Source organism: Oreochromis aureus, linkage group 8, assembly GCF_013358895.1.
Source record: "Oreochromis aureus strain Israel breed Guangdong linkage group 8, ZZ_aureus, whole genome shotgun sequence".
Classification (NCBI taxonomy): domain Eukaryota; kingdom Metazoa; phylum Chordata; class Actinopteri; order Cichliformes; family Cichlidae; genus Oreochromis; species Oreochromis aureus.
In genome coordinates this window covers 9,279,630-9,423,808 of record NC_052949.1, presented here as the reverse complement: position 1 = coordinate 9,423,808, position 144,179 = coordinate 9,279,630, and the positions used below count along the sequence as shown (strand labels likewise).

At 39.8% G+C, this 144,179-nt stretch overlaps 4 protein-coding genes and 1 pseudogene across 4 annotated transcripts; all 5 read left to right on the top strand.

Moving 5' to 3' along the window:
• The first annotated feature begins 45,206 nt into the window (after positions 1–45,206).
• LOC116325972 (5-hydroxytryptamine receptor 3A-like) lies at positions 45,207–47,796 on the top strand. Its single transcript, XM_039616222.1, has 6 exons — positions 45,207–45,452; positions 45,568–45,725; positions 46,403–46,613; positions 46,685–46,864; positions 47,006–47,076; positions 47,302–47,796. The coding sequence occupies exons 1-6, from the start codon at positions 45,383–45,385 to the stop codon at positions 47,524–47,526; spliced, it is 915 nt and encodes a 304-aa protein (XP_039472156.1). The 5' UTR covers positions 45,207–45,382; the 3' UTR covers positions 47,527–47,796.
• An 11,287-nt stretch (positions 47,797–59,083) lies between these two features.
• On the top strand, positions 59,084–68,924 carry LOC116325973 (annotated as a pseudogene).
• A 4,724-nt stretch (positions 68,925–73,648) lies between these two features.
• LOC116325974 (5-hydroxytryptamine receptor 3E-like) lies at positions 73,649–83,618 on the top strand. The gene is made up of 11 exons (XM_031747054.1): positions 73,649–73,662; positions 76,606–76,786; positions 77,320–77,364; positions 77,485–77,594; positions 77,890–78,059; positions 78,179–78,339; positions 78,667–78,877; positions 78,976–79,155; positions 82,685–82,780; positions 82,868–82,977; positions 83,484–83,618. The coding sequence occupies exons 1-11, from the start codon at positions 73,649–73,651 to the stop codon at positions 83,616–83,618; spliced, it is 1,413 nt and encodes a 470-aa protein (XP_031602914.1).
• A 500-nt stretch (positions 83,619–84,118) lies between these two features.
• LOC116325975 (5-hydroxytryptamine receptor 3A-like) lies at positions 84,119–104,554 on the top strand. Its single transcript, XM_039616780.1, has 11 exons — positions 84,119–84,155; positions 87,157–87,225; positions 89,446–89,508; positions 90,070–90,227; positions 91,167–91,211; positions 91,344–91,453; positions 93,598–93,767; positions 95,452–95,609; positions 96,745–96,955; positions 97,038–97,214; positions 104,448–104,554. The coding sequence occupies exons 1-11, from the start codon at positions 84,119–84,121 to the stop codon at positions 104,552–104,554; spliced, it is 1,305 nt and encodes a 434-aa protein (XP_039472714.1).
• Positions 104,555–122,041: 17,487 nt separating this feature from the next.
• LOC116325976 (5-hydroxytryptamine receptor 3A-like) lies at positions 122,042–136,752 on the top strand. Its single transcript, XM_039616779.1, has 10 exons — positions 122,042–122,099; positions 127,775–127,834; positions 128,476–128,639; positions 129,115–129,159; positions 129,303–129,412; positions 130,652–130,821; positions 131,383–131,531; positions 135,610–135,820; positions 135,900–136,076; positions 136,742–136,752. Exons 1-10 carry the CDS (start codon positions 122,063–122,065, stop codon positions 136,750–136,752), a joined length of 1,134 nt encoding a protein of 377 aa, XP_039472713.1. The 5' UTR covers positions 122,042–122,062.
• Positions 136,753–144,179: the final 7,427 nt, after the last annotated feature.

Below are 144,179 nucleotides of genomic sequence, written 5' to 3'. Positions count from 1 at the left end.
TTTTTTTTTTTTTTTTGCTGATGCCCGTGATGCCGCCCCCCACCACGATGCCGCCCCGGGCAACCGCCCGTGTCGCCCGTATCAAAAACCGCTACTGTGTGTCTGGACTAGGGATGGGTACGGGTATCGGTTCTGACATAAACGGTAGTAACCAGATCGAAAAGCAGCGCACATTTCGGTGCTTTATTTCGGTGCTTTTTTTTCCTGAGATGTCATACACTTTGGATTCTAGCCAATCATTTTACCTTTGCAAGCGTAGTAGGCGGGCCCAGGTACGTACGTTCTTTTAGAGCAGAGCTAAAGATTAAAAATGCCCAAGGCAAAACGGTCAAAAGTCTGGCTGTACTTCACAACAAAAGTGCAAACTCAGCAGCCTGCAATAAGTGCTTTAAGGTGGTACTGTGCAAAGGAGGTAACTCCTCGAATCTGATGAAACACCTAGCGACGTATAGCATTTTGTTAAAAGCCGAGAAATGCCCCATATTTGATAGCTTGCTGCGAGACCTCACACCAAGCACATCTGCTGCTGGTGGGTTGCCTGTTATCGGACCCGGAGTTAGCAACATCCCCCAAAAACCCAAAGAGTAGAGTCCTGGCCCCTAGCCCTGTCAGTGTAGCAGAAATGATGATGGATGATGATGGCAGCAGCAGCCGTTCTTCTCTGCGTGAGTAGCTTAATGTTGTTCGTGTGTAATTTACGTTGAGTAGGCTAACCACGTTATTAAATTAATGCATGTAAGGTGAACTAGCAAACACCATCATAGTTACATGCAGCTGTCTTCTTGTTTGATGGCAGATACTCCCTTCACCCTGGCCAAAAAGGCTAAAATGACGAAAGAAAAAGTGGGAAACCGCTAAACATGAGAGGTTTTTGGACAAAGTTGGTGTTTTTTCCATTGATTAAGCGCTGCTTCCAGCCAAGAGTGACACCATATATCCCCTATAGCTGCAGAAAAGGCTAACATTGTTATCTTTTTTCAAAAAAACAGCTAAACATGAGAGGTTTTTGGACAAAGTGTGTGCTCTCCATTCTTTAAGCACTGGTTCGAGCACCGTTTAAGCACTGGCACCGTTTCAAAAGTACCGGTTTGGTACTGGTATCGGATAAAACCTAAACGATACCCATCCCTAGTGTGGACGTAGCCTTAGTGATAATGTCCACAAAAAAGGAGCAATTTATATTAGTTTTTTTTGTTTTGTTTTTGTCCTTATAAGAGAATTGAACCCTAAGCTGCATAAAGCTGACTCTGACACTAAAGTGCATGCATTTATGTCCTGGTGTCAATACATGCTTGAACATGAAAATTACCAGTAGAAGACATTGAGTTTTATCAGTAAATCTCTGATGAGAATGACAAAAACATTTATGTCAATAATATAAACTTTTCCAGTTTTAAATCTGAAGAAGCCTATTAGATAAAGTGTGAAACATCTTCAGGAAATTTCTCTCCAAGCTTCTTAGACGACCATGACCCGGATAACTGAAAACCTACACTGTCAGTAACTTTCTCAGCTTTTCCAGTCACTCCCTATGTTGATGGAGCACTTGTTGTGGTCTCTCACACCACTTCTAAAATCTTAATATGCTGAAAATAAAGACGCAAACTAGTAAAAGCATTTACCCACATCCTGATTTTACCCGAGCCAGTGAAGAAATGATTTCCCAGATACATTATGAACAACTATATACTGCAATTACTGTTGTTTTCAATTCGCTTTACATAAATATCTCAAACACACAGCATGAACATCAGCCTTGAGTGGTTGTTGTGAATTCAAATACTTTTACATTTTAATTTCCCAGATACATATTGTGTTGTTTTCGAGTTGTTTTACATCAACATCTAAAACAAAGAATGAACATGAGCCTTGTATTTGTGGATGGTCAAATGCTTCAGCATCTTAATGTGTCATATGTTTGGATTCTTCCAAGAAACCTATTTTTTATATCAAGTTACTTCTTATAAAATGCAAGAAGCCTGTGTCTGTTTGTTGCTTAAGCTTGCTATCTGTCATATCACTTTTGAAACAATAATATTAATAATAAAAATACATTCACATTTTATGCATTTTATTGCATCACTAAACTTCCACCGTCCCCTGTAGTAGTTTAGTATTTTCAAAGAGCTCTAGTTTCATCTTATCTGCCCAAAGCACATGCTTCCAGTATGCATAATATTAAGGCTGTCCTTAGCATAATTCAGCCTGGTTTGAAGGTCTCTCTTCTGCAGTAGTGTGTGTTTGTGTGTGTGGTGTTTTGTTTTTTTTAATTCTGCAACCTTGCAGGCGGTTGCTGTGCGGGGTTTAGTGATCGTCTTCTTTGACACTACAGTTCCCAAGTTGGTTTAGTCACTAGTTTTCTTTCCAGTCTTTAAAATATTTTGACTTCCTACCTTTGCCAGGCTTGTTCTGTACTGTGTGCCTCTCTTTGAATTTCTTGATGATTCTTCTCACTCCAGTTCTTGACACTTGGAAATGCTGTGTAACTTTATATATCCATCTCCTGCTTTGTGAGCATCAATAGTTATTTTTAAAATGATTTCATTTGTTGTCAGCTACATTCATTCTCAAAACTTTTTTTTTTTTGCTGTTTAATACTAATTGTAAACTGGAAGATAATCCTCAGTTTTAACTTGATTTTACAAGCTTTGAGCATTACGAAGTTAAAGCACATAATTGCACAGCAGTGGTTTGCCACTTTTTCAGGGGGCTAGTAATACTGACCCTTTAAATAGGGACTAACAATTTTGGTCTCATCTGTTTATAAATTGTGACAAACCAAATTTTATGATTTAACTTTTGTTTTTATACAAAATTGTCTTCATATTATATTTTCAAACCTGTGATTTGTCAGACTTTTGGCCCCACTGTGACACTTATGTATGTGTGATACATGATGCAATGCTGGTCACAAGCTTTTTAACTGTAGCATTTAAAATTTTCACTCAGTTTAATTGCTCTTTCTATTGCCTAAGACACTGGTCTTAGGATTGATATTGGGATAAAACCACGATTGGTCTTTATATTTGCCCTGCCCTCTTCTAGGGCGTTACATTAATAGAGCAGGAATCATCTCTTGCCCACAGAGAGGGCGATGATCCTCACTGATCTTTCAAAGGCACAATGATTACAGGTTTCTTCTTCCTGCTCTTCTTCATGGGTAAGTGCATTTAATTTTTGAATTTTTAAAAATTCATACAGGTTATAATTTCTGCTGCTTTACCATTTAAGTCTTTTTTTCTGGTTAAGAAGAAAGGATGATTGCAACATGTATATTATGTGCTGCCTTCACTCAGGGTACATCTCTTGTGGGCACAAAGGATTATAAATTGAATTATAAAATCTTGCTCTGCTTCCAACACAATACAAATATGTGTATTTCAGAAATGTTATGTAATGTTCATTTCTACAATTAAATTGTAAAAATGAAAGAGAAGGAGAAACCAGAAAGTGGCGCATTACAAGTTTTGGATATAATAAAAGAAACGTTCTTGCTCTAGAAAAGTTTATTTAGATTGGTCATCAATGTACCTGCAAATTTTTGTAGTGTATGTGTGTGTGTTTTGTGTCCAAGATTTAATTTCTAACAGCCATTTACCTGATTTTGATATTTGTAAAGATTTAGTATTATACACTTTGTATATAAAAAGCAATATCCGTTTCCTGCCTACAAAATTGTGGTTTCTACAGCCCTCTAAATCTGCTGTGGATGATTGGACATCCAAATACTAATTCCTAATGACAACTACAGACAGATTAAATTATGCTTAATTCCTATTAAGAAGTGTTCAGGAGAAAAAAAAAAAGTGTTCAGGAAATTGTGCAGTGGTCAGAGGGGAATGATCTTTCTTTCTTGCATTTTTTTAAAGCTAAGAATGGATGACCCTCCTACCGCCATTTCTTTATATTGATCATAAATGATGTGCAGAGAATTCAAGTGCATTTACATGGAATTATTTTTATTTCATAACTGTTACGTATGGAGCCCCGCAGGGGACATGGGAGAAAAAAAAATTACGATGAACTTTTGCGAGATCTCACAAAACAAACTCGGGATCTCGCAAAAGTTGAATTCCAACAATGGCGGCAGCTACTTAGTTGTAATATTACTCTTTCTGGGTCACAAAATAAACTTTTAAGATATTTTGAGGCGTGAATGTAGCTGTGTAAACGTCAAATATCTGCTCGGTTTACAAGACATCACATATTTGCAAAAGTGCTCCGACGTTTTCAGAGATCTGACACCCACCATCTCGAAGCTAACGGGAGGTCGAGACCTACTACAGCCGGGAGGAACACCGCTCTCCCGGCACATCGTGCCTCGACCTCCCGGTCGGCTTCGAACTGGCGGCCTCCGAAGAATGCGGCTAAAACTTTTGCGAGATCTCGCAAAAGTCCGTCTTAATTTTTTTTTTTCTCCCATGTCCCCTGTGGGGCTCCGTAGTTACGGCCCTAGCAGGGCCTCCTCCTGAAATTGACCTTGTGTGGGTGTGTCCTGCCATATCTCCTGCCTTAGGAGCCAGCTTTTTTTGTACAGCTGACTCCCATCAGCAATTAAGAACACTTAAGGCCAGAGAAAGGTGAGCTGTAGTGCCAGAAAGCCTTGTTGGGTTGCAGCTAGTGAGTGGTGTGTATGGTGGTTAATTGCTCCTTCTCTGCAGAGAGGAGTGTGTTTGGGTACCGACCCTTTTTTGGCTTATTTTCAGTTTATTGATCAACTCCTGAGTTTTGTTGTTTTCTTTCTTTTATCAATAGAAACATTAATAAAACCTGTTAATTTAACCATTTTACCTCCCTGTCTCCTTTTTTCAACCTGTAAACCTTTTGTTACTTTCCCTCATCCCCTGGAGCTTTTTAGGGGAATGTAACAATAACTTGCGAGCAAAAACATAACAGTATGTGCTGTAACAATTTATAACATGCTGCAGTGTAACTCAGTTTAATGATGTAGCCTGAAGTATCTTTCAAAGTGACCAATAACATCAGTACCCCGTCCTCCTTTGGGCTCCGCCCCCAAACAATCAAAAGTTGATTCTCTCTGGGTTATGTTTTTCCTCATGCGTAGGTTATGATATAAAAATTATTCAAAACGCTTGCACTAAACTACATTCTTCAAAAGCACTATCAAAACTGCATTTTAAATACTTGGTGCCCACCATGATCTTACTATGTTGTTTCATGCATCTAAAAAGTCATGAAAAATATCTTCATCACCAAGGCAGCAATTATAAATAGGAAAAAACTGAAATTAAATGTTTGGCACACTGAAATTAGTTTTCATCCTGTCCCATCATATTTTCATTTCTCACTGAAGTGATCATTCGCTGAAAAAAGGAATGTTTCCTTTCCTTCATAAAGAATCTTTTATCCCAACCAAGCATCGGGACCTTTATTACTGTCAATAATACTGATTACTGAGCATTGATACACCTATAAATTTTTATCTCATGAAGATAAAATAAGACAGAAAAAAGCTACACATGTTAAATGTCATATTACACTTGAAAATAAAAAAACACATACACTGAGTGTTTTTGCTTGTAATAAGAATGAAATCTGTGAGAGGAACAGCTAAAAATTGCTCGAGAATGTTTTAATTGTATGCATTTGTCAAAACACAACTAGTCCCTTATCAAATCATTATATCATACTACAGCAAATCTTTATGAGATAATCAGACTAAACATTAAATGTATATGACAGTTTTTTTGTTTGTTTGTTTTTTTCTACACATAATGCTGAGGTAGACTGTCCCTAGGTTGATTCAGTGTCTCACAAAAACAACTCTGTACTTATAAAGTAGCTAGCTAATTTGCTATTATAGGCTACATTCAACCTGTGTATGGGCAAAGTACTGTAGCAGATCCTCGTGCTGCTGCTGGGCTGATTGAAGGATATGTTCTTAAGTGCACATATAAAACAAATATGTAGGACTGCTTTCTTGAATTTGCAGAATATCTCTAAATTTAGTGTGTCATGTGAAATCCCCAACAGCATTGGCCCATTGCAGCAAAATGATGTGAAGGATTCAGGGTCACTTGATCTTGACAGGGTGTCTATGAGTGTTTTCTTTCTTCACCTTCCCTTTTTTCATCACTATCTGTTTATATACTACTCTGTAGAAGAAATGCAGTTTGTCTTTTGTCTTATCTTCCTCCCCTCACCCCTAACCAGTTGTGACAGATGGCTCCCCCATCCTGAGCCTGGTTCTGCCAGAGATTTCTTCCTGTTAAAAGACAGTTTTTTCTTACCAATGTCACCAAGTGTTTGCTCACAGGCGGTCACCTGATTGTTGGGGTTTTCTCTATATTATTATAGGGTCATTATTTAAAGTCCATTGAGGTGACTGTTGTGCTGTGATTTGGTGCTATATAAATAAAATTGAATTGAATGTACTTTTTTCTGTCAGGGGGAAATGCCTCCAGCGTAGAGCTGCAAGATGACCGACAGACACTCAATGAGACTATTACCAGAGGTAATGAAAAAACACTTCAAAACTTCTTTTAAAAAACAAAAATATGTAGCACCTGGAACACAAAAATGTGAAAATGGACAGTACATAAATCAACAATCTTTATGTGGTGTGCGTGCGTTCATGTTAATGTGTGTGAGAGAGAGATGGAGAGAGTGACAAGTGGGGAGTGTGTATGTGTGTGTGTGACAAAATGTACTTGAAAATAAGGGTTGGAATCCAAAATAATGGCTCCCAGGAGCCAGAGGCAGACAGAGATTGATCAAGGGGAACTGGATCATCTGCAGTCCACAAGAGTACTGAAAACCTCACCTTTAATGGCAGATAAGTTAGATAGTTAGAATAGAATAGAATAGAATAGAATAGAATAGAATAGAATAGAATAGCTTTTTATTGTCACTGTTACAAGAACAGTGAAAGGCAGTTTGGCATCTCTCCGTGTGTGGAGTACACAATAGCGTAAATATTTACACAATAACAGACAAATTTACATTTACACAAGAAAGATATGTACAAGTTATACATACACCTGCAAACATACATGCACATACGTACATACACATATGTATATATACATATATGCATCCGTACATACATACACACACATATTTGCACATACACGCTTACATCTATATACATACACATACATGCCATCTAACTAGCAGGTGCATTGAGAGGTGCAATGTGATCAGTGATATTGCACATTGAGTGGGGGGTGGGGGTGGGGGGTGCAGTTAGGTGGTCCATTTCCTAGTCTGGCTCTGCTTGCTGGACATCCCGGATGAGTGACTTGGGCTACGTTCACACTGCAGATCTTAATGCTCCGTTCCAATTTTTTGATCAAATCCAATTTTTTTGTCTGCTTGTTCACACTACAAATAAAATGCGACAGCAAACACGCTCTAGTGTGAATGCTCAAAGCGGCCCGCATGCGCAAAAGAAGACGTCACACACAACGCGCTCTGTTTAGACCCAGAGCAAACAATATTGTTTGACTGATGGCCCTTAATATAAAGACTTCGGACTTTACGTTTCCCAATTTTTGCTTTAAGTTATTTTGTTATTTACATAATAATGTAAATAACCTAATAATTATCCTTATTGCTGTTTTAGAGGAGCGGTGCTTCAAAGGATAGTTGCAGATTTCTGTCAGAATCTGCAGATTATACAGTACAAATAAAATGTTCACGTTTCTCCAACGTTGTCTTCCCAACAGTTTCACTAACATCTAGGAAGCGTTCACGATGTCTTCTCCGGAGCTGATAATTGGCGTCTGTCTTGTGTCAGTGACGTAAAAGACGGATTTAATGCGACATGACCGTTCAAACAGCAGTCACTTTCGAAAACATCGGATATGTATCGGATTCAGTACAACATACGAAAGTGACCCAGATCGGATTTGAAAATATCCGTTCACACTGTCATAGACGACTCTGGATACTGTAGCTCCTGTGAAAACTAAGGCCTCAAATCCAAAGTCCCTGACTCTGTGGTATAATTCTCAAACACGTAGCCTAAAGCAGATAACTCGTAAGCTGGAGAGGAAATGGCGTGTCACAAATTTAGAGGATCATCATTTAGCCTGGAGAAATAGTTTGCTGCTTTATAAGAAAGCCCTCCATAAAGCCAGAACATCTTACTATTCGTCACTGATTGAAGAAAATAAGAACAGCCCCAGGTTTCTCTTCAGCACTGTAGCCAGGCTGACAAAAGTCAGAGCTCTACTGAGCCAACAATCCCTTTAACGTTAACTAGTAATGACTTCATGAACTTCTTCACAAATAAAATTTTTATCATTAGAGAAAAAATTACCAATAATCATCCCACAGATGTAATATTATCTACAGCTACTTTTAGTACCATCGATGTTAAGTTAGACTCTTTTCTCCAATTGATCTTTCTGAGTTAACTTCAATAATTAATTCCTCCAAACCATCAACGTGTCTTTTAGACCCCATTCCTACAAAACTGCTCAAAGAAGTCCTGCCATTAATTAATGCTTCAATCTTAAATATGATCAACCTATCTCTAATAATCGGCTATGTACCACAGGCCTTCAAGGTGGCCGTAGTTAAACCTTTACTTAAAAAGCCATCTCTAGACCCAGCTGTCTTAGCTAATTATAGGCCAATCTCCAACCTTCCTTTCATATCAAAAATCCTTGAAAGAGTAGTTGTCAAACAGCTAACTGATCATCTGCAGAGGAATGGCTTATTTGAAGCGTTTCAGTCAGGTTTCAGAGCTCAGCACAGCACAGAAACAGCTTTAGTGAAGGTTACAAATGATCTTCTTATGGCCTCTGACAGTGGACTCATCTCTGTGCTTGTCCTGCTAGACCTCAGTGCTGCATTCGATACTGTTGATCATAATATCCTATTAGAGCGATTAGAACATGCTGTAGGTATTACAGGTACTGCACTGCAGTGGTTTGTATCATATCTATCTAATAGACTCCAATTTGTACATGTAAATGGAGAGTCCTCTTCACACACTAAGGTCAATTATGGTGTTCCACAGGGTTCAGTGCTAGGACCAATTCTATTTACATTATACATGCTTCCCTAGGCAGCATCATTAGAAGACATAGCATAAATTTTCACTGCTATGCAGATGACACGCAGCTCTATCTATCCATGAAGCCAGATAACACACACCAATTAGTTAAACTGCAGGAATGTCTTAAGACATATAAAGACCTGGATGGCCGCTAACTTTCTGCTTCTTAATTCAGATAAAACTGAGGTTATTGTACTCGGCCCTGAAAATCTTAGAAATATGGTATCTAAGCAGATTCTTACTCTGGATGGCATTACCTTGGCCTCCAGTAACACTGTGAGAAACCTTGAGTCATTTTTGACCAGGACATGTCCTTCAACGCACATATTAAACAAATATGTAAGACTGCTTTCTTCCATTTGCACAACATCTCTAAAATTAGAAATATCCTGTCTCAGAGTGATGCTGAAAAACTAGTTCATGCATTTATTACTTCCAGGCTGGACTACTGTAATTCACTATTATCAGGATGTCCTAAAACTCGCTGAAAAGCCTTCAGCTAATCCAAAATGCTGCAGCAAGAGTCCTGACAGGGACTAGAAAGAGAGACATATTTCTCCTGTTTTGGCTTCCTTCATTGGCTTCCTGTTAAATCCAGAATTGAATTCAAAATCCTGCTCCTCACATACAAGGTCTTAAATAATCAGGCCCCATCTTATCTTAATGACCTTGTAGTACCATATCACCCTATTAGAGCACTTCGCTCTTGCACTGCAGGCCTACTTGTTGTTCCTAGAGTATTTAAAAGTAGAATGGGAGGCAGAGCCTTCAGTTTTCAGGCCCCTCTTCTGTGGAACCAACTTCCAGTTTGGATTCGGGAGACAGACACTATCTCTACTTTCAAGATTAGGCTTAAAACTTTCCTTTTGCTAAAGCATATAGTTAGGGCTGGACCAGGTGACCCTGAATCCTCCCTTAGTTATGCTGCAATAGACGTAGGCTGCCGGGATTCCCATGATGCATTGAGTTTTTCCTTCCAGTCACCTTTCTCACTCACTATGTGCTAATAGACCTCTCTGCATCGAATCATATCTGTTATTAATCTCTGTCTCTCTTCCACAGCATGTCTTTCATCCTGTTTTCCTTCTTTCACCCCAACCGGTCGCAGCAGATGGCCGCCCCTCCCTGAGCCTGGTTCTGCCGGAGGTTTCTTCCTGTTAAAAGGGAGTTTTTCCTTCCCACTGTCGCCAAAGTGCTTGCTCATAGGGGGTCATATGATTGTTGGGTTTTTCTCTGTATTTATTATTGTGCTATCTACTGTACAATATAAAGCGCCTTGAGGCGCCTTGAGAGAAACCCTTATTCATGAAACCCACAAAGGAAAACAGATTGGACATGAAACTTGCACTTCTTACATTTTACATATGTCATCATTTATTGTGCCCGCCAGTATCTCTAAAGTTACTGCTGGGCTTAACCTTCTGGCACACGAGGCAGTTCGACAGAAAGTCATCTCATTCCACAGTAGAAACACTCACCAGAAGTTAGGTACCTGTGTCTTACCAATGGACAGACGAGCCTAACCGAGCTGCATAGTGGGTTGCTCGCCACTCTCTTCTCACTCACTCTCTCAGGGACGGAAAACTTCATGGAGGACTCCCAAAAAGTTGATTATGTTCATTTGGATGTAGCGTTTTCAAGTTTCTTCATTTATCCAAATGACTTCTTTAGTCTCAGCTAAATGCAGTTTTCCTCAATCTTATAAACAGTACATCTGCATAATGTCTGAAACTAGCACCATGGGCCAACAATGAATTGTGAGGTCAATTTCTTGCTCATTAATATGCAAATGTTCATGACATTGATCAACAACCACTGATCAAAGACAATTGATCAGTACCATTCACAGACTTGGGAAATGGCTGCAATCACAGCACTGTAAGATGGTGAAAGATGTACCCTTATGCCTCCTCTTCGATTCAGAGATGGTCTTTCCCTTTTTACGGAAAGCCTCCTTGAATCCTGGGCTGTGTGGACAGCGAACCCGGAGCCTTTCTGAAAATGATAACACATTTTAGTCATGTAATGCAGTCATGTGACCCATTATAAAGCAGTTGTTTTGTTTGCTCTCAATTTCGACAGCCCTATTAAAGATTAATATCAGTTTGTACATGCTTCAGATAGCTATTCTTCAAATTCTCTAATTCTCACTCGCTTTTGCCATTTTGTACTTTTGTGTTACTCACAGCAACAACTCCACCTCATTGTTAGTCCGTTTAAAAAACTCGGTGCTTTTCCTCGACATTTTGCCGCAAAGTTTCAAAGACCGGAAAGTAAACAAACGGCAGACAGAAATGAGGCAGGTTGAAACGTCTTGCGTTTCACGCATACGCAGTACTGGAGCGTAAGCGTTTTTGGCCGTTTCAATGTGGATGCACAACTCTGTGAAAACGACTAAAAAAGATAGTGTGAACGCAGAGCGTTTTCAGACGAAAACACCGTTTTCAAATTTATCCGGGCTAGCGTGGACGTAGCCTAAGATTGCAGTGTAGTGACACAGTGTAGGGGAAAAAAAAGATCACAACTCAGAATAATTTCAAATGTGTATGTGGCTTCTCTGACAGAAGGGAAACCCTTCTAAAACAGGAAGAGAAGGGGGGGAGCTAAGGCAGTAGAAAAATTAAAATTAATAGAATAGAATAGAATAGAATTCAACTTTATTGTCATTGCACATGTCACAGGTACAAGGCAACGAAATGCAGTTTGCATCCATCCAGAAGTGCTTTAGCCATGATATAGATATATTACAATATATATTAGCAATAATATCGATATTATATATATATATATATATATATATATATATATATATATATATATATATATATATATATATTACAGAAATGGGTCTATTATAGTATGTTATAATGTACACGGTATGAAGTATGTTATGAATATGCTATAACTATAAGTATGTACAGGCTGTAGTGAGTACAAGCTATGTACAGGCTACGAACAGGATAGAAATATGAAAAACTATACAGAATATGAAATTAAAAAACTATACAGAAATATGAGATATACAGCTATACAGAAATGTGAACTATGCAGGTTATAAACAGTTGTAGAATTAAAAATTATTCAATCAATCAATCAATCAATCAATCTTTATTTATAAAGCACTTTTCATACAAAAAAACTGTAGCACAAAGTGCTTTACATGGTTAAAAGCAGCCCACCCCACCCTCCCACTCATTCCCCACACTCTCATTAACAGAAACGGTCATGGATACACACATGCCCCCCCCCCACACACACACTATTGTACAGAATGATTATTTACACAGAATTATACAGTAGTGCAGTTAAGATAAGTGAGATATGTGGATATTTTCTACAGAGGCTATATAAAGTGCTAGTGGTTGTGAGTGGTGGTTCAGTCCATGTTATTATTGTGTGTATGAGGGTACAGTTGTCCATTGTGTGTGTAGGTGGTTGTGGGTGTGTGTATGTCCAGTCCATGTGTTTAACGTGGGTCAGATGTCAGGAGGCAGAGTTCAGGACTCGGACAGCTGCAGGGAAGAAGCTGTTCCGGTACTTGGTGGTCTTAGTCCGGTGGCTCCTGCAGCGCCTCCCAGAGGGCAGGAGGGTGAAGAGTCCATGTGATGGGTGACTGGGGTCTCTGATGATTTTCCCAGCCCTTTTCAGACATCGCTTCCTGTAGATGTCCTTTATGGCAGGAAGTGGTTCTCCGGCGATGCGTCGGGCAGTTTTCACAACCCTCTGCAGCACCTTCCGGTCCGAGGCAGAGCAGTTCCCATACCAGACTGTTATACAGTTGGTCAGGATGCTCTCGATGGTGCAGCGATAGAAGTTCACCAGGATGTCTGAGGACAGGTGGTTCTTCCTCAGAGTCCTCAAGAAGAAGAGGCGCTGGTGAGCCTTCTTGACCAGCTTGCAGCAGTTGGTTGTCCAGATGAGATCCTCGGAGATGTGAACTCCCAGGAACTTGAAGCTGCTCACACGCTCCACAGCCGTCCCTTTAATATAGATGGGTGGATGTGGGTCAGCATTCCTCCTGTAGTCCACGATGAGCTCCTTGGTCTTCTCGGTGTTAAGCAGCAGGTTGTTTGTGTCGCACCACTCAGCCAGACGATCCACCTCCTCCCTGTAGGCGGTCTCATCGTTCTCACTGATGAGGCCAATCACCGTGGTGTCATCTGCAAACTTAATGATGGTGTTGAAACCATCGGCAGGTCTGCAGTCATGGGTGAAGAGGGAGTAGAGGAAAGGGCTCATCACACAGCCTTGTGGTACACCGGTGTTCATTGTGATTGTAGATGAGCAGCGGTTATCCAGCCGGACATGTTGGGGGCGGTTGGTCAGGAAGTCCAGTAACCGTTTGCACATGAGGGAACTGATGCCCAGGTCTGTCAGTTTCCTGATGAGTTGTGAGGGGTGGATTGTATTGAATGCTGAACTGAAGTCTATAAAAAGCATTCTGGCGTAGGTGTTGTTGTTGTCCAGGTGTGAGAGGACAGAGTGCAGTGCGATGGAGACTGCATCCTCTGTGCTCCTGTTCTGGCGGTATGCGAATTGGTGGGGGTCCAGGGTGGGGGAGAGACAGGATTTGAAGTGTGCTAGGACCAGCTGCTCTAAGCACTTTGTGATGATGGGGGTGAGTGCTACTGGGCGGTAGTCATTGAGGCTAGATGGGTTGGAGTTTTTGGGTATCGGGACGATGGAGGTGGATTTGAAGCAGGCCGGTACCACTGCGTGGGCCAAGGACAGGTTGAATATGTCTGTCAGCACTCCTGCAAGCTCCTCAGAACACACTCTGAGAACACGCCCGGGGATGCCATCAGGACCTGCAGCCTTGTGGACATTGATCCTGCTCAGCACCGTTCCTACATCGGTGGGGGAGAGAGTCAGAGGTTGGTGGTCTGGCGTCATGTCTGCTTTGGTTGTGATTGTGGGGTTCCCTCGCTCAAAATGAGCATAAAAGTTGTTGAGCTCATTGAGGAAGGAGACATCAGAGGATGTGGGGGAGGGTTTGGTGGTCCTGTAGTCTGTAATGGTCTGGAGTCCTTGCCATATGCGTCGGGGGTTGGAGTTGGAGAAGTGTTCTTCTACCTTCTTTTTGTAATGGTGTTTGGCGTTTTTGATACCCTTCTTTAGATTAGCCCTGGCTGTACTGTAGGGGTGTGCATCTCCTGACCTAAAGGCGGTGTTGCGGGCCTTCAGGAGGAGCCAAACATCCCGGTTCATCCAAGGCTTCTGGTTGGGGTACATGGTGATCCGTTTCTGGGTGGTGACACTGTCTGTGATTTTGGAGATGTAATCCAGTACAGATGAGGCGTACTGGTCCAGGTCTGTGTGGGTGAACATATTCCAGTCTGTGTTTTTAACACTAGAATTACTGAGCCTTTTTTCCCTGGTGCAAGTCCCTACTACTAGATTTACTGGCCTGCGCAGATTTGCGTAAATTCCCCCCAACCTTAACACCTCTTGGCACCCCGCTGAGATTTTCACAGGTCGTCAGCTCCATTGTTCTCCTGCTTTTGTTGTGCAAACACACCCTCCCCCAACCCCTAACCATGAGAGATTCAAGTTTTTCCTTCCCTGCAAGGCTGCTTTCCTTCCTTACCTGCCTGCATGCCTGTCCATAAACATATATACACAGAGTTGTACATATATTTATATATTTATATAGCCACACCTTATATAATATGCATAAAGTCTAGATATACACACAGACACATCTATATCATATACACACACACACACACACATATATATATATATACATACACATATATGTGTGTGTGTGTATATATGATATAGATGTGTCTGTGTGTATAACTATGTATGTATGTATATATGTATATATATATAAAATATGTATATATGTATATATATATAAAATGTTTGTATAGTGCACTTTCTATACCGTGCTCTGTCCACTTTTTTGCAATGACAATGCAGATTTTCTACTTGTGGGACAAATAAATGCAGATTTGTGTGTGTGTGTGTGTGTGTGTGTGTGTGTGTGTGTGTGTGTGTGTGTGTGTGTGTGTGTGTGTGTGTGTGTGTGTGTGTAACATTGGCATTTGTTTACTCAGATCCAAGGCAGGCCAAACCTCTGTGTTACAACCTACATACAAAAGACAGACATTCACATTATATGGGTACACAAGTCTGTTTTATTTCAAAGTGTTTCAAACTTTACAGGGTTTGCAGACCCAGTGTCCATCATCCCTGCATTTGGCACAGGTGAATTTCTTACATGTTGCACAGGTAAATCTGCTGCGATTCCTGTTGCAGCTCTCTTGCACCTGGCACTGTGTTGTCTTTACAGTCCCTGGCACAGCACCTGCCTCTGTGCTAAGATTTCCTTGTGCTGCATGAATCGGCAACGAAGTTGCTGAGCTAGAAGACGCAGAAACAATCTTCTTTTGCCTGTCCACCCTGTACATGCCTTGTACAAAATGTAGGCATTCACTGCCGCCAGGTCCAGCATATTGTAGAAAACCGCTACTGGCCACCTGCGTGTTGCTGATCTTACAGAATACATCCGTGCCATTTGGTCCAACACGTCTACACCACACTGTAAAAGCAGAGCGAGAGAGTCATGAGTATATGTTTTTTTCTATAGGCCTGTATAGCACACATCAGAAAACATTGTAGCACTGGTGTAAATTGTACACACATTCACATACCTTCATGTGGTTGTAGTCTGTGATCGTGTTGGGTTTCCTCTTTCTGCCGTCACCGATCGTCACGCCTTGGTGCATGGAACTTAGAACACACACAGTCTTGGTTTTTTAGGTGCATAAATTGTCAAGGACACACTGCCACTTCTAAGCACTGAAGTGGAGAATACCTCTCGCTTTGCAGTATCTTTTGCAAGTTGAGGAAGTTCACGCCGGACTTTATTCACCGTGCCAGTAATGTTGTTTTGCGCTGCAGCAGTCTGTGCGACAGTGACAGTGAAGTAAAGAAATTGTCCGTTGTGACATTTCTTCCATCATCCAAAACGGCTCCATCAGTTTCATGACCACGTTCTCTGCCAGCCTCTCTCCCTTCTGACGACTGGGGTCCTTTCCCAAGTAAGGAGATGCACTGCAGACATATTTGGTGTCCAAACTGTGGCCATCCAGAACTTGATCCCAAATTTGTCTGGCTTGGTTGCAATATACTGGGTGAATGGACAACGAACCTTGGTAGGGAACAGCTGTTCATCTATGGTCATGTGTTCCCCTGGAGTGAAACTCTTAGCACAGTTCTCGTTGAAGCGTGTCCAGATGTCGGAGATCGCTGCAAATTTGTCTGTTTTCACCCGTTCTGCCCGCGTGTCCCTGTCATCAAATCGAAGGTGTTGCATAATTGAAATGAATCTATCTCGGGCATTGTCTCTTTGATTAGTGGCACCAGAAAACTTTCTGACCAGCAATCCACAATGGCACCAACAGGACACATGATTGCTCTTACAAACAGGATTGAAATGAATGCCATAAGTTCATGAACTTAAAGCATAAAGTCTAGTTATACACACAGACACATCTATATCATACAGATATATATATATATATATATATATATATATATAGCAGATCCCGGGAACAACATCGGAGATCTCTGTCCAGAAGAGCGCAGTCCTAGGAACAGCTAAGATACTGCAAGAGGACCCTCAAGCTCCCAGGCCTCTGGTAGAGGACCCGGCTTGAAGGATAAACCGCCCACAGGGGCGTGCTGGGTTTTTTTTTTATATGTATATGTGTGTGTGTGTGTATATATATATATACACACACACACACACACACACACACACACACACACACACACACACACACGTAGACAGATAGATATGTGTGTGTGTGTGTGTGTATACATACACCAATATTTTTGAATACACGTGTCCATATTTATGTTTCCAGATTGTTTGTATAGTGCACTTTCTATACCGTGCTCTGTCCACTTTTTGCAATGACAATGCAGATTTTCCACTTGTGGGACAAATAAATGCAGATTTGCTGTGTGTGTGTGTGTGTGTGTGTGTGTGTGTGTGTGTGTGTGTGTGTGTGTGTGTGTGTGTGTGTGTGTGTGTGTGTGTGTTTGTGCAACATTGGCATTTGTTTACTTAGATCCAAGGCAGGCCAAACCTCTGTGTTACAACCTACATACAAAAGACAGACATTCACAATATATGGGTACATTAAGTCTGTTTTATTTCAAAGTCTTTCAAACTTTGAACGAACCTTGGTAGGGAACAGCTGTTCCTACCAAGCATTTCTTGCAGCTGGCAACAACGGTCGTGCATTCAGTATAGTTGTGACTTCCGCAAAAAATGTGGTCAAAATCTCATGAGTAAGTTGAAGCATTTCTATCAGGCATTTCTGAAAGTTGTAACACAGAGGTTTGGCCTGCCTTGGATCTGAGCAACTCTGAGTGAGCAAATGCAAATGTGCCAGGCCTCAAGGACAATGGGTGGTTTGCACAACAAAAGCTGTAGGAGAAACAAGCTGACGACCTGTGAAAATCTCAGCAGGGGTGCTTAACACCTCGGGACTTGCACCAGAAAATAAAAAAGCCAGTAATTCTAGGGGGTATTGGGTTTAGGGAAGTTACGCAAATTTGCGCAGGATAGTAAATCTAGTGTTAAATCTGTCCTGGAGCACTGCGTCTGTCCCCTCTGGCCACACTTTAATTCTCCTCACAGCAGGTTTCACACGTTGGATGAGTGGTGAATACCGAGGTGTGAGGAACAGGGAGAGATGGTCCGATTGTCCAATGTGGGGGAGGGGTGTTGCTTTGTAGGCTCCAGCCAGGTTGGAATAAACATGGTCTAAAGTCTTGTCTCCTCTGGTGTGGCAGGAGACATGTTGGAATCTGGGGAGGACTGTCTTTAAGTTGGTGTGATTGAAGTCGCCAGCAACAATAAATTGCAATAATTAAGTGTCTAAAATATAATTTAAAAATATAAAACATAATAAAATCTAATTTGTTAGACAGCAAAACAACAATAAAATACTTTGGCCAGGGACAACAACAATTTAAATATACAAAACAGCCCAAGTAAAAGTCCAAGTGGCCTCAGCCGATGAATTAAAATCACTAAAAAGTCCATTAAAAAAGTCCGTTAACAATTCCAAGACTCAGAGGAAGTCTGAGGCGGCGTCCTCCAGTCCTGCTTTCCTCTCCGTCCGCCTGGCCAGGCCTGCCCTGTGCGCCTCGCCAGGCTTCCTCATTTGGCTTCTGTGCCACTCTTTGCGATAGTCGCCAAACTTGTGGTTACCACCCCATGGCTCTCCCCCACATCTGTCCTGCCAGGCCAGACGTGTACAGGCTGTGATCAGCTGACTTGCTGCTCTGTGGATTTACACAACTAAATTTAACAAAATGCCAGCAGTTTTATACCTGAGTATAAACATGTTATATGGCTGAACAAAAGTAACAAGTCTGTTTTGAAAATGTAAGGTGCAGAAAGTATAGATATTTGTGTAAAAATGTAGGAAGTAAAAGCAAAAAGTTGCAAGAAAAGTACGGGATACCTGAAAATTCTACTTAAGTACTGTGAAGAAGTATTTGCGTTACTTCCCACCTTTGATCCTAACCATGTTAGACTATTGCCTGGTTGAATGCATAAACAGTCCACCAACTTACATTTAAGATAAGACTAAATATGTGAAAAGAAATATTAGAACATACTGGAGACCTGCAAAATACAAACATCTTAAAAAACACTAACACTGTCCAGCTAAGAGTTGTAAACTCTATACTTACATCTACACTTCAATAGTTTTTCCCCACCGACCCTCTTGCACCGATTGTCCTCGGGGGAGAGACCCAACTGGTCCAGGGCTTCCTTCACATCTGGGAAGGAAGCCCTCAGAAATGCTGGGAGGCTCATAGCCGCCACCTGGGCCTCCCCTGACAGTAACCAGAGCAGCCAGAGAGCCCACTTTTTTGCCAGTCACTGGCATGCCTGCGCTCTTGCCTGGTGCCGGCAAGGAGCTAGACCGAGCGACGAGGTTTTCCAATACTTCTGTCTGCTGCTCGATTTGCACCTGCAGCTCCCCCAGCTGCTTCTGATGCACCACCAGCTGCTCCAGATGCATTGCCGCTAGCTCAGACACCATCTTGGCTAGCAGGCCAACACTGGCTGGCGGGTGGGGACTCTAGCCTGCTGGTCCGGGGTTTTGGCACCACTGTAGACAAAGGCCCCATCACAAACCAGATGTGGTTGCTTGTGCAGTTTTATTTATCTATTGAGTTGCATTTCCACATAAAAATTAAAGCTCAGTATTGTACATACACAAAAACCTTCTCCATAATATATTCATTTCCATATATACCATAATATCTGAATCATCACTCACACATGCAAAATCAATTAAAAAAAACATAAAATCATGATTAATGAAAAAATGTTTTAGGAAGTTATTTGCTCTTGGCTGCCGTAAGCTGGTGCTTAGTTAACTTAAGCCTTGTGACGGCTCTGATCCCAACCGTAAAAAAAATGACTTGCTTCCTTTCTTATTTTCCAGTTTGTACTTTCCTGATTCCTCTCTTCAACTTCTCTCCTCACATCTTAGGTCCTTGTATACAAAATAAAAGTCACAAGAAGGGAGGAATTGAAGCAATTAAAAATGAGGCTCTGAAGCAAGCATTTCTAATTTTGTTAAAGTGATGTTGGTTAATTAATTGACAATTGGCACAACTTAGACAGCAGGTTCACACTGAGCACATGTCATAGATGTAAAGAGTCAGGAGACCTTCATTTGACCACTGGAATCACTCAAGGATTAAACTTAAGGATTAAACCTTAAACTTGAAGCAGTCAAACATATTCCTGGATGGAGTAGAGCTTGAATTAGCTCCAGAATTTTGGGGTCATTCTAGACCCAACATTATCCTTCAAGAGTCACATAAATAAAGTGTCCCAGGTACTTAAATTTAATAATCGAAATTTTAATCATATACGTAATAATTTAAATATGAATGTTGCAAAAACGTATTTTTACTCAATGATCATCTCTCATATGGACTATTGTTTGACGTCCTGGTCACTCGCTTGTCCGACAACGCTTAAAACTATTGAAAACATTTATAAAAGAAGTTTAAAACTACTTGACAAAAAACCGACTTCCCACCACCACTGTCATGTGTTAAAAAAACATAAATTACTGAACTTCAATAACTTAGTGAAACTTAAAAGAGTGTGTTTAATATATAAAGTCTCACACTCCCTTGCTCCACCACCACTAAAGCAGTTCATTAGGCATAAAGAAAGCTCAGACAGGACCACTCGAGCTACAATCTGAGGAGACTTGTTTATACCCCACAGACGGACAGCATTTGGGCAGAACGTCCTTTCTGTCAAGGGTGGCCATCTGTGGAACAGTCTTCCTCAGCCCATTAGAGAATGCTCTACATTCAATTTATTTAAGGCAAAGGTTAAAAACTGGTTATGGACAAATCAAGTGTGTGATCATGTATAAGTTGTATAGTTTTAATGTTTTATTTGGGAACAGAATGGTGTGTATGTGTAAGTTTGGTGATGGAGTTTTTATTATGAATGAATGATGAATTTTTATGAATTATTATGTCTATTTTTTATGTTTAAGGACAACAGATGGAAATTAGCCCTTGGCTATAATCTGGCATGTTTACATTCATGTAATTTTTTTTTTACATTTATGTTCATTAACATGCACTGTCCTAAATAAATAAATTAGTATAAATTAGGAGTTCATGTAATGTGCATGAAGTCTCTTCCTGACAGTTCAGAAACACATGCACATTATGCTGTAGCCTGCTGGAGGTAATTTTGTAGGGCTTTTGTAGGGCTATTCCTGGTTGTATTTGAAATAGATTCACAATGGTTATGGCTCCTAACCATATAGACTGAGATCCCTGAATTTAAAAAAAACTGTTGTTTTATACTGTGGCATGTAAAACCCCCAGCAGCATAGGCTTATAGCAGCATAACGTTGGAAGGACTTAGGACTATACACCGCTGTGGATTTATTGATGGCAGTGTGTCTTTTGTCTTGTCTTCCTCCCATCACCCCTAACCTGTTGTGACAGGGAAAAGGGAATGTCCACACACACGTCCCACTTCTCCGAAACCACTCTCCTCTTCAGTCACTCATGTCTCCACACGCTTCGCCACTCAGTTGCTCCTGGGAACAATCACACAGGGTTACAGGAGCAGGTCCAGGGAAAATCTATTTACAAAGAAACACAATCAGAAACTGACTTGTAAACACACAGTTTTAGATACTGCTTGATCGGGCAGACTAACGTAGGCTACTCAACAATTCAGCGACGAGTAGGACAGAAAGGCCATTCTAAATAGTGCTCAGGATTGCAGGAGATTAGTGGCAGGTGTGATGATTAGCACAGGTGCGTGGGCCAGAGGCAAGAGCAGACACAGAGGAGAGAGAGCGAGGGAGGGAGAGAGAGCACAAAACAAAACTAAACAAACATGTTGACTAACACCGAACCAGCCAGTGAGACACGGGGACCATGACAGAAAAGGAGTTTTTCCTTATCACTGCTGCCTTACGAAGTGCTTGCTCAAAGGCAATCATCTGATTGTTGGGGTTTTCTCTATATTATTGTAGTGTCAATACCTTACAACATAAAATACATTGAGGTGACAGTAGTGATTTGTTGTGTTGTGATTTGGTGCTGTATAAATAAAATTGAACTGAATGTATTCTTTTCTGCCAGGGGGAAATGCCTCCAGCATAGAGACTGAAGATGACCAACAGATGTTCAATGAGACCTTTACCAGAGGTAATGAACACACACTTCAAAAGTTCACAGAAATTCAGTTTATACATTTTAAAATGTTTTTTTCTGCCATTGTATTGTTAATCAAGTCTTAGAATCTAAGAAACTGAAGTGCTTTAAATAAAATTCTGTAAAAACCAAGTTTAATATATATTTGGGGGTTACAATTGATCAATATTTGTAATGAAGGGGAATTGTGAGATGAGTTAATGGGATATTATGAGAAGATAGTTGCATAAAATTATGGCTATATTGATAAGCAGGGTTTTGTCAAGATGCATCTTGGAAAAACAGGACTCAGGCACAGAATCTCTAAATGTAACAGTGACTTAATGTACTGTGAAATACTGCAACAACAGTTCAACACTAAGTCCTTTATAGAGATGACCACGGTTCAGTTTTTTTTTCTTTTTAAGATCCTCTCTGGCAGCTTATGCAATCAGAATTATGATCTGAATGCACCGTTGTTCATCATATCATTGCTTTCGATCCCAACTTCATTATATACTGTATCAATAAAAAAATTAAAATATTTAAAGCATCGTCCTGGTCGTGGAACACTGGATCAGCATTTCATCCTCTCAAGGATACTCGAGGGTGCATGCGAGTTTGCCCAACCAGTCTACATGTGTTTTGTGGACTTGGAGAAGGCATGTGACCGTGTCCCTCGGGGGGTCCTGTGGGGGGTGCTCTGGGAGTATGGGGTGTCTAGCCCATTGCTACGGGCCATTCACTCCTTATACAACTGTTGCAAGAGCTTGGTCCGCATAGCCGTAGGGATGGGTATCGAAAACCCTTTCCTGTTGAGAACCGGTTCCCACTGTTTCAATTCCTTGGAATCGTTTGCCATTTTTGCAAACGATTCCCTTATTGATTCCAGTCACCCCGAATGACGTCACCACGTTGCGGAGCGTCGGAGCGTACCTGGCAGGAAACACGGCGCCTAAGCGGCTCAAACGCTTAAAAGTTTGGTTATACTTTACGAGAACGGATGACAACAGGGCAACTTGCAATACTTGCAAAGTAGATATTTCATTAAGGGAGGAAACACTATGAAGATGCAAAAGCATTTGCTCACAAAACACGCGATGAACTTAAATGAATGTTGTGTTTTTAATTCTGCTCTGGACTCGTGAATCTCAACCCAGCAGCAGCGGTAACGTTCGCACGTCCTCTCCCGTTAATGTGGCAGGTAAATAATCAACTAACAGCGCATGTTATGTTAGCGCGATCTGCCTTATTACAAAACCTGCCATTACTGTGCATTTAGGTGACCGTGATGAGAGAGACAGACAGAGTCTGGCTGGCGCTCGCTGGCAGTTGTCGCTGCAGTCCACCGGTAGCGTCTCTTTTCAGGCCTGAATGTCACCGAGCAGTGACTAAGTTTGTGGTAAAAACCTTGCACCCGTTTGCCACAGCAGATGGTAAGTGAATGTGTTTAATTGTAGGCAGGGACATTACTGGATATTCTTGTGTAATTGCTACAGAATAATTTATGTTATACTTTGTTATTGCTACAGAAGAATATTTATTTTACATTTACATTTTTTTTTTCCTGGGGACCCTGTGACACCCCATTGAAGAGCCATAGGCTGGATCTCTTAAGATCTCACTGTTGGGTTTGTAAGGCCATGTTACTCCTAAATTTCTATCTTGTTCAAAGAGAAGATATAAAACAAAATTCTAAGCTAATCGACCTTAGTGTTCTCCTTTTTAAAAATAAGAATCGATAAGAGAATCGATAAAGAATCGAATCGTTAAACAGAATCGAAAATGGAATCGGAATCATTAAAATCTTATCAATACCCATCCCTACATAGCCGGCAGTAAGTTGGACTAGTTCCTGGTGGGTGATGGGCTCCGCGAGGGCTGCCCTTTGTCACCGATTCTGTTCATAATTTTTATGGACAGAATTTCTAGGCGTAGCCAAGTGGCGGAAGGCTTCACTTGGGTGGTCGCAGAATCTCTTCTCTGCTTTTTGTGGATCATGTGGTTCTGTTGGTTTCATTGGGTAATGGCCTCCAGCTCACCTTGGAGCGGTTCGCAGCCAAGTGTGAAGTGGTGGGAATAAGAATCAGCACCTCCAAATCTGAGGCCATGGTGGAGTGCCCACTCCGGGTCAGGGACGAGTTCCTGCCCCAAATGGAGGAGTTTAAGTATCTCGGGGTCTTGTTCACGAGTGACGGGAGAAGGGAGCGGGAGATCGACAGACAGATTGGTGCGGTGGCTGCAGTGATGCGGACGCTGTACCCGTCTGTTGTGGTGAAGACAGAGCTGAGTGTAAATGCGAAGCTCTCAATTTACCGGTCAATCTATGTCCCTACCCTCACCTTTGGCCACGAGCTGTGGGTAGTGACCGAAAGAATGAGATCGCGGATACAAGCGTGGAAATGAGCTTCCTCCGAAGGGTGGCTGGCCTCTCCCTTAGAGATGGGGTGAGAAGTTGGGCCATTCGGAAGGGGCTCATAGGAGAGCCGCTGCTCCTCCATATCGAAAGGAGCCAGATGAGGTGGTTCGGGCATCTGACAAGGATGCCTCCTGGGTGAGGTGTTCCGGGCATGTCCCACCAGGAGGAGGCCCCAGGGCAGACCCAAGGGGCTGGGTTTCATCTGCTTGGGCTGCTGCCCCCGCGACCCGGCCCCGGATAAGCGGAAGAAAATGGATGGATGGATTGATGGATATTTAAAGCAGGAGTTCAGTATGTTTTCTTTATTTTAGGAAACATACAGACTTGAGTAAAACATCAAACAAATGATGTACTGTCTTTTCTGTTAGGGGAAAATTCCTCCACTATAGAACTACAAGATGATCAACAGTCTAGCAAATCCAAAGGTATACAACAATCTATTCAAGGTTAACAGAAATTATTTAAATTTATAAATGTGTTTTCTTTGCCAGTATGTTTAATTCACAATACAGAGTCACATATCTAAAATGTGCTCAAAATGTAATTCTGTAAAAATCATTCCATGTGCATATACTAATCATGAGTGTCATTATAATTTTAAGCTTTGAATAATTTATTTTAGCTGTTCTTTTTCCAGGGTGGAATGATTGTACAGCATAGATCTTTAATGACTTTAATAAACAAGAGCTAGGTGCACAGGTTTCTTTCATTTTCAAAGGGGTCAGAATTATATAGTCAGACCCCCGAGAGGGACAAAGGGACCCCCTAATGATTTTGTCCCTCTCTGGGGGGAAACTCCCACAGGGCTTAAATCTGGGACTCTCCACCATTTGATCCTAGAACTGAAGAAGCTTCTCGGATGAGAGGTGAAACGTCTTCAAACAACTTAAAGAAGTCCAGACGCTTTTCTTTCTAAGCTCCTTAGATTATGATAACCTGGATGACTGAGAACCTTCACAGACAGATATGTTCAACTGCAATTTCAGTTGAGCTTAAAAGTGTTATTTTTAGTCACAAGCAGAGCGTTCTTTCTTGGTTGGCATTTTCTTTGTCTATTGTGATGTAAAACTCACTTCATAGTGGACAATGATGTTGGTGTTCCGGCAGTTTGCAGTTTTGCAGTTTTGTTTTTTTTACTTTTCCAGGTTCTTCTTAGAAATTGAGAACTGTGCCATATTGACATTTGATTCCTGGTCACAGACAAAAGGACAGATGAGGAAGGAAAGTGCAAATTTAAAAAAAATAGAAAATAACACAATGAAAAGGAGGAAAGGCTTGAAATATAACACACAATGTGACATAAGACTACATTAACATTGAAAGTAAAACAAGAAGTAACAGTATAGAAGAGATTTCCTTGGATCACAGTTATTGTTTCATTAAATTAATTGGATAGAACATGACATGATGATACAATATCCTAACCATGTTAGACTATTATCAGAGTGAAATGTATAAACTGCCTGAATATCAAAGATAAGACATTGAGATCTACAAAATACAAACATCTTAACATTTTTTCCAGCTTCATCATTGTGTCTCTCAGGTCTCGCACTAACATGGCCTTGTAGGTGGTCATCCTGGCCAAACAAAGTTATGATGCGCTTAAGATGAGCACGAAAGTTAGCATTTTTATACCATTTTTATATTCATTGACAATGTGTCTTTATATCATTTCAGAAAATGAAGGGAATAGTCATGAAAACTGCAGCTATGTTGACATTATAAACTACCTGAACCTGACCCAAGACAAGGACAAGTACATTATGACAAGGCCTGTGAGAAATTACAGAGATGTTACAATGGTACGACATATTATGGCAGTTGAAGCCATCTTAGATGTGGTAAGTTGTTCTGGCTAATGTTGCTGCCTTTCAAAAATGAATAGGTCATTGTTCTGGGTCTTTGACCCAATGTTTTGTGTTTTTTGGATTTTTGAATTCTGTTTTCCATGATCTGTTTTCAGTGTGACTATTCGTTTCCTTACTGTTTAGTTTTTTTTGTTTTTTTTTTTCCAGCAATATCTTTATTGCGTTTCAAAATTACATACAGAAATTGGAGTGCTTCCACAGCAAAGGGAACATCCAGGGCAGCTAAATTATTGTACAACAGTCACTCGCCCTCCCTGGCAAATCAAACACTTATAAGATGTTAGAGATCAACAGTGAAGTGGAAGTACAAACTATATGACCCGTAAATAATAACTTAATCAAACAAAGGAGAAAGAAAAAAACAAAAAAACAAAAACACAACCCCCCCCCCAAAAAATACATACAATAATAACAATAATAATAATAATAAGCTTCTCTATTTCCAAGGGTTGCTCAACACCAACTCGGTTACACTATTGTGCATGGTTCAAAGTTACAAACTCAAATGTATAAATCACACAGCATTAAAGATCAAGTATAAAAAAACATTAATTTAGGAAACTGCAGAGGACCACCAACATTTACACCCCATCTGCCCCATCCACCATACTGCCAAGATCCATATTTCCCATATATTGCATAAAGGAACCCCAGATGTTTTGAAAAAGTGGTAGTTTCCCCTTGATAATGTAAGTGATTTTTTCCATAGGTAAAGTTGTGGACAATTCCTTAACCCAGTTAATGTATTTTGGTTTACTGGTCTTCCTCCATGAGAGTGCTATGACTCTTTTTGCCAGCAGTAAACATAGGTCCAGGGCGGTAATTACCTTTCTAGACATAAGATGTCCATCAGGATATAACCCTAAAATAAAAAGTTTAGGGTCAAGAGCTAATCAGCGCACTCCAATATAGTATCCAGAGCTTGTTTAATCTCTTTCCAAAACCGTTGTACTTTATTGCATTCCCAGACACAGTGGAAAACGTCCCTTTCTCCTCACCGCACCTAAAACACAAGTCTGGGGTATCACCATTATACTTATTAAGCTTTTCTGGAGTCACATACGTCCTCATTAGCCAATTATATTGCAATACTTTGAGACGAGTACTGGTAGTTTGTGTTTGTGCTTCAGCACATGCCTCCTCCCAGTCTTCGGAGGATAAGTCCTCCCGTAAATCTTCCCTCCAAGCATTAAGTTTTCCCAAAGAAGATTCAGGGGATCCCTCTACTAACATATTATATAATTTGGAGATTATTCCTTTTCCAAAGCAATCTCTTTTCATTTCTGTTTCCAGAGTGGAAAACGGAGGGATTGACAAACACTGATTTTGAGATGATCTAATAAAGTTTCTCACTTGTAGATATTTAAATCGATGTTTGCATGGGATATCATCCTTGGAAACCAACTCCTCAAATGACATCAAAATCTCACCCTCTGATCCCGCGAGATCCCCTATTGTCTTTAAGCCTTTGTCAGCCCACTTCCTAAAACCAGGGTCTGCTCTGCCTGGAGGGAAAAATTGATTACCCCATATTGGACTAAAGCGTGCGAGGGAGGTGGGTTCACCCAGGTATTTTTTAACCTGATACCAGATCATAATCATATTTCTGACTATAGGATTTTTTGTCTGTTTTTTCAACATTTTGACTTTCGCTGAGTATAGGTACTGGGGAAGGGGAAGAGGTACTGAACTGTTTTCCATATTTGTCCAAGGTAGGGGGGATTTATCTGTAAAATAATACATCATAGTCCTCAATTGGGCTGCCCAATAGTACCAAAGTGGATTGGGACATTTGAGGCCTCCTCTGTCATACGGTAAGTACAAGAGTGATAAACGGAGCCTTGGTCGTCTATCATTCCACAAAAACGTACAAAAATTGTCTTCAGGTGTGAAAATAAGTTAGCAGGGGTGACAATGGGATGTTCTGGAACAGGTACAAAAGTTTGGGCATTATGTTTAATTTGAGAACATTAATTCTCGCTATAAGTGACAAGGGCAAGGGCTTCCATCTATCTAGGGATGAGGTGATTGAGTCTACCATAGGGGTGTAGTTAACTCCAACAATATCTCTCAAACATGGCACTATCTTAATCCCCAGATAAGTAAAACAGTCTACCATTTTGAATTGGAAAGGATTTCCAGCACCCTCCCTCTCTCCTGAGTTAAGTATCATTAGTGAAGATTTTTCTTGTTGTTCACTTTATATCCTGATATCCGTCCGAATATGTGTAGTAGATCCAGCAAGGCTGGGATAGACTCCTTCAGCATTTTCAAGAAAAGAATAACATCATCTGCAAACAAAGCAATTCTGTGTTCCTGTTGGTTTACCGATAGACCAGTTATGCTCTTATGGGACCGCACCGCAATGGCAAACAGTTCAATTGCTAAAATAAACAATAAAGGGGACAAAGGGCACCCTTGCCTACAGCCCCGTTTAATTTCAAACGGCTTAGATATAATTCCATTTGTCAGTATTTCAGCATATGGCTCATTATATAAAAGTCTAATCCACCGACAGAAATTATCCCCACAGCCAAATCTTTTAATATTTCAAATAAATAGGGCCACTCAACTCTATCAAAGGCCTTTTCGGCATCTAATGATAGTAGAGCAGTGTCCGGTTTTCCTCCTGACTATGAAGAATATCCAACACTCTCCTCACATTATGAAATCCCTGTCTGCCCGCAATAAACCCATTCTGATCACAGGCAATTAGATCAGGTAAAGATCTCTCCAGTCTTCGAGCCAAAATTTTGCAAAGTATCTTGAGATCCACATTAAGAAGACTTATTGGTCTCAGGTTACCACATTTATTGCACGGTTTACCAGGTTTGGGCAATAAAGTTATCAGGGCCCCTCTTAATGAAACTGGAAGGATTCCCTTTTCAAATGAATCCGAAAACATGTCAAAAAGAGGGGACAGCAGTTTAGTTTTAAATGCCCTATAAATTTCTGTCGGCAGCCCATCTGGGCCTGGGGCTTTACCTACTTTCAAATGGTCTATTGCTACAGATATCTCCTCCTTTGTTATAGGTGCATCAAGATCTGCGCTCATTAGTCCTGAAATGCTGGGCAACTGAAGGGTATCCAAGAAGAGATCTTGGTCTTGTCCCATGTGTGTTATGTCTGAGTTATATAACTTTTCAAAAAAAACCTTAAAAGTTTCATTAATTCCTAGAGGGTCGACAATAACCTGTCCGTCACTGTTTTCAACTGAGGCAATGTTTTTCTCATTCTGTAATTGACGGAGGCGCCAGGCTAATAATTTCCCGGGCTTTTCCCCTTGATCATAGAATGTCTGTTTAAGACGTAAAGATGTGAGGCTGCCTTAGAAGCAGAAAGTTCATTATACTGTGTTCTTAGTAACAGAAGCTTTTGATGGACTCTTGGACAAAAACTTTGAAAATATTCTCCCTCAAGCACCTCAATCTCTGCCTCCAACTTTTTTGTTTCCTGATAAGTTTGCTTTGCTCTATAACTTGTGAAGCTAATAATCTGACCCCTTATGTAGGCCTTAAAAGCTTCCCATCTTGAGCAGGGTGATGTTTCATCCCTATTAGTATCAAAAAATATGTTTATTTGGTTATCTATGAAAGATATAAATTCTGGGTCCAGGAGCCACTTTTGTTTAAATCTCCACCTAGGGGGATCTCTCTTCAGTCTCAGATCCTCATATATTAACGAGTTTGGCGAGTGGTCAGATATTAAAATATTATCATAGTGACAGTCCTTTATTTTATAGCTCAAATTGGTAGAAACTAAGAAGTAATCAATACGCGAGTATGATTTATGTGTATGTGAATAGCAGGAGTATTTTAAGACCTTAGGGTTCATATCCCTCCAAATATCCCTCAGATCAAGTTCTTTCATAAAATGTTGAATAGTTTGCCTACTTTTAGGATGAGAGAGATCAGTACCCGAGCTCCTATCCAACTCTGGGTTCAACGTACAATTAAAATCCCCTGCCATAATGAGGCTACCAGACAGACATGATACTGTAAGAAAAAGATTATGAAAAAACTTTGGGCTGTTTAGTTTTTTAATCTTTCTGTATTTTCCTTTTAATTAAACCTGAAAGAATGTTTGCTTCTTTTTCTTTTATCTGAATAAGTCCCCTTCTAAAACAAACAAACAAACAAACTAATCATTAGCTTTTTCCACTGGAAAATGTTGTCGTCCACATTCAGTCAGCATTGTAGTGTACTGTATAATAAAACTAATTCCTATATTTTAATGCACTTTCATCAGTGAAATTGTGGTGCATAGCTTTTAAGATTATATATATATAATTTTTTGAGGCTGTTGTAATGACTGTCACATAAAGGATAAAGGTTAGCTATGTAAAGTTAACTCAAAACTCTTATATAGCTCCTATATTTTATAAAAATTCAAAGTTTCACAGATATATTTTCAATACATTAGGATAAACTGGTAAATGATACTGGAAGGTCTGACAACGTATCCTCCATCTTTGTCTCAGTGTCATGTTGCTGGGCAGAATTTGATTCAATTTTCAGCATGTGTATTCTTATTTATTTAATTTTCTACTTTCACTTCAATTTTAGTGCCTTAATTCACATGTTCTGTGTGGATACTTATAGTTATAGTAGAAGAAGCCATGGCCAATAATTGTTATACCACAAACATTGAGAAATAAAAGATTAATCTTCTTTCAGAATTTTAGTACACCATACACCACCTTGGTCCACATTACATCATAAAATATTTTATTTGTTGAAAGTAATAGGGATAGGATTGTGGAAAACAAACAATAACTAAACATTTTACCTATTCAGTTAGTATAGTTATAATACATTGCTAATTTACAGTGTAATTGATTAAAAACAGGGATAACACCCAATTACTGAGCTGCTAGTTTTAGGTCCTGTTGTTAGTCTGAAAATAACACACAAAACGTGTTAAACTGTGCAACACATCAAGGGTGTTAAGCTTTTAACATGTTTTTTCAATGTTAACACGTTTTCTTACATGTGTTATGTTAAAATTCACACAATGTGTTAATAGTGTAACAACACATTTTTTGTCATTTTTTAAACATCCTTTCTAAGCGTGTACATGTAAAATATTTTTTTTTATTCCTATCTTTCATAACTTTTATTTGACTATTTTTGGGGAATTGCTCACCCTTCCTTCCCCACATGTGGAAAATCAACTTTGAAGCCAGGCTGAACTAACTATATGGTTGTTTTCTTTGCTCACAGAGGAAAACTGACCAGAGCCTTGTTTCTTACATTTGGGTTCAATATGTGAGTATTCTCTTGAAAATACACAATTTTCCGTTGTTGAAATTCAAAAGTGTTATAATAATTTCTTTTAATCCTTTCTTTCTGTTTTTCTCTGCTTGTATCTTTTTCTTCTCTTTCACACCATCCTGTGTAGCATTGGTGGAATGATTACATATATTGGAACCCAGATGATTTCTGTGGACTTGAAAATATAACATTTCCTACTGCAAAGTTGTGGATGCCAGATCTAACTATTGAAGAAAGGTAAATTTTTATATGGAAACACACCCACACTCACAGATGCACATATAGTCACTAATGATGAAGTATATATTTTTTAATTTATCAAATGAATTGAAAAACTGAAAAGGAATATAGCCAAGACAAGGTTAGAATTAACAACTGTTAACTTAAATATTGACATTGTGCTTTTAAACTTTGCTCATCAAAGAATCATCCACTCTTAGAAACATAAAGGAGGACAAGTAGGTCAATTTTCTTACTTCCAGAAAAGCAGAGCCAATGGCAGCTTAAAAATCAAAACATGAAATGTGACCATGAGAACTTCTCAAGATGGAAGTTCTCAACTTATGTAAACATTTACCATGAAGCCTCAGCACCCAAAAATAAAAACAAAGCACATAAGGCGCTTGTCCATGTGCAGCAACAGCCTATAAAGTAACAAAATATCTGCATCTCAGTGGCCATGCTATCTGGAGAACACTGTGAGATATCACATGAGAATAAAGGAAGTCTGGTGGAATCAGTGTGACCCATGGCGAAAAAGGGGGATAAAGTGGAAGAGCTAGTACAGTGAAGAGAGGGTGGAGCACTGCTAAGAGGAGCAGTCATGACAGGAGCACATAGAGACTGTTCCTCAGGTCTTCAAGGGACATGTGTAAGAATAGGAGGACAGAAAGACAAGGCTCCTGCCAAAGCAGTGAGGTATGGGCATGGTGTGAATAATGGGTACTCCTGAAGGCATGTGAAAAAGTGCGACCAGGTGGTTTGCATGACCTGTTGATGTACCTGATGTGGAGAACGTCGCCACAGGACTGGTTATGCATACAAAATATTGCCAAAAGTATTCACTCTTTTGCTTTGACACACATGAACTTGAGTGACATCCCATTCTTAAGCTATCCATAGTTTTCACCTGGGACATGCCCACCTAGCAGGCAAAAACAGCACTATGGTCCTTTGCTGTCTAGCAATCCTTTGAACTTGTTTGAGTTTAACGCTAGATAGTTGATGTAGTTTATGTTCTATCAGATGCACTAATTAGTGTTTATTTACAGCTGCCAGAAGGATGTAAAGTATGGCATCAACATGTGAACACACCTCTCCTAACCCTGTCTTAGGCCAAATTGCACCAACCCCTGCTCCTCCACAGTAACCCAGGCTGTTGGTGGTTTCTAATTTAAACTGTAGGAATTATTTACCTGGCATTGGAAAAATACTTGAATAACTTTACTTGTAATACACAACATCAATGTGACAAATTAATACTGCATGAACTTTCTGGCACTTTTCCACACTGTAAATGTCCAGGTCAACAAAATGTAAGAGTTAGTGTGTTTGAGCTAGCTATGATGTAGTGCTTACCTTTGCTTTAATGATGATCAAGTTGTTGTACTTCACCTGTCCCATGGTAGCATTGTTTACCCATCCAGATTGAAAATGTATATAACTGGAACTGAACTGGAGCTCTGCGAGAGAAGTTGCCACTTTTAGGGATTTAAATAAAGCTGCTGGAACAGAATATGGATCATAAATCCCCAAAATTCAGTTTCTCTTCAAATCTTTGTTTTTCCTCCATGGATAGACGAGCCAAGACAGATGAACAAACAAACAACTTTGTCCTGCATTACTACCAACTGTCTGTTATTTGTGGTCACAATGGAGTAATGTTTTGCATGTCAGAGTAGTGAGTCAGACCTGCCCACACATACATGCTTTTCAGCATCTTTATTAACACTTATGAAGTTTGCTGCTACAAACACGTTCAGTCAGCTGCAGCTCTGCAGCTCACAGCCCAACTCACATCAACAACACTGAAATCCAGGACCCAGAAACTTTTAACCCGGCGAAGTGTAATTGCGGATGCCCTGCAGGTGCGTTCACCTCCCCCGCTGACCACGCCCCACCACATCCAGCCGAGCCATCCAGCCGAACCTGCTTCCCCCCCATGAGCAGGAGAGGGGATTGGTCCAGACTGTCGGCAACCGCGGCCCCTGGTCCAGCGATACGAATGTGTCCATTCAGTGGATCCAGCGGCTGCAGTTATGAGGTTGGTCCGGGGGCAGCGGCCCCAACGCTGATCCGGGTGCCAACCATGTGGCCTCCACCTCCAGCAGGAACTGCCCCTCGCGCACCATCCTTCATCTCTGGCTGTGCAGGTTGCTGACATGGTGGCTGCTCCATGGCCCTCTTCCAAGAAGCCGGGATGGATGCAGGCACTTACGGATCTTCCAAACAGATCTTCCGATGTTTTCAGCTAAATCGCTGAACATGCTCGTAGGCAAGAAGTGAAGCAGCTCATGGCGGTGTGAAATTACCATCGGGGGAGAGCAGACACAATCTGACCACTACTGGCAAACTTTTGCACCGGAGGTTTTCGTAAAGCTTTTATTTTGGTATTTCTGTTGACCCGTACAATAAATTTGCATGTCAGCTAAATATTTAGTTTCCTGTAACATTTAGATTTAATATTTAAAATTGTGTTTTAAATATAAAAAGTTATAAATATTTTACTAAAAGTTGTAAAAAAAAAAAAAAAAGGACTGGAAAAAACATGTTTTTGTAAGGTTTTAAGCTAAATGTGGAAAAATGTTGGCGTTAATTTCTGCATGTTTCACTTTAAAAATGGCACCCCATAATCCTTGAACCTCCCCCCAGAGAGAGAAACTTTCACAAAGGATTGTCTGCAGAAACATGATTTAAACATCCATAACTTGGTTCCACGGCACAAATTAAACAATCAGAAGTGTAGATGACTGCAAAGCTAATGTGTTGAATTTAGTTATGTGGTGGAGAGGAAAACTCATCGGAGCCTGAGCTCCCAGATACTGCATTCACATTTCTCCCTGAAGTGAGATACTGCATTCACATTTCTCCCTGAAGTGCAGACTGACTCTGGGTTAACACTATAAGTCCTCATAACTCTCTGGTTGGTTTGGAACTAATCCTAGACTCGGAGGTAGCGAGTTCAGTCACGCAAAAAACAGAGTTAACAGCCTCAGAGGGGATTACTGTCTCTTTGGACTCTGCTGGTTGAGAAGCATAATGGGTTTTGGAATGATATTCAGAACTCCCCATCTTCCCCCACTAGAAACAGTCTTTGACATTGAATCAACAGGATTTTCAGTAGAGTCAGATGCCAAATTAACACAAACTGAAGCAAAAACATAATCGTTAACGGCACAACTGGAGGCCCTGATCACAGCATCAGAGTTGACTGTCTCCTGATTGGTGATTTCAGTACTGGAGCTAAACAGTTCAGAAATATGACCCTTATTATTTTCAAGGGAACAGAATTCAGTCTTTGAGTTCAGAACATAATCACAATCGTCATTACTGCTATCCTGACCAGGAACGCTGAGATCAGGCGAATCGTCCATGTTGAAAGCAGCCAACCCCAACTCACTCTCTTGATTCTACAGCTAAGGGTCTGGAGTAAATATCAGAAAAAGAGTCAATTTTATTCACCACTAGACGGTTCGTGGACAACAACACCACCGGTGGCGTTAGCTGTGGAACGTCCCCAGGCTCACACTTGAAGCAGTGACGGCAGGAATGTCGCTTCCTCCTGGAACAAGGACAGAGGGAAGCTGACGCCACTGGAGCCGAAGGTGATGTGGTGGTGGACTCCTCAGACTCCTCATCTGACCACATCCTCGCCAAAAATGATGCAGGTGACAGGAGGTCCGACTGAAGTGGTGAGGGTGAGTGGCTAGTCTGTGGTGGAGAGGTACACTGGTACAGCACATGTGAGTGAAATTCATGTGAGTGAACTCTGTGTCTAATACTGAGCTTCAGTAAAGATTCAAGTTGCAGTTATTTATATGTCCTATCACCTTAAATCTTCACTCAAAGACAAGTATCTTTGACAGTGTATATGTAGATGTATTATATATAAGAGACAAATATTGTTCTTTTAATATGTTGGCATTACTAAATTTGGCTCAATGCTTATATGTGTAAAAAGAAAATGTACGAGCTGTGATAACTGTTTCTGATAGAATGAAGAGTAGACTGATATATTAAATATCCCTTTATTGGGTGAGAAAATCAGACCATGTCATAACTGCTTTATCAGAGCCTTAAACTGGCTGACCTCTGCTAAATGGGTCAAACTGGGCAGAAAGTATACAAACACATAACATCTCCATCTGTCAGCTGCTGTTGGCTCTTCCTCCTCCTCTTCCTCACACACTGCTGAGTTTGTCCTGGTGGATCATCAGGGGTGCAAAGTCTCACAGATGATGTGCAGCAGTGGGTCCCTCAGTCTGTCCTCACTCTGGACACTTGCAGTTGTCACACATGGAAATCAAATGTGTGATAAGCTGCAGGATTCAAACACAAGTGTAACTTATAAATACATGTTCATACTGTAGCGGGTCAGGGCTGTTTTGGGGTTCTGTTATTATAGTTCTGTTTCTGTTGTTATGTTGTTATGGTGATGAGTGACGCGCTCTCTCGGCGACTGTGTTTTCTGCTGAGAGAGCGCCTTTTTTTGTTGTTGTGTTGTTGTTGCGGCGCTGAGGAGGGAGGTAGCGGCAGTGTTCTCGGCAGAGAATAATAAACAGGTGCTCCCAAGAAACCTCTGTCTCCTCCGTGTCTGAGCTCGCCAAATTTGTGTCAGAAGTGGGATAGCTCACCCTTGCCATAATGGAGAGAGACATTCGGAGTCTGGAGGAAGCTGTCGAGGAGAGCATCCGCTGCTTGGGAAGCTGGCGATTGAGGAGAGAGAAAGCGAGCGGCCATGTAAGTCCCCCGACGGCGCGAGCACACCGCGGCGGCGGCCCGTCGCGACAGACGCTAGGGCAATGCGTCATGGGCTGCCTCTGTCGACCGACACACCGAGCCCCCGACAGCGAGCAGTGATGGCTGCAATGCCAGCTAAGGTACCGAAATACAACGGGCTAACCCCGCTAGAGCCCTACCTCTCACAAGTACGGCTAGCCGCGAGGCATAATGGCTGGAGCGACGAAGAGGCTGCTACACACCTAGCGCTAGCATTGGAAGGAGATGCACTGCAGGTACTCCTTGACCTAGCCCCGTCAGAGCAGCATGAGCTCCAGGCCCTCACCATAGCCCTCGAGAGGCGATTCGGGCAGCGGCACTCCACTGATCAGAGCAGAGAGCAGCTGACCAACCGGAGCCGTCGGCCGGGGGAGAGCCTGGGCACCTTTGCAGCGGACGTGTTGCTGCATGCTCGTCATGGCTACCCGGAGTTCCCAGCAGGAGCCCGTGAGGAGCTTAGCCTGCATGCTTTTCCGCGAGGACTTTTTCCAGAGCGACTACGCCAACATGTCCGCCTGGCCATGCCTCAAACTCTCCGTGAGGCGCTCCTTGAGGCTGAGAGGGCCGAGCTGGTGTTCACCTCGCAACCTAACCAGCAGGTGCCCCCCCCAAACTACCCCCAAATCAGAGTAGCAGACTGCGACGGGGAGGGGGAGGCCGCCGAGATATGCCAGCTGCAACCCTCGGTGCCCCGGAGGCGTCCCCGTCGACCGGTGCGATGAGCCTGGCTACGTGGCGCGTGACTGCCCAGCACCTGCCCCGAAGACCAGGACTACGCAGCCCCCGGGAAACGGGGAGGGAGCGGTGTAGCGAGGGGACCACCGCTCCAGCTTCCTGCCCCCCTCCAAGGACGATGCACGGTGGTGGGCCGAGTTGGGCACCTCAAGGGACTCTACCTGAGCTGCTGTGTTGAGGACCAGCCATGCCAGGCCCTGGTGGACACGGGGTCCACCATTTCCCTGATATGACCTGGCGTGCTCCCTGGAACGTCCGGGCCATTGGTGAAGGGTTGGTTGCCCACCGACACCCAGCTGATGACAGTGACGGGTGAGAGGGCTGATATGCGGGGGAAGAAACCGTTGCGCATCCGAGTGAAGGATCTGGAGCTGGTGCACAACTTCTGGCTTGCTGACATTCAAGACCAGTGCATCATTGGCCTTGATCTGCTGACCCGCTGGGGGGCCTGCGTCGACACCGCAAAGCGGGCTATCACTCTTTGCACAGAGACTCTTGCCCTCCAGTGCAGTCAAAAGCAGGGAACGGAGGGGACAAGAGCCAGACGAGACAGGCGTCGGGCAGCTGCTGCTCAGCAGATTTCGGGTGCCGGTGGCTCTACTCACCTCAGCCCCGGCCTCTCAGCCCGACAAATCTCCCTCGACCAAGACAACCGAGGCTGTTGGTGACCTGTGGCAGCGCAGCAGCGTAGGTCTCAACGTTGACCAGCGCCAGCGGTTGAGGTGCCTCCTGGACGAGAATGTGGACATCTTTGCCGCCAGTGACAAAGACTGCAGGCAGATGGGGCTGGTCCAGCACACCATCGACACCGGCTCTGCTCAACCCATCCGTCTGCGCCCACACCGGCTGCCCCTCTCAAAACGGCAGGTGGCGGAGGAAAAGATCCGTGAGATGGCTGCGGCTGGGGTGATCGAGCCGTCCAACAGCCCATGGGCGGCACCCGTGGTCCTGGTGGGGAAGAAGGATGGCAGCCCGAGGTTCTGCGTGGATTTTCGCCGTCTCAATGCAGTCACCAAGAAGGACTCGTACCCGCTTCCATGGATCGACGAGGCCCTGGATTACGTTACCGGCTCCAGCTGGTTCAGCTCCCTCGACCTACGCAGCGGCTACTGGCAGGTGGAGCATTTAGGCTCTGCAATGCGCCAGCGATGTTTGAGAGGCTGATGGAGAGGGTGCTCGTGAACATCCCTCGTAGCCGCTGTGTTGTGTACCTGGATGACCTGTTGGTGCACGGTGGCGACTTCGACAGTACACTGTCTCACCTGAGCGAGGTCTTCAGCGCCATCCGTCGAGCTGGGCTGCGGCTCAACCCTGCGAAGTGCCGGCAGGTCGGCAGCATGGCAACGCTGATGCCCTCTCCAGTGCCGCTACTGTCTGCGACAGGAGGAGCGGGCCCAGGAGGCGCTGGGGGTGGCTACTGCTCAGGCCACAGCCAGCGGAGGAGGGTGGCTCCCACTGACAACGCAGCAGCTGAAGCGGGAACAGGAGGCCGACGCGACGTTGGTTCAGGTGGGGGCCTGGCTGGACGGGGGTGTCAGGTCAGGAGCCCGAGGTGAAGGCCTACTACTCCCAGCACAATAACCTGGAGACCCACGACGGCCTCCTGTACCGGAGATGGCGGGCCCCCGGTCAGGGCAGAGATCTCCTGCAGCTGTTGGTGCCTCGGTCGCTGCGGTCGCAGGTGCTTGAGCTTGTCCACGGCTCAGTGGGGGCAGGCCACTATGGGAACGCCAAAACTCTCCGCCACCTCAGGGGACGGTTCTACTGGCCTGGTTGTCGACGGAATGTGGAACTTCACGTGCACTGCTGTGACACCTGCATGGCGCAGAAGGGCCCCACTCAACGCTCCACTGCCCCCCTTCAGCAATACTTGGTGGGGGCCCCGATGGAGCGAGTGGGAGTGGACGTCCTAGGGCCTTTCCCCGTTATGGAGTCAGGGAACCGGTACGTGCTGGTGGCGATGGACTATTTCACAAAGTGGCCGGAGGCCTACGCGGTGCCGGACCAGAGTGTGACGACGATGGCAGAGAGGCTGGTGGAGGAGATGTTTGCCCGTTTTGGGGTCCCGGCTGAGCTCCACAGTGGCCAGGGGCGCAACTTCGAATCGAAGGTCTTCGGGGAGATTTGCCGGCGGCTGGGGGTGGAGAAGACGAGAACCACACCGCTCCACCCGCAAAGCGACGGCTTGGTCGAGCGTTTTAACCGCACACTGGCTACCCAGCTCGCCATTCAATTTACAATTCAATTCAATTCAATTTTATTTATATAGCGCCAAATCACAACAAAAGTCGCCTCAAGGCGCTTTATATTGTACAGTAGATGGCACAATAATAAATACAGAGAAAAACCCAACAATCATATGACCCCCTATGAGCAAGCACTTTGGCGACAGTGGGAAGGAAAAACTCCCTTTAACAGGAAGAAACCTCCGGCAGAACCAGGCTCAGGGAGGGCGGCCATCTGCTGCGACCGGTTGGGGTGAAAGAAGGAAAACAGGATGAAAGACATGCTGTGGAAGAGAGACAGAGATTAATAACAGATATGATTCGATGCAGAGAGGTCTATTAACACATAGTGAGTGAGAAAGGTGACTGGAAAGGAAAAACTCAATGCATCATGGGAATCCCCGGCAGCCTATGTCTATTGCAGCATAACTAAGGGAGGATTCAGGGTCACCTGGTCCAGCCCTAACTATATGCTTTAGCAAAAAGGAAAGTTTGAAGCCTAATCTTGAAAGTAGAGATAGTGTCTGTCTCCCGAATCCAAACTGGAAGCTGGTTCCACAGAAGAGGGGCCTGAAAACTGAAGGCTCTGCCTCCCATTCTACTTTTAAATACTCTAGGAACAACAAGTAAGCCTGCAGTGCGAGAGCGAAGTGCTCTAATAGGGTGATATGGTACTACAAGGTCATTAAGATAAGATGGGGCCTGATTATTTAAGACCTTGTATGTGAGGAGCAGGATTTTGAATTCAATTCTGGATTTAACAGGAAGCCAATGAAGGGAAGCCAAAACAGGAGAAATATGCTCTCTCTTTCTAGTCCCTGTCAGTACTCTTGCTGCAGCATTTTGGATCAGCTGAAGGCTTTTCAGCGAGTTTTTAGGACATCCTGATAATAAAGAATTACAGTAGTCCAGCCTGGAAGTAATAAATGCATGAACTAGTTTTTCAGCGTCACTCTGAGACAGGATATTTCTAATTTTAGAGATGTTGCGCAAATGGAAGAAAGCAGTCTTACATATTTGTTTAATATGTGCGTTGAAGGACATGTCCTGGTCAAAAATGAATCCAAGGTTCCTCACAGCATTACTGGAGGGCAAGGTAATGCCATCCAGAGTAACAATCTGCTTAGATACCATATTTCTAAGATTTTCAGGGCCGAGTACAATAACCTCAGTTTTATCTGAATTAAGAAGCAGAAAGTTAGCGGCCATCCAGGTCTTTATGTCTTTAAGACATTCCTGCAGTTTAACTAATTGGTGTGTGTTATCTGGCTTCATGGATAGATAGAGCTGCGTGTCATCTGCATAGCAGTGAAAATTTATGCTATGTCTTCTAATGATGCTGCCTAAGGGAAGCATGTATAATGTAAATAGAATTGGTCCTAGCACCGAACCCTGTGGAACACCATAATTGACCTTAGTGGGTGAAGAGGACTCTCCATTTACATGTACAAATTGGAGTCTATTAGATAGATATGATACAAACCACTGCAGTGCAGTACCTGTAATACCTACAGCATGTTCTAATCGCTCTAATAGGATATTATGGTCAACAGTATCGAACGCTGCACTGAGGTCTAGCAGGACAAGCACAGAGATGAGTCCACTGTCAGAGGCCATAAGAAGATCATTTGTAACCTTCACTAAAGCTGTTTCTGTGCTGTGATGAGCTCTGAAACCTGACTGAAACTCTTCAAATAAGCCATTCCTCTGCAGATGATCTGTTAGCTGTTTGACAACTACTCTTTCAAGGATTTTTGATATGAAAGGAAGGTTATTCCCATTCTCACCAGCCGCCACCAGCGGGATTGGGACCGACATCTGCCCCTGGTCCTTTGGTCGTATCGGACTGCGGTTCAGGAGTCCAGCCAGTGCACGCCTGCCGCTTTGATGTTTGGGCGGGAGCTCCGGACGCCTGTGGATCTGGTGTTTGGGTCCCCCCCCGAGCCGGAGATTGACGGTGGGCCAGAGATGGACTACTACAGGAGGCTGAGGGAGCGGCTGCAGGTGGTTCACGACTACACCTGCCAGGCCCAGGCCAGCGCCGGAGTACGACAGAAAAGAGCCTACGACACCAGGTGCCGAGGGGGAGCTTTCGTGCCTGGCGACAAGGTTTGGGTGTACTGCCCGGTTCCCAAGAGAGGAGTGTCCCCCAAACTGTGCAGTCACTGGCAAGGGCCGGCGGAGGTCGTGGAGCAGCTAACGGAAGTGGTGTACCGTATCCGCATGCCGGGCCCGGGGCGCATGGTGGTGTTGCACCGGGACAGGCTTTCACCGTACCGACCGCTCGCTCTGGCAGACGCCGGGGCAGGGGATGCTGGTGACACCCCAAGTTCTGATCCGAGTGACTTTTCCCCCGCCGGTCGAGACCGGCCGGTGCGCCAAAAGAAGGCACCTGGACACTTACAGGACTTTGTGTGGGGTAATGGGGCTGTCGGGGACGACTGACCCCTTAGGTGGGGGCTATGTAGCGGGTCAGGGCTGTTTTGGGGTTCTGTTATTATAGTTCTGTTTCTGTTGTTATGTTGTTATGGTGATGAGTGACGCGCTCTCTCGGCGACTGTGTTTTCCGGTGAGAGAGCACCTTTTTTCGTTGTTGTGTTGTTGTTGCGGCGCTGAGGAGGGAGGTAGCGGCAGTGTTCTCGGCAGAGAATAATAAACGGGTGCTCCCAAGAAACCTCTGTCTCCTCCGTGTCTGAGCTCGCCACAATACTTTTATTCCACAATCAGAGAGAAAGAAAAAGAGAGAGAGTGCAGGACAGACAGACAGGTGACAGTCTCAGGTGTATACACTGCTACAAAACAGCACAAGAGAAGGAGGATTTAGTGTTTGTGTTATTACAGGTGCTAAACAAGAAGAGTTCCCAGATGGTACAGTGGACACATGTGTGACTCCTGTGATTAAAGCATTTTTCTTTCAGCTTAACGAGTGAACCGTCAGCTCGTTCAAACACACGTTAAAGTCCGTTTGGCTCGACACCACCGAACACAGGCAGCAATATCACATAGCTAACATTAACAGTGCAGTGAATCCTGCTTGTGCCGTGATATTCAGGACTGCAAATCGAGCAGCATTCACTGACTTTCAGCTTGTTGTGTTTGTGGATATATGACTGACTTTAATTATCTATAAAATCATCACATTCTCTGTAAGATTAAGGTCAACTATTGTATTATTATATTTTAAAGGCTTTAAAACCAAGTAAACGCTGAAAGTACAAACATCGCTAATGGCAAATAAGTTTGCCGACATGTGGCCAACAGTAATGTTTTAATGTTCCTCATTATTAAACATTTGCACATAAATAAGTGACATCATATTCAGTACTTACGTTTAACAGTTTACTCTTCGGCCGCTACGCTTCTGCCGTCTGCGGCAAAATCAACACGTTCTCACTCCCAAAGCCTAACATTTTACGCTAGGTGACAAATCGTCAACCTATTACGTTTTCGGCCACCCAACGCATTCCTACGTGACAACATCGGAAAACTGCGGACACATGAGAACCGTTTGGACTCAATCTACACATCTTCGCTTTTCCCCTCAAAATCGCTTGGGAAAACACTATTTCACGTCATTAAAGTGCTGGTTAAGGTTAGGAATAAGGTCATGGTTAGGTTTAGGGATAAGGTTAGCTTTAGGCTTAGGGATACGGTTATGGTTAGGTTTAGGGATAAGGTTAGGTTTAGGCGTAGGGAAACGGTTATGGTTAAGGTTAGGAATAAGGTTATGGTTAGGCATAAGGTTATGGTTAAGGTTACAAATAAGGTTATGGTTAGGCTTAGGGATAAGGTTAGGTTTAGGGCTGCAATACAGGGCTGGAACCCGCCGCGTACCATAACAACGTGGAAGGTCGCCTTTTGCGTTCCTCAGGAACGCCGCGGGACGTGACAAAACGTCGGGATGCTACGCCTTGGGAGTGAGAACGGGCTGGCAAAATTATCCACAGTGACTGCCGCGCTATGAATTGTGGGATATGTTGGGCCACAAAGTCTACTTCGCCACAGCCTTAAAATTCAGGGAAATGAAGGCCGCATTTCAGGGCCGCATTTCGAGCAGCCTTTGAATTGGGACAGCCTTCGGCGCGCCGCTGTGACGTAATCGGCCTTAAAATGCAGCCTTTAAGGGTGCAGATCCTGAACTGGGATACAGCCACAAACAAAAGCATTCTAGTTTTTTAAATGGCAATGTGTAGCTTTTTAAATGGCAACCTACAACACATACATTAAACCTAACAAAAAGAGTGTTGCATAACTTTAATTTTTCTATCAGCCAACAAATGCATTAAGAAAAAAACTTACAGCTGGGAGTATGGGATTAGTGAAGTCAACACTGACATTTTTTAGTGTGTACAGTACATGCTGGGATGCTGGTAGGGGCATTTAAAAGAGAGTGGAGGACTGTTATCTATTTATTTTTTATTTGGTTTTGTTTTCCTACCATGAATTTGTGAATTTACTTCTCAGACAAGTTTTGATATTTTTTTTGTTCGGAATCGGCTCATTGGTGTCAGTAACGATAAGCCCAGAAATGAATGGGTTATTTATGTATTTATTTATTTTTTTAACATTATAGGCTTTGATTTCTATTGTAATATTTCACCTTATCTTTGACAGTGAACCATGACCAGTACAGAATTTTTTAAAGGGTCATTAGCAAGAGTACAGGACTTGACTGCATGCTGAGATGGCAATTCAGCCATTTGATTCATGTTATAGCAGCTCATGAGTGAATGAACATGGTGCAATAAAAGTATTTTTAGAAGTATATTTTTCCAAACACTTACATTTACTTGAGTAGGGTTAGGGGTTGCCACTTATCGAGAGGAGAAATATTTTACTGCTATTATTGGCTGCTATTAGTATAATCATCATTAACATTTCATTATTGAGAGTGATGTTGCATTTAGATGCATTCAGATGTTCAAATATATTGGTATCATATTAGTCTTTATTACAGGTCCAAGAAGAACCACTTCAAACTGTGGAGTTGAATTTATAATTTTAAAGGCTTCTGAATGTTTTTATATTCTTACACTGGAGTCTTCAGTGGGTGAGAAGACTGAGCTGCAGCGACAGGAAGTACATGTTTTTGAAGTTGCAGGCTCTTGCAGAAGTGAAACTGAAAGCAGACTCTGAATGCAAGTACTGTGAGTAGGATATGAAACTGTATTAAGCTTTTAGTAGAGGCTTTTGATTAAAACATTTATTCAGTAGATTACATATATAGTTCCAGTTAGGTTATTATATGTAAGGATGAGCCTCTGTTCTGGTGAAAGGTCAGAAGTGCAACGGGTGAGAGGTGAGAGCATTTAAGGGCGAGACACACATACAGACACATATAGTAAGAGAGGTCATGACACGTACGCAGTACACAGCACGCACGCGCCCCCGCACGTGCACGCACACACATATTAGATCGACTCATTTAGGTAAGAGTTTATAACTGCAAAGTTTGGGTGCGTACGTGGTAGTCTGTTCCAGGAAGTACACCAGATGTCCCAGAGGATAAGCGACAGCGAAGGCGGGCTGAGAGGAAGCACCTGGCTTCGACCCGAAGAAGATATTCTGTTTTAAACTATGTTAAAAGTCATTGTGGTTTTGGAGTGACGTATGCTTTGTTTAAGTCTGCCTGGTAACAGGAAGACTGCCAACCCTATAAAACCTTTGTCTAATTATTGTAAGTTTAGTTCGACGCTGAAATCTGCACAGCGTTTGGACTCACACATGTGTTCATTAAAATGCCGTCTAATTGCACACGCCCGGATCAGTGCTTATTTATGGATTCCTCCTCAACATTTTTGAACCTTAACACACTTCAGCATGCAGTCAAGTTCTATACTCTTGCTAATGACCTACTAATTCTATTCAGGTGTGTTGCAACAGGGACACATGGAAAAGTTTCAGGACACCGGCCCTCGATGACTGGAGTTTGAGACCCCTGCGCTACACTATATGAGCGTACCATATTTTGTGCCATAATCTGTTTTCATGTGCTCTCATACAGGACAGACAAGGACAAAGAGACTAAAAGTCCTTATCTCTTAATTCACTGGTATGGTGTGGTCGAATACACAAATGAGCAGGTGGTGACAACTGCCTGCAGGATGCGTGTCTACAAATTTCCCTTTGATGTTCAGAGGTGCAACATCACCTTCAAGTCTGTCATGAATGCTGGTGAGTTAATATCAAGTTCTATTTACACGTGTTTTTCGTACTCTCATATATATAATCCATGAAACATATAGTCCTTTGTTCATCTGCTCACATTTATTTTTCTATTCCATTTTAGATAATGAAATAAAATTACTTTACAACGAAAACAATGCATCGATGACAAATTTGACACGCAGCATGATGTGGAACCAGTACGAGTGGACGTTCGAGGGCTTGACATCCACAAGTAAATCCAGGGTTATATATCCACATCAAACTGCAGTTGTTTACACTGTAAGTACTTGTTAACCTCTTAGGTCCTGGCATCCACATATGGGGACATCACATTTTGAGTTTAGACCACAATACTAAATTTTGCAAAGATTTCCAAATAGCAAAGAGAAATTAAAAACGCATGCCATGAAAGAGTTTGGGTCTTAGGAGGTTAAAGCAGAAACACAGATGTGGAAATTGAGTCATTAGCCACATTTTAATAACATTTGTAATGAAAACAAAATTGCAGTTCTTTTTGAAAAGGTTTTAAAAACTCAGCAAAAAAGTTGTTTTCCTTGTGGTTTCTTTCCCCCTGAAGCATAAACAGCATTTATTGGACAAGTACTAGATTTCTTTATCCTCCTAACCCTCTTTTAAGTATAATCTGAAAAGGCCACAAAGTCCTGCAGTCACTTACCACATCCTCAGCACATCATGGCTTATACTGTAAACTTGCTGTTCCATACAGAAGATTATCAAAGTTTACTCCTGCTATGCTGGAAAACAAAAACACATCTGTATCCAAACATTTTTTCATGTTTTTATAAGTTATCGGTCATATTTGATAGATAAGTTCTTAGAGGAGGCACAATTACAGGCAGCACAAGCAACCAACAACAGCAAACGTGCAATAAGGAATTCTTTATTATTATTATATATTATATATATTATATTATTATAATTATTTTATTGCACAGATCACGATGAGAAGGAGGTCAGTCCTCTACATTGCCAATTTCATTTGTCCAGTGCTCTTCTTCTTGCTTCTGGACTTGGCCTCTTTCCTGATCCCAGATGCTGGAGGCGAGAAACTCAGCTTCAAGGTCACTGTCCTGCTTGCTGTCACAGTGTTGCAGCTTATTCTGAATGACATTCTGCCCAGCACTTCAAACAGGGTTCCACTTATAGGTAACAAAGTGGGGTTTATTTGACTGAACACATTAATAAATTACATTACTGACATAGTCTGCTCTCTTCAGCTATCTACTGCATTGGGATTTTTACTCTGATGCTGCTCAGCCTCCTGGAGACTATTGTGACCATGTATCTGATTGAGAAAGACTCTGCAGCCCATCACAATGAGATGGATGAAGAACAAAACCTGAGTGTAAACTGTGGAGACAAATGGTGCAAAGCCAACTTCCACAGCTGCGTTAGAGGTGAGGTTAAGCCTGTGGATCTAAACTCATGTAAACAGGTTTATCTTTAGTTATGGTATAAATACTCACACTTTAACAGCCTTTGCATGACAGTTAATTTTAATTGTGTACCCTTAATCATTTTGTCTAATATCCTCCCAGGAAAGAAATCTAGTGACTGTGCATCTGTTTGTGATGAAAGTGCCGATGAAACACAATCTGTGACTGAAGAGGTGAGACTTTAGCTACACTTTATAGGGTTATTTATTTAAAGTGAAGTATAAAAATCATTGAGCTTGCATTTGAGAAATTACTTAGAGAAAGAGATCAAGATGTTTGTTTGTATATTAATAAAACCCCCTTTTATTTCAGTCACAATGGAAACAAACCATTGTGTCAAATGTGGTAACAGTCAGTGGTCGAACTTTCTTTAAAATGTAAAAACTAAACTTTTGCAGAGGAGCAACGACAAGCTGACAGAGGTGTCCCTTGGTCTTGAACAAGTCTCAGATGAACTAAGAGAGATTGGGAAAACAATAAGTCTGCTCATCGTTAACAGGAAGGAAGAGAAGTTCGGATACTGGGCCAAAATGGTTAAAAAAATCAACAAGGCTTTCTTCATTTTTTATGTCACAACAGTCACTGTATTTTTGTCAGTTCTTGTTTCATTGTGGACCAGCTAAAGTTAAAAAAAAATATGAAATCATTAAAACAGACAGAACTTATATATTTATTTATTTTTTTTCATAAATGTCATTCATTTCAATCAGTCCAAAGAAAACAAATGTCCCATTGAGTACAGGTTGGTAAGGTGTTCACTTCTTATATTTAGTGATCTATTAAGCATCATCAGAACTACAGACCCACAGCTGAAGAAAAAAATCAGATATTTATCAGTGATTTCTGCTCCACTTTACTGTGGTGCTACTATTTAAAACATTATTAAAATGTACATTTATATTTAGGGTTGTGCAGTATGACAAATTATATCAGATGATGATATTAAAATGTCTATTGTTTTATATTATACCTAATTGTTTATTTTGTGCCATGTAAAAACAGTAATGTGATCCTTTGCCCTCCAGCCGAACATCTTCGAGTTTAACTTAGTCAAAATGCCAGATATTTGCTGTGCTATCAGAAGCACTAACGAGCATTTATTTAAAGCTGTCACAAGAGCATCAAATTTAGCAACAACATATGAGACACCCCAGCTAACCCTGCCTTATAGCCCAAATCACACAAATCCCTTTTTTTACCTGACACTGAAAAAATACTTGATCAACTTTACGTTATGGCACAACATTTAATGTGAAAAACAATACTACCGGAACATTTCTGGCCATATAATGTAAATGTCCAGGTCAACAAAATGTAAGATTTATGTGTGGTAGCTGTTTAAGCTAGCTATGTGCCATCAGCACGGTGGCACGGTGGTTAGCACTGTTGCCGCACAGCAAGAAGGTCCTGAGTTCAATTCCACCATCAGGCCGGGGTCTTTCTGTGTGGAGTTTGCATGTTCTCCCCGTGTTTGCGTGGGTTCTCTCCGGGTACTCCGGCTTCCTCCCACCGTCCAAAGACATGCAGCTTGTGGGGATAGGTTAATTGGATAATCCAAACTGCCACTAGGTGTGAATGTGCGAGTGAATACGAGTGTGAATGGTTGTCTGTCCCTGTGTGTTAGCCCTGCGACAGACTGGCGACCTGTCCAGGGCGTACCCTGCCTCTCGCCCCATGACAGCTGGGATAGGCTCCAGCGCCCCCCGCAACCCTGAAAAGGATAAGCGGAAGCGAATGGATGGATGGATGGATGGATGTAGCATTTATCTTTGCTTTAAAGATAAGCTGTTTCTTTTTCTTCACTTCCCACATGGCGACATTATTTACCCATTATTTACAAATGGAAAATACATGTAGCCAGGGCTGGACTGATAATCTGGCAAATCTGGCATATCAGGCATTTTCCCGCAGGACCGGCGCACTTTTGATATATATATATATGTATGTATGTATATATATAAAAAAAAAAAAAAACACCCAGCACGCCCCTGCGGGCGGTTTATCCTTCAAGCTCGGGTCCTCTACCAGAGGCCTGGGAGCTTGAGGGTCCTGCGCAGTATCTTAGCTGTTCCCAGGACTGCGCTCTTCTGGACAGAGATCTCCGATGTTGTTCCCGGGATCTGCTGGAGCCACTCGCCTAGCTTGGGAGTCACCACACCTAGTGCTCCGATTACCACGGGGACCACCGTCACCTTCACCCTCCACATCCTCTCGAGCTCTTCTCTGAGCCCTTGGTATTTCTCCAGCTTCTCGTATTCCTTCTTCCTGATATTGCTGTCATTCGGAACCGCTACATCGATCACTACAGCCGTCTTCTTCTGTTTGTCTACCACCACTATGTCCGGTTGGTTAGCCACCACCATTTTGTCCGTCTGCATCTGGAAGTCCCACAGGATCTTAGCTCGGTCATTCTCCACCACCCTTGGGGGCATCTCCCATTTTGACCTCGGGACTTCCAGGTTATACTCGGCACAGATGTTCCTGTACACTATGCCGGCCACTTGGTTATGGCGCTCCATGTATGCCTTGCCTGCTAGCATCTTGCACCCTGCTGTTATGTGCTGGATTGTCTCTGGGGCATCTTTACACAGCCTGCACCTGGGGTCTTGCCTGGTGTGATAGACCCCAGCCTCTATATATATATATATATACATATATATATATATATATACATATACATATACACATAACTGAATTTACAGAAAATGCACTATATTTAATGTATGCTTTTATTGCGATATGAGACCATATCACACAGCTCTATTTATATTTCTACTCCTTAGCCTTTAAGCGATTTTCTTGTAATTATGGTGGACCTCATGTCCAGTTTAAATTACATTTATTCTTTGCTTTTTGCAGTCAAAAATAATGTTTCAATATATATTTAGGACATATATTCATGTTTAATGTTCAGTAAGCTTCACCACAAGCATCTCAGAACCTAAATTAGATATTTACATATTGAATTAACTTTAAAATTTTAATCACATTGTTCTTCGTTGCTGTGACTACTCCTATTGTATTTTTTATTTTAGGCATGAAATGCAGTAAATAGATGATTTTTCAAATTATGTTTATATATATTAGTAAACTTAGCTTAACATATAAGGAAATTAATGTATGCTTGATTATTTCTTTTTTGCAGCAATGCTTCTTGGCAATAAATCTTATACTGCTCAAAGCTTGTTTATGTCCCCTGAAATGGTCCCACATTTTAAGTGGGTTGAGCAGCAGAGTTGGTTATGTGGATTATGTTCAAACTGACCAAATTTTCTCTGTCAATACCAAAATACTTATTCTGCTATTGACTCCTATTTTAAACTTTTGTTTGCATTGGTACTGACAATCAGGTCTGTGATTGGCATCTGATTAACAGCACCTGGGAGCACAGACACTCCTAGAGTGGTTATCTTATGTCTGTTCCAAGCATGGCACGTTTGACTGATTTGTCCTATGGCCTGTGCCATTCAAGTTGGTGTTCTGCAAAGCCAACTTGCAGTATTATTTGGATTAAGCCCTAGTAGAATATGACATCACAAGAAGACTGTTTACGCACTCTCTCAGCTCTTTAAAACCGTAGAGGGGCTTCTACATATTTGTAGTCAAGGTTTACGGGACGATATGGCTGACAGCTCTCTATCCAGACAATTTGAAAGACACTGCACACAGTCAGTCTCCGATCTCGTAGGGATGGTAGGAGGCCTGCTATGACTGCCCTTCACCATCAGGCTTATCCAGTGTCTGTAACATGTGCACTGGAATCTGAACATTTGGAAGAAAATTATGCTCAGCAATGATTCCAGGATGGAGAAGTGTGGAGAAGGTGTGGAAAATAGAGTAACAGCTTTTGGCGAAGACAGTGTGATGGTGTGGGGCAGCATCTTCCTCACTGAAAAAACAAGGCTTGTCATCACTGGAGGCAATCTGAATGCAGAGAGATATCAAGATGAGGTTCTGCAACCAGTGGCGATGGCATATTTCCACAATCTGGGACCAAAGTGATGACAGTGCTCGCCTCTAAAATGCACGACTATCAGAGGCTACCTCCAGAATTTGGGAGTGGTGATGATAGAAAGGACTGCCTGAAGTCCTGACCTAATCCCTATTGAACACGTATGGGATCAGCTTGGGCATGTTGTTCTTTCCAAAATCACCAACACACCCACACTGACTGTTTTGTGACAAATGCTTGTTGAAGCATGAAGTGCCATCCCACTGCGGTGTGTGACCAACCTGTTAACCAGCACGTGGAGGTGGTGACAGGCTGTTGTGGCTGTACATGGCTCTCATGTTACTGAGGCCCCCATTTGATAAATTAATGAATTATTAAATTGCCAGTATTTCTTGTTTCTCCAGACTTCAATCAAACAATCCAATAAACAACACCAAACATAGAGTCAATAGCAGAATAAGCTGTTTTGGCATTGGTAGAGAGGATTTTGGTGAGTTTGTAATGGGCACAACCCAAATACTCAACTTTACAGCTCAGTCCAAATCCCAATGCATTTTCCTTACAAACATGGCACCGTTTAAGGGGAAATAAAAGGTTTTTTCTAGAGTATAAGATTTATTACCAAGAGAAACTGTTACAACATAAGAAATAATTAAGCAAAAATAAATGTATTTACTTTTTCTGCTAATTTTATATACACACATAATGGATGTTTTTGCATGTTTTACACCATAGATACATAACACATACTCATTTATGACAACAGTTGCAGTAGTTAGCAATGTGTACCTGTTAAGTAATATACTGAGTGTTAATATTCTACTGATTTTGATCTCAAATACACAATGCATATATTAAATATACTGAAAGTGTAGCTCTTTGAAGACTCGTAACTCATGTGTTGTGGGAATATAAAACAATATAGCTGATTCCTGTTCTAAATTCTACATTGACACCTGCATCCTATAAAATTCATGTATTAGCATGATGGAATTAAAGTACAGAACATGTAAAGTCTTGAGTCACTTCTGTGTTATTTTTTTTTCTTTCATTCCAAGAGAGGTAGAATTTTTTTAAACAACTCTTGAGTAAAGATTCTCTAGGCTTTCTGAGGATCTTTCAGAGTTTTTCTTTGGACTTTGGCTGCTTTTTCACTTATTTTCAATCCAGTCCTTAATAGACTGGTAGCTGATCATTTTCAGAATTAATGTGTTTTGTTAGTTTGCCACTTAACACTCATCTATGAATCATTCAAGCAAAAAGAAGAAAAAAAAAACTCAACTCAAGGGGAGAACTACTGCTGCATTTACATATAGCATAGAACTTGGCATAGATCCAATTTAATTTTAAATTGTGTATTTAGACACATTGTTACTAGCAGCCTGTTCTAAAAATTCTCCAGATAACAGTTTGACAGGTGTAACAGAAACTTAAGCAATTACCTTGTTGGCAAAAAAAGGTAATTCCCAAAAATCTAGTACTTGAAAACAGACTTCTAAATCCAATTTTAAGATTGCAGTTGCTCAGCAAAGGTTAATCTTCCAGTCCAGTCTGGTAGTTAAAACCCAAGTGCAAACCTTTGATCTAAATATTTGTGTTCCTTTGTGTTTATAAATATTTTGATGAACTCGGACAAGTGGAAGACAAAAGAACTGCCAGGCATAAAAAATTATATACAGCAAATATCCTTAAGAAGCAGGAAAAAACAAAACAATCAACAACCTGACACAGCACCTAACAGATGCATCAGGCACTTCAGTTGACCCATCTGCTATTCGCTGAAGTCTTATCTGAAACTGTCTCAGTGGAAGGGCAGCTGTCATGTCATTCTTAAATAAGGGAAACAGGGAGAAGATAGTATGCCAAATTAAACAATAATATTTAGTGGAATTGGGGACTTCCATGCAGTGCTACCCAGAACAAAGTTGGCATCAAGGTTTGTCATGTAAATGTGTACTTTGTTATTTCATGGACAGTGTTGGGGAGTAACGGAATACATGTACCGCCGTTACGTATTCAGAATACAAAATATGAGTAACTGTATTCCGTTACAGTTACCGTTTAAAAAGGTGGTATTCAGAATACAGTTACTTTGTTGAAATAAATGGAATACACGGCGGTACTTCCCTGTTTCATATTGTCGCGGGTCAGGACTGTTTGGGTTTGTTTGACAGCTACGTTCTGTTGTTCCAGGCGGCAGCGTTACGGTTGCCATGGTTACAGGGTGACGCTCTCTCTCTCTGCGTGTTTCCTGGGTGAGAGAGCGCTTTTTTGTTGTTGTTGTTGTGCTAAGCTAAAAGGCAGAATGCTACAGGCATAGCTCTAAAGCATGTAGCCTCATGGGCAGTGTAGTCCGTGCTGCAGCGAGAATGGACTACCGCACCGTTATGTGTCTGTGAGCGAGGGAGGAGAGAAAGGAAAAGTCCGAGCTGTCACGGAGCAAAACGGGAGCTGGAAGCATGTAAATATAATAATAACCACTGCAGCCAAGAAGAGTGCCTGACGAGCCCATTTGTAAGTAAGCTATTAAGACTCAACTGTACACTGTGTTCGTGTTTTCCTCCGGAAAAAATAAGTTCCGTTGGAGCAGCCTTTCAACGCCTCTCTCTGTCTCCCGCAAGCAAAGTTGACCCAGACAACAAAGTAAAGCTAGTTTTCGGCTACCAGCCGGACACGAACCCGACGTATTAGCCAGAGGTCCCTTTACTACGTTTCGGAGCCGCGGACCTTCAGTAACAGTAATAAATCACAGCAATAGTACATTCATGTAGTTGTAAACAGCATGATAATATATTAAGTATTCCAAAGTATTCAGAATACGTTACTCTCATTGAGTAACGTAACGGAATACGTTACAGAATACATTTTGGGGCATGTATTCAGTATTCTGTAGTGGAATACATTTTAAAAGTAACCTTCCCAACACTGTTCATGGAGCATAAAGCTGCTGACGGCTACAAAACGTTTAGAGCTAAGTTTTCACCTGCTAGAGGGTGCTCAGGCACCATGGTAAATTTGTCATGATTAGTCAGCAATGCCAAGGTTTACAAGATTCACTGTTGTATGCTATGTAAAGTCAAAGACAATTGTAATATAGTGTATTTTATTTCATGGTTTCAAAAGGGTGAAATGTTTAAGGTTAGAAGGATTTAATAAATGTGTATGGTAATAGCACTCAATGTAGAGATTGTCTATAATTGAAAGGTGTAATAATTTAAGACAATTCGTTTATGATTAATGGGCAAAAGGCAAAAGGTTAAAGGTAACACGCTGCTTGAGTTACTAATGGTCTTTTATTCTGTTTATGTTGTAGCTCTTAAGGTGTGTTCACATACATGGCTGTTTAATAAAAGGATTGTGAACCATCAGTTTGAGAGACCATCTTTTCAACTGAGGATGCTACACTCAGACACACAGAAAGAGACACAGAGGGCAAAGACACATGAGGGAATCTAAGAATCAAAAGCTAATGTAACACAGTAAGGGGAATTGTTGAGAAGAATATATCAGTGGGCCAATAGGTTCGACTATAGGAGCACAGGGGTGGGTTTAAATGAGACACAGAGACAGGAATGTAACTCAAAAGAACCAGCCGGCTTTAGTGAAATAAACCATAAGTTTGACAACCACAGGTTAAGGCACTTTACAATTATAGAAAGAAAACGTACAAAAAATGAAAGAAAAGAAAAACACAGACTACTAAGATAGTGACTTGGCCAAGTGTTAACTTTTGATCTCAAGGTTGGGTGCACCCTAGTAACCTGACTCCTTAACTGTTATAGAAAACAGATTACACAAATTTAATGTTCATTCAGATGAAAATCTCACACACCTTTTACATGTGGAGAATGTTCTACACGACAGCTTATTATTCAAAGTCACAAATAAAACATGTCCAAGGAGTATAGTCAAAAAATTTCCAGGGTGTGAAAGAAAATAGGGATGAGAAAATGTCAGTCAGTGGTTTTATGTATAGCCAGCTGTGTGTGAAAGTGTGAGTGATAAAGTCCTATCACACAGCAAGGTGCAGCAGATCATCAAGTGGAAAAGAAGGGATTCCCAGTCTCTCTAAGTCCAGGTGGGAAGGCTCGCCATCTAATTCAGTGGAGGAATCCACCTCAGGAACAATCCAGCACACAAAAAAACCTGACCTGTCAACAGGCAGGGTCAGAGGAGCAATTCAAATATTAATTATGGTGTTCTAGCAATTAAAATACTCAAATTTGCAAAAATAAAACATCTCTCTTATACAACTATGCATTACTGCAATATATAGTCAAAATTATTATTTTTTTAAAAACGTAAAACAAACACTTTTCTAAATACAATATGAAAACATTACACCTTACTGATCAAACTAAGTTATTGCATATGCGACAATTATTAATCATAACAATTCAGATGAATTCAGTTATTCAACAGCAAAGTGCAAAACAGACTTGAACTAACTGAGAAACGGGTCTAAAAGTCACACACATATACTACTACTCCTCTTCAAATAAAGAAAAAAAAAACCTGAGAAAGCAGAAATCTGAGGGAGGTGGATACTTTTCTATTAGTACCTACTCAGATCGACTTGCCACGGACCACGACTCGATTGAAAAGTGGCAGTTTTGATTTTCATGAATGAGACGCTCTCTTGACTCGTCGAGTGACATAGCAGTCTGATGACATTATATTTTAGTACCTACACGGATCGTTTGGAACCCCGTCCGATCAGGTACTATAATCTAATGGAAAATCTTGGCGAACCGTGCAGAGTTGATCCGAGTAGGTGCTAATGAAAAAGGGACTTTAGTGACTGTTTTTGTGTGGAAATGGCTCCTACAGATTGTATTTCTGTTCATTGCATTTAAGTTAATATTCTGGAGACTTCCTGTAAATTCCTTCTTAGGGCTACAGGACAGAGTGAACTCAATCGCAGGACTCAGTGAATCAGGGAGAAAGGAAATCCAAATATCCGGTTATCTAACACCACAAGTTGCTCACCACACTCCAGGGAGTGGAATTCAGAAGACGTCTGTGCAGAGAGAAACACACAGTAAATATCATCAGAGAACACAAGCAGGATAAAACTGCAGCACAGAAGGAGCCAGGGCTCCTACAGTTTCATACAGGCAATAATTTCTGCTGCTTTACCATTTAAACCTTTTTTTCTGGCCAAGAAGTGATGTGTCCTGAGTGCTATTACAACACGCACATTATATGTTGCAGTGATGCTTTGGACACATCCTGTCTTTGTGGCTAGAAAAAATGCCTGTGGAGCATGAGAGTGTATAAATCGAATGGAAACATCTTGCTTTGTTCATAGTACAATATTTGACTACCACACAAAAGTATGACTATTTGAAAAATTAAACTTTTTCATATTGTCCTCTTTCATTTTCCCAATTAAAAAAAACTGAGAACCTATTAATTGAAACTTGTTTGTTTTAAACAATTTAACATGAATGTCACACTGAATTTGAATGTGAATATGTTGGGCCTGGAGCCTGGGGCTCGCTCGGGCCACTTCGGGGGTGGGGTGCCCTCAGCCTCTTGGCCCGGGGCTCGGTCACTCTGGCACAGCTGGCTGCCGGCGGAGCTCACGGGCACATCACTGCAACCCCCCCTGGCTTCTGCTCCGCGGCTGCTGAGTGACCCCTTATCTGGGACTCTCCTCAGCTCTTTCTGGGATAGTGACGCGGCTGCCCCTCTGTTGGTCTTCCTTGGTCTCTTGTGTTCTGGGGGCCTCTGGACGTCTGGAGTTTAGATCTCCTCCATACCTGCGTCATGCCCTGGAGGACGGGGCAGTGGCCCCCCACACCCTCTAGCAGATCATTACATGAAGGAACCTTTTAAAAAAAACAAGCGCGTCCATGCTCACAGGTGTACACACAGGTGATCACACACAAACTACACCCTTTTTTGCTCTTACCTCAAAGCACACTGTGCGCTGTCGATCTTACGTACTGCACTTACTGTCATATTCCCATAGATCATTGTGATGTTGTTTATTACTCTCATTTTCTTCTGCTTGCTTTCTTCTTTCTTTCTCAACAGGTGATCCAGGTGATCGATGTATGTATTTTTTGTCTGCTTATTCTGTTGGTTTTTGGTTTTTTGCCCTTTTTCCCCGTCCCTCTTCCTCGCTGTTTTTCTTTCCCTCTTTCTTTCTCCCCTTTCCTTCCCCCAGTCAAGTCTGTCCCGTATTCAGCAAGTGAAAATAAAATAAACAATAAAAGGTGAATCAAATAGACCATTACGGCAAGGCTGGGATGGTCCATTTGGTAAAGTAAATCCGTTGGGCATCTTTCTTCGCCTTTAGACAATAATTCTGATGGCAAAAGAACCAAACGGGACAGGTAAAAAAAAAAGAAAAAAAAAAATGAATGTGAATATGTTTTTTTTTCCGGCATTTAATATCTGCTAGCCATTCACCTAATTCTGACAGTTTTAAACAATTGTTATTATGTGCCTTGTATATAAGAAGCAAAATATTTGTCCCCTAACTGCAAAACTGTGTTTTACAGACTTCCAAATATGCTACAAAAGACTGGAAATCCAAATATTAATCATTCATTATTCTGTGTGAACTTGAGCTACACTCCTGACAGTCCATATTCATAGAGCCATAGTAACTATAAATACCCTAAAGACACAGAAGGACCTTGCTGAGGTAGTTTAGTTAATGGAATTAAAAAATGTCAAACTATGTATGTTATGTCAAACTAATGACAGTAAGACACTAGTTTGCTTTTTACTAGTGTACTTGCCACTACTGGTAGCATTAGATAATACAAGCAGGTTTATTCAGGTGTCACAGCTGTTACATAAAGAGAGTTGGACAAGGCCATAGGAGGGCATCAACTCAGCTGCAGGACTTGTATCTGTTTCTATGTGCAAAGAGGAGCAGAACGAACACTGCCACTTCTACAAGTTGACCTCCAGCTGGCTCCTCATGCATGTTTCTCATGCATTCTCAAAAGACTCCAAGAGAGTGGTATGAGGTCCCAAAATCCTTAAATAGTATCTGTGTTCATAACCATTGGCACCATTTTGCATTTTATTAAGAGACTTATGCATTTGTTATAAGAAGTGGGTAATTATCACTAGATATGACTTTGTACTTTTCATAGAAAGGACTTTCACAGAAACACCACAGCTTCTGCCTAAATCTGCCTAAACAGAACACCATTATGTGCAAGTAGCTTAAAAGGTAAAGCTGTTTTTTCTAGCAAGCCCACTCTTCTCTCAGCATCACAAGAGGGAAGAATTGGTTGAATAGCTTAATGGCTGATGCAATATATAGAGTTTTAGTGCCATGCTGGAATACAGACTGTAGTACAGGGTGGGCCATTTATATGGATACACCGTAATAACATGGGAATGGTTGGTGATGTTAAAGTCCTCTTTGTGGCACATTAGTATATGTGAGGGGGCAAACTCCTCAAGATGGGTGGTGACCATGGTGGCCATTTAGAAGTCGGCCATCTTGGATACAACTTTTGCTTTTTCAATAGGAAGAGGGCCATGTGACACATCAAACTTATTGGTAATGTCACAAGAAAAACAATGGTGTGCTTGGTTTCAACGTAACTTTATTCTTTCATGAGTTATTTACACTCACAGCAATGCTCCCGGGTTAGCCCTGACTTTGTGTTAAACAAATCCTAAAGTAATAATGGTATTTCTAACCACTGATATACCACAACTTTATCCTTTCAACAGCTACTGAAAGTTAGGGGACCTAGCTTCCATCGGATATTTATATAAAGATCCTCAAGCTTCAAATTGTATTACCCTTGAAGGACCTGCAGTTCAAAAAAGTGCCCTCCGACAGCCAAACCCATCTGTTCTCTGATTGGATTGATAAGTTTGTGATTGACATGACATTGACCAATCAGATGATAGGAAGAAAAATAGGGTCAAAATTCGACCACAATGACCACAATTTGAGCCCATACATTTTCCTTTTGCTTTAAACAGAAAGGAAGTGGAAAAGATTTATTTAAAAAGGGTTCTGATGATGTCATTGTAGTTTGCTGTCAAAGTGTTAGTCACCAGTTCATCTGTGTTTTTGTGTTTGGTGTTCACTATTAAATAGTGAATGAACAATATTTCTGTATAAAATATAATTGAGTCATAAAGGGTCGTTTAATTGTAAACTCCAAATTAAAGCATGGTGTAAGTTATTTTTTATATTCTGTAACTGATAGCTCCTACAGGATGCAAGCTGTCATAATTTGTGCCATAATCTGTTCTTAATTGTTTCCATACAGGATAGACAAGGACACAGATACTAAAAGTGCTTATCTCTCTGTTCACCACGATGGTTTGGTCAAATTCAGGAATGAGCAGGTGATAACAACCACCTGCAAGATGCGTATTTACAAATTCCCCTTCAACATTCAGAGATGTAATCTCTCGGTCAAGTCTCTCCAGCACTCTGGTAAGCCCATAACAAGTTCTGTGTGTTTGTCATAGTCTAGTGAATAAAACATTAGATGCCATGATATATATTCCTTCCTTGTTGATCTACTCACAGCTATTTTTATATTCCACTTCAGATGAAGACATAGAGTTACACTTCCTAAACAGTACGGGGGCTCACAGCATTATCCCCATTCGTGATGGAGACACAGTACGAGTGGCTATTTATTAACATGACAGCCATGAAGGAGCCCAGTGAATTTTACCTGAACCTATTGGAAGGCTAGAGTAACTTATTAGAGTTATTTGCACTTATATAGATATTGTTTCACAAAGAGTTGAAAAGGGAATGTCCACAGTTTAGACTTTCATTGCAGAAGACTTTCTTAAATCATCTCAGCAGTAGCAAAGCAAAACCAAAAAAAAAAATAATTAAAATAATTAAAAAAAATAATCAGATCACATCCATTATACTTATTTAATTAACCCACTCTAAGCGTGCTGATTTTGTTCTTATGGAGAAGTGTGCGCGGTGAGCTAAGTGGAGCCAGACAATGACAAAAGTACATCCATTTGTCCTGGTGAAAGTAAGTGCCAGTTTAACACAAACTTAAAAATTGTCCAAATGAAACAATTGTTTCTTGTTTACATCTAATTACAGTGATGGAAAGAAAAAAAAACACTCAACAGCATGACCTAACTGTCCCCTCTGATGGAATACTTAACTGTGGTCTCTCCCCTCCCTATTCCTTATATCTTGACGCTATTCTCGTAGGTGGCTGTGAGGTTCTGAAAGCTTTTACCCACATCCTGATTTTAGCACAGGCACTGTGGAAATGTGTGGCTGATCTGATTCATTCTGAAGTTCTGTATATGGCAATTTCTTAGGGAATGTTCCATCAATAATGATCATTTTACGCTAGTATTGAAAACCAATTGTAAGACAATTGAGATGCCGTGTAAAATCTTAATGATGATTTCTTAATTTCAAAGTCAGCTCCTTTTATCCACAATAGAATATGGAACTCATTAAATGTCTAAACAGAAAAAAAATATAAATTTTATGAAAGGAATTTCCTAATTTTGAATATGTTGGCTGGAACATGTCTCAAAAGTTGGAATGGGGCAACAAAAGGTTGGAAAAGTGGTACTCCAAAAAAAAACAAAAAACAAAAAAAACTGGGGGAGCACGTTCTGCCAAAAAGTCAGTCACACTGGGTATGAAAAGAGCATCTTTTTAAATTTCTTAGGACAGATTGGCTCAAAGTTCAATGTGTAAAAACTTGCATCTACAAATTGTGGAACAATTTCATGTCATACGTCACTGTGGTGCAGTGAAATTCCCACAATATTCTTTTACAGAAATTAGAACTGTTGGTATGTTGAGAAAAGTGGGACTGAGAGAGGAGACTGAAAACCCCATGGCTTTTCTCTCCCTATGTCTGAAAGGGGGTAAAGGGTGTTAACAGCCAGGCTTTTGTGATAAAATACAGAGTTGTAAAGAGAGCGTCCCCATATTTGCTATTGTTAATTAAAAAATATAAATGTATATTTTATACGTTTATCAGTATGCTGAATGAGTAATGTAGTTTGACTAATTAAATTTATTTTAATGCCTTAGAACATGTTTGCACAGACAGGAGCCAGTGTCTGGTGTGGCTGCAGGAATATGGAATATAAGAAATGTTAAATGGTGTTGAGTCCTATAATTGTTACACACTGACCCATAATTCATATGTGGTTTTGCTGATAGTTATTTTTGCTTAAAGATTTGAAATTATCGGATTTGTGCTGTTCAAACTATCATCATTATTGGATATGGGTCGCATAGGATCAAAAAAGTCGGATTTGATGCACTTTTGCCTGCAGTGTGACCGTAGCCTTAGAAAGGAAAATGCACTCTCTTGACTGCTGGCTGAAGAGAGGGTATCCTTGTCTGGTTTCCGGTGAAGTATTAACCTTTGGGGTGTGACCACATTTGTGGTTCCTGTGGCTCTGGGTGAAGTGTACGGTGTTTTGTTTTATCAAATACATGAATGGCTCTCCTAAACCAAATCTGTGTGGTGTGCTGAATAGAAATGTCCAGTTTACTTGATCACATGCTTTTTCTCCGTAGGAGATTCTGTGAGTATCCCTGCCCACTCTCTGCTGCTGCTATTTGCTGGGTTCTTTGGACAATTTGTTTTTACATTTGCCCCACCCTCTTCTAGGGTAAGGCAGTGACTTTAATGGAGCAGGAAGCGTCTCGAGATCTCACAGAAGACGAGGGTGCTTAGAGACCTCTGAAAGCAGCAATGATCACTGATTTCTTCTTTCTGCTCATAATCATGGGTAAGCTAAGATTATTCTATTTTAATTCAGTTGGTAAATTCAGCATTTTATTTATTTATTTTAATTCAGAAACATTTTTTTTTACTGCTGATAAATAAGTTCAGCTCAACTAACATGACATATAACATGGCATTAAATATAATGCCAAAATAAGTCTAATGTTTATGTACCTTACTAAATCTGCATTATAGAATGAAAATGACAAAGTAATATTAATCTGTTTATAAACAGCCTATCTTTTATTTTTCCACGATTAAGAGAATTCAGACACGGTTGAATTAGATTTTTTTGTTGTTGTTGTTTGAAATCTGAATTGAAGGACTTCAGTTGTTTAAATTGGTTTGCAATCTTACATTTAGTCACCGAACCAGTCAAAATATTTAACAGTCTCAACATAAATTTGATCCAGTTTATCTGTCGAGTTGAAGAATATTCAAGGAACTTTAACACAACTGGATCTCTCTGGTGCAACAGTTTCCAGACACTATGACACAAAACAAACAAGCATTCAAACAAACAGACAAAAACAACCTAGTCAACTGTTTATTTGTATTAGCAACCCAATACTAATCAACTGGATTGGTCAAAGGAAAAGGGACACCTGGCCTGAAAAACAGGACCATTGGTTTGAATTCATTGATTTTGGTTTGTTTGCTACCAGATTGACTTTAATGACTGGAATGTTTTATGTTTAATTGACTGTTAAGGAAGGTCTATTATTGATAACTCTTGAACAGGTTGATGTAGGCTGGACCAGCATCATGGATTTTGTTTGGATGACTTTTAAACTTTCTTGCAGTTAGTGTCATCAGGTTTGCTCTACGCACTGTCAGACAAAGCTAGAAGCAGACACTGAACTGTGGTTGGGCCAAGGAGCCATGTACTTGTAATGAGTGGTTATTTGAGCCTTTCCATTTGGCAGAGTGACTGATTTGTTTTAGATGTCAGCTGAAAACTCAGTTTCTTAGATTTTCTTTTGTAAAAGTTTCTGTTTTTCTGGTCATATGTTCTTTCAGTTCAACTATGATTTTAACCATGACTTATGCACCTATTTTGTACATATATATAATAATTTCTGTGTATGCATGTATAATTGTTTATTATATTTTGAGTTATACATTGAATGAAGCACTTTGTAACTGTTTATTTTAACTCTGCTAAACATTTTTGAGAACTTTGTTCTTTTACGTAAGGTGGACATGTCTCCAGTGTAGAGCTACCAGACGCTGATCAACAAATAACCAATGGGACAATTATCGGAGGTATTATTAATCTATTTTCTCAAAAGCTTATTCGGTTGATTTTGTTTAAATTTGGTCAAAATCAACTTGAAAAAATATTGTAAATAAAACATTTACTATTTTTGAAAGATGCTGTATCTTTTATCTCTAGGATTAACATTGCAAATAATAAAGAAAAATCATATAGTCCATACCAAACCTCAGATTAACAAGAGCACATGATATTACACCATATCCTGGTTATTATGAGGTGTACCTTAATGTATATCATGCCTTCCTGAGGTGATTGAATTAAAATATAAAAAGTTTTTATGCAAAGTAGCATAAAGAAAAATGCATTCTTCTTAAACAACATCACATTTTAACATCTGATAAGATGAATCTTGCAGACCTGGTCTCGTAGTCAACAAAAAGTCTTGTGCATATCAGGGTTTGATAAAAGTTTCTGAATCGGTGCATACTGCTACTTCTCAAGAAAAAAGCAATAGTGAGGATGGATGTGAGCAACGGGATTCCTAAAGGTTTTTTGTTTTGTTTTATTTTTGTTTCTTTAAAATCAGAAAGCACAGAAGGTGCCTATTTTTATTTTTACTGAAATAAATCTCTGATCGAGAATGCATTTTGATATCATTTCAGATAACGAAGCTGAGGTGGAGAAAGTCTGTAATTTTCAGGATATTGCTCAACACCTGAATCTGAACAAAGACAATTTTAAATACACAATGAGCCGGCCCATTTTAAACAACAGTCATCATACAGAAGTATGGCTCGAAGTGAAACTCTATGCCATCTTAGATATGGTAATTTGTTCTGGCATTTTTTTCATTATTAATGACAGTGAATATTTTCTTTGGCAATTGTGTGTCTGTGTGTGTGTGCGTGTAGATGTGTTTCCATGTGTACATGTTTTCTTGCTTCTAAAACATATAATGTTACAGCACTCACTGACAAAAGAACTCATCATCATTGTTATTATTATTATTATTATTATTATTGTTGTTATTATTATTATAATTATTATTATTATTATTATTATTATTATTATTATTATTATTATTATTATTATTATTACTGTTATTTACTCTGGCTTGGTTACTTGCCACAACCTTTTTTTTCAACTACTCTTTCTTACATCAGTTCCTTTTTTATTTTTAATTTTTTGTATTAGTTTTTTCTGAGACGTATATTTGACACACAGTACTGAGATACAGTTTGTGAGTTGTGACTCCATGGTAATGCATGACAGGTATCACTGGAGTACTTTAATGCTGATGAAATTGTAAAAATTCCAAGGCAAGTTTCAAAGCACTACTGTCCATCACTTTCAATCAGACATGATATATGTAGTTACCTGTGTTTGATGCAATATGAACAACTTTTTGTTGGTGATTTTATTTGTCTCTGTAGTATATGTAGCTTGCCATCACCAGTGTGTGAATGTGTGTGTGAATGGGTGGATGTCTGGATATGTAAAGCGCTTTGGGGTCCTTAGGGACTAGAAAGCGCTATATAAATACAGGCCATTTACCATTTTACATATTATTATTATTATTATTATTATTATTATTATTATTTCTTGTTCATGTTATTGTAGTAGTATTAATAACAATAATACTATTGCTGAATGAAGAGTTGGCTTGGAGGCAGCTTACACTTGAGCAGCAACTATGTATTTACCAGCAGAGGATATTCGCTGAGGCATAAGCCAATATCAGCTAACATTAGCTAACCTGACTGTAGGTGAGCTTGACATGTGTCTGCCTCAATAAATGCTATGTTCAAATTCTTTATTTACAGAGAGAAATTGACCAGACCTTAATTACTTACATTTGGGTTTATTTGGTGAGTTTACTCTTAGATATATCACAGGTATATATGGTTTTCACTGTATTGTTAACATTTGAACTATTTGTTTCAATTATCTGTTTTTCATCTTCTCTTCCCATCTCTTTGCCTGTATCCCTTTCTTTTTGTACCCCTCAATGTAGAAGTGGCGCAATGAGTACATTGAATGGAAACCAGATGAATTTTGTGGAATTAAATATATAACAATTCCTACTTCATATCTATGGATGCCAGATATAGCTATTGAAGAGATGTAAGTTTGACACAACTGCCCATAAACACACACTCACATCTAATCATTTTATTATAAATACATGCTACTGTTAAAACCTTATGGTGACAGAAAATGTGTTCCTTATTGTAATTTATGAAATAAACATGCCAGAAGGAAAGTGGCTCAAATCAAGCAGCATCTACTGGATTTGATAAAAAATAGTACATTATGGATGGGGGAAGTTACAAGAGAACTCGAAGAAAGGCAACCCAACAGTGCCATACTTTTCTTTAAATAAAATATATTTCAACAACATCCAATACGATTGGATTTTTAAACTATGATTCAGAGTACAATAGCAATGACAAAGTATAACACATTTGTCCGTACTGCAATACCTGTGTCAGGTGAACCCACTGATCAATATATTGGCCAAATTGATTGTATCACTCGATTTACACCTCTAGCTGGTTTACTTTAGCAAAAATTAGATATAGCTGCAGACATAGTTACTTTCCATATTATGATATTACACAACTTTTGTTACTATCATTTGTACCATAATGGGTTGCTCTCATTTGTTCTCATACAGGACAGAGAAAGATAAAGCCTCTCCAAGTCCATATCTCAGCATATTTTCAGATGGTATGGTTGAATTTAGGAATGACCAGGTGGTGTTAAGCACCTGCAAGATGCATGTTTACAAATTCCCTTTCGACATCCAAAGTTGCAACCTCTCTTTCAAGTCTATTATGCATGAAGGTGAGTCCTGGAACTGCTGGAACTGCTATGGAGAGCATAATATTAGTTTTATCTTGTTATAAACACCCACTGGAGAGGGTAGACATTACAAATAAGCAATGAAAATGTCAAATAGGCGTGATACAAATGCCAGGATTTTATTGCTATTTAATCAATATTCCCAGCAACAACTGTGAACATTTCAAAGACTTAACTTACGTGATATTGCTGTTTTTTGTGTAGACAGGAAACAGTTGTGACACCTGCAAGTTTGTCCTATTACAGCCCCAGAGTTTGCAAGCATGTAGTTAAATCCCTGAAAAATTAAAATTGAAATTAAAAAACACTCACCTTCAAATTTCCCACAATGTCATTACGGTAGTCCATTTTATTATGGTTTGGCGGCAGAGGGGCACAATTAAAATGCTTTTTTTCTCAGGGCATACTAGCATGGGAGGATCCACTAAACACTCTTTGACAAACTCCCCATTAGAAAATGGCTTACTATTTTTGGTGATTTTATGGGAAATCACAATTGCATAGCTATCACCAGTCCGGGTTATTACTTTTTTTGGAGTGTATATTCCTTGTTGATATGCTCAAATTTGTATTATTTATCACTTATCACATTTGTTTTTATATTCCACTTCAGATAAAGAAATATATTTACAGTCCAGCAGAAATGATACAATGCTCACAGAATGGTCTCGCAAGGTGATGCACACGCAGTATGAGTGGCTGTTCATCAACATATCAGTCACCAGCGAAATTGTCAATCATTTTGGATTTGACCAAAATGCAGTCATTTACACTGTAAGTATTTCTGGAAACAGAAAAGAAAACTCTTTCTTTTTCCTGTATCCTTCTACTGTAGCCACCTGGCACTGATTTCCACAGCAGGTGATGGATGTGCTGACTCTTGCTGCCATGTTTAGCCCAGTTCAGTTGTAGGCCAATCTATGAGTTGCCAAGTTTGCAATGGACAATTATGCTATGATGCATTCAATCAAAATAATTTTTATTAATCATATTTATTGGCTGTATCATTTACAGCTATCATAATCTCCAGTATATGTTTGGGAGTGTATAGGACCAATAATAAAAGTGTATGTGAGAACAAAAAACACAAACAGCAAACAACATTGTCCCATAAAATAAATAAATATAAAGATATCTAATTTTTCAAACATGCTTATGTGCACCTTATCCCCCAGGTGCCTTTAAAGCCATTCTGTTTCAGTAGAAACAATACAGGGTCATTTATGCACAGTATATTTTTGAAAACAAGTACAATATGTTCAGAAATCAGGTGGTGTCTCTGGTTGTGACCACTGGTAACAATTAGTTATCCTTGATAATGTGTGGTGAAAAGGATTTGGCTAAATCAGCTTTAATGGAAGATAAGTTTTACTTTCGATACTTAACTTTTAAATAATGATATTTTTCATAGTGTTGTCTTTTCCTAAAGGAGTGGTTTGAACTCCTACACCGCTTGTCACGGTCAGCTAATAGCAAATATTTTTTGGCAATACATTAGATATTTATTTAACTATTGAAGTACTATTTTGCAATTTTTCCAACAGGAAGGAGTGCATAAAGGTGAAGGTGTCCATGTAGAGTGCAGCAATTATTTGGCACATTTATCACCATTCACAACTTCTCATGGAACTCCTTTCTCTGTAGTATTTGAATAAAAGGTCACATAATACTTCTTTTAGTATAAATCTGTTTCTATTGTACCTAACCACCTGGGAAAAAATTCACAGATTACCATGAAGAGGAGGTCTGTCCTCTACCTTGCCAATTTCATCCTGCCAGTGCTCTTCTTCTTGCTTCTGGACTTGTCCTCCTTCCTGATCTCAGACACTGGGGGTGAGAAACTCGGCTTCAAGGTCACTGTCCTGCTCGCTGTCACAGTGATGCAGCTTCTTCTGAATGAGATTCTGCCGAGCTCTTCAGACAGTATTCCACTTATAGGTAAGGAAGTGTGTTTGACTGCACATATAGTCAATATTTATTTGTCCAAGTTAATATCACTGCCTGCTCTCCTCAGCTGTCTACTGCATTGGAGTTTTTGCTCTGATGCTGCTCAGCCTCCTGGAGACAATTTTGGTGATGCATCTGATTGAAAAAGATTCTGCAATTGAAGATGAGACAGATGGAGACCGAAGCCTGGGGGAGAACTCTGGGAACAACCAGGGCAGCCACAACTTCTGCAGCTGTTTTAGAGGTGAGCTTAATCATAGCAAGCATTCCACAAATCTGCATGCAGTTTTAGCTGTGTTGCATTAATCCTTATGTCAAATGTGTTTTTCCAGAAATTAAGAGATGCAGTCCTCGTGCCTCTGTTGATGAGGTATCATCTCATGAAACACCATCTGTATCTTTGTCATCTCTCACCCAAAAGGTTGGTAAAACATTGTACTTTTTTCTTTTTGTATTTCACAAAAGTGAATTTTTAAAAGCTCTAGAAAGGGATGCTCGCATGAGAGAGATTGTCCTGCATCTTAAACCATGTATCAGAAGCGAATATTTTTATTTAATCAAAGTAGAAACAACCCAGAGTGTTAAATGCCAAAGTATCATGAACCTTATTGGCCTAACATATTGTTAATTACCTTTCTACAAAACCACTCTATCAGGGCAGCAGCAGTAAACTGACAGAGGTGTCCTTTGCTCTGGAAAAAGTTTCCGATGAGCTGCGGGAGACTGGGAAAACAATAACTCTGCTCAGCAGCAACAGGAAGCCTGGCTACTGGACGAGAATGGTTAAAAAAATTAACAAAGTTTTCATCATTTCTTATTTGACTGCAGTCGCTGTGTTCTTAGCAATTATGGGTTTATTGTGGTACACTGCTGAAGACGAGTAGAGCTACAGTTTAAGAAAACAACAGCTGCAGACATACTGGTTGTAATCTGGTTACATTTCATTTTGTTCACAAATTGAGATTTAATCATTAAATAATGTAAAACTGTATGTAATCTAGAACAGTACAATTGTATAGTTGGACCCATTCTTCCATCCCCATATATTAACTTAATCATCAAAACAGAGCATAAGGTATTTCCCTAGTGGCTTCAGCCAATCCTGTCTTCAGCAGTGTTTTTTGCATGTATCACATATGCCTTAATTATGACACCAATTGCAATAGTTATTTTAATAAGTACTTGTTAAGGAAATGATAAGAATATGATATTAGGTATTTAATATGGAATGTACACAATGTAAATGTTCTGTTACTATTTTTAAATAAACAGTGAATATAGTCAAAGTGTATTGTTTTGGAAGTTTAGCTCTATAAATAAACAATGAAATGTAAATGCATGACATAAAGCAATGTATTTGTATATTCTCCATTTACATCTACATTCTACCATAACATTGGAATAAACATTTTTTTCCCTACCCTGCATTTGCTGCATTGGTATAACTTGCTGTGCAGTTCTAAATGTATTGAGGGCTCAATGTAGTTTTTCAGTCAAGGTATTTACAATACTTAGTGGTGGTAAAGTTTATAGCTTTTTTTGTGAAAAACCTGAATGTACAGGGCCCTGAGATGTAAGGTGCAGGTAAGCAACCTTCCTGTGCACCAGGGAAAACTCCCATACAGCCTCTTCTGATACAAGTATTCGCATACCTGCCCACATCTTTCACAAGCTGGAACAGAGTGAAATAGACTCCAGTCCTATCCAAGAGAGTTTAGGAGAGACAACTGTGACCTGTGGTGAGGTTGATTATTAATCACCTATATCTTGCATTACTTAAAAGATCCTTCTTCTCACTTACAAATCCCTCAGTGCAATGTAGCTTAAGCACCTGTCTGACTTGCTGTACCCATACACACAGTCTTGGCTCAATCATGGTTCTGCTTTCTTTCCCTCATACCCATCTCTATAGTTTTAGGAACACAGCCTTCACTGCATCAGCCCCCATCCTATGGAACTCTCTGAGTTTTGCAATGCCCATCACTGGACTCTTCCAAGTAACTTCTCAAAACTCACCTCTTCAGCAAAGCTCAACCTCTAATCTTTTTGCTTATTTATATATTTTTGTAAAGCGGCCTTGGGTTATTTAAAGGTACCATACAAATTTAAGTTATTAATATCATTATTATGACCTTCCATGTCCTTACAACCAGTTTCTGCAACTTAAAATGCGAGTAGCACCACCAAGGCCTCCACCCCTGAAAACCAACAGATCATCATGGCTAAAAACACTAAACAAAAGCTGGCATGGGGTTCCACAGCAGCTCCAGCAACTGGCCCAGTTCTCTTGTCTATAAAGTGTTGAATTTACAGTTTAAATGTGATGATATTCCTCTAATCACCGAACAAACTCAACGCATGAAACAGAAGCTTAAAAACTGCACATACATTATTTGTCTGAATATCATTTTATACAGCCCATTTAAAATAATTTAATTAGACAAATAATGAGACATGCCCTGCAGATGAGGCCTTTTAGTGACCACAAGACCCTGGATACTTTAATGGTTTGAAAACGCACTTGACCTACCCACAAAGATCACTGAGAGTACTGCTTGCCATGTTTACTACATGACAAAGCACATACATCAACTTGAAAACCTGGCACAAGAACATGTAGTTTTAATTGCTTCTACAAACAGAATATGAAAGAATGGGTTGCCCTTAACAGCTCAGTGAATTCCAGATTTGATGCTGTGCAACAAGTCAAGTCATCAATTTTGTTGTTTCAAAATATTCCAAAGTGAACTATTAGTAGTGTTATAACAAAGGTGGAAGTGGGAATGACAGGAACTAAAATCACATAGAGGGGTCATGCTGAGGTAAAAAGTCCACAAAAGGCGTAAACATTCTGCAGAGTCAAGTGTTACAGACCTCAAAACTTCATGTTGTCTTCAGGTTAGCTCAAGGGCAGTGCATAGAGAGTTTGATGGAAACAATCTCTTGTACATATCTTTCTTGTGTAAATGTAAATTTGTCTGTTATTGTGTAAATACTTACGCTATTGTGTACTCCACACACATGGAGAGATGCCAAACTGCCTTTCACTGTTCTTGTAACAGTGACAATAAAAAGCTATTCTATTCTATTCTATTCTATTCTATTCTATTCTATTCTATTCTATTACTGAGCAATCTTATCCAGACTTTACATCAACAAATTCAATGCAAAGTATCGAATGTAGTAGTGTAAGTCATGCTTCCTCTGGACTCTAGAGGGGTGGAGACATGTTCTCTGAGTAATAGATCACTCTTCTCTATCTGGGAAGCCAATGAATGAGTCTGGCAGTTACCAGGAGAACAGTACTTGTCTGATTGCATTGTGCCTAGTGTAAAATTTGGGGGTGGGGAGAATTACGGTGTGGGGTTTTATTTTGGGAAATGGGCTGTTCCCTTTGTTCCATTGTGATGTTAGTCTAGATGTTGGGTATTAAAGGTTCTACATCATCTTAATGTAAAAGAGATAACATCAAATATTGTATTGAATTTAAAATATTGTTGATCACCTTTAATATTATAAATAATTTAGCCCCTACCTATTTTGTTGATCTCCTTAGTCCATATGTTCCTGGGTGAGCCCTCAGGTCTTCAGCCCAATTATTCTTGGTTCAGCCTATATCTAGACTTAAATCTAGGGGTGACCTTGCTTTTGCCCTGGTTACCCGTGGAACAACCTTCTCATCGCTATCCGTGCGTCAGATTCCATTCTATCTTTTAAATCTTGTTTAAAAACTCACTTATTTAACATTGCTTTTCCATCTAGTTAGTGTCCCTATTTTATATTTGGCTCCATTTTTATCTATGTAGTTATATCTATCCATTCTTAGTAAGTTTGTTCTTATATTCCCTTTTATATTTGTATAATTAGTGCCTTTAACCTGCTGACATAAGTGGTACTTTATTAGTGGTCTTTTATTTAATTTCCCTGTTTCTATTGTAATGCACTTTGGTGTACCGTTGTTGTTTTTTTTAAAAATGTGCTATATAAATAAAGTTGGCTCCCCGACCTCAGTCAGACGATGGGGGTATGTGGTGGGGCGTGGTCTGCAGTGCTGTTGCAGGGGAGATGGGCGCACCTGCATGGCATCTGTAATCATGACTCGCCAGCAAAAAAAGGTTGGCTGTTTGTCTGTGTTGTTGTTGTTCATGGGAGTCGGGCTGTGAGCTGGAAAGCTACAGCCAACTCAGTGTATTTGTGGCAGCAACCGGAATACCATATTTTTCAGACTATAATGCGTACTTAAAACCCTTTAATTTTCTCAAAACTCGACAGTGCACCTTATAATCCGGTGCGCTTTATGTATGAATTCTGGTTGTGCTTAAGCCGCACCGCTTGATGGATTGTTGGAACATTACGGCTAACAATCGGGAGCCTTGCGGAGAGATATGTACTGTGCTTCAACAATTATTACTGTATTGTGTGTGTATAAGGACCCCAAATGGCACCTGTTAAGAGACATGCTTACGAAGTGGATTTCAAACTCAAGGCTATCAGTCACGCAGTAGAACATGGGAAGAGAGCAACTGTGAGAGATCAACATTTATGAATCAATGGTACAGAAGTGGAGGAAGCAAGAAGAATGAGTTGAGTAAAGTTTGATTTATCTGATTGTTTTGTTTCACTTAATGCACCTCATAATCCAGTGTGCCTTATGAATGACACCAGACCTGTTCATCGACAGTGCGCCTTATGGTCCAAAAAATACAGTAAAGAAAATGCTAAAGAGTGGTGAAATGTTTTGTCGTTCAGACGAAATTTACCAGTCAGACTATAATTTACCAGTCAAGATGTGTTTATTTTCCTCTCACACACTAAGTAAACAACATAACCCTAGTTGAAGAAACCTAGGGTTAGGCTGAGCGGAGAAGAACTCCTCAGTAGTCCTGCTTCTCATGTAATGGCCTCCCCACTGCTGAGAGCGTGGTGAATACGGTACTGCATATATCTATTAGGGTACCTAATTGAAGGTAAGTGTAATGTTTCACTGAAAAATAAAATTTTGTGCATTTGGCTTTGTAAAGATGGTAAATAAGCTGAATATTAGCATAAAAACAACTGTTGTTCACTGACATCTGAGCTGAGTGCAGCAACAATAAACTCATTGTAAATAACTTGGTTTTTGTTTTTTTCAAACAGGATCTTTCTACTTCCTCTAATGGAGCACTTAACAGTGTTTGTTCTCCTCACTGGTATCTTGTGCTGCTATGGTTAATGAATATGTGAAAATCTAAGAGCCTTCCAACCCACATCCTGTCCAACATTAATAAGGAAAAGTACAGTTGTCTAGATATATTTTAAAGATCTCTAAATAACAGTAACTTTAAGACAAGTTGTGCAATCTGACACATTTTTTACATTATTATTTAAACAAATACACCTGAACATGAATTGCTTTTTATTTATTGTCTTTATTGTCTGGATATATCACAAATTTCCAAAAGTGTGTTTGGATTACTGTCGAGTCCTCTAAGTTTCATAGACAAGACCAGAACAATAAAGATTTATTTTTTTCTGTAGTAGAATAAGAAAAAAAACCCAAGTAAATCTGTGACAACATCTGCTCAAAAAGACAATTTAGTCACTGTATTTTGAAGTTTATTGGGTTTTTTTTTTAATTATTTTGTTTTATTAAAAGCTAATGTTAATGCACTTCAGTTGTTTGGATTTAAATGAAACTGATGTCAATCTGATTCATTCACTTTTTATGATTAACCCTACTGTCCATTTTCCTAAAAGAAAAAAGAACAATGGATGAAGCAACAACAAAAACAAAAGCATCTGAAACCTGTCAGAGTAGAGTGCAGACACTTTGGCAGAAAAAAATTAAATCAATTTTATCCAAAGTAGCAAGAAAATAAACTATTCAACCTGACTGATGTTAGGATGATAGAGGCTTGGGCTGTATAACAAGAGTTTGGTTAATAACAGGAAGCTTACTAATTTTACTTAGTAATTTTGCAGCCTCAACCTAAAACATTTTTTTATTAGTTGGTGTTATATCAGCTGTTATGCTGATGCATAGTATGCCGATCCCACTGTGTTAGGATCGATATGGGGATAGAAACACAACTGGTCTTTACATTTGCTCTGCACTAGAAGAGGGCAGGACAGTGACATCAATGGATTAGGAAGAATCTCTGAACAGCACAGAGAGGGTAAAGATGCTCTCTGATCACTCAAGGCTACAATGATTGAAGGTTTCTTCTTGCTGCTGCTACTTGTGGGTAAGCTGAGATCATTCTGATTTAATGCAGATGACAATTTGGACAATTAAAAAAAATGTTGTATTATATTTTATTCAACATCACTGTTTTTACTTGGAATAGATAAAACATATTTCAGCAGAGGGGCTGCTTGGCTCTATAAGTAGCCAGTAAATACATCCTGTTTACTAAATTAAATTCCACATTTAATCAGTTTACTAAAACCAGCATCTTAGACTGAAAAATGTATAAATATTAGTGAATAACTTGCCTGCCTTCTGATAACCCAGATAGATATTTTCTGTAAAATTTTTGCTGCAACCTCAATACAGGGATAATGAAAACGGTCTATTGGACAACACAAAGTACATAAACACCAACATTTTCAATAGCTCACCTTATGATATGTGCAGATTAGCAGTAGGAGTGTGAATGTTGTCTTTTTCTCTGTGTGCATAGACTAACGCAGTCTGGCGACTTGTGTATGATGCACACTGACTCTGGCATTATGTCAGCGGGTGTAGGCTCCAGCCCCACCAGCATCCTGAACTGGATGTGTAAGAAAATAGATGGATGTTTAATTTGGTATGAAATCTTACATCAGTCGGAGTAAACCAGCTTAAGGAGTAGTTTCACTATTAATTTTAGGGAAAAATTTTTAAAGAAACTGAAAATGCAACAGAACCGAAAAGAAAAAAAACAAACAGTCCTGCTTGCAGACACTGAGATGAAAACAAACAAATATTCTGTTTATTCACATTAGTGGAACAATAGGAACAGAAGCCAGGCCAATAAAATCGGACCTTGGGTATTTGGTTAATAGCTGGGAGCCAGAGGTTATGGCTGGTCCAAGCACAGGAAGGAATAGTTGTTCCTGTAAGCTGCTACTGAACTGGATGTATTCCAAAACTAAGGTCTTATGTTGTGATTTTCACTGTGACAGCAAAGCATTTTATGCCTCAGGAAGCAAACCATCTCAAATGTTTTGAGACAAATATTGTCCTGTTTTTGTCTAATATAGGATTCTAGCTGATAAACAGTCTTGGCTTTGCTGTGTTGTATTTTATGTTCCATGGTGCACCAAATATTTTCATTGGGTGAAAAGTGTGGTCTGCATGGATGCCAGTTCACCACCTGGATTCGTCTATCATTCTATTGTGAAAGATGCTATAGATAGAATATGTAAATTTTTGAATATGTGATTGTGTTGCTAAAATATGTAAGGCTTTTCCTTGTAAAGCCATCATCTGGGAGCAAATGCTTATTTAAAACCTGTACATACATTTCTGGATATTTTATACCTTTAGGCATAAATGACTGTACTCTTCCATGCCAGGTGAAAATGGCTCCAGTTCAGAGCTACAAGATGATCAACAGATGATCAATGAAACCACTATCAGAGGTACAGAGTAAAGACAGTCTATCTATCTATCTGTCTGTCTGTCTCTGTGCAAAAGTCTTGAGCCACCCCTTATTTTGACAGCTTTTTCACTCATTTTCAGTCGTCTTTGGACCTAACTATTTTATGAGAAATGTTCTCTTGTTTCTGTGAGCCCACTTACTACTGGTCTATGAGAAGGCCAATAAACAGGCAACTTGCATCTCACAAAAACACAGGATAACACAGTTGAGGACATCAAAAAAATGTTTTCACCAAACAAAGGAATTCTTAAAGAGCTATTAGGCAAAGACATATGTCAGCATGGTGTGCAGTGTGTACTTAAAATTTGAAAAATTTGAAAATGAAACTGATCCTTCAGTCCAGTCTCCCATTTTGCCAAAGCCCATCAGAAATGGTTTTAGTGGAAGAGTGGCTTTGTTATGGTTTATGGCTGTATTTCAGTGAATGGTGTTAGGGATCTTGTCAAAACTGATAGAAGTATGAAGAGAAAAGTACTGTTAGTTCTGATCCATGCAATGCAATCTGAAAAGAATCTGATAGGCAACAGCTTTATTTTTCAACATGGCAATGATGCCGAATATCCTGCCAGTGCTGAAAAAGCATAACTGGATAAAAAAACAAACAAAAAGGGATGCTATCAGTCATGGATTTGCCTTTCATGAGCCCAAATCACAAATTTATTGAGATAGTATGGGATCATCTTGAAAGAGAATGGACTGAAAGGCAGCAAACCTTCAAAATGCTTTGAATGTCCTTCAAGAGGCTCTGATAACTATTTCTGAAGACTACTTGAGGAAATCACATTAACACTTGCCTAACAGAGTCCAGATTGTGTTGAAGAATAAAGGTGGTCATACCAAATATTGACTTTCAAGCTTCTTAGAATTGGTTTTCCCACACATGTTTATAGTTGTTTCAATAGTATCTCCACTCATTACCCACTCATTTTAGCAAAATATAAAGAAAAGATGGTGACTCAAGACTTTTGCACAGTACTAAGCATGCCAATAAGTGATGTAGTATTCACTCTGGATCTAATAATCAGCAATACTAAAATATAAAATAATTTTATGTAAAGGAGAAAATAATGAAAATCAATGTCTGTAAATATCAGTGTATTTAAAATATTTTTTATTAAAGGATTGATTAAATAAAACTTAGTCATGACCTTTTAGTGAACAAAAGGCCTCTGGATATATCAGGGTTTGATTAAAAGGTTCTGAGGTATTACTTCATCTGTTGCAAATACGCCAAAAGCTAATAAGCAATAATGATGTCTGGTGAGCAACAGACTTCTGAAGTTTGTTTTTTGTTGAAAATCAGAAATGGGAGTTTCTTTGTGTTTTTCATCTCATAAAAGAAATCGCTGATATAGAATGTGTTTGGATGTCATTTCAGATAATGAAGTGGAGAAACTCTGTAATTTTCAGGCGATTGTACGCCACCTGAACCTGAGCAAAGACAGTCTTAAGTACACTATGAGCCGGCCCATTATAAACAACAGCCATCATACAGATGTGTCGCTTGAAATGAAACTCTATGCCATCCTGGATATGGTAAATTGTTTAAGCTACATGCATGTGTGTGTTTTCCTTTGAATGATAATGAATATTTTTATTGCCAAATACTTTGTGTGTGTTTCTTAATGGCAAAAAGCCCATCTGCCAAAGAGGAGATAATCATTTAAACCAACATGTAGTCCTGCTGGAGCCTATCCCAGATACCATAGGCATTAGCAGGGTACAGCCTGGACAGGCTGCAAATCTGACAACCATTCCCACTCGAATCTATGGGCAATTTAGAATGGCCAGTTAACTGAATTAACTAAACAAGAAACTGGAGTTGGGTTGAAAAGCAGCTCGCAGATAAGCAGCAACAGTGTACAGGTTAAAGAAAATTTTATAGCGTGCCCAATATGAGATTCAATTTAATTCACTTTTATTTACACAGCACCAAATTACAACAACAGTGGCCTCAAGGCGGTTTGTATTTTAAGGTAGACCCTACATTAATAATTCACAGAGATGTATTTGCTGATGCTTTAGCTGAAGTGTGATGCTACCTAAATGAACATTGTTATTTTTTTCAGAGAGAAATTGACCAGACCTTAATTTCTTACATTTGGGTTTATTTGGTGAGTTTTCTCTTAGAAATACACATTTTTCATTGTATTGTTGAAATTTAAATTGCTTGAAATTACATCTTTTGTATTTTTTCCTTGATTTGATCACTTTCCTCCCATTGCCCTGTGTAGGAATGGACAAATGAGTACATTAAGTGGGACCCAAATCAATTCTGTGGAATTAAGGATATGACAATTCCTACTGCATATTTGTGGATGCCCGATATAACTATTGTAGAGATGTAAGTTTGACATATATAAGCATAAACTCACACTCAAAGACCCACTCAGTCTCTCCACTGATTATGTTGAGGTGGGTTGTAATTAAGATGTGGCTGTTCAGTGCATCATATGATTTGATTCTTGCAGGGAGCCAAAAGTCAAAAGTAGCATTTTTAGTGCTTACAGTCTGTCAATGCTCATAATGCAGGAGGAGCGACCGAAAGAGAAGAAAAGAACTAAATGTCATGTATTTGTTTTGTCTTTTTCTGATGTTGCCATTCGTAACATAATCAATTCTCATTTCTTCTCACACAGGACAGAGAAGGATAAAGCCTCTCCGAGTCCTTATCTCTGCGTCAACCACGATGGTGTGATCGAATACAGGAATGACCAGGTGGTGGTGAGCACCTGCAAGCTGCACGTGTACAAATTCCCCTTTGACTTTCAGAAGTGCAACATATCCTTCAAGTCTATTATGTACTCTGGTGAGGACATAACAGGTTCTGTTAATGTATGCCGTTCATAAACACACACTACCACATGCCAGAACATATATTCTTTCCTTCTTGATCTTCTCACTGTAATTTTTTATGTTCGACTTCAGATGCAGAAATAAAGTTAAAGCCCGACAACAGCAATAAAACAGTCACAGAGTGGTCTCGTGACTTTATGCAGACACAGTATGAGTGGCTCTTTGTCGACATGTCAGTCACCAACAGAACTGTCAATGAGTTTGACTTCAATCAACTTATGGTTGTCTACACTGTAAGTATTTTTGGAAACAGAAACACAGAACACATGAAAGCTGTTCTGTTACCCATTACCCTGGTTTTTGTTTAGAATAGGATGACTCTGGCAATTAAGAAGAAAAAGCAAATGAAGACAGAGGCAAGGATTAAATGGTAGAAGTTGAAGAAAGAAGAATGTTGCATGGAGTTCAGGGAGGAGTGGAGACAGGCTGTGGGTGGGAGAGAAGAGAGAAGAGAGTTATGAAATGAATGGGAAAGTGCAGCCGAAGCAGTGAAAAGATATGAAGCTCTTTCTGCATCTTTACATGTATGAAGTAGGATGATTAACCACCTTATTTCACAGATTACCATGAAGAGGAGGTCTGTCCTCTACATTGCTAATTTCTTGCTGCCAGTCTTCTTCTTCTTGGTTCTGGATTTAGCCTCCTTCCTTGTATCAGACAGTGGAGGTGAGAAACTTGGCTTCAAAATCACTGTGCTGCTTGCTGTCACGGTGATGCAGCTTCTTCTCAATGAGATCTTGCCCAGCTCTTCAAACAGAATTCCACTTATAGGTAAAGAAGTGTGGTGTATTTGGCTGCATTAAATGAATAAATCATGCTACTGAGTGATCAAGTAATTTATCCACATTAATGCTGGCTGCTTTCCTCAGCTGTCTACTGCATTGGGGGGTTTTCTCTAATGCTGCTCAGCCTCTTGGAAACAATTTTGGTGATGCATCTGCTTGACAAAGACTCTGCAGCCCAAGATAATGAGAGAGATGGAATCCAAAACCTGTCGGAGAACTCTGGGGAAAAGCAGGACATATCCAACTTTCAGAGCTGTTTTAGAGGTGTGCTTAATAATAGCAATCATTCTACAAACATTTGGATTTAAACTCTATCAACCACTTTTGCAGATTTGTGTTTAGTCACAGATTAAATAATCACAATGGCAGGTTATATCCACTAGTTAATTTTAATCGTGTTTGGTTTATCTTTGTTTCTCTTACTCCAGACATAAAGAGAAGTAGTCAGTGTGCCTCTGTCTCTGGGGTATCTGCTGAGGAAACACCATCTGTGTCTTTGTCTGTATCATCTCTGACCCAAAAGGTTGGAATTCATTTTATTTAATTTCAAAAAGGTATAATATGAAAACTATTGAAAGGGATTATGCTGGCATTATCCTGAACCCTAGCATATATATCAGAAGCAAACACTTTTATTTAATCAAACTGGAAACAAACCAGTGTGTCAAATGTAGCAGCAATCAAGAGTTGACCTAAAATCTTGTCAATTACCTTTCTACAAAACCTCCTTTTTTAGGGTAGCAGCAGTAAACTGACAGAGGTGGCCTTTGCTCTGGAAAAAGTGTCAGATGAGCTGCGGGAGACTGGGAAAACAGTGACTCTACTTAGCAACAACAGGAAGTCTGGCTACTGGACAAGAATGGTTAAAAAAATCAACAAGTATTTCCTGATTTTTTATTTGACAGCACTCACTGTGTTTTTAGCGATCATGTTTTCAATGTGGATCGATGTTGAAGACTAGCAGGACTAAAGTTTGAAAAACAATATTCAATCATTAACATGAATATGATGTATTAGTCTCTCTTTTATACCTGTAGTTTCCATTGGTTACTTTTGGACGACCTGCTTTGCTTATATAAAATGTTCAATTTTAGTTATAAAGACCGTCACCTAAGTCTCCCATTTGGGTCCCTTTACATGGATTCCAATTTTATTGGGTGATGAACATAAGTCCACTTTGAACTGACATTTATTCATTGCTTTTATTAGTAAATAATGAAAAAAATTAAAGCCTATGAACAAACCTACATAATATCATATTTGTATTTTTAAACATGCTTTTTTCACTTTAATGTGTTGTCTCAAAGTACTTCAGTTTTTTTCTCCCAGGTAACTGCAATTTACAGGGTATTTTGTCTTTTTTGAACTATTCTCTCTAAACCAAACAGATGGCTCTGTGGGAAAATCCCAGCAGATCGGCAAATTCTAAAATATTCTAATATGTATCCATGTGAAAATATGCTGTAGAAGAAAATTCAATATAAGGGATTATTAATTTTCAGTCACAATTGTTACAAATTATACAACCATATGTAATTGACATAATTATACATTTCAGTCTTAACAGAGTTGTAGTTTGTCTATAGTAATTATAGGCATTTTCACACTGGCTTTTTGTTGTTGTTGTTTGTTAATTTATTTCGATCATGTAAACAATATACAAAGTTCATTTAGCAAAGAAAAGACGAGAAAAAATGCTATACAAAATAAAGCTAATACATTTCAATATTGCTTCAACTGTTCTGATTCAGTTACATATCGAAAAGGAGTGAGAAGAAGTATACAGTTATTTAATCCCACCCCTTTGCCAAAAGCCAATATTTAGTTAGCTTCCTTACTGGTTGTCTTCAGCCAACCCATCCTTCAGCAGTCTTTTTCCATGTTTTATAGACACTGATATACATTTCTCACATATTCTTTTTAACAGCAGTTGCACACTGTAATATGCTTTTTAAATTATACACAAATGTCTGATCTTTCAAATACCCAATGAATATACTTAAAGTGAATTGCAATGGAAGTTTAGCTCTTTTAAGACTCACATCACATTATATACATAGCAATATAAAGCAATGTAGTTCATGAGTGTTGCATGTCTTTCATTTACATCTGCATCTTACTATTATATAAACATTAAAAAAACTTTTTTCCCTGTGTGTTTATTGCACAAACAACTGACTGAATTTTAAAATGCACTCCGAGTTAATGGTAGTGATCAAGTTTGCATCCCATTTTCACTTAACCTTTCTACTCTCTTTTCCATGATCTTATTGGAATCACAACTCAGAGTTAAAGGATTGGGATTTGGAGCTAGTCTTCAGGGTCAAACATTTGACCAATTCAGTGTACTATATATTACGTTTGAGCCATCTACTTAACCTTTTCATTGGCGTTTCTTACTATATCTACGCTGACGATTCACCTATCAACCTAAAGCTATATTACCTCAGTGAAAATTTCATTATCTTTAAAAACTGGAAGTCGTTAAGCTAATTCTATCTTAACTGTAGCAAAACTGACAGCTCATTAAGGAAGAAAGTCACTACATTGCAAAAAATCATTCAATTGCAATCTGCCAATAACTTATCACTTAGAAGTACACACTAATCTGTTCCTAGCTTGATTACTGTGGCTCACTTTTCATGTGGACTTCCTATTTCTCCCCAGCTCATCTTCAATTGGCCCAAAATGCAGCAATATAGTGTGCATAAAAATAAAATAAATTATTATTATTATTATTATTATTATTATTATTATTATTATTATTATTATTATTATTATTATTATTAATAATAATAATAATAATAATAATAATAATGATAATAACAATATGCTTTTATTCCATTTATTTTTTTCCTGCTTATCCATTTCAAGGTTGCCAAACCTGTATTCCTGGTTAGTGATTGACAAAAAAGTATTTTTACCATCAAATTCAGGTCCACAAGTCTTTATTAATACGGGGTTTTTGACCAAAAAACAACAAAACAACAGTTTTCAACATGTGTACAATCGTTTTACCTGAAAAAAATGCTGAAAAACTTATTCAAATCAAATCGCTTTTATTGTCACATCACATTACTGGTACAGCACATGTGAGTGAAATTCTTGTGCGCAAGCTTCACAAACAACAGTGTTGTGCAAAATATGAGAAACATAAAACACAAAACAAAATATAAGAATAAGAAATATGAGAAATATAAGAATAAATATATGTACAAATATAAGAATGTATGCACATTACTAGTTATGCATACCATATATATATAGATAGATAGATATGTATACATGTGTGTACATATAACATATACAGAAGTCAGCAGATGAATATTGTGCAAAAATAGCATTGATGTACAATATGGAGCACATACGTGTCGAAGTTTCGATAACTGACAGTGAAGTGTCTATGAAGTGTTAGTGGTAAGTGTTCAGCAGTCTGATGGCTTGATGAAAAAAGCTGTCCCTCAGTCTGGTGGTTGGGGACCATATACTGCAGTACCTATTGCAGTCACAATCAAACGGGAAGTCACAAGGAGGAAGGAATCTAAACCAAGACACAAAACTGGATGTGAACCTTTAAATATATCGAGTCCTTCAGTAAAGGACTCAATATATTCCTGTGCTGCCATGATTAGTGCCTCTGTTAGTGCCTCTGTGCTGTCTTTCACTCCAGCTTTGTCCAGCCACTGGTAGGATTTGTGGATGTCAGCCACTTCCTCCATCTGCTGGTAGTACATACCATACAGGGGCCTTTCTTTCCATGATGATTCTTCTTCTTGCTCTTCTTCTTTGTCAGGTTTCTACTGCCTGAGGTATTCACTAAGAACATGGTCAGTTGTGGCCATGCACCAGCCCTCAGCCTCCTTCCTTCCATTTAGCGTACAGCCTCAAGGTGCTGGATTTGGAGTGAAACCCTCTATGCATGGTCAGGAGCTTCCTTGTCTTGGTATGCGTGGCTTCTATCTCCTCCTTTGGCCAGTTTATTATCCTAGCCCTGTACCTGATCACCGGCAAGGCACGGGTTTTGATAGCCCGGATCTTGTCCTTTTCATTGAGCTGACTCCTCAGGACTTGCCTGAGCCTCTACAGGTACTTGGTGGTTGCAGCTTTCATACTGGCCTCTTCATGGTTCCCATGTGCCTGTGGGATTCCCAGGTACTTGTAGCTGTCCTCTATGTCTGCAATGTTGCCTTCTGGTACATTTGACTGTTGACATGTTGACTTCTTTGCACATTTTACATCTTGTACAAGTCTTTGTCTTGTCTTATCCACAAAATCTTGACCATAACTTGAACCTGGTATACAATACCAACTGCACAATATCTTACTTTACTGTAACTGCACATGATCTCTTTGTATTGTCTCTTGTCCTGTCCTTGTTTATTGTACATAGATACAGTTAGCATTAGTACCTTTTTATCTTTTTAATTTTACTTAATTTTTGTGAGTTATTATTTATTTGTAATATCTAGTTTTTTATCCCTTGTAGATATATTTTGATATTCTAATAAATCCACCATGGGGGGCTTGGGGTGAACGGCATTTCGATACACTGTATGCTGTGTATATCGTTGTATTGACAATAATCCCCTCAGTTCTGTCTACCTTCCTTCTCTTCGTTACCATTCGACTACACTTCTCCAGTGTACGACATTCTGATGTCATTGGTGTATGTCCTTGTGGTGTGGATCACTGAATTGATGTCTCGTTCACTCCTGGCATCCATGTAGAGGATTTCAACTTGTGTCAACATGTGTTGCAACAGTGGTTTGGAATAGAGCACTTGTTGATTGTTGTTTGGTTAGCAGGAATCTTTTGATAAAAACACAAAATGTCAGTAAATGACTTAAGTGGGTGCATTTTTCCTGGTAAAAGTAAGTGCCAAATTGCCAGGAACCAATTTGTTTGTTTACTTCTGGTTATGGTTGCAAGGGTGGTGGTGGGGTGGGGTGGGGGTGTCTCTTAGCTGTGGCCCATTTGTATTCTGTATTCTCTCCCCCTCCCCACACGTTGCATCTTTCTGTTCAGGGAGATCACAATGCACTTCTGAAAGCTTTTACCCACATCCTGATTGTAGGTAGGATTGTGAGGTAATGTGTGGCTGAACATTTATATTTGGCAAATTCTGTACTGCCCTAAGAGAGGGCAGGGCAATGAAATAAATTCACTAATAGAGCAGCAAGCATCTCCAGAAGATGAGAAGGATGCTCACTGGTCTCTGAAAGCCACAATGATTGCAGGTTTCATCTTTCTGCTCTTCTTCACAGGTAAGGTCATAATTCAGTTTTGTTTCATGCAGATCATCATTATCTGCTGGTTTTGAAATTTCACTAAGTAACTCTTTAGTTTTACCTGTTTGAAATAAGTAGTAATTCACTATAAGGACTGATTTTCTTTAAACAGCCATCAAAGGACAGAAATATTCTGTTCACAAATCAGATTTGTAGAGGAGAAAGAATACTAACAGGACATTTCGCAGTTTTAAAACCTGGTAAAGCTCCATCCCTCCCATGAAATTACAAATCAATTGTAAAAAGGATAAGATAAAAGGATGATTACTGAGAGACTTATCTGTTAGAAAGCAAATGCCTTTTTTCACCATATCAAAGATGATTCCAAACAATTTCTTCTGTTCTGTGTCTGGAGTCAGCGATCAGGAAGGCTCACCAACAAAGAGTTGGTTTTAGCAGTCTTTTCTGAACTTAAGAGGCAAAAGTGTAAATGTTGTAGAAAGAAGGACTTCCAAATAAGCTAAACAAGTTAGGTGTAGAAGTATAGACTGTACAAGTAGCTGTTATATTTTCAGTTTAGAAAAACAACAAAAGTCTTAATACTTCAATAGCACCTTGAAAATCTAGAGCAGGGAATAGAGACTTGTTTGCATGCAGATGATGTGACACATATATTTAATTATATATGAATGAAAATGTAGACAGCAATAAATGCAGTAGAGCAATTAACAAATGCATATGGATTAAAATTCTCAAAAGTAAATATTCAAGTAACATGTTTCTCTACAACACTTGAGCAAGTTAATATAATCATTTCTAGAAGTTCTATTTCATAATAAGCTCACTTGGAGTCATTATATATATATAAGATTTGAAGAAAAAAATGTAAGAAGATCAATAACCTTTTGCATTGTTTATCAGGATGGACTTTTGGGACAATTAGGCAAACACTGCAGAACATTTACTGAGCCTTAAAGAGATCCAAGCTTCACTATTGTTCAGTAGCTTATATGTCAACAACAAGGCCATTTAAAACTTCTGGATGAAGAACTATGGAGAAAATTTGCCTCAAAGGGGTTACAAATGCATACAATATGATCCACATGCATAAATGACGACTTACAAGCATGTGCAGTGATTTGTATGTAACTTCTGAGGACTCAGAAATGTGTGTTTCAAACAAATACAAAGCCTTTGTTAGGTGTAACATGGACCCTGGTAGCAGATCACCCAGACATGCTCGGTAGTAGTAAAACAGATTTATTTAAAGAGAGAATAATGCAAAAAGGTGTTTTTAATATAACTATTAAAAACAATTTACAGAACAATCAGGTGTTCTGCATCAAATCACAAGGCACAAAAATTATTTGTGGCAATACAAAAAATTGTTTCTGTCCACATAAAGACAGAGGAGAACACCACAGGTCTAAACCCTGCAGGTGTGGCAACAGGAGGTGTGTCACTCCTCCTGTTTTCCACCTGCAATTACACTGTAATCTGCCTTTGGTGGCTTTTTTGCAGCAACTGTGACATTCACTGGTATAACTGACACACAAAACAAAACAACAACCACACTACACACTAACTACACAAGACAACACACTAACTATAGACAACAAACAAAACGCTAAACGTCACAAATCTCTCACATCTCAAAACTCGCTCTCTCTTTCTTTCACTCCCTCACTCTCTCTCTCGCAAATGCCACATGTTGCTATATCATTTTTTGATTGGTCGACATGGTACACTTTAAAACCAATAGGGAAGAGGTGGTTTTTCTTTTCTTTCTTTTTTTGGCTCTCAAGCAGAGAATGCTTGCTAGCGCATTAGCAAGAAAACGTCATTTTTACCATTTCTTCCCACAGTAAATACCACCATTTTATTCTTGACCAAATATCCTTTATATTTTTTTATCATAACTCTGTTTTTATGTGGCTTATCAACACAATTTAAAAACTGGTGTATAGTTTGAATCCGCAATTTGAACCCAAGTAGGATGGAGACTCTGGATCACTGCATTTTGTTGCTGTCACATCTTAAATTGATCATGTAACTTGGACGCGCCGGCGCATCCGTTGACCCGAGGGGGTTAAGCTCCCGAAAGTCAATGCAGGGCCTGAGTGTCCTTCTTTCTCACAAAAAAAAGCCGACAGCAAGGAGTGAGGAAGATGGATGAAATCTTATGAGGGTAACACTAGGATCCTGTTTTCGTTTCTCAACAAACTTCCTCAACCCCCTGACACTTTACCACCACACTTCTATTCATCTGAAACTCCTTGGTGCTGTTCTTCACTACGGAAACTTTCTCCATTTTGATTCTTTTTCCACCTTTCATGTTCCTGATAAATCTGATATTTCTGAGTTCATATGTAAGCCCAAGGAGGACCACCGGAGGGGCAGCTGCACCACCCATCTAGAAAAGAGCTGAGGAGGGCCACAGACGGGGGGGTCATCCAGCAGCCATGTTGCAGAAGCTACAGGGGGCTGGCACACACTGACTTGCAAATTTGATCAGTAAAAGGGTACAAAGTAAAACTAGGTGCACTATTTTAGAATTACATATTAATGACAGAATCATATATTAATGCTAATAGAACAATAACATAAAAATTGTTAGCAGTTAATGAAAAAAAATCACAGTTCACAGTATAAGTTACCAAGCTTCTCACCATTAACAAGTTAAAAAAAAAACCCCACCGTAGTGCAGAAAACCCAGGGTTTTTGTCGTTTCCCCTTTTTGAACCTTACTGGATTTTCTGGAAAAAAAAAAACAAAAAACAGTCAAATGGCTCACTTTAAGTTCACCCCTGCCTGCCTGTGAGTCTGCATTTGGGTCCTTATCTCTGCAACATATAAAACATTAACGTTAACTACGATTGTGACAGACATTCATGTATTTATGTAACTATAAATATATAATTTCTGTGTTTATGTATACACTTATGTATGATATGGTGATTTTTCTGAAATGTAAAGCACTTTTTAACCGTGTATTTTAATTGTGCTAAGTATTAATGTATTTTACTCTTTTTTTCAGGTGGAAATGGCTCCTGTTTAGAGATACCAGATGAAGAACAACAAATTAACACTGAGACCATTGAAAGAGGTATTATTTTATTTTCTCTAAAATGTAATAAAAATATAAAATTTTAATAGAATCAATAAAATAAAATACTTAAAGTGCTAATAAGAATAATCTAACCGTATGAACAAACACAGCTGGGGCAAATCAGGGCTAACGAGACAAGGAAAGCAAAACCAGATACATTAACATGAGACACAGACTTTCAAAGTAAAACAGGAAACATAACACAGAGACGCGGACTTGACAAGGGGATACAGCTAACAGGGGAGACAGAGCAACTATAGAACACAGAGACGTAAACCATAAGACAGAGAACTCAAACAAAAAAAACAAAAGAATAGAAATGATAAATAATATCAAAATCAAAGTTCAATAATAATGAAAACTCAAAACTCTCCTAACACAAACTACATGGTGAAACTGCCTTCACAAAGGATCTATTCCAACGTGTACACTCAACCATCAGTTGGTCAAGATAGCTGCTATGCTTGACCCACACTTTAAGGGTTTAAAGTGTCTTACAAGGGGAGAGTGAGAAGAGGTTTGGACCAGCTTTGAGGCCCTGCTGCAGGAACAGTGTAAAGATGACTGCAAAGAAGTAGCCTGCAAAGATAAAGATCCTCCTTTCTTCATTGTCTTCAGATTTTGATTCAGATGAGGAAGACCTGTGTAATAAGGCCCTGAGTTTGTACAGAGCAGAATCCACCCACAGCTGTCTGTCCTGGCCTCAAATACTTGATTAGTCCTGCCACGTCTGTCCCATGTGAGAGACTGTTCTCACTTGCAGGTCACATAGTAACAAAAAAGAAAGCTGCCTTGAGCTCTGAAAATGTGAACAGGCTAGTTTGTCTAAGTAACTGGCTGAAAGAGACGAACAGTAAATAAGCATGGAGGTATTATGAAGTCCAATGGGTTTGTTATTTTTTATACTAAAATGTTCAATAATCACACTGTTTTAGCCTAATGTTCCAAATAATTTTGGCTAAGGTTACCCAGAGTTTAAAGGTGAAGCTGGTCAAAAAGCCTATGTTTCTGCCTTATTTTTTTAAGAAGAAAAACTGCACTTTATGTAGAAATCATTATTATTATTGTTATTATTTAAAGACAATACCATTTTGGAAATGTAGTTAAAGTACTTAAAAAAAACACTTTATTTTTAAGTCTGTCCAGTTTTGGCCAGAGATATTATTTTTGTTTATCTGTTTTGAATTGAAATGCAGTTTAAGTGCTTTTTCCCCCCAGAAATTAAAAGAGCTTGAGTTTACAATATTCATATACATGTCTATTATTTGGTTCTGTCGCCCACTAAAACCCTTTTAAATAAAAAAAAAAAAAATTTGCACTTTGGGGCAAATTTTCTTTTGCGATTAAATGCGATTCATTGAGATTAATGAATTACTAAGCCCCTAATTAATTAGAGTAATTTTCTTAATCCAGTCTCACCCCTAGTTTTTTTTTATATAGGAGGCATATTAAGGCTGTCGTCACCAACAGAGTCTTTTGTATTCATTATTAAATACATTTCAGTACACGTGTTCAATACTTTTTCCCTGTGTCATTCGTCATTGTTACACATAATTTACGGACATCTATTTATTTGCATGTGTGGACTGGACAGGTTGTTACTGACATCTTCATATCAATAGGTTATAGGTTATGTGTTCAATACTTATTTTACCTGCTGTGTGTGTTTGTTTATAATTCAGAGATGACCAGCTTTTGCATGTTTATACTGTATAGCTTAAAGTATATTTTCTTCTTAATATATTTAGTCTTGTTCCGAGTTAATTATTCACTCAGTGTTCCATCCTCTTGTGTCAAGTCTCCTGTATTTAGTTCCTTTATGTGTCTGTGTTTTTCTTGTTTAGTTATCACAACCCTGTGTGCTCTCTTCAGCTGTTTCCAGGTCCCCAAATTGCACTTATATATATTTATAGTCGCTGTCTGCAGCCCTAGTGTGTCACCTAGTTTTAGGCTTTTGTAATTTAGCTTCCGAATTCCCTTTTTGAACCTTTTGGAATTTCTGAAAACAGCTAACCTAAAAACCAAGTTATTAGTTCATCTCTCCAACGTACAACACTTTACTTTTAGATGTTTGTGACTGACATTTATGTATATATACGTTTGTATGTATAATTATATCATTTCTGTGTATGTATGTACACATTTTTATGATATCTGTATTTTTCTGTAATGTGAAGCACGAAATATTAGTATTTTACTCCTTTTTTTCCCTTTCAGGTAGAAATATCTGTAGGGTACCAGATGATGATCAACAAATCAACAATGAGACCATTATAAGAGGTACTATTTAAAGTTGCAGCTTTATTTGATGTGTGTCCTAGTACTATCTCCAAATCGAAGTCCAGCAATGCTTGGCCTATATATATATATATATATATATTGTCTATGCATTCTCATTCTATATGTAAAAGAAGAGATGCCTCTGTTATATATCTTATATATATATAATTGTATTCTTTCCATTAAAAGACTTCCAATCTCTTCCAACATTTCTCTGAAATATAATATATAATTATAGTCAGTGAGCATATCAAAATCCAGATTGACTCATCAGTAATATTTTTACTGTTTTTATGCTATTATACATTATCTAATGCTTCTGGGGTAATTGTACTGAAATATAAACTATTTATATGAGTACTAATATCTAATTTTCTTCTGCTGTCTCTTTTTTAATACAAGCTAAAAAATGAAAAAGGCAAACAACAAATAAAAAAGCAAAGGATTTAACAAGCGATTGATGAGGATGTACATGAATTTTGATGGCTGTGGTCACCAAGGTTCTGAAGTTTATATTTCAAATCAGGAATGGAAACATGGAATTTATCGTTATCATTTCAGATAAAGAAGTGGAGAAACTCTGTAATTTTCAGGCTATTGTCCACCACCTGAACCTGACCAAAGTCAGTTTTAAATACACTATGAGCCGGCCTGTTATAAACAACAGTAATCCTACAGATGTATACATTGCAGTGAAACTCTATGCCATCCTAAATGTGGTAAGTGTTTTCTTCCCTCCATTTTTATATGTTAGTGAATACTTTCTTTGCCAGACTGGGTGGAGGTATTTCTGTAGTCATTGTACTGTATGTGAGTGATATCTTCCTGCTAATACATACTGCTATCATATGGTGGTATACAGGTCTATTTTGGCTGTAATTCCAATGTTATAATTGTTAGATCCTAATGCACATTTCATTCCCTGGTCTTTGTTTTTTTTTTGTTTTTTTTTTTTTAAATAATGAGGTACGCTATATTGCCAAACGTATTCACTCACCCATCCAAATCAATGAATGTGTTCCAATCACTTCCATGCTCACAGATGTATAGAATCAAGCTCCTAGGTATCCACAATGCAAACTTCAACTTCTACAAACATTTGTGAAAGAATGGGTCGTTCTCAGGAGCTCAGTGAATTCCAGGATACTGTGTTAAGATAAAGAATAAAATGATCCAGAGATACTTGCCAGAACCTCCACTGCTACACAGCAAAAAATTATTCTTAATTAACTGGGAAAAATGAATTTTCCAAAATCTAAACAAATATAGTTTAAAAGCTTGTATGTTTTTCTCACTGTGTAACCCAGTGTAATCTAGTAAACTGTACCTGTCAGTCACAGAGGTTCTGGTGTCACTCGTGTAGAAGTTACTAATCACATTTTAATCCTTTTTCCTTTGTGCTCTGCCCTCAAAACTTTTAAAAAGTGAGAATGATTCAACAGATTCAGCTTTGAGAATGGAGATGCCTTTTCAAAGCATGTATCTTCTGCAGCAACTTCAAAGCACACACACTCAAGTGTGTAATTAACAAACCCGATTGGGTTTGTTGTTTGAAGGGCATTTGCTGGGACAGCGGGCATTTAAGTAACCTGACTTGCCGAAGCTGTGGTAAAGCTTCATTTGTCTGTCTAAATAAATGTTCAATTCATTATTTGCAGAGAGAAATTGACCAGACCTTTATTTCTTACATTTGGGTTCATTTGGTGAGTTTCCTCTTAAACATTTTTACTGTATTCTTGAAATTCAAGCTATTTGTTTTAAATTAGGTTGTTTCATCATTTTTCTCTGTGTTTGTCTCTGCTTGTACGCCTTCCCCTTTTTTGCATCCATCTTAGATATGGCAGAATCAGTATGTTAAGTGGGAACCAAATCAGTTCTGTGGAATTAAATTCATAACAATTCCTACCGCATATTTGTGGATGCCAGATATAGTTATCGAAGAGATGTAAGTTTAACACACATGCACATGAACTCATAGTCACATATAGTCCTTTATAAATATGCTTGTTGTGCAGTTCAACTTTATTTATATAGTGCCAAATCACAACAACAGTTGCCTCACGGTGCTTTATATAGTAAGGTGAAGACTCAACAATAATACAGAGAAATCCCAACAATCAGACAATTTCTTTTGAGCAAGCACTTTGGTGACAGTGGGAAGGAAACACTCTACACCAGTGTGACGGGTTGGGGGTGAATTCAAACTCCATTGAGCTATAAGGTGCAGGCGTGACCTTGGGAAAATAGGCAGCATTTGGGCGCAATATGACCATGTGGCCATCAGGAGAGAACTGTGTGCAGGAGGGATGCACAGACAGAGCATGAAGGTCACCCGTTCGCTTTGCTGAAGCCAAAGCGAGAAGTAATGCAGTCTTATATGAAATAAATTTCATATCCACAGACTCAATGGGTTCGGATGAACCACTTCTCCTCCCACCTGAGAGAGGAGGTCCCTGCGGAGAGGAAGCTGCCAAGGACTCGCTGCTACCAGGCTGATTATCTCTGCATACCATGACCTTGTGGGCCACCAAGGGGCCACTAGAATCAGAGAGAGAGACTGCCGACGCACTCTCTCTAGAACTGGAGATATCATTTCACTGGGGGAAATGCATACAGGAGCACGTCTGGCCATTGGTGCGCTAGCACGTCCATGCCCAAGGGTGCATCGTGATTGATTATGGAGAAGAACCGGGGCCGGTGAGTATTTAACCTGGAGGCAAAAAGATCGACTTGCGCCTTGTCAAATAGATCCCAAATCTGAGCCACTATTAAAGGGTGCAACCTCCGTTCCCTCACCAGAGGACCCCCCTAAGAGAAGATCTGTCTCCAGGTTTAGGTGGCTCTTAGAGACAGAAAATGAACACTGCATCATAACAGCAGAGAGTGAGACAGCTTTAACAGGGGAAGGGAGCATGTCCCTTCCCCTGTTGAATTGTCCATCCTGACTTGAACATGCTGGCCCTCCAGGACTGGACGGAAATGTTTGAGAGCCAAGAACACTGCTAACAGCTCTAAGTGGTTGATGTCCAGCTCGCTCACTGATACACCCTTGTCCAGCATTGAAATGCTGTGATCTTTAACAGTCCAAGTGGTACTATAGCGATTATACATGCCATCATGCCCAACAAACGTAATATCGTCTGGAAATGCAATCTGCGTCCCAGCTGAAACTGAGCGAGGCAGCGACGAAACGTGGCCACTCTGTGTTTGGACAAGCGTGTGTGGCTGGAAAGCGAGCATATTTCCAAACCGTGCATGTTTCCTTCCCACAGCCAGAAGTTGCTTGCACATAAGGTTTTGTTTGTATGTTTTTTTTTTTTTAAATTTGGTGCTATATAAATAAAATTTAATTGAACATTCTTATGTGGTTTGCAATGACGTGTTTTAGTTTGAGTTCACTTGGATTTTTCTCAGTGTGAAAGGAAATCAAACCAGTGGAAAATCAGGACCAGAGTAAAACAAATACAGGTGTAAAAACACCCATAGAGTAATATTCAGACCATTACTCTGTGGATGGTAAATACTCATCCAAATAGACTAATTTTTAGTAAGTCGTAGTTCTTCACAATGATGTTTTTGGCATGGCTGCTGGATTAACAAACTGCCATTTGGTAAGGAAGGCACACCAGTGGTCCCCATCCTTCTGAATATCTGGCCAAAATCTGAAAATAAAAATATTAGCCTTGATTCTTTTCAAAGGGTTGTCATATGGACATAGGGTTAGGGTTGTATTTAGGTTGATTTACCACCTGGAAAATAATTTAATGACAGTTTTTGACACTAAAAACTGGGTGTTTTCCTCAACTGAGTTTCATGATACACTCTGTCCCTAATTAATGAAAAGTGTATAGTATATTTGTGCCCCGTCAGGGGCATGTTCAAAAGCTGACAGGTTAATAAACAGGTATATGCTAGGTGTGTCACTTTCCTTTCATAGCACCACTCCCCAAACCACTCTGCCCCACGTCTCACTCCCACTGAGACAGGAAATCATATACCATAATGCAAGTTATTTGCCAAAGTCTAATGCTACACTATTTGATTTACTATAATTTGTGCCATAATCTGTTCTCATTTGCTCTTGTACAGGACAGAGAAGGACAAAGCCTCTCAGAGTCCTTATCTTACCATTGTTTATGATGGTTCCACTGAATTTAGAAATGACCAAGTGGTGGTAAGCACCTGCAAGATGCAGGTTTACAAATTCCCCTTTGACAGTCAGAGCTGTAACCTCTCCTTCAGGTCCATCATGCATGACGGTGAGCCAAAAAAAGTTCTGTTTGTGTGTACTGTCTCAAATGCAAAATATTAGATGTTATAACAAAAAAGACAAAAAGGTTGCACACTGATATTTTGTTGGACCACCTGTAAGCTTTGCTGACAGCATGCATTCACCATCGCATCAGTTCAATAAGCTTATACAATTCCATAACTTTTATTTCCAAGGGGTCACATGAGAGACTGCGACTGTTTTGGAAAGCTGTAGAAATAAGCTGCTTAATATTATTTTTCTTTTGTAAATTTTACTGCTGGTAAGAACAGATGTTAGCATAAGGATAGTAAAATTGCTAGCATTTTATCACTATTCAATCACCATTCTTAAGCATACTTGTGAACACAATTAGCACGTTCTTGCTAAATTTTGAAGACATTTAACTTTATAAAATGTGGTATTTCTATTTTGTCTTTTCAGTGAGGGAAATCTAGTCTTAGGCTTGATCAAGTGCCTTAAAGTTAGGCTCAGTGGTTGAAGTGGTTGGAGGAAATGTAAAAGATAACAGACATGGAATTGTCACTGATAGAAGAGCTTTATCTGGATTTGTTAAATTTTATCACTGAGAATGTTTGGTCACATATGAAGGTAGATCCAAAGAGAACCAACATCTTCACTGTTGGCATGTGATTAAGAATATTGCTTTCAAATTGGCTTGAAATAAGCTACACTTCTCTCATGAAAGCCACTCTGCAGCTTCTCTCCTGTCAACCAACCAAAACCTCATCCCCATAGAGAACCCAAATGAGTCCATTAATAGATTAAATGCAGTGTTGAGATTTTTAGCATCCACATGGATCTGGACTGAGCACTAAAATCTGTGAAATCAGAAACTACAGGTAAGGGCTAGATGAACAGTGGGTAACACACAAAACTGTTTTATGAGTTTTCCAGTTAGGGTGTACAAGGCTAGGATTCAGGCTTTCAAATGAGCTAAAATTCTGTCTGGGTTGATTAAACAACTGCACTGGAAGATTTGCCCTCCTCTTCAGCTTGTGCTTTGATGATTTTGAGAGTTAGTATGACTTCGGGGTGTTTCTGCAACCAAGTTTCTGTAAGGTAGAATAATCATTTACTAACAGGGACTTAGAGATGATAATCCACATTTAACTCTTTTACCCGTTAGTGCAGCTGAGGATGCTATATTGTTCTTTGTGAATTTTTATGCTTAAATAATTTTTCAATAGTTTGATCTGGGAGCAGACTCTATTCTCTATTAGAATGAGGTTTTGGGTGGATGACAGGAGGAGAGAAGCTGCAGAGAGGCAGCATAGAAGTTGAAGGCAGATCTTGCAGTTTCTGTTTATGTGACTGCACTAATTTGTTCACCTGCCTTCACACACATATGAACTTGCGTGACATCCCATTCTTGGTTTGATATGTCGTCAGCCCATCCCTTGCAGGTATAACAGTTTCAACTCTTTGCCAAGGCTTTCCACAAGGTTTAGGAGCATGTTTATGCAAAAGTGCCAAAAGTGCATTTGTGAGGTCAGATACAGATGTTGGGGTGTTCTAAAACTTATAACATGTAACCCATAACCTATACCTTCAGTATAGGGATGGAAAGCTCTTTCATGTTTGCTTAGTTATATCCAGGTGGTCCCTTTTTATGGCTGTGTAGTATACATATTCCTTGTTTAGCTAATAGTTATTTTTATATTCCTTTTCAGATACAGAAATAAAGTTACAGCCCTTCACAAACGAAACAAAAATGCGAGAGTGGTCTCTTAACAAGATGCACACGCAGTATGAGTGGCTGTACCAGAACATGTCGATCGTCAGCAGACATGACAATTTTATCTTCAACCAAACTATCATTGTTTACACTGTAAGTATTTCTGGAAGCAGAAACACAGCAAAGAAAACTTTTACATTAGCCTGCATTTGTCTACTTCAGTCGCAAGTCAAGCCTTGATGCCATGAGTTTCCAGCGCACGTCAGCAGGTGATGGATGTGGGGTGGCTGTAGGTCAGGTGGTAAAGCAGGTCACCTAATGACTGGAAGGTGGTTCGATTCCCGTCTGCTCCAGTCTGCATGCCAAATATCCTTGGGTTAGATTAACCCCAAGTAATGCGTGAATGTTAGATAGAAAGAGCATAGAAAAAAGTCCTTGTGTGAATGAGGCGAGTTATGTAAAGCCCTTTGAGTGCTCAGAGTAGAAAAGTGCAGTCCATTTACCATGTATTGACCTATGCTTTAACGGGTTGGCTCAGTTCAGTTATAAAGTGTCAGGCTCAGGAGAGACTCGGAGGAAGACCGTCACTAAAGTTCACAATTTATTTACACACAGACACCAGGTGCGGATATATACAGGTGAGGGGGCACAGGAAGAGGGTCTCCGGGGAACACAGGCACAGGAAGGGAACTGGCTATGTACACAATCCTTCACTGAAGCTCAGGTTAGCTCGGACTCCGGCTTTTAGCTCACCAAACGGCGGTCCTCAGGCTGGCGAGAAATCTGGCACAGGGAGGAAGAACAGGTGAGTTGCGGCACGAAAGAAACTCGGGAAAAAGCTCAGACTTGCAATGACACTGACGAGTGTTACGCAATAATCCAGCGAAGAAGCACTCTCAGCAGCCGCCTTAAGAAGTGAGCGTGGTGATGAGACGATTGCTTGCAGGTGTCCGAGCCAGGGGCTGGAGCCGTCATGACTCCGCCCCGGTAGAGCGCAGTGCGCGGGAGGGGAGAGAGAGAGACGCAACACAACAAAAACACTTGCAGCCATACAGAGTCAGCCGAGAGGGCACAGGGTCATGACAATAAAGCATGTGTCACTTGCCAATTTAAAGAACTTTTACTAATAAGTTAAATATTTTATCCATTAATTAATGGTCATAATTTGCAGTATATGTTTAGGAGTGTGTAAGATTATTAATAAAAGCAAATGTGAGAACAAAAGGAAAAAATGGTTATCCCACCATATTTCCCGGGATCAAGAAATGTAATTTTTGTGTACTCACAGATTACCATGAAGAGGAGGTCTGTCCTCTACATTGCTAATTTCATTCTGCCAATCCTTTTCTTTTTGACTCTGGACTTGGCCTCCTTCCTGATCTCAGACACTGGAGGTGAGAAGCTCAGCTTCAAGGTCACTGTCCTGCTTGCTGTCACAGTGATGCAGCTTCTTCTCAATGAAATTCTGCCCAGCTCTTCAGACAGTATTCCACTTATAGGTAAATAAGTGTGTTTGACTGCACATAGTGACTTAGTCAATAGTTATTTGTCCACATTAATAATGCTGCCTGCTCTCCTCAGCTGTCTATTGCATTGGGATTTTTACTCTGATGCTGCTCAGCCTCCTGGAGACAGTTTTGGTGATGCATCTGATTGAGAAAGACTCTGCACTCCAAGATGAGACAGACGGTGACCGAAACATGGCAGACAACTATGGGGTCAAAGAGGACAACCACAACTTTCAGAGCTTTTTTAGAAGTGAGTATAATCATAGCAAATCATTCCACAAACTAGATCACTTATGTAGTTTTAGTTGTGTTGCATTCATTTTTGTGTCTAATATTTATTCCAGACATTAAGATATGTAGCCACTGTCCCTCTGTCTATGAGGTATCTGGTGAAGAAATAAATGCATCTGTTTCATCTGTAACCCAAAAGGTTGGAATTAAATTACACTTTTAAGCATGTTTTTCTTTTTGTATTTCAAAAAAATTAAATAAATTCCTACAAAACCACTTTTCAGGATAGCAGCAGTAAACTGACGGAGGTGTCCTTTGCTCTGGAAAAAGTGTCAGATGAGCTGCAGGAGACAAGGAAAACGATGACTTTGCTCAGCAGCAACAGGAAGTCTGGCTACTGGACCAGAATGGCTAAAAAAATCAACAAGGTTTTCATAATTTTTTATTTGACTGCAGTCACTGTGTTCTTAGCAATTATGGTTTCATTGTGGAACAGTGCTGAGGATAAGTAGGGCTAAAGTTAAAAAACCTAAAAAACAAAAAAGAAAACACATAAACTTATTTCTTACTCTGTGTTATATGTTTGCAGTTAATTTATTTGTCCAAAACAAAAACATTTTAGAAACCAGTCAAATTTTCAGAAATTGGACTGTTAGTAGTGTTGTGATCAGTGTCAGGTCATAATCAAAAAAGTAATGTATTACACATATTACCCAGAACACTTTTCTTAAAGGTAATGCAGTAACTTACTCCAAGGAGAAAATATTTAATTATACTACTATTAACATTACTTTCATCTTATTCTGTAAAATGACCTGAAACACACTCTTTCATAATTACCATTTAACAGTATAAACTGAGGCTATAGTCCCACACAGCAACACAAATCCCTATCCCGACAAGGACACACATATGATCTTTCTCTTAGTATTTAGGTATGAACACAAAGCTGACAGCACAAGCAAAGGTGAAAACCAGCAAACAGACACTAAAAAACAATCTCCACAGTGAGTCTACTGTAGAAACATGAGCAGGTAGAAACAAAGGCTGCAGCCTGACTACTCATCTGTTTGTTACCTGATGGAGTTCAGCAGCAGCTCACAAATGATTGCTCACTTGATCGCGGCCCTTGACTGGACACTCAGCTTTAGCGTCACTCTAGGTTTTTGGCTAGCTTAGCATTACCATGCTGTCTGCTTGCAAAGAGTCAAAGCTGTGTTAGCAGCATAATTGACCCTGTGCACGAGAAAATGCTAACTTCCTGGTTTGAGACCGGATGTGGGGTTGTACATTTCCGGTAGCTTTACTTTGCGGTCAATCGCTACTGCGAAGATATACTCCAAAATCATGTCCAAAACTCGAAAACGGAACGATCGCGTTAAGTTACAAACAGGAGAAGGTGGGAACACTCACCACTGTTGTGTCATAAAAAATCTAATGATCAATTTTGACGTTTAAAGAGTTTAGATCGATCAGTTGTTTACATCACTCAACACAAGCAGAACTGCATTACTGCATGCAGAAGACATTTAAACAGGCAAATGTTCAGCATTCAAACTACAGGTGAACGATAGTCAAACCAGATGTTTCCCCATTATGTCGATATCAGCTAGTCAAGTACACACCTACACAGCATGTTAACAAACCATGAAAAAAAGCCACACAAAAAAATGAACGATTGCTGGTAAGGGTTTCTCTACATTAGTATTTATGAAGGGTGTGTTGTGACTTACCTTCAAAATTACAGTGGTCCCTCGCTATAACGCAGTTCACCTTTCACCTCGCTGTTTCGCAGATTTTTAGTGCAAGTTTGCATGCTTTTTTTTTTTTACATCACATTGTGTCCTGCGTCCTGATCGCTGCAGACAATCTCCTCCGTGACGTCTCTCCTGTGCAGTACAGAATCGCTGCATCGATCACTAGCAGTGTGACTCTGAAGTGCAGTACTGGATGTCCACGATGTCCACGTGTCAAAAAATAAAACTGGCTACTTGATTTCACCCATCGCTGGTTATTTTTAGAACATAACACCCGCGATAAACGAGGGACAGCTGAGAAATATAACATTTGAATCCCTTTTCTCTTTTGCCCTGAGGTGCGGGGGAAAAATATCGACAAGTCGATGAACATCATTTACAGATATATTGGGTAAATGCCCAAAACAGCTATAGAAATGTAAATCGCCGCTTGATTCATTCATTTGCTTAACTTGTTTTGGACCGTAAACAAGGCGCGAATAGGACACCGGAAACAAAGCTCCCCACAGGAGTTTCCGCACCGGAAGTAGCATATGCTAACGTGCACATAGTCAATACAGTTGTTTCTGCCCTAGATACAGTTTGCACTTTACCATGATGTTCTCATCCTTTTGTGCAATAAAAATAAAAGTTATGTCTATATACAAGCTGTTAATTGTCCTGCTGTTTTCCTCTGACTACAACTGAAATCAGTTAATTGTAGCTACAAGTGCAAGAACTGATAATAGACAAGGAGACTAACGATTCCAAGGAATTAGACTACTAGGAGCCGGTTCTCAATTCCAATCCCTAATTGAGTGTTAGTTATATATTCATAGAGTTTATTATTTAAGTGTAGTTCCTGACCTGATGCTTCCTTGTATAGTATGCCCTTATCAAGTTTCTGAGTGTATTAGCTAATTCCAGTTTTTTGTGTGTTTAGTGTTTAGTTCCCCTCCTGTTTCCACTTTCTTTATTACATGTGTATTTATAACCCTACCCTTTCTTTGATTTGTACTAGAGTATTTTGTATCAGTATACTACTTTTTTTTTTTTTTTTACCCCAGAGACTGGGGACATTGAGTCCGAATGGACCATGTTCAGCGTCTCCATTGCCGAAGCTGCTGCATTGAGCTGCGGCCGCAAGGTGGTTGGTGCCTGCCGTGGTGGTAATCCCCGAACCAAATGGTGGACACCAGAGGTGAAGGGAGCCACCAGGCTGAAGAAGGAGTCCTATCGGGCTTGGTTAGCCTGTGGGACTCCAGAGGCAGCTGACAGGTATCGACAGGCCAAGCGGAATGCGGCTCGGGCAGTGGCTGAAGCAAAAACTCGGGTGTGGGAGGAGTTCGAGAGGCCATGGAAAAAGACTTTCGGACTGCCGAAAGAGATTCTGGCAAACCGTCAGGCGTCTCGGGAGGGGAAAGCGGTGCTCTACCTGCACTGTGTATAGTGCTGGCGGTGCGCTGCTGGCGTCGACTGAGAAAATTGTCAGACGGTGGAAGGAATACTGAGGACCTCCTTAATCCCACTGACACGTCTTCCGAGGAGGAAGCAGAGTCTGGGGACGAGGGAATGACCCGCCAATTTCTGGGGTCGAGGTCACTGAGGCAGTTAAACAACTCCTCGGTGGCAGAGCCCTGGTGTTGATGAGGTCCGCCCGAGTTCCTGAAGGCTCTCGACGTTGTAGGGCTGTCCTGGTTGACACGCCTCTACAATGTTGCGTGGAGATCAGGGCAGTACCCTGGACTGGCAGACCGGGGTGGTGGTCCCCATCTTTAAGAGGGGAGACCGGAGGGTGTGTTCCAACTACAGGGGATCACACTCCTCAGCCTCCCTGGGAAAGTCTATGCCAGGGTGCTGGAAAGGAGAGTTCGTCCGTTAGTCGAACCTCGGATACAGGAGGAACAATGCGGTTTTCGTCCTGGTCGCGGAACACTGGACCAGCTCTTTATCCTCTCGAGGATACTTGAGGGTGCATGGGAGTTTGCCCAACCAGTCTACATGTGTTTTGTGGACTTGGAGAAGGCATTCGACCGTGTCCCTCGGGGTGTCCTGTGGGAGGTGTTGCGGGAGTATGGGGTGTCTGGCCCATTGCTACGGGCCATTCGATCCCTATACAACCGTTGTAAGAGTTTGGTTCGCATTGCGGCAATAAGTCGGACTCGTTTCCGGTGGGTGATGGGCTCCGCCAGGGCTGCCCTTTATCACCGATTCTGTTCATAATTTTTATGGACAGGATTTCTAGGCGCAGCCAAGTGGCGGAGGGCTTTCACTTCGGTGGCCTCAGAATCTCATCTCTGCTTTTTGCGGATGATGTGGTTCTGTTGGCTTCATCGGGTGAGGGCCTCCAGCTCGCACTGGAACGGTTCGCAGCCGAGTGTGAAGCAGCGGGAATGAGGATCAGCACCTCCAAATCTGAGGCCATGGTTCTCAGCCGGAAAAGGGTGGAGTGCCCACTCCGGGTCGGGGATGAGTTCCTGCCCCAAGTGGAGGAGTTTAAGTATCTCGGGGTCTTGTTCGCGAGTGATGGGAGAAGGAGCCGGAGATCGACAGACGGATTGGTGCTGCGGCTGCAGTGATGCGGACGCTGCACCGGTCCGTCGTGGTGAAGAGGGAGCTGAGTGCAAAAGCGAAGCTCTCAGTTTACCGGTCGATCTACGTCCCGACCCTCACCTATGGCCACGAGCTGTGGGTAGTGACCGAAAGAACGAGATCGCGGATACAAGCGGCAGAAATGAGCTTCCTCCGAAGGGTGGCTGGCCTCTCCCTTAGAGATAGGGTGAGAAGTTCGGCCATCCGGGAGGGGCTCAGAGTAGAGCCGCTGCTCCTCCACATCGAAAGGAGCCAGTTGAGGTGGTTCGGGCATCTGACAAGGATGCCCCTGGGCGCCTCCTGGGTGAGGTGTTCGGGCATGTCCCACCGGGAGGAGGCCCTGGGCAGACCCAGGACGCGCTGGAGAGATTATATCTCTCGGCTGGCCTGGGAGCGCCTTTGGTGTTCCCCGGATGAGCTGGAGGAGGTGGCTGGGGAGAGGGAGGTCTGGGCTTCTCTGCTTAGGCTGCTGCCCCCGCGACCCGATCTCGGATAAAGCGGATGAAGATGGATGGATGGATGGATGGAGCTTTTGTTTGTGTAATTATCATGGAAAGCAAAAATCACATCATTTAGTGGTCATTAAAGTGTGTTCAGATTTAACATATAACATTTAATATATTTGACTTATTGATGATGATTCATATATATCTATATCTATCTATATCTATATCTATGTCTATAGCTATAGCTAACTATCTATTTAACAATCTATCTCTCTATCTCTCTCTCTATCTCTCTGTCTATCTATAAATCGTGAAACAATGCAGATTTTTTTTTCTTTTAATTCCGGATGAAATAAAAAGACGTCCTCTCTTTTTGTTTTTTGTTTTTTTCCAATGTCCCCAACCCTCTTTCATACATAAGCTGGTTTTAAAAGTTAAAAAATTCTACAAAATTCTGAATCATTAGTTTCAGCTCATCTCAATAAAAGGTTGAATATTAAATGTTCTAATATGCTAGTGCTTTCTCAATCGAGAACACAGGACATAATGGTCAGAGTGAAAATATGTTACAAAAATATAGTGGATTGTTATTGTTACGTATTTATTACATCATTATTAGAAGATAATTGAGCCTTTTCTCTTACAATTGTAAAAGAAAACAACCCCCCCACCCCCAAAACATGCACATACGTATATAACAATTACACATCAGTCACATAACAAGGTTCTGTTCAAAACGAATCAGAGGTGTTTTCATACTGGCTTCGGCCAAACTTTAGCAGTGTTTTTGCATGTTTTATATACTTATATACATGTATCCCATATTTCTTAATTATGAGTCTGGTTGCAGTAGTATGTTTAATATACTTATCTTAAGGATATAATAAAAGGATATGATAATATGCACTTGATAAGAAATATACACAATGTTGATGTTCTTTTAAATACACAGTGAATATGTTTAAAGTATACTGTGGTGGAAGTTTAGCCTTTTAATAAACAGTTAAACATAAATATGTGGCAATATAAAGCAATGTACTTGTGTGTGCTTCCTTTACATCTGCATCCTACTAGAACATTGCAATAAATGTTAAAAAAACATCTTTCTGATCTACTCTTGCTGACTTTTAATGGTGAAGTATACAAATCCATTAAATTCACTTTATTTTCAAGTCATTTTCCACCTCAATTTTCTCAGTATTAAGCTTTGTAGCTTCATTCAGTTGTATTTCTAGCATAAAAGTAAACAAGAGCAACAAAAAACCCAAAACTTTTTAAAATTTCTTTTTTTTCCTTTTTTTTCTGCTGAATAAGTCCTGACCAAGCTTCATTACTGAGATGGGGGAACAAAACAGCGACACGTTCACCCAGAGTGATTAAGTTCCTGTATGAACTAAAAAGCTTGAAATGACCAGGAAAAAGCTGAGTGTCTTTCTTTAAAGCTCAGAGGGAACTTGATGGACTGAATATTTAGACTGCCTTCTGGACTTTGTCACACTGGTACCAAGAACACATCTGTGCACACATGTGCGCACACAGCGTCTCACTTCATGCTTGCTCTTCCCCTAGCCTCTTGTGTCACTTAGCAGTTTTGTCTTATTATTGTCTTATTTGTTGAAATGTAGGACTGTGAGCACAAGCAGACGTATTTGCTTGAGAAGTGAACATAACCTCATTTTCAGAGGTGTCTCTAACATTTAATGGTTGTGAAATGTGTCAAACTTTTCTCCCCTCCATAAAGTGAAACAGCTGAGAGTATCTTGAGCACAGTAGAGAAAAAGGTGTGCACTGAGGATGATTTTGAACCATGGAGTTTAAGAATTGGCCCTGCTGAGGACTCATAGAAAATTCACTAACGGCAGCATGTCCTGATTTAACACCCGGATGACCTGAGGATAGAAGCTCCTCTTGAGCCTCTCTGTTTTTGCCCTGATGGTGTGGAACCTTCTGCCTGATTACAGAAGTTGGAACAGGTTATTGCTGAGAAAGGTCAATGAACAAACGTAATTTTTAGTTTATTTTTTACAGTGTAACACATGCACCGTTCTTCAAGGGGTGTGCAAATGATGCCATCTCATATCGTATTGCAATTGACTCAACTGTTATTGTATCCTTCCCGCTATAAGACATGTTTTGCTATTGATAAACCAACATTATATGCTGATGCCTAATGAAAAAGTGTTATTTTAATGTCCTTTTAAGATATTTGCCCAGTAACCTAAGTAGAGCCGATAATGTCAGTAATTGACTAAAGTGGATGCATTTATCGTGGTGAAAGTAAATTCCAGCATGAAGGGAACTTGGAAATTGCCGCGAAAAATTTTCTGCTTGAGGAGGGAAAAAAAACATAGCTGTCTTGCCTTTCTTAAACATGACCCAGCTGGCTCTTCTGATGGAGCACTTAACTGTGGTCTCTCCCACTTCCCTGTTCTTTCAGTTCTTTCATGTTGCTATTGTGACTGTATGAACTTCTGAAAGCTTTTACCCACATCCTGAAATCTGTGGCTCAACAGATTTTGAAGTTCTGTATGTGGCTTAGGACCATCGACATGGACACTTTTTACAACCAGTTCCAAAAGATTTGAGATGTTGTGTAAAATGTTAACAGAATCCAAATTTGGAATTATCTCATAAATCCAACTAATGTTTTTCACAACTAAAGATAGATAATATCATGTGTTTAAACTGAGAAAATGTATGATTTTAAGAAAAGAAAACTATTATGTAATTTTGAAAATGATGGCAGAAACATTGCACAAAAAGTTGGTAGTTTTACAGTGTTATATTGCAAAGAAACAGCAGGGGGAAAACTTCTGAAATCATTAGGTTAACTGGCAAAGGGTCAGTAACAGGTTGAGCAGAGATTCAATCAGCAAGAACGGTGTCTATAAATTGTGGAACAGAATAATGATCTGCAATGTAAAATTGCTAAGACTTTGAATATATAATCTACGCATATTATATCACGGTACCTAATATCAAAAGTCCACTACATTAAAATAGGTATGATTAACTGGGTATCAATACATTGGCAGAGAAACATTTCCAGACACCAGTGGGCTTCATTCACTATTGTTCTTACAAACAAATTAGTTTTCATAGGAAAGTCATCATCAGAAACATGATCTATGTACAATGGCCAGTTTGGTTCTTACAGCTGTGCCTATGTTAATGAATGAGACTCATTCGACTCGATCCACAGGCCTATGCTCTCTGCCTACAATTTGTATTTTATTCCAGTTCAGACAGTAGGCAGTAATTTAATACTTGTTGATCTCTAATCTGGAACATTACGTCTCCAGCATAAATCACTATGATGATCTACCCCAGTACCCCATCTCCGTGGTGTTGAAAGTTACCTGTTTAACATGAAAATTAACATCAAATTAAGAGGGGACAGCAGTAAAAACGCCAGGCTGGTGACATCATCAAGTACGCTGGTGTTCCGACTGTACAAATCGCAAGTCTGTACTCGCGTTCGCACTAAGTCCGGACTCCCATCCAAACTTACAAAGTCCGGACTTAGCGAGAACGCGAGTACGGACTCGCGTACTTGAGAGTTGAGAAAGGGCTAAGTCAGAAGAAAGCACACTGCTAGGACTGATCGGAGGCAAGTTTCATTTCGAAAGGCTACCTGAAGCCTTGATAAAAGCGTGGTTTTGTGAAAACTGTGCAAAAAGGAGTTTGCATACCACCGAAGCACTTCAACCTTACGGTACCATCTAAACGCAAAACATGTTGCAGTGAGCACAGAAACTGTGGGAGTTATTAGCGCTAGCAGTCCGAGTACCAACAAAAGGTGTCGGAAGCTCAAACTTGATGCAGTGACTGGGTTCAGGACCAAAATTACTAAGTCAACATGAGACAAACTTAAAAATTCTCTTGCAAAATGGATTGCTCTGGACTGCAGACCACTATTAGTGGTAGAAGATAGGGGGTTAGAAAATGTGCTACAGTTAACGTGAGATGATCCAAATTTCCAACTGCTGTGCCAAAAGACTATTTCAAGTAAAATTCAACAGCTTTATCACACTGAAAAGTAAGCAAAATTAGATGCATTACAGACAACCCTGCTAATATGAAGTATACCAGGAGCAAACAAGACTGGGGCAACAGAAAGAGTCACTTATGCAGGATGTTTCCACACAGTTGAATTTAACTCTGGATATAGATGCGCATCTACTAAAGAAGCAAGAGGCTGTTTTTTTGTGCTTTAGACATGCAAAAGCACAAGCTAGTCATTATAACTCCATCTGAGCTGGTAAAACTCCAAAAGCTGGTGACTTCATGCAGCCATTCAGGTAAGTAAAACTATTTTTTAACTTACTGTTACTCTCGCTTCAAAAACTACTGTCTACTACAGGTTAGTGACTGAGCTTCTTGGAGGTGAGACATATGTCTCATGTTCAGTGGTTTTACCCGCTTTCTGCCACCTGCATCACACCATGGAGGTCTCTGATGATGACTCAAACTACATGGTGAAATTTAAGACTAACTTCACAAAGGACCAATCCCAACGTGTAGCTTCACTAAATCATCAGTGGCTCAAAATAGCTGTTGTGCTTAACCCACGCTTTAAGGATTTAAAGTGTCTTGCAAAGGGAGAGCGAAAGGAGATTTGGACCAGCCTTGAGGCCCTGCTGCAGTAACATTGTAAAGATGCCACCACAAAGGAGCCAGCAAAGAGCCTCCTCCTCTCTTCGTTGTCTTCAGACTTTGATTTAGATGAGGAAGCCCTGTGTAACAGGGCCCTGAGTTTGTACAGAGCAGAATCCACCATCAGCGAGATAGACTCCCCAAATAACCTTTTATGTTTGTGCCCAGTAGCGGTTTTTGATACGGGCGACACGGGCGTTTGCCTGGGGCGGCATCGTGGTGGGAGGCGGCATCACGGGCATCCCCCCCCCAAAAAAAATTGCTCGTACTCATGCTCCCCCGACGTCAGCCATCATATTTTGAGAATGCCATAGGCACCGATTGGTTTTCTATCGTCCATTTGCGGGCGCCCTCGTTTGCGAGTTGCGCCTGCTGCTTGCGGCACAGGGAGGAGAAGGCGGGGCGGTGGCGGGGGATTCTCTGGCTGGCTGGAGCAGCATCTAATATCTACCTCTCAAAATAAAAGACAAAAAAATAAACCAACAAACACGAAAACACCAGACATTATGATACAGACTTATAATTTGCACCAATGTTTTTTCGAAATTCTATATGCGAAAAGTGAGCGCGAGAGCCCTCGGTGCGCCTGCTCGCTGCTGAAGTCAAAGTAAACCTTATTGTCATCTCCGCTACATACAGTCCAGTATATAGAGAGACGAGATGACGAGGCTCCAGTTACAGCAGTGCAAGTAAACAAACAATAAATATAAGAAGAGTAAGAAAATAAATATACACTTTAGGACTCGGGGTAAAGGGATCAATAACAATTTAAAATTTATAATTTACAGTTTGATGATTTAAAGTCTCGCACACAACCTGTCGAAAGGGGAGGGAGACCTGCTGCTTCCAAATAGAGCACATTTCATTCATAATGTTGTAAATCCAAGCCTATTATCTATTCATGATTTGAATCCTGGGTTGTGCGAAATCCCAGAAATAAAACCTAGACAAAGCAAATCTGTGAACTAAGGTGTGGGTCTATTAGGTTATGTTGTGGTGAACCTCGGGTTAAGGCATGGGTGTTCATACTGGAGTGCAAAATTAAAACCAATGGAAGATGGAGAAGAAAAGTTCAAAACCATCAGGTGCTCAGTTTAGAAAAAATAGAAAAGAGGAGGAGAAACGAGCAAAAGATACCGGAAAGCAGATTTGTCATTGGATAATGGCAGGTCATCCTGAAACAATCAGAATCAGAATACTTTATTAATCCATAAGGAAATTATGTGGGTTACAGCTGCTCCAAGAAGAAATGGTAAAAATAGTAACAGTAACAGACTAAACTCCAAACAATACATTATGTTACAGATTTTACACATTTAAGAAATAGCACTAATTTATACAGATCACTCAGTTCTAAATATCAAGGATTAACAGAGGTGATTATAAATAAATATCAAGAAAATTGACAAGAATATTACAAAGTGGAAAAGAGCGTGTGTAAAAAGGGTGTAACTATTGCAGTGTTCACAGTATGTTAGATGGAGGAGTTGTACAGGGAGATGGCCACAGGCAGGAATGATTTCCTGTGTCGGTCAGTGGTGCTTTTTGGTAATCTCAGTCTCTCACTGAACATACTCCTGTGACTAGCCAGCATGTCATGGAGTGGGTGGGAGGTATTATCCAACATTGTCTTTATCTTGGACAACATCTGCCTCTCAGACAAATGGTAATGGTAAATGGCCTGTATTTATATAGCGCTTTTCTGGTCCCTAAGGACCCCAAAGCGCTTTACATATCCAGTCATTCACCCATTCATACACACATTCACACACTGGTGATGGCAAGCCACCCTAACGGAGTCCAGCTTCATCCCCAAAACATTACTGGCCTTGCGGATCAGTTTATTTAGTCTGTTGGCATCTGTGACCCTCAACCTGCTGCCCCAGCATGCAACAGCATTGAGGATAGCACTGACCAGAACAGAGATACAACAACATAACACCAATTAGTATGGATAGTGAAGTGTCACTTGGCTATGATAGTAAATAGTAGACTCTGACGTAGCTTACTGAATCTTTTGGACTGTGTTCAGCACAATATTAATTAGTCAATGTCAATTGTTGATTTGCCCTATTTTCATTGTATGACGAATTATAATGGCTGTTCGGTAGCAGTTTACGTACTATGCATACGCTCTCTCTCTCTCTCTTCATATATGTGTGTGTGTTTCTCTGGTGAAATTCAGTATGGTTCCGACAATAGTTTTATAATAATGTACAATCCTTAATATGTTTTATGTGTGTATGTGTGTGTGTGTGTGTGTGTGTTATGTAGAACTTTATATTATTTATTATTTAAAGACAACACCATTTCGAAAATGTACCTAAAGTACTGCCCAATTTTGCCCAGAGATATTATTTTTGTTTCTCTGTTTTGACTTGAAATGCAGTTTAAATGTTTGTTTGTTTTTTCAGAAATAAAAGAGCTTGAGTTTACAATATGAATATGGGTGAATTTTCTTGTGTGATGAAATGCGATTAATTGAGATTAATTCATTACAAAGCCTCTAATTAATTAGATTAATGTTTTTAATCCAGTCTCACCCCTATTTAATTTTATTTCTATTTCAACTTTATTTGTCAGGGACCATGTACAAACAAAAAAAAACATTGATCTCCTAACAGAAAAGATCAATTGTACCAAATTTAACTGCTAGGTAATTTTGATCTGCAGGCCCCGGGCAGGTCAAAAAGATAGAATGACATAAAACATAAAAACACATCTTTAGCATTCAAGTTATACTAATACAAATATAATTGATAAATCTATACAATAAAAAAACACTTCAGTAAAAACCTTAAAATTAATACAAATACAATTAGCTGTTAAATGTAATAAGACAAATACCCAACTAAAACTTTGTATCAAAACACATCACAAATTATTTGATTCCTACCACATAAATATCAAGTATAATTAAATAATGTTTCAAAACTTTACATAAAAAACAAAGAAGCAAACCAAACCAAAGTGAAGTGTCAAGAACAGTGATTGTTGACAACGCTGGTTTTTCACCATCCACCTGACACACTCAAAATTATACAGTTGACAAACCTGCTCATCAATATCTCAGCTGTTTGGTCCATGCACAAACATTAATGCAATCTGAGATTTTAGAGGGGGTTACATTTCAGGAAGTTTTGGTTTCCAAAGCTCAGGAGCAGTTACAGCATGTACACCCACCAAGTACTTAGAAAGACCACAGCTCTCCCTTTGAGCCCAAAGTAGCCTGAGCTGTTGGTGCCATATAGGTCAGAGGTTTGAACGGCATCATGCCATTAAATAAGTAGTACTTAGGAAGCCTCAGGTGAGAGGCACAAAGGGATTTATTACACTACTGAGTGGCATTAAGAGTTCTAAATAACAACCAAAGAATGATTTTGTCACATATCTGTTTTTTTTACAGGTTGAGGAAGACCAAAAGTTTATTCCTTATGTTTGGACTGTGATGGTGAGTTCTGCCACTAGATCATGCACAAAACTGAACAACAACCAGTCTTTTATCTTTCTGCCCTTATTTTTACCTTTCCTTCATTTTGTTTCATTGGCAGAGGTGGCACAATGAATATATTTCCTGGGATCCAGATCAGTTTTTTGGCATTAAAAATGTTTCTCTACCTATTGAGGTTTTGTGGAAGCCAAATTTCACCATTGAAGAAATGTAAGTATAAGTATACTCACATACAGAGACATAGATAGAACACGTCTTTCCAGAAAGTTGAGCCCAAATCTTTAACTTGGACCAATTACAATCAATTCCTGCTCCATATTTTATTTTTTGACTTGACTAGAGAAGTTTCACATGAGTTACAGTTCAAAATAATCCTCAGCTCCTTAGTTCATAAACTATGCATAACAAGACATTTAAGCCCCTATCCCTGAAAGCCAGCTTTCTTCTGATTGGCTGCTCCTCAGAAAAGTAGCCTTGGTGTGGCCCCAACCAGAAATGTGCCATCATGACTGAGACCCACAAGAAAAACAAAGCAAAAGAGAACAGATAGCAAACAGTTTGAGACTGAACTTCTGCATCACAGGGATTATTACTGGTGTCATTATTTGAAATTCTGACCATGTTTATATTCTAACAGTATAAATGTGATAAAAATAAATAAATGTTTATCATTGTCACCTTAAAAACAATCTAAAAATGAAATAAGATAAAACACTAAAAAAGTTGTTCAAATTGTTTGAAATGGAGGTGTTTGTGTGATTCAGCTCAATTCAGTTATATTGATATAGTGCCAAATCACACAAATAGCTCTTCAAGGTGGCAACAAGGCAATGAAATGGACTTAATGATGTAAAATGAAAAACTGATCAATGATAGCATGCTTTTTATGGTCTATAGACAAATACCAGTGCGCAGTGTCATAGGGTTGCCTCTTGTTCAGTGGCAGCTAGGAAAGACTACAGTGCTACTGTGATTTTTGTGAGATAAGCAGTTAGGAAGTGTATATGTACTTATGTATCAATGAATCTCTAACCTACATCAGGTTTTGTACCAATGCAGCTACAGAGAGGTATACAAAAGAACTAACAATGACTTGATATTTGTGCTTTTCTAGTTTGTGAGGAACCTGCGTGTTTCTTTGTTTCCATACAGGACAGAAATGAACAAAGCTCCTTCAAGTCCTTATCACACTATCAATGACAAAGGATATGCTGAAGTTCAGAATGACCAGGTGACACTGAAAACTACAACTTGAGGCCAAACATACCTTGCTAACCAGTGTACTCCTCTGAATTATGGGGGTCAGATATGTTTGGGCACAGCAGCCTAGTGTAAGCACACCATAAAATTAAACATTTAAAAAAAAGATACGTGTGGGGTGTACATGTGTGGGGTACATATCAAGTTGAAATAAGAAAAAATAAGAAAGACATGTCACGCCTACGGCAGCAGATATGTGAAGATGTGAGTGAAGGACCCAAAAATGCAGGCACTGGCTTAGATGTGATGAGTGAGCTTTATTTACACATGGTGAAATTATAGACAGAAATGGAGAGGCTGAGGACAGAGAAGAAATAACCTAAACTAAACTTGGTCTTCACCTATGGTGTTTCCCTTGACCACTTGAATTTAAATGAAGTTGTTTTTAGCGACCATAAGTCAGTCTCTTTTACTGTATCTGTTAATTCAGAGTACCATGCTCAAGGTTCTATGAGGCGCAGGCGCTTTATTGACGACTCTATAATTTCTGAGTTTTCCTCTCTTCTTAATTTTAAAAGTTCTTCTAACGAAGTTGAGCTTTTAACTAATTCTTTTAATGAACACTGTCTTGCCATTCTAAATCAGGTTGCTCCTTTCAAAACCAGTTATTGCCCTGTTAGTTCCCACACACCATGGTTAAATAATCAGAGTCGTGGTCTGCAACGCTCCTATCGAAAAGCAGAGCGTCTGTGGAAGTCCACTGGTCTGATTGTCCATCGTGAGCACTTTAAAGAACTACTTTACCTATATAATGAGTCAGTCAAAGAGGCCAGATCCTCTTACTTCAATAATCTTATAAATCGTCATAAAAATAATTCCAGAGTCCTATTTGATACCATCAGCAGTATTGTTTCTCCTCTGCTCTGTTACTTTCTGATGAAGATTGTAATACTTTCTTTAATTACTTTGTAAATAAGGTGATGGACTTGAGATCCAAAATTTCCTCAAGTGCTACCCTTTATGAAGATACCCCTTGCTGTCTTGGATCATTTACCTCCTTTTCTCCAATCACACTTAATGACTTAATTATAGTTTTAGGTAAAATGAAATCCTCATCATGCTCTGTAGATATCTTACCTCCCTCTGTCCTGTCCGGGTCTATCACCAGCATTGGTCCCACATTACTATCCATCATTAATAGTTCACTGAGGCAAGGCTGTGTTCCGTCTTATTTTAAACATGCCAAGGTAACTCCTCTGTTAAAAAAAACAGAATCTTGATCCCAGCTCCACTAGTAATTACCGACCTATTTCAAAATTGCCATTTTTAAGTAAATTACTTGAAAAAATTGTTGAAAATCAGTTCAGGTCTCTATTATGTAAATTACACATTCTTGACCCTTTTCAGTCTGGCTTTCAAAAGCAGCACTCTACAGAGACTGCTCTCTTAAAAGTCTATAATGATCTGTTAATGGCATCTGATGCAGGAAATTATTCTGTGATGATTTTGCTTGATCTTAGCGCTGCCTTTGACATCATCGACCAGAAAATCCTACTTAACAGGCTCAAGGTTTTGGCTGATGTATCTGGCTCTGCCCTAGACTGGTTTTCTTCCTATTTATCAGACAGGACCTTTTCTGTTAGGACTGACAGGTTCACCTCTGACATTGCTGCCCTGACCTGTGGGGTGCCACAGGGTTCAGTTTTAGGTCCATTATTATTTTCTTTTTATATGCTTCCTTTAGCTGGTATCATTCAATCTTTTAGCGACCTGTCTTATCATTTTTATGCTGATGACATTCAGCTCCACATCTCCTTTAAGCCTCATCAGCTGGATAGGCTGTCCACCCTAGCTCCCTTGTTGCAGGGTCCTCTCCTAAACTTCTCCCGAACAAATGCAGGCGTAGTCAGGAAGCATTCAGTGTGGATAGTTTATTCTGCCGGCCTCCCAGGTGCACAAAAGATTATTTACAAAGAAAATAGCAAACGAACTTAATTCAACACAAAACAAACATCTATATACAAAACACAGTCTGCATGTTACCCTCTCTGTAACATCTCACACAAATACCCAGGTAGGCCCTGACAGCCTTCTTTTGTACCCCATTGCCCCTCCCACTAGGCATAATAGTCATCTCTTTTTTATTTCTTTTCTCTTTTTTTTTTTTTTTTTTTTTTTTTTTTCATGATAATCATTTTATTTCACAGTGAAACAGAAGGACAGCTGAGCGTGTACATGACTCCTGTAAGTGAGCATTTGTTATGGTAGCATAAATCGATTCAACAGTTTTCTTTACTTAAGGAATATTTCAAATGTCGTTTGTTCCACCAAAACAACCAGTAACATCACTACTAACACAACACAGACTGTTCCAGCTGTCAGCAATATGGGGAGAAGTGGAGAGGAACCAGCAGAAGAGGCAGGTGGAGGTGTGGATGTAGGTGGAGGTGTGGTGGTGTGTTTGTCTGTGACAGTGATCCAGCTGGATGGAGACTCTCCATGACCGCTGATGTCACACTTGTAGAGGCCTTCATCAGACCTGGAAACATGCTGGATGGTCATGTGACCTGTAGAGTCTTTCCCGGTGAAGACGCCATCTTTGAAGAAAATGGCTGTGAGGTTGGAGGGAGTGGTCTTTGTTTTACAGAGCAGAGTGACGTCATCTCCCTCCATCACAGGGAGGACAGGACTCTTTATTTCTTTTCTCAAAACACTCTTTTCTCCCTCAGCTTATTTCCAGCTGTATTCCTACAATACATACATATGTATATACAGACATTTATGGCCAATTCCAGGCAGCCTACAGTGTTTCACAATAACAAAAAAACCCAAACAAAAATAATGCAGTTCACGTTACCTTTCAAGCGCGCGTGAACCCACTATTTGAACCCTGGAACACCATACAATCAGCTTGCATAACTACTCGTATAATCGGCGATCACAGAGAGTCTACGCGACCGCCTTTATTAAAGGTAAGCGGAAAAAATATGTTGGCCACCCTCTGCGCCGCTCAAAATATACCTCTCACCCCTTTTTGTTTATCCGCCCGGTCGACGAAAAGACGCGCAGCCACGGTAATTGTAGAAACTAATGGTGGTGGTGCGTGTATGCGCCCAGATCAGCTGTCTGCGGCCCGGGACGGTGTAACTCCATCACACCAGTGCTTAACCCAGGTTTCTGATTGGCTTTCAAGCAACTACCTCGTTCTAAATACTAACAAGACCGAGACCATGATCATAGCTCCTCCTGAGCTACATTCTAAAATTAGTCAGGTTCTTGCCTCTTTCTGTCCATCTATCAAGTCAAATATTCGAAATCTTGGAGTAATATTTGACTCTTCTCTGGGCTTTGACTCTCATGTAAAATCTTTGTCTCGTTCCTGTTTCTATCATTTAAGAAACATCTCTAAACTGCGACATATGGTTTCTTCAGCTGAACTGGAAAAACTCATTCATGCATTTGTGTCATCACGCTTAGATTACTGTAATTCCCTGTTTACTAGCTTGGATAAATCATCTCTCTCTCGCCTCCAGGCAATACAAAACGCAGCAGCCAGACTACTGACTCGTTCTACCAAGCGTATTCACATTACTCCCATCTCATATTCTTTACATTGGCTCCCAATAGAGTTTAGAATTCGCTTTAAAATTCTTGTTTTAACATACAAGTAAATGGCCAGGCTCCAGATTATTTATCCAAGCTTCTTATAAAATACACTGCTGCTCGTCATCTCCGCTCACAGACTCAGAGTCTGTTGGTTGTTCCCTGTACACGACTGAAGACAAAAGGGGACAGAGCCTTTCAGTCTGTTGCACCAAGGCTGTGGAACAGTTTACCACTACAATTACGTTTGCTTGACTCTGTGGATTCTTTTAAAAAGCAGTTAAAAACTTTTCTGTTCAAACAAGCCTTTTGTTGATCTACATATTTTATATTTTTTACATTATTTACATTTGATCTTTTACATTGTGTACAATGTTTATTGATTGTATTGTTTATTTTAATATTTGTGTACAGCGCTTTGTGACTGTTTGTCTGTGAAAAGCGCTTAATAAATAAATTTTACTTACTTACTTACTTACTTACTTACTTAAACTGGGAAAATTTAACAAATGAATCCGAACCCTAAACTCACAGGATTACTTGCAGAGGAACACAGAGTGGAACTTGGGACGATATGCAGAGGTAATACAGACAGACCAGTGACGAGCACAAGAGAACACACACTATAAAAACACATTCGGACAAGGAAACGAGGAAACTGCACACAGGAGGGAGACATGGCTGAACCTAATTAACATGACGAGACAGGGAGGACACAAACTGAACACGCCAACATCAGACACAGACCTTCAAAGTAAAAGAGGAAAAATACACTGACAGAACTCAGAGACACGATACTAACAGAGAACAAAGGGAAGACATGGGCAGGTATGACTAGACACTAAACCAAGGACACACAGTAACCAAAACCAAAGAACTAGAAAGTCTTAACCAGAATAAACCCGAAATCAAAAGATAATAATAATCAAAATAAAACAAATGAGTCCACAGTCTGAGTCTGTGGACAAAACATTATTTTGACATACTCAAGATATATTTATAGAGTTTAGTTTTGCATAAAAAAATCAGCAAGCAAAAGATTCCAATACATTTGGTATGAAGAGGAAAATCAGATATACAAATTCATTTTTGTTTATTTCAGCTGTGAAGTACAAATATTTTTAAATGAGGAAACACTCACATTTGGGGCTATCCTCCAGTGGCCACTGAAGGAACGACAATTTTGTGTTGGCTTCTTTTCGCCTCTGCTTGATGTTGCTTGGGTGTACAGTTTATAGCTGACTGATGACTTGTGAACAGCATCTCTCGCAGGCAGGGAGCAGACTCAACATTGGGCGAATGGGGTGATACAGAAGGAACGACCTATGCTGTGATGTGATGCTTTGGTGTCCTTTCATTTCCACTTTAGCCCAGGACATTCGGCTGCAGCCAAGTGACAACTCTACAGAAGCAACAGAGTGGTCTCCTGATTTGATGCAGAAACAATATGAGTGGCTGTTCATAAACATGACAGTCACTGCCAACAATGCCAGTGATTTAGTTGACCAAGACATCATTATTTACACTGTATGTATTTCTATACAAAATCAGAAAGTAGCTTGGCATTATGATTTTCAGTACAGTGACCAGCGGTCATTTTTTTCCTTTTCTGCCTTGCTTCACTCTATTCTGTCTTTTTTATTCTATTTTTTATTTATTTTTATCTATTTTTCCTTACTTTATCTTATTGCCCGTTCCAGCAATCTATTCTTCATTTCTTCATGGTTTTCCTTAGTATTGCTCAATTATATTTTACTGCTTTGCAAATATGGCGCATTTACCTAATGCATCTTTTAGGTTTACTGCACACTTCATTCAGTTGTGTTTGAGCTTGTCAGCGATTTGAACTAAATCCAGATTTTTACAGATCACCATGAAGAGGCGATCGCTCGCCTATGTTGTCAACTTCTTGCTGTCTGTCCTCTTCTTTTTGTCTTTGGACTTGGCCTCCTTCCTGATCTCAGACAGTGTGACGGCAAGCAGAACAGTGACCTTGAAGCTGAGCTTCTCACCCCCAGTGTTACAGCTCATCCTTAATGAAATTCTACCTGCAACATCAAACAGGATCACACTTATAGGTAAAAAAGCACAAAAAGTCTTGCCTTCACTGAATACTTCATACTGTCTTAATAAATGGTAATTTGTCCACAATAGTGATCATCCTGCTGCCTTCAGCGGTCTACCTCATTGGGATCTTTGCTCTGATGATGGTCACTAAACGGCTAAATATCATGGCAGAATCGTACACATTTTCAAACATACTTGTGAGGTACAACAAATATCAGCACTAAAGGGTAGCGGCAGAGTGTAGATGGTACTTAGATAACTGAGGTGAAGATTAATTGTCTGGCAAAACTGAAAATATCACAAGTGGAGAACACAAAGGCAATTTGGAAAACACTTTGACCAGGTAACAAAGTCTGTCAGGACAGCACGAGTGGGACCAAGCAAATCCAAACAAAGTCCAGAACAGAAACCTAGGAACAAACATGGAAAATTATTTAAGAAGTGAGGAGAACATACACACGACTTACAAGTGATCTGAACAGACAGACAGACAGTAGACAAAAACAAAAAGAAATCACTGTCATTAACTTTCTCACCTTTTCCAAACAGGGCCTCACTCCCTCTACTGATGGAGCACTTATTACATCTCAATATGCTGAAAATAAAGATGCAAACATGTAAAAGCATTTACCCACATCCTGATTTTACCCGAGCCAGTGAGGAAATGATTTCCCAGATACATTATGAACATCTATATACTGCAATTACTGCTGTTTTCAAGTCGCTTTACATAAATATCTCAAACACACAGCATGAACATCAGCCTTGAGTGGTTGTTGTGAATTCAAATACTTTTACATTTTAATGTATCATAAATGCTCTTCAACAGTTGTTTGGATGATTACAGGAAGTTCTGTTATCCTCTTAGAAAAATGCAAGACGTTAATGTCTGTCTGTTTGTTTGAGCTTGAGCTACTACTACTACTACTATTAATAATGATAATAATAATAATAATAATAATAATTGTTATTTAAGTAGCCACTGCATCACAGAATTTCCATCATCCCCTGCAGTAATTCAGACAGCTTAAATCAAGGGTGTCAAACTCAATTGCACAGGGGGCCGAAACTCAAGGCACACTTTAAGTCATGGGCCAAACAAGATGAACATTTATTGAACACACTAAAACAACGTTTTTTAAACACAAATATGAATAAAAGCAGACAAAAATATTATTCCAGAATAAATAAACTTTAACTTTGACTTTAAATATTTTGCTCTCCATAAAAATATGTCCCGTCAAATTTATGCAAGTTAGAAATATGAACATGCTGCCAAAAACCCCAGAAAAAATAAATGAAAATTGTGCTTTTAAGTAAACGGCAAAATAACAACAAATCAAAACAATGAGATTTTGTTGCTATTATGCCATTTTCTAAAAAATAAAATAAAATATTTTGCTTCTCATAAGAGTATCTCCTGTCAAAATGATACGAATTCAAAATATGAACATGATGCAAAAAAAAAAAATAAAAAAAAATGGAAACATAAAATTTCTGCTTTTCAGCAAAAGTTAAAAAGAACAACAAATCATAAGATTCAGTTTTCTTTGCTCTTATGCCATTTTTTCAGAGGTGGATGCTTGGCATCTTTTTTGGCAACAAGTTCGTTAAAGTCTGGTGTGAAGTCTTGTGTTGTAGAGATTCTCAGGATGGACTGCAGGTGTTCATCAGTGAGACAACTCCTGTGTGCTGTTGTGTTAATCTTCATCACGGAAAACAGCTTCTCACACAGATGTGTGCTACCAAACATACACAAGGTTCGAGTCGCATGTAGACGGAGCTGGGGCATTGCTTCAGGTATGGAACGAATGAACTGTGCGGGCCTTGAGTGTCCCATTACACTGCAGCTCATTCAGCTCCATCTGAATCTGCACAGGTGCAGTTTCCACGTCAACTGTAAATGGGTTGCGAAGCAGTTCAAAATTGTCTTTTTGTGCTTCAAAGTCACCAAAGCGCCGTGCGAACTCAGTGCGCTCAGTTTATCAGAAAAGTGCGCATTTGGGAACACTGTTGCGCCGACTTGGTTCAACATTACTTAGCAACAGGAAAAGTGAGGCAAGTTGCAGTGGTGCATTTGTGACTCCCATAGGAGCAGCTTCACTTGAAATGCCTTCCTACATCATACATGCCATGTCCATGAACTGACAGGTTTCTTTGCTGAGCTCAAAAACTCTATAAAGAACTTTTCCCCAACTCAGCCAACGGACCTCTGTATGATAAGGACTCTGAATCTATTTCCTGCATGAAAGAGTGAAATTGACGGTGATTTAAACCTTCAGCTTGGATAAAATTTATGTTTTGCTTTACGTTACTCATTACATGCTCCATTTTTAGGAATTTACCACACAGTGTTTCCTTGTGTATGATGCAGTGATATGCTGTTAACTCACCAGTTACTCGCATCCTGCCAAGTAGTCCACTTTTTTCACCGCACATTGCCGGCGCTCCATCTGTTATAACTCCAACAAGTTTGTCCCAGGGCAGTTTCATGTCGCTACACTTTGACATACGTTTTCAAAAATGTATTTTCCTTTCGTTATCCCGTGCGTCTATTTAATGTCCAATATTTCCTCTGTAACGAGCAAATTGGAGTCCACTCCACGGATGAAGATGGCCAGCTGTGCAAGGTCCATAATGTCTGTACTTTCATCCACAGCAAGAGAGTATGTAATAAAGTCTTTGCTTCTTTCACACAACTGTGTTCTTAAATCAGTGGCCATCTCACAAAACAGCAATCGTATTTCTGCTCAGGCTCACTTTTGCCAAAATCTGCGTTTTGTCTGGAGACAAGACGTCTGAGCGAACACACAAACTCCCTGAGCGGGCCCTTGGACCACTGTGAGCAACAGCAGACGTGTGCACTGTGGTCACGCCAGCATCGAATCCATCCAAGTTACATGGTTTATTAAAATAATCAAATTGCAGCATTTACATTTATGTTAGACTACTTTTAATTAACTGCTTTAGCCCACTTACAATGAAAATTTAAAAAAATCTTGTTCATGACCTGTGTAGTATGTTAACACTATTGGAAGTAAAAATAACTCCAATTTTGAATTCTTTTTTTTTTAAATAAAGCTCTGACTTGTAATATGAGAATGAGTCTGTGTGAGTATGAGTTTGCAAAAGCAAAAAATAAAGAAAATAGGGACTGTTCCATCAATACTGATGATTGTCATCAAATATTTACACAGAAAAAAAAAACATTTTATAAAAAAGCATTACCTAATTTTGAGTATGACGGCAGCAACGTGTCTAAAAAGCTGGAAAGGTGCAACAAAAGGCTGGAAAAGCGGTAATCAAAAGAAAAAAACTGGGGGAACACTTTCTGGCAACAGTTCAGTCACACCGGTATAAAAAGAGCATCTTAGTAAATTGAAATATTTTTCTGTTGATTAAGTTCTATCTGTATCTGTGAGTTGTTATAATTGTCCTTTAATATTCATCATTAAATATTGTGGTTGATTAGTATTAAAAGTTTGGTGTTCAACTCCATTCACTATGTGATTTGTTCTGTAGTGCTGATATGGCAGTTTGGGGTTTCTTGCTTTTCCCAGTAGAATTTTGTAGTTAATGAATTTATTTAAACCAGTTTTATGCTGGTGTAACTAGGAGCACTGAGAATAGATAATATGGCTGGGGTAGGATTTTAGGGTTAGGGTCTTTTTTTAAAGATGGATGTAATTGAGATCAAACTCTGGGGGAATATTTATGCTTAAATATTTATTGTTGCCAATGTGAAGAAGGACAGCATGGTCCTGACCTGGATATTGCATTCTCAGAGAGTGACATTATGGTTGATTTATTCCAGCTGATTGTGTATTTAAGGGTATTTCACTTAAAAAGCAAGATGCACTGCCCTGACTGCTGGCTGGAGCAAATGGCCCAAAATGTATCTTTCGCTGCAGCTTCAGTCATTGTCATTTTATTTCTTTCTCATCTGAACTCTAAACTCTGACACATACAGAATCAGCTTTTCTCCATGTTTTCATGCATTGTGGCACAACTTGGCACGACTTTAGACATTGTCTCTATTGGTTGCGGTGAAGTAATAATGCTCACCCAGTCAAACCTTTACTGCGACATGCATGAGTACTCCTCGCCGGCATGTTTGCATTTCCGCTGCACTATGATTGGTTCATTTGGTAACTGGTTTAGGATGAGGCAAGCAATAGAAAAGAATAGGTTTCAGAGCACAACGTGCTGCTTTGTATGTTAAAGGGGCTTTTGAGATTTTGGAGAAGTCATTGATTATATTTGTACGGTTTTTACTAAGCTAACTACCTTTAACTTAGTAAACTCCCACCGTAAGGGTGTGCTTTAACTGATGAAACTGTGTCGTACTCAGGCTCAGACATCTGATTTCTGCCTTTTACAAGTTTTATTGCACAAGCATAAGCTAACACCAGTACAGTAACCGTGCCTTTACCAGAAACCAGGTAATCAACTGAAAGACACAAAATAAACAACAATACAACATTAACAAAGCAACCCCATTAACGACAGCACATTTCAGTAATAGCCATATTTATAGCTTTAACACGTTATTTAGTCAACACAGAAACTCACCAGCTCGGCCTCATCAGTCATAACAGCAATATCAAAGAGAACAAGATCCGGCAGGTAGGATCTATGCGCGGCTGTTAATACATACCACCCCAGACTTACATAAATCACTCCGTCTTAAATGAAATTGTCATTTAAAGCAAATACGGATCTGGTTAATAATGAATCACAATAAAATAAATTGGCATGTTAGAAGATATGGGGGAAAAAACCACACAATATTGAAAGTTTCTTGTAATGAGTTATGGGAATCTTATAGATATAATAAATAATTTGCATGGGACTAATTTTGTCTTGTGAGTTCTTGTCTTCTGCTGTATTGCTGCAACAAATGGACAAAGAAGGAGAGAGAAAGTATTCCTGTCTGGTTCCCAGTGAAGTGTCAACCTTTGTATCCCTGCCCACCCTCTGCTGCTGTTTGCTAGATTCTTTGGACAATCCGTTTTTACATTTGCCCCACCCTCTTGAGGCATTGACTTAAATGGAGCAAGAAGCATCTTAAGAACCCACAGAGGACAAGGGTGCATACAGATCTCTGAAAGCAACAATGATCACTGGTTTCTTCTTTCTGCTCATAATCACGGGTAAGCAAATATTATTATATTTTAATTCAGTTAGTAATTTCAGCATTTTATTTATATACAAATATATAAATATTAAGGTTGAGACTCAAAAAATAATCTAATTAATTAATCTCGATTAATCGCATTTAATCACACAAGAAAGTCTGCCACAAAGTGCAAATGTTTTTTTTTTTCATTTAAAAGGGTTTTAGTGGGCAGTAGATTTAAATATTAGACATGAACATGAATATTTTAAACTCAAGCTCTTTTAATTTCTATGGAAAAAAAGCATTTGAACTGCATTTCAATTCAAAACAGGGAAACAAAAATATTATCCCTGGCCCAAACTAGGCAGACTTAAAATTAAAGTGCTATTTTAAGTACTGTAAGTACATTTTCAAAATGGTATTGTCTTTAAATGATAATAAGAAGGCTAGGCTAGGCTAAAACAGTGTGATCATTGATGAATTTAGTACAAAACATAACAAACCCATTGGACTCAAAATACTCCCTTGGTTGTTTACTGTCCATCTCTCTAAGCCAGTTACTTAGGCAAACTAGCATGTTCACATTTTCAGAGCTCAGGGCAGGTCTCTTTTTTGTTACTATGTGGCCTGCAAGTGAGAACAGTCTCTTGCATGGGACATAAATAGCAGGACTAATCAAATACTTTCGGGCCAGGACAGACACCTGTGGGTGGGTCCCTGCTTGACTGGACTACCACTGTGGTGGGAAGTCTGTCTCGCTGATAGTTGATTCTGCTCTGTACAAACTACAGGGCCCTGAGTTTGGAATTGCCCCGAGAGTCTGAAGACAATGAAGAGAGGAGGAGGCTCTTTGTCTTTGCTGGCTCCTTTGTGGTGGCATCTTTACAATGTTCCTGCAGCAGGGCCTCAAGGGTGGTCCAAATCTCTTCTCGCTCTCCCCTTGCAAGACACTTTAAATCCTTAAAACGTGGGTCAAGCACAGTGGGTGTTGTGGGTCTTGAGCCACTGATGGTTGAGTGTAGCTAACATTGGGATAGGGCCTTTTAGAAAGCAATCTTAAATTTCCCCATGTAGTGTGAGTAGGGATGGGTAATGGTATCCAGTGCCATTATAGCACTGGTTCTGACATAAACAGTAGTAGACCGAAAAGCAGCGCACATTTCGGTGCTTTATTTCGGTGCTTGTTTTTTCCTGAGATGTCATACACTTTGGATTCTAGCCAATCATTTTACCTTTGCAAGGATAGTAGGCGGGCCCAGGTACGTACGTTCTTTTAGAGCAGAGTTACAGATTAAAAATGCCCAAGGCGAAGCGGTCAAAAGTCTGGCTGTACTTCACAGCAAAAGATGCAAACTCAGCAGCCTGCAACAAGTGCTTTAAGCTGATACTGTGCAAAGGAGGTAACACCTCGAATTTGACAACGATAGCATTTTGTTAAAAGCACACCGGCACATCTACTGCGGGTGTGGTGCCTGTTATCAGACCCAGAGTTAGCAAAATCCCCCAAGAACCCGAAGAGGAGAGTCCTGGCCCCTAGCCCTGCCAGTGTAGCAGAAATGATGACGGATGATGATGGCAACAGCAGCCGTTCTTCTCTGGGCGAGTAGCTTAATGTTCTTTGTGTGTAATTTACGTTGAGTAGGCTAACCACGTTATTAAATTAATGCATGTAAGGCGAACTAGCAAACACCGTCGTAGTTACATGCGGCTGTCTTCTTGTTTGATGGCAGATACTCCCTTCACCCTGGCCAAAAAGGCTAAAATGACCAAAGAAAAAGTGGAAAACGGCTAAACATGAGAGGTTTTGGACAAAGTTTGTGTTTTTTCCATTGTTTAAGCACTGCTTCCAGTCAAGAGTGAGACCATATATGCCCTGTAGCTATAGAAAAGGCTAACATTGTTATCTTTTTACAAAAAAACAGCTAAACATGAGAGGTTTTTGGACAAAGTTTGTGTTCTCCATTCTTTAAGCACCGGTTTGAGCACCGTTTAAGCACCGGCACTGTTTCAAAAGTCAAATCAAATCAAATCAAAGTTTATTTATATAGCACATATTAAAACAACAGTGTTGACCATAGTGCTTCACAGTCAGTCAAAACACAAGACAATTAAAACAAACAATAAAATAGGACAACAAACAATAGGTAACAACACAATAAGCTAAAATCAGCCAACTAGTTAGAATCAAAGGCCAAAGTAAACAGATAAGTTTACCAGTTTGGCAACGGTATCGGATAAAACCTAAACAATACCCATCCCTAAGTGCGAGTCATCACCAGAGACCTCCATGGTGTGATGCAGGTGGCAGAAAGCAGGTAAAAATACTGAACATGAGACATATGTCTCACCTCCCAGAAGCTCAGTCACTAACCTGTAGTTGACAGTTCAAGAAAGTAATTATTATCCAGCGTTGAATCCCACTGTGTGGAAACATCCTGCATGAGTGACTCTTTCTGTTGCTCCAGTGTTAGGTTTATGTTAGGCACAAACCTATTGCTGGAACACCCAAGACAATTCTACTACAATGGCAAAAGCATTGGACACCAGGCAGAGCTCTTTGTGTGATCTCGTGCACGAGGGAGATAATCGAGACGAGTGCTGTTCCTGTTGCTCGAACTGTGGTCACTCTCAGTCAGCTCCCCCGTAGCACTGCTCTTTATTGAAGTTACATGAATATTCACCTACACAGGCATACATGTGAACAAAGATTACTCGTGTGTGTGTGTTGTAACAACCCTTTTGGGTTATAGCACCACTAGGGGGGGTTGCCCTACTATTGTAGTAGCTGTGGGAGTCTCCTAGTGGGTGTGTGTTGTTAGCGGCAGCCATTCTATGCTGCTCATGTTCTTTCCTCTGTAAGGAAACCTTACCGTTGTGACCAACTGGCGACGGCGACTACCATGTATGTACGGACAGAGTAGAGCCGTGGAGACCTGGCTTATGAGGTGTAATGTTGCCACACCAAATACAGGTCTGTTATTGGATTTAACCGACTGGCTTCGGGTTATTTGGCTAACCTCCACACCACATGCCCGCTGGACCTGCTAGCCGCTCCCGCCTCGCCAGACTGCTGTTACAGTGTGTGTGTGTGTGTGTGTGTGTGTGTGTGTCTGTGTGCGTATATGACCCTGATATGATAAGATATGACCCTGTGAATGACTCCCCAAAGCTGGTGTTAGGAGTCCAGCGGACCACCTACACAAAAGGCTCTTATACTTAAACAGATACCGAGTAGGTGTCCTCCCATACCATAATTCAGAAAGACAAGGTACGACCTCTCTCATGACCTTAGGATGTGTGTGTATAGAGTGCTCTGGAATGCACACAGAGTGTTTGCAGACTACTAAGGATCAGACATCCTATCAATATGCAATCGATTATATATCTCTAAACATATATGAGTATATGTTTCTAAGCATAAATGACAATCCAACAATATAAATCTGACACTCAGTCTTGCTTGCTCCTGGTGTAGTTATTTCGACTTATTAACTCGAAATTTTGAGAAAAGTAACTCGCAATTTCAAGTTAGCTCTGCCAATCAGTAATCTATGTGAATGATGTCATTTTCTTGTTAGCCAGAAGGATGTGGCGCAGAGGAATGTGCACTCAAAGCCAGATCGTCAGCTACCAATGTATAGCAACAAATTGGTGCTTTCAAGAGTATGTTTGCTGATAGTAACACCATGTGATTCAGCTAATAACACAAGGATTTCATCATTTGTGAAAGTCATGCTGAAAATACTCAGCAATTTGTGCATTCAAATCAAATCAAATCACTTTTATTGTCACAAAAAAAAAAAATCATGTCATGACTGGCTGTAATACTGGTAGCTTAGCTGTAGCATTTGTAACTAAGGGCTTCAGCTTCCGGGTAAAAAGGAAATGACACAATTCACATAGATTACTGATTTTCAATGCTAACTCAAAATTTCGAGTTACTTTTCTCGAAATTTTGAGTTATGGATTTCATTTTATTTTTTTAGTGGTGGAAACGGGCTTCCATAGAATGTAAAGTGCAATTAAATGCATTATGTTTTTTTATGCCAATGTTTTTTTTTTTAAATTTTGCCTTCATTAATAGAATTCAGATATGGCTAGATTTTATGTATTTACTCTTTTGGAAATCTGAATTGAAGGACTTCAGTTGTTTAAATTGGTATGAAATCTTATAATTACTGACTAAACCAGTCAAAATATTTAACAGTTGTAATATAAATTTGATCTAGTTTATCTATCTGGTTGAAGAATATTGAAGGAACATAAAACACAATAAAATCTTTCTGGTGGAACAGTTTGCAGACACTATGGCACAAAACAAACAAACAGACAGACTGACTATAAAAACCTAGTCAACTGTTTATTTGTATTAGCAACGCAATAGTAATCAACTGGATTGGTCAACGGAAACAGGACCCTTAGGGAAACCACTGTGGAAAGAAATATAGGAAGTAGAGAGCAGATATGAGAAGGGAAACAGGTGTTGCAAGAGGTCTGGATGCTGGGACTGGGTCAGTTGAGGAACAGCTGAAGTAGACACCATGCTTTTGCAACAAGTAGGGGTGATCAAATTGCATCCATCCATCCATCCATTCGCTTCCGCTTATCCTTTTTCAGGGTCGCGGGGGGCACTGGAGCCTATCCCAGCTGTCATAGGGCGAGAGGCGGGGTACACCCTGGACAGGTCGCCAGTCTGTCGCAGGGGAAACACACAGGAACAAACAACCATTCACACTCACATTCACTCGCACATTCACACCTGGTGGCAATTTGGATTATCCAATTAACCTAACCCCACAAGTTGCATGTCTTTGGACAGTGGGAGGAAGCCGGAGTACCCGGAGGGAACCCACGCAAACACGGGGAGAACATGCAAACTCCGATCAAATTGCAGTTAAACAAAAATAGTGCATTAGAAAAAGATGGTAGTTGAAAGATAGTCGTGTGGTTAATGTGCAATGTATGAAGGTATTTGGAACTTTCATACTTCTATTTTGTAGTCTACTATGTGCAAAATGAGCTCTATGTAAAAGTATATTTAATGAGCCATTTTGCATTATTAAACATATTGTGGTGTATTGAAAGCGGCTAGATGTAATGTGTCCTCATGCTCATGGAACATTGTGTTTGTTGTTGAATTAAAGGGAATTCTGTTTACTGTATCTGTTAGCTGATATAGTTTTACTACTGCCCATCCCATAGTTTCTTTTGTGACCTATGTTTTGTTTTGGAAAGGAAATATTGCACCATGAGTGTATTTTTTTGCAGTTTTGATGATCCTCCTTTGAAGCACAGTGTCACAAGATGTCCAAATGTGAAATAAATGGCATCAGCTTGTTGCTGTGTAAGGGTTGAAGTGACATCTCAAGTACAGTATGAGTCTTTCAGTATGAGTTCTTTCGTTTGTTATTCCTCAGGACACTAAAACATGTTATTGCTTATATATGTCCAGCGGTGGCTGTTTATTAAAATTCCCAGGTCTGTTTCCAAATCTTGAAATCAGTTTGGTTTGGTTTGGTTATTTGATCCTTTCCATTTGGCGGAGTCACTTATTTATTTTAATTGTAAGCTGAAAACTCTATTTAATAGATTGTTTCTGTTTTTCTCGTCATGTGTTCTTTCAGTTCATCTATAATTATAACCAACACTTATGCACCTAATTTTGAACATATGTATAACTTGAACTTCTTTTATGTTCTTTTATGTCAGGTGGACATGTCTCTAATGTAGAGCTACCAGATGCTGAAAGCAATGGGACAATTACTGGAGGTATTATTAATTTATTCTCTCAAAGCTTATTCAGTGGATTTCAGTTACATTTGTCTAAAATCAACATGGATATGCAAAAACAGTATGTACATGAGACGTTTACTGTTTTTCCATTGTCATGTCTACGTCCCTGAGTTTATAAAGTGTATTTTTTTTAACAAAGGAATAAATGGTATTAACATACAAACATGTGACAAAGAAACCTGATACATTAAACCTTAGAAATGAAGATGTTGTAGATGCTGTATCTTTTATTTTTAAGGTGTAACATAACAAAAAAAGAAAAATCATATAGTCCATACCAGGTTCTAACGTTAATTAAACAAAACATCAGATGAACAAAAGCACATGATATTACACCATATTCTGCTAATTATGAGTTCTGCCATAATGAAATCATGCCTTCCTGAGGTGATTGATCTAAAATATAAAACAATTTTAGACATGGCCTCTTAGTCAACAAAACGTCCTGTGCATAGTGCGGATGTACATCAGCTTTGATGGATGTAAACATCCAGTGAGCATGTGGTTTTTTGTTGTTTTGTTTTTTATTGAAAATCAGAAATGAAAGCACAGACGTTGTCTACTGTTATTTCTTGAATTAAATCTCTGATGGAGAATGCATTTTGATATCATTTCAGATAACGAGGATGAAGAGGAGAAAGTCTGTAATTTTCAGGATATTGCCAAACACCTGAATCTGAAAAAAGACGAAATGAAATACGTTTTGAGCCGGCCCATTAAAAACAACAAAAATCATACAGAAGTGTTTATTGAATTAGAACTCTATGCCATCTTAGATATGGTAATTTGTTTGGGCAATCTTTTATTATCAATGATTTTGTGTGTGTGTGTGTGTGTGTGTGTGTGTGTGTGTGTGTGTGTGTGTGTGTGTGTGTGTGTGTGGATATGTTTTCTTGCTCATGAAACATAATGTCACAGCACTCATCCACAAAAGAACAACTCGTTATTATTGTTGTTATTATTACTTACTCTGGCTTGTGTTTCTTGCCACGTCTTGCCTGTCTTTGGTCCATGTCTTTATATTATTATTATCATTATTAGTAGTAGTAGTAGTAATAATAATAACAATAATTATATTGCTGCATGAGGAGTTGGCTTGGAGACAGCTTGCACTTCAGCAGAAACTGTCTTTTTACCAGCAAAGGATATTTGCTGAGGCATTAGCTGATATGAGCTAACATTAGCTAATCTGAGTGTAGTTGAGCTTGACATGAGTCTGCCTAAATGCACACTATGTTCAAATTCTTTATTTACAGAGAGAAATTGACCAGACCTTAATTACTTACATTTGGGTTGATTTGGTGAGTTTTCTCTTAAATATATCATAGGTATATGTGGTTTTCCCTGTATTGTTAAAATTCTGATTATTTGTTTCAATTATTAATTTTATTTGTTTTTCATCATCTCTTCCCATCTCTTTGCCTTTTTGTACCCTTGAGTGTAGAGTTGGCACAATGAGTACATTAAATGGAATCCAGATGATTTCTGTGGAATTACAAATATAACAATTCCTACTTCATATCTGTGGATGCCAGATATAACTATTGAAGAGATGTAAGTTTGACATATACAATATGCCCATAAACTCACACTTACATATAATCATTTTATAATTATATATTTATAAATATATGAAAATGTTTTCTTTATTGTAATTCATGAAATAATTTACAAATTGAAGAAGGAAAAATAGCAAAGACATGGTTAGAAATAACCATTTTTACTTAAAATAACTTTATTCAAACAGAGACACACGATTTGAGCAATTATCGGCTGTCTGTTGAATTTATAGGCAGTTCATCTCAAGCTGTTTTGAAGCACCTTTCACAAGTTGGATTGGTTTAAAAGGCAGTTCACACACTATATTGCCCAAAGTATTAATTTGCCCATCCAAATCACTGAACTCAGTTGATCCAATGACTTCCATGGCCATGTGTGTAAAAAATTGAGCAACTAAACAAGCAGACTGTTTCCAATCTGCTCTGACGAACTCAGTGCATTTCACTACGGTACCATAATAGGATTCCACTTGTTCAACAAGTCCAAATAAAAATTTCCTTGTTACTAATTATTCCCCAGTCAACTGTTTTATAACAAAGTAGGAACAACTGCAACTAAAATCACATAGGGAGGGGAGGTAAGCAGATGCTGAGGCACATAGTACGCAGATGTCACAACCTTTTATGCAGATTAAATGCTACAGACCTCCATACTTCATGTGACCTTCAGGAAAGCTCGACAACAGGGCTTTCCAGTGCAGCTTTCCAGTTGCTGCTTCCAGCTCAGCACAACACATGCAGCTCTCCTGTCAGGTCCCAGCATCCTTTTGAAATGGGAAAGGTATGATCAGGTGATGGAGAATAGCCGTGTGCATCATCCTCCTCTGACACCACACCCCGAACCCACGGATCCACCCCTCATTTGAACTTAAAAAAATATATATATTTCAACAAAATCGATTACGATTGGATTTTAAATCATATTGGATATTGGATCATATAATGGAAGATGATTCAGGATACAATAGCAATGACAAAGTACAACACATTTTGTGTTTGTGTCAGGAGGGGGGGGGGGGGATTTCTTGTAAAACAGAGATGGGCCTGGAAAAAAAGGTTTCAGAACCACTGGCTAGTCAATGGTATCTCTCCACCTCTATTACTAGCAGATTTTACTAAGGTAAAATAAGATATGGCTGCAGTCATAATAAATAGTAATTTATAGCAACATGCAAACTATTTTCCATAGTATGATAATACATTGTTTTCATTACTATCATATTCTTTCATACAGGACAGAAAAGGATAAAGCCTCTCCGAGTCCATATCTCAGCATTGGCTCAGATGGCTGGGTTGAGTTCAGGAATGACCAGGTGGTGCTAAGCACCTGCAAGATGCATGTTTACAAATTTCCTTTTGACACCCAGAGCTGCAACCTCTCCTTCAGGTCTATCGTGCACAATGGTGAGTCCATAACAGTTTCTGTTTACATGTCCTTTGTATGGTCTCAAAAGCACAACATTAGATATCTTAACATACACTGCCCAGCCAAAAGGAGGGAATTTGCACTTATTTTGGACCAAGATGTTAGAATTGGACAACTATGTGAAAAGGAATTAAGAATTTCCAAAGAGTAACATGAAACCCTTGAACTGCTATAGAGAGACGTACAAATAAGCTGGATCCAGTTCTGCTTAATATTAGTTTTACCTTGTTAACTCGACAGGAAAAATCACAGGCTCTCAAATCATAAATAGCACCTTTAGAGAATTTTACTATGAATTATATAACAGTAATAAGGAAAAATATTTAAAAGAAATAGAAAACTTTCTCAATAACATCACACTAACATCATTACCAAAGGAACAGGCAGAACAACAGAATCTTAGACACCCCACTTTCAACCGCAGAATAAGAAAGAGCACTACAAAAAATGTCAAACAATAAAGTACCTATTCCTTGTTGGTCTGCTTACATTTATATAATTTGTCCTTTTTTCACATTTGTTTTTATATTCAATTTCAGATAAGGAAATATATTTACAGTATTCAGTGGTCAGCGAATGGTCTGATAAGCTGATGTACATGCAGTATGAGTGGCTGCCCATCACCGTGTCAGTCAAAAACGACGTTGTCAAACGTTTTGGATTCAATCAAACTGCGGTCATTTACACTGTAAGTATTTCTGGAAACAGAAACAGAAAAGAAAACTCTTTCTTTTCCCTTTATCCATCTACTCTAGCCACCTGGTTTCAGGTCAAGCACCGATCATGTTTATTCACAGCAGGTGATGGATGTGCTGAACCATGCTGCTGTGTTTGGCCAGTTCAGCAATAGGGCAGTCTTTGAGTTTGCAATGGACAATATGCTATGATGTACTTCAATTAAAATAATTTTTAGTCATCAGATTTATCAACCATATCATTTAAAGTTATCATAATGTGCAGTATATATTTGGGAGTGTGTAGGATCAATAATAAAAGTATGTGTGAAAACAATAATCACAAACAGTGAACAAATTGTCCTATACAATAAATAAATAAAAAGATATCTAATTTGTCAAACATTGTCACATGCACTCTATCCTTTGGCTGTGGATTTATCAGCCATCCAGTTTCACTAAAACAATACAGGATCATTTATGCACAGTATATTGTACACTATAATCTGAAAATCAGGTAGTCTCCCTTATTTTAACCATTGCTAACAACGAGTTATCATTGTTAATGTGAGGTTTAAAGGACTTGTATTCGGCTTTAATGGAAGTCAGGTTTTACTTTTCATACTTTATACCTAATTTTTAAATAACAATTTCATTTGTAGTGATATTTTTCACAGTGTTGTTTATTTCCTAAAGGAGTTGTTTGAATTCCTACATCACTTGTCACTGACAGCTAATAGCAAATATTTTTTGGAATATTTATTTAACTATAGAATAGAATAGAATTCAACTTTATTCTCATTGCACATGTCACAAGTAGAAGGCAATGAAATGCAGTTTGCATCCATCCAGAAGTGCCTTAGCCATGATATAGCTATATTACAAAATATATATTAGATATACTATAGATATATAAATATATTACAGAAATGGGTCTGTTATAGGTATGTTACAATGTACACGGTATGAAGGTATGTTATGAATATGCTATAACTATAAGTATATACAGGCTGTAGTGGTGTACAAGCTATGTACAGGCTATGAACAGGATCTAAATATGAAAACTATACAGAAATATGAAATAAAAAAAGCTATACAGAATATGAACTATGCAAGTTATAAACCATTGTAGAATTAAAATTATCGTATGGTACAGAATGATTGTCCATACAGCATTTACAGTAGTGCAGTTAAGATAAGCGAAATGTGCGGATAATTTCTACAGTGGCTATGTAAAGTGCTAGTGGTTGTGAGTGGTGGTTCAGTCCATGTTATTATTGTGTGTATGAGGGTACAGTTGTCCATTTGTTTGTTTTTGTCCATTATGTGTGTGTAGGTGGTTGTGGGTGTGTGTATGTTCAGTCCATGAGTTTAACGTGGGTCAGATGTCAGGAGGCAGAGTTCAGGACTCTGACAGCTGTGGGGAAGAAGCTGTTCCGGTACCTGGTGGTGTTAGTCCGGAGGCTCCTGTAGCGCCTCCCAGAGGGCAGGAGGGTGAAGAGTGGTGATGTGATGGGTGACTGGGGTCTTTGATGATTTTCCCAGCCCCTTTCAGACACCGCTTCCTGTAGATGTCATTTATGGCAGGAAGTGGTTCTCCATCGATGCGCTGGGCAGTTTTCACAACCCTCTGCAACACCTTCCGGTCCGAGGCAGAGCAGTTCCCATACCAGACTGTTATACAGTTGGTCAGGATGCTCTCGATGGTGCAGCGATAGAAGTTCACCAGGATGTCTGAAGACAGGTGGTTTTTCCTAAGAGTTCTCAGGAAGAAGAGGCGCTGGTGAGCCTTCTTGACCAGCTTGGAGCAGTTGGTCATCCAGATAAGATCCTCAGAGATGTGGACTCCCAGGAACTTGAAGCTGCTCACACGCTCCACAGCCATCCCTTTAATGTAGATGGGTGGATGTGGGTCAGCATTCCTCCTGTAGTCCACGATGAGCTCCTTGGTCTTCTCGGTGTTGAGCAGCAGGTTGTTTGTGTCGCACCACTCAGCCAGACGATCCACCTCCTCCCTGTAGGCGGCCTCATTGTTGTCATTAATGAGGCCAATCACCGTGGTGTCATCTGCAAACTTAATGATGGTGTTGGAACCATCAGCAGGTCTGCAGTCGTGGGTGAAGAGGGAGTAGAGGAAAGGGCTCATCACACAGCCTTGTGGTACACTGGTGTTCATTGTGCTTGTAGATGAGCAGTGGTTATCCAGCCAGACATGTTAGGGGCGGTTGGTCATTAAGATGACCAAGAAGTACATTTTTGCAATTTTTCAGCCAGGTAGGAGTGCATAAAGGTGAAGAAGTCCATGTGGAGTGCAGCGTTAATTTGTCAAACGTCACTGCACGCCACTGCCTTATATACAGTTGTGTTCAAAATAATAGCAGTGTGTTTTAAAATGTGAGTAAAGCTCAAAATCCACATAATATTTTTTTTTCCCTTCATTGGGAACACTACACATTATATTTTTCATCAAAACATGAAGAAAAATGTATCAATATTTCAATTACTTGTCTGCATTTTTTCATTACAAACTCAAACATTTACTCAATAAACTGTAAATATATGTTAAGATTTAGCATTCCTTTGTATCACTAAACTAATATTTAGTTGTATAACCACTGTTTTTGAGAACTGGTTCACATCTGTGCTGCATGGAGTTGATCAACCTCTGGCACCTGTAAACACGTATGCCAGCCCAGGATGATTTGACAACCTTCCACAATTCCTCTGCATTTCTAGGTTTTGCCTCAGAAAAGCATTTTTGATGTCACTCCACAAGTTTTCTATTGGATTAAGGTCCAGGGATTGGGCTGGCCACTTCATAACCTTAATTTTGTTGGTCTGGAACCAAGATGCTGCTCAATTACTGGTGTGTTTGGGGTCGTTGTGTTGTTGAAACACCTGTTTCGAGGGCATTTCATTTTCAGCATAAGGCAGCATGACCTCTTCAAGAATTTTGATATAAGCAAACTGATCCATGATCCCTGGTATGAGATAAATAGGCCCGACACCATAGTAAAAGAAACAGCCCCATATCACGATGCTTGCACCACCATGTTTCACGGTCTTCAGAGTGTAGTGTGACTTGAATTCAGTGTTTCGGGGTCGTCTGACAAACTGTCTGCAGCCCTTGGACCCAAAAAGAACAACCTTTCATCAGTTCCACAAAATGTTTCTCTATTTCTCTTTAGGCCAGTTATATGTTCTTTGGCAAATTGTATCCTCTTCAGGTCTTCTGCTTTTTTAACAGGGGAACTTTGCGGGGGCTTCTTGCCTATAGATTAACCTCTCACAAGCGTCCTCTAATTGTGACGGTACTCACAGGTAACTTCAGACCGTCTCTGAGCTCCCTGGCTGAGTGATTCTGGCTATTGTTCGATCCATTTGAACAATAGTAGTAGTATTAAGTTTTCTTCCACATCTCTCTGGTTTGGCTTTCCATTTGAAAGCATTGGAGATCATTTCAGCTGAGCAGCCTATCATTTTCTGCACTTCTTTATGTTTTCCCCTCTCCAATCAACATTTTGATTAAAGCATGCTGTTCTTCTGAACAATGTCTGGCACGACCCATCTTTCTAAGGTTTTCAGAGAATATTGCATGTACAACATGTGCTGGCTTCATCCTTAAATAAGGGCCACATGAATGACACCTGTTTCTTCACATAATGAATGACCTCACTGGTTGGACACCACACTTCTATTATTGTGAACACGCCCCTTTCACTTAATTATTCAATTACACAGACTCAGGTGCATTCATATCGTGAATGTTGAGTCTGTTGGTTTCTCTGACTTTACTACACCTACTAGTAAATTAGTTGCCATGTAATAAAATGATTCATATCAAAAACACTGATTGATCTGATTTGTCATGTTGGACTGCTATTATTTTGAACACAACTGTACATCCTGTGGTGGTGTTACAGACACGCAAAACAACATTAATAACACTGCATGGTTTGGCACATTTACACCACCCAAAACTTCTCACGAAACTCCTTTCTCTTTAGTATTTGAATACAAATTCACATAATACTTCTTTGAGTATAAATCTGTTTCGATTGTACCTAACCACCTGGGGAAACAAAATCACAGATTACCATGAAGAGGAGGTCTGTCCTCTACGTTGCCAATTTCATCCTGCCAGTGCTCTTCTTCTTGCTTCTGGACTTATCCTCCTTCCTGATCTCAGACACTGGGGGTGAGAAACTCAGCTTCAAGGTCACTGTCCTGCTTGCTGTCACAGTGATGCAGCTTCTTCTCAATGACATTCTGCCCAGCTCTTCAGACAGTGTTCCACTTATAGGTAAGGAAGTGTGTTTGACTGCACATATAGTCAATAGTTATTTGTCCACAAATTTAATAATACTGTCTGCCCTCCTCAGCTGTCTACTGCATTGGAATTTTTGCTCTGATGCTGCTCAGCCTCCTGGAGGCAATTTTGGTCAAGCATCTGATTGAAAAGGATTCTGCAGTTGAAGATGAGACAGATGGAGACCGAAGCCTGGGGGAGAACTCTGGGAACAACCAGGGCAGCCACAACTTCTACAGCTGTTTTAGAGGTGAGTAGTAATATAGCTATAGCTTTTTGCCCCCCCACCCACCCCACCCGCTTCCCCCTCCGCGTCCATGTGTGCGCTGAACGGACTTTTTGCGCGCGAACGGACTTTCTTGCGCGTGAACGGACTTGTGAGTTCAGAGGTCATATGTGTTTACATGTGTTTAATAGCGTTTTATTTAATGAAACCATTATGTGTTTTAATTAAACTCTTTTTTAAAGGATTGTATAGGTCTCAGAGTTCTGTTATTTAGACATAGATGATTTAATTTAACTAGTTTAGGGGTATTTTTCTTTAGGGCTCTGAAACACGCAGAGGCTAATAGTTTTTAAACAGAAAGTTTTTTCCACCTTCTAAAAACACATTTTCACACACAGAGGCTAATAGTTTCAAACAGAATACCACAAACAGCAGGCATTCCTTTAGAAATAAACAGGGATTCTTAATTCTGCAACAGCTAGACAGAGGGGGGTTACAGTTAGACCCCCTACAGTCAGCAGAAGAGGTCATCCTTATCAAGAGCATCTCAATTGTACTGCCATAGTTTTCAATACAAACAGTCTCCTTTATCTTATGGCAGAGGTCCATCGGTGCCACCATACACTTTCTACTGACCATCCTCCAAACAGGCATCACCTTTTGTTTACACCTTTATCTCTGCATCTCAGAGGTCACCTGAAACAAGCCCCACATCTATATAAAATACCCTAATCAGCCACACTCACTGAGGGCCGGCGGTGCCAGGTCCATCGGTGCCACCATTACACTTTCACCTTTTATCATGCCATTACACTTTCTACTGACCATCCTCCAAACAGGCATCACCTTTTGTTTACACCTTTATCTCTGCATCTCAGAGGCCAGCTGAAACCAAGCCCCACACCTATATAAAAAAACGCCCTAATCAAACACCCTGTATTTTTCCTCACTACTTCACATCGGTCCTTGAGAGCATAACACTTTCGTTCATCAGCACGAGCATTTTACTTTTAATTTAACTAGTTTAGGGGTATTTTGCTTTTTTCTTTAGGGCTCTGAAACACACAGAGGCTATTAGTTTTCAAACAGTGTCACAAATAACATGTATTCCTTTAGAAATAAACTGTGATACTTCTAAAAACAAACAAACACATATTCTTTCCTCATGACTAGCCAATTCGCCATTTTATTTAAATATCTGAATTTTCGGAATGATGATCCAAGCGGGACACAGAGGCTGCTAGTTTAATGCACCAGAATGCAAATATAAATAAAAGCATGACTATCCTGACAGCCTAGCTGCAGCGACACCTTTCTTTCAGACGGATGCCTGGATGTGCGTTGGAGCCGACTGTGCTACCCGCACACAGCGTTTCTGACCTACGGGCGCTGCTTATACAACAGAGAAAAGCAACAATACAGCGTGTTTCTCTGCTCCAAGACATCGGTGGGCCTTTCACACGGTAAGCATGTCTGTTATACCCAGCACATAAATGTCTGTATGTCAGTGCTGATTATACAAACCCTGTTTAAAATGTGACACATATGTTGTCCGAAAACAAATCCTCTAAATTTGCAAAGTTACTGATTTAAAAATATATTTTCGAATTTTTAGTTGCATGTCAAACACACGATAGACTCTTGAGCGTATTTATTTATATAGCTACATTCACAACGGTACAACCATGCTAAATAAAAGATACCCAAGCACCAAAGCACTCTAATGCAAGCCTCTAAACTACATGTTGATAAGTGCATGAAGTGTACCTCTACAGCTGAAAACAGTATGTATCCGCACTCTGAGGGTCTGCTGAATTGTTTTTAATATTGCGCTTTTTCACGAACTGCAGATGATGAATTCCTCTTTATTGGACATAGTGTCCTTAAGCTATTGTTGCTCATACTTACAGAGTTCCCTAGCTACTTCTTTACTATGTCAGTAAACTTTTCGAAAAGGAAGGCGTTGTAGATTTAAAGAAACATCCTAATTGAAGCAAAGGCAAAAAATTGGAATGAATTTTATGTGACTGTTCATATTAAAGCCATCAACAAGTGAAAATCCAAAACCGACTCCAATGCTTTGTATTAATGATCTCCCCCTCTCTCTCTCTCTCTCTCTCTCTGTGTGTGTGTGCGTGAGTGTGAGTGTGTGGGTGCCCTCACAGAAGGAAGGTCACAGCAGGAGCTTTTTCAAACGTGTTTCCAATCATCTTTACAAGAAGTGTAGCTCATACAATGGTATTATTGTATTATTTGCGATACTTTATAAATATGAAACTCTAAAGATTTGGAGTTCATGCAAATTGTGAAACAAGAATCTAAATATTTGTGTCACAATGATTTCTATAAAAGCATGTTGTTTATGGGGATAATGTAACAAATCTTTTGTGGCCCTATTAATGATCACTGGTAATTGAAGAGGAAGCTGAACCCAGGCTCTGGACATTTTCATGACAAGCGACAGCGCAGACATCTGCTAATGAGAGAACATGTTTTATCATCATAAACACGGTGATATGAAGCATCGTTAAAGTGTCACTTCAGTAATGTTTTTAATAGATGACTTTAAAACACTAAACTCTAATTTCTGTGGTTTATTTTAAGCTTACAGAATATAACATGTGGTAAGACGATGAGTTTTACTTCTCACTGTCCGTGTTATGTGTATCTATTTATCATGTATGCTACTTTGCTCTGTGGACTGTAAAATGTTTCATTGTGTTCATGAAATAAACCAGACTTTCACCGTCTGAATCTTTTACTGTTTTTTCTGCTTTTGTTCACTACAAGTTTGACAAACCCACAGACATCCAGAGTTAACTTGCTAACAATGTGGAGCAGTCTCAGTGTATTTAGCTGCTTTTTCCTAAACACAACCAACTGAGAGAAAGCGCTTGCAGGCCTCACTTTGGTCATTTTGAGCGTTGAAGGAGATTTGCTCCATAGACACCTTATACTAGTGTTCTATTTAAATTCAGATTCCTTTTATAGTTTGCAGTTTCTTTACTAACACATTTGTAGATAAGTTTATTGCCGAACCACACAGCTAGCAGTCTCACTCACTCTCTAGGTTTTGAAGTTTTGTGTGTGTGTGTGTGTGTGTGTGTGTAATGCTTTAGTCTATCAAACCTTACCCTTTTTCTCCCCAGTATCACAACAGTATGACTCCCAAAGTACGGATCAGTAAACAACCAATGATTCTAAAGCCAGAACAGAAAGATACAGTTGGAAGATGCATGATTGCATTTTATGACGCATAGTAAAACTACCCCCTCTTCTTCTTCTCTGTGTTGTTGTTGTTGTTCTTGTGTGTGTGTGTGCCTTAGAAGTCAAATAATACATTAGCCACACTTAAAAATACAAAAAAACATCTGAATTTCATTTAGAACTGAGATTCTAAGTTGTAAGCAGAAATCTTATCCTCAGCCACAAACATGTTTCCCCACTTTCACAATGCTGAGGTGTCAAATCCACAACCCCAACAAATGGTTTGTTACACGCATGGTGTGAAGGGCATGCTTTACTTACACAGCCTCACACACAGTAGATTTTTAAAGTTTTTGGGGACAATGGTTTAGCCACAGATGTAACTTCTACTTTTGATAAAAACCACTCCACCTGTTTATTTCTTAAGAAATTAAGCTCTTATTTATACATGTCTACACAATAATAGACACCGTGTGCTCTGTGACATTATAGTCTTCTACTTCAGCGTTCATTGGTTTGCATTTTAATCTCTCAACCTTTCAGGTTGTTATGAACGACTTATATTTCTAACATTTTGTGATATAAAAGTGAACCATGTGGGTTTTTTTTTAATTTTCTGTGTGATGGAATGACTTAAGACACGAGTTATTTAAACAATTCTAAATGACAGTGTGATGGCCATAGTACTTTATGCTGGACCAAATATGTTAAGGATAATGTTTATCAACGTAAAATTGCAAAGAACCTTTGAATAGATTATAACATTTTGTAAACAGTTACCTCAGAACCTGTACTGTCAGCCCTATGTATGTAAGGTGAAACTTTCCACAGTACTTACACTTAAGTAACTAAACACATAAAGTCACCCTTTACCAATAATCCACTGCTCCTTGAAAAAGTAGCACAAACAGACAACTGACTCAGCAATGATGAGTAGAGCTACCCTGAGGCCAAGACTCAAGCAGAAGAAAATTAAAAGTTTTTGGTTTTGCGGCTCGAAAAATTAAAGAAAGTATGTTTAATAATTCAACAAGACCTACACTTTCAACACACGTACATTCAAATTTTGGATCAGACTAACATCGATGTTGTTCAATAGTTTTTATCCGTTCAAAAAGCCATTTTACGGCTTTAATGTTTCCAGCTGATAAGGAGAATGAGTGCATTTCATCAAATGGGCGTCCAAAGGCTTTAAACATCCGCTTTGTCTGTAAAGACAGTATCAAACTACAGAGCATTGTTTTACTAAAATTCAACATTTTCAGATGAAAATTTGGCTGCTTTTTTTCACTGTAACACCCCCTCAATGCCATTTTAGGATATTCTCGGTGATCCCATTTTTATCATATTTATGCTTTTGGGACTGAGGGTATCTAATACGTACGTCGTCACAGTGTATTGTACTACCAACTGTGAGGGCTCTGCTTTTGCTTTGAGCAGACTGTTTTTTATTTTGTCTCCTGAGTGTGTGTTTTTCAAACGAGATCCTCCTCCTCAGTTTGATTTTGTTACCACAAACTTTGTGTAAAGTTCACAACAGAGGTAAAGAGATTTAAACATCCCAGTTTAAGGAGGCAGGGGTTGGACCAGCTGCACAGGGCAGGTGAAACAGAGAGTGTCAGGGAGATGTGCAACAGAAGCAGAGGAACATTTTACAAGATGATAAATGGCACATTTAGGTGATTAAGGATTTGTTGACAAGATTAAAAGACACGGCCGTCAGAGTTCAACAACATTACAGTTTGATTAAATAAAAGTTTTAAACTACACAAGGTTCATTTTCTCCTCTGATAGTAATCATATTAAACATGTCAAGAAAGAAAGAGTACAAAGAAAAATAGTAAATGTGTGTCTAATTCAACTTCTTCCTGTGAACCTTATATGGTGATGGCCAGAGGGGCCGATGGCGCGATATGGCAGCCTAGCCTCTGTCAGCCTGCCCCAGGGCAGCTGTGGCTACAACAGTAGCTTGCCGCCACCTGTGTGTGAATGTGAGAGTGAATGAATAGTGGCATTGTAAAGCAATTTGGGTGCCTTGAAAAGCGCTATATGAAATCCAATCCATTATTATTATTATTATCATTATTATATCATCCCTTAATATGTTCGGTGTTACAAACTTGAAGAATCAGAGAAAAGATCATCAGACATTAATCTAATCAGTTTTCAGCCTTCATTCATTCATATTGAAAAGTTGGAAATCTTCCTGCTAGACCAAAGTGTAGCGTTTAACACCGTTAGCCATAACATTTTATTACAGCTATTATTAAATGGAGAGGCCTCTTCACACACCGAGGTTAATTATGAAGCTCCACAGGCTTCTGTGCAAAGACCAGTTCTGTTTACATTATACGTGCTTTAGAAGACATAGCGTACATTTTCACTGCTATGCATATGATACCCACTTTTATTGGTTAAACTGCCGGGATGTCTTAGACACATAATGAGCTTTAATTTTCTGCTTCTAAGTTCAGATAAAACTGAGGTTATCGTAACGGGCGTAAAAATCTTAGAAACACTGGCTAACAAAATCCTTACTCTGGACGGCATTGCCTGAGTAGTCTGTTGTAGTCATTTGGCACATTATAAGTAAAATTGAAACATACAATCCCATAGCACAACATCAACATTTATTTATATACAAAAATAAAAATGCTTTTTACAGAAAAGAATTGTAACTTCATATTTTATCAACGATTATGCGGGTACATGTTTTAAAAATGCACTAAATGTAGGATACATTGTTTGGTAAAATGCAGGTTACACGTTTTAAGAAAGAAAAATCAGTCTTTCAGAGAAAACATTAGCAGCCTCCTTTGTAACACTCTGCGACCAGCCGTAACTGTCTGATTTTCACCATGTCCAACCCCACCAGATTGGTGTATGCCTCGGCTATGGCGTCAAAGACTTTCCTTTCCGATTTCAGTTCGTGCAAGAGAGTTTCCGCCACCATGCGGACTTTGACGTCGTCCATTTTGATGTTGCGAGCAATCAGAAGCCGTTGAATAGATGGAATGAAACGTGGGGTGAGGAGTCTTTTCTGATGCTGTGATAATTTTCAGCGTAAAAGTCATCCTCCAAGACTTGCACACACTCGTGTTGTTTCTGGCGGGGGTGATCGGACTTACAGCCGTTGCATTCGTCAGTGAGGTACCTGTTGATTACTAGGTTTACTAGATGATACACCGCGGTTTTCACGGTATCGATGAAAAAAGAAGATGCCCAACCGTCAAGCTCGTCGGCATGCTGCTGCTGCTTCTCCAAGGGGCGATAGTAACCGGGCGTGTCGGGTACTATTGTGCCCTCGGCCGCAGAACTTTCCTCCTCCTCAGTGTGGCGCAGGGCTGTAGAGGCCATACTTCTGGTTTTTGAGCTAAAAAGGTTTGAAGGATTGAGGCGTGTGTTCTTTTTAAAATAACAGGAGGGGCGTGATCTGGAAGTGGGTTGATCTTAAAGGGTGTGGGTAGGAGTGGCAACAATTTTCAAAAACCGTAGAGTTGGCCACCGTGTCTCTCTAGCAGTTGCAACTTTGGAAAAGAGCGCTAATTTTCATCTGTTGGGCTTGAAATTCTCCATGAAAATGGCATCTTCCAGCCCTTCTGTTCAATCAACCATCAAAGTGGTTGAACCTGGTACATACTTGGTACTTGGTACTATCAGGGATGCTGGGCAATCTTTACTCTCTGAAGAGCCATCCACCAACCCTGCATTTGAAGATTGGAGTGAAGACGCACCGTATTCACCAGTATCAGAGTGGAGCCCACCCCCTTCACCACCACAACTGTGGACTATGGACACTGACAACGAGGAAGATTTTTTGTATTTCGGCGACTCTCCAGACATTGATGAGGTAGACTGGGCATGGCCACCCTTCCAAGGTCCTGAGAGATTACCGGAACCGCTATGGGATAATGATGAGGACTTACCCTATGTACCCGCGTAATCGTTGATAAAATATGAAGTTACAATTCTTTTCTGTAAAAAAGCATTTTTATTTTTGTATATAAATAAATGTTGATGTTGTGCTATGGGATTGTATGTTTCAATTTTACTTATAATGTGCCAAATGACTACAACAGACTACTCAGGCAATGCCGTCCAGAGTAAGGATTTTGTTAGCCAGTGTTTCTAAGATTTTACGCCCGTTACGATAACCTCAGTTTTATCTGAACTTAGAAGCAGAAAATTAAAGCTCATTATGTGTCTAAGACATCCCGGCAGTTTAACCAATAAAAGTGGGTATCATATGCATAGCAGTGAAAATGTACGCTATGTCTTCTAAAGCACGTATAATGTAAACAGAACTGGTCTTTGCACAGAAGCCTGTGGAGCTTCATAATTAACCTCGGTGTGTGAAGAGGCCTCTCCATTTAATAATAGCTGTAATAAAATGTTATGGCCAACGGTGTTAAACGCTACACTTTGGTCTAGCAGGGAAGATTTCCAACTTTTCAATATGAATGAATGAAGGCTGAAAACTGATTAGATTAATGTCTGATGATCTTTTCTCTGATTCTTCAAGTTTGTAACACCGAACATATTAAGGGATGATATAATAATGATAATAATAATAATAATGGATTGGATTTCATATAGCGCTTTTCAAGGCACCCAAATTGCTTTACAATGCCACTATTCATTCACTCTCACATTCACACACAGGTGGCGGCAAGCTACTGTTGTAGCCACAGCTGCCCTGGGGCAGGCTGACAGAGGCTAGGCTGCCATATCGCGCCATCGGCCCCTCTGGCCATCACCATATAAGGTTCACAGGAAGAGTTGAATTAGACACACATTTACTATTTTTCTTTGTACTCTTTCTTTCTTGACATGTTTAATATGATTACTATCAGAGGAGAAAATGAACCTTGTGTAGTTTAAAACTTTTATTTAATCAAACTGTAATGTTGTTGAACTCTG

Bases quoted from the DNA above. Each gene is read 5' to 3' on its own strand.
- LOC116325972 (XM_039616222.1), top strand. From the start codon at position 45,383: ATGCGTGTCTACAAATTTCCCTTTGATGTTCAGAGGTGCAACATCACC. The intron at 45,453-45,567 runs GTGAGTTAATAT...ATTCCATTTTAG, and splicing joins CAAGTCTGTCATGAATGCTG to ATAATGAAATAAAATTACTT. The intron at 46,865-47,005 runs GTGAGGTTAAGC...ATATCCTCCCAG, and splicing joins CTTCCACAGCTGCGTTAGAG to GAAAGAAATCTAGTGACTGT.
- LOC116325974 (XM_031747054.1), top strand. The intron at 77,365-77,484 runs GTGAGTTTTCTC...TGCCCTGTGTAG, and splicing joins CTTACATTTGGGTTTATTTG to GAATGGACAAATGAGTACAT. The intron at 79,156-82,684 runs GTGTGCTTAATA...CTTCTTTGTCAG, and splicing joins CTTTCAGAGCTGTTTTAGAG to GTTTCTACTGCCTGAGGTAT.
- LOC116325975 (XM_039616780.1), top strand. From the start codon at position 84,119: ATGATTGCAGGTTTCATCTTTCTGCTCTTCTTCACAG. The intron at 91,454-93,597 runs GTAAGTTTAACA...GCTCTTGTACAG, and splicing joins GATATAGTTATCGAAGAGAT to GACAGAGAAGGACAAAGCCT. The intron at 97,215-104,447 runs GTGAGTATAATC...AACTTCTGAAAG, and splicing joins CTTTCAGAGCTTTTTTAGAA to CTTTTACCCACATCCTGAAA.
- LOC116325976 (XM_039616779.1), top strand. From the start codon at position 122,063: ATGATCACTGGTTTCTTCTTTCTGCTCATAATCACGG. The intron at 129,413-130,651 runs GTAAGTTTGACA...TCTTTCATACAG, and splicing joins GATATAACTATTGAAGAGAT to GACAGAAAAGGATAAAGCCT. The intron at 135,821-135,899 runs GTAAGGAAGTGT...TGCCCTCCTCAG, and splicing joins AGACAGTGTTCCACTTATAG to CTGTCTACTGCATTGGAATT.